Raw genomic sequence first — 131,272 nt, 5'->3', positions numbered from 1 at the left:
GGGGGGAAATTACACACACACACACAGACACACACATAATATTTTGTACACACAAAGAGTAATTTCTGAGGCAGAGCATTAGGTTTCCTCTAGGAAGTGGGATTTGAGTTGAACTGAGAAGGAAACTAGAGATTCTATGAGGAGGATGTGAGAAAGGGAGTTCATTCCAGACATGAGGGGATAGCCTCGGCAAAGAGGTGGTGATGGAGTATTGGATACCATGGACAGGGAGCAACAAGGAGGCTAGTGTGGCTAGGCTGTAGGATATATGAGGACAGGACCAGATAGATGGTACAGTAGATAGAGGGCCTGGAGTCGGGAAGAACTGGGTTCAAATCCAGCCTCAGACACTAGCTGTGTGACCCTGGACACATCACTTAACCCTGTTTGCCTCAGTTTCCTCAAATGTAAAATGAGCTGGAGGAGGAAATGACAAACCACACCAATATCTTTGCCAAGAAAAACTCCAATTGGGATTAGGAAAAGTTGGACATGACTGAAAATGACTTAAATGACAACAGCAATAACAACGTGCAATATATCAGGAAAACTAGGGTGGAACCAGATTATAAAAGACTTTAAAAGCCAAAGAGGAAGACTTTTTTTTTTAATCCTAAAGGGGATTATTTGTCCAGGATTAGTAATAGTTTAGATCAAAGGGCATTGAACTGGATGGAATGTGTCCAAGAATATGTCTTAGGTAAGTAGAATACAATCTTCTGTCCATTTGAATCCTTGGGTGGCTCTGGAAGAAAGTGAGAAAGGAAAATTAAGAACCCAAAAGGTATATAATGGCAAACATGGATAACACCTTCACAAAAGTTTATCTAAATAAAAAGACCTGTTAGAGAAAGCAGGGTGGGAGGTGGTTTTGTGCCTTTCTGAAGTGGAATTTTTAGTAACAAAGGATAATGCTCAAAATTCTGCTAAGGTTTTTTTTTTTTCCTCAAAGTTCAAGTTATAAGCTTCTTTTTTTCTTTTACTTAAGTTTACTGGGTCCTATGATTGATTGCATTGATACTTGTCACCTATTTCAGGAGGAGCTGAGAACCAAGGAAGCTATGAAGCCTTAAGATGGAATACATGCTTAGGTGCTATGGTAATACATGACTTAGAATGAAATAAATTGGATGGATAAAATCTCATGTTATGTAATATTATGAGCCACTCTTTGTTAGAGTTTATCTCAATTTAAATTCCATTACATTTTACATCTGAGATAGCATCTTCTTTTTCCAAAGAGAAGGTTTTGGATAAATTGGGAATGTTTTCAGAGAAGAACAACCAAAGTAATTAGGAACTGAAAGGCTTGATTTATGAGGCAAGATTAGAAAAGGTAAACACATTTTGTTTGGCCAACTGACAAATATAAGTGCAGAGAAATGTATTTAGGGTGAAAACAAGGAAAAATATTTTTAAAAGTTAGGAGCTAACATTTTGTTGCCAGAGAAATTCTGGTGTGGCAATGCCCACTACCCATCCAGATGGGCTATTGGTCTATAATTTACAGAGTTGCATGGGGCATTAAGAGATTGTCACTGTTATGGCTACAAGCTCATCTACATCAGAGTCAGGGCTTGAATCCATATCTTTCTGAATCCTAGTCTAGCCTTGTATCCAGTAGTGAAAAAAGTCCTAGATTTGGAATCAGTGGACATTGATTCAAATACTATTTCTGTCAGCTGGTTTCCTTTGTGTGACCTTCTATAAGTCATTCAATCTCTCTGGGTCTCATTTTTCTTATCTGAAAAATGGATCCCATCATTTAAGATCCCACCCAGTTCTAAAATGTTGATCCTCTGATCCAATGCCATATCAACTTTTAGCAAGAAAAAAACAATTTTTAGGGAAGAAATAATCAACCTAAATAAATCTTTATTCATGTTATCAAGAATTTTCTTTCTCTTTACAACAACTATTTCTTAAAATGTTTGGTGACCCCTGACAGATACATCTAGAGAGTAAAAAATGATAATGATGACAACAAAAATAAGCCCTCAACTAATTTACATGATTGGAGAATGTGGTATTCTGGTTAACTGAGTAGAATTGCCCTACGTAGGATATAGGAACAATGAACCAAGGAGAGTTTAACCAATAGAGACAAGAGAAGAGGTGTATAGTTCTGAATGTCTCTTTCTTGTTTCAGGTCAATACTATGTTTCCTACTCTAAGACACTGGGTTTTTAAGGGAGGTGGCCCAACAAACTGATGAGGTCAGAGGTTTGAATGAATGACTGCTTTTTAATATTTCCAGAACAAACATTCAGGACTGATATTCCTATGGAAAATCTGTAACTGTTGATAAAGACACTGTTCCTTCTATGTAAAGCCATTCAGTAAGACATTCTGGAAGGAAGTAATTAATATCCCCCCAAATTAAAATTCATTATGAAGGTCTGCCTGCTGGTAGGGCAGTGATTCTCTTATCCCTTTTACCTGGGCTCTGTCAATAGTTGGCCTCTTCTCAAGTTTCTGTAGGAGACCTCACTCTCTGAAGGTTAATTGAGGTTCAATCTACAGTAAAAGGTGCATGACTATGAGTATTATTCATAGGCTTGATGCCATTGATTGGCTCTTTATTCTATGAGACTTCATTCTTCAATTGCAAACTAGAATGTTCTGAGTGATGGTTATATGGGTAATGTTGGTTGATTGCTCCTTGCTTGTTCATCCTCTCCCTCATCTCTGCTCCCAAGGGAGAATGACCCATACTCTTTGGTTTCTCAAAGAGTCAAGGTGGCGGTATAAGTGTAATCCTTCCAGTGAGAATAGTCCCTCTTACTCTTTTGTATCCTAGAGAATGGGAGTGAACCCTAAAATCATGTTTTCCACTCTTAAATTCTAAAACCTCATCATAGTGAGAAATATTAGACATAGAATATAACTTAAATGGAAAACAAAACTAATAACATTTGTATATCTAGATGAATCTCCAATTGGATTCGTGCCCCTAATTTATCAAACCCCTCTGGACGTTATATCCCTACCCTTTTAGGCCCCTATTTATGTTTTGACTAAGCACATTTTTATGCATATAAACCTTTAGAATTACATAAACTTTCAACTACTTTTTATCAGTAGCTCAACCTGATCTTCATTCTGGGTATTACTCCTTCTGACTAATTTTCAGAGGCTTCTTATTCCCCTTCCCCCCATTCAACTTTTTGGCTCCTTCAACACGTTCTCTGAGATATATCCCCAACTCCCCTTTTTATATTTGTTTTCTGGCAGATTGGCTTACTTGTCACTGAGCTTCCAATCGCAAACCCTACTCCTAGTATATTCCCAACAAGGAATTTGCTTGAGATACTTTTAGGTGTGCATAATTGTATCACTTGATTTACTATATACAAGATTCCAAGATCATAGATTTAGAACTGAAAAAGACTCTAGAAGTCATATATTGCAATATTCTCATTTTATAGATAAGGATATCGATTCCCAGAGATGCTCAGCATCGATATAATCTTAATGTATGATTTCAAATATATGTGGCTCACTGTGCCAACCCAGGATTTCTCCCTAAAAATTTTATAGTACTACTGAGTCTTTCAGAAAAGACAAAGGCATTGGGTTAGAATCTAACTCAAGTGTGGCCCTTTGACTGAATCCAAACTTCACAGAACAAACCCCCTTAACAAAAGGATTTGTTCTATAAAACTTGGATTCAGTCAAAAGGCTCTATCCAAGGACCTAGAAGGCCACAGGTGCAAAATTTAAGGGCAGAAGAGACAGGTGGAGAGAAAGGCAACACAAATAAACTTTGTTTTGCAAATGTGCCACATTAGGTTACTGATAACTGAGTTAAATTATCAGCAATATTTTAGATGGTTCCAAGGGTCAGTGCCCCCCAGTTTACCCTAGTCCAGACTGGCCCAGAATAACAATTCCATTCAGCCGAATGTTTCCCTAATTTTTTCCTTGTTGGAAGAGGAAGACTTGAAGGAAAAGAGACAAAAGAAAGGAGGAATATATATATTCCTACTCCATTGTCATTTTTTTCTCAGACTAGTTTAGAGATACCAGTATGGTACCATTTTTGTGGGTATTTCTCTGTTTATTGAGACCTTAAGAATGCAGTCCTGGAAATGGAGCTTCTGTACTTTTAGAAATGCAACACTCTAGTTTATAAGCCATAAATCTACAGTCTCATAACCAGACCATTAACTGCAGTGTCAACACTCTTTGAAAGAGATCTCATTAAACTGCAAAGTTAAAAGTTCTTTCTAATGGCTTGGAGAATGCAGAATAAACCAAAAGAGAAAAATGCATTCTTTTCTCCCAAGTTCATAGAATCACAGAATTTTAGTGTTAGAAAGGACCTTAATGGCCCCCTGCTCCCATCTATACTCCGCAAAAGAATCTCTACTCTAACATAACCCTAAAGTAGTCATCCAGTCTCAGCTGGATGGGACTAAGGGAGGAAATTGATTACCTCCTGAGGCAGCCCATTCCACTTATGGACACCTCTATTTGTTAAGAGATTTTTCTTGACATCAAGACTAAATTTTATTTATATCTTCCACCCATTGCTCCTGATTCTTCCCTCTGGATCCAAAGAGTACTAAGCTATTAAATCCCTTTTCTCCATGTGACAATCCTTCAAATAAATGAATAAAGTTATCACATTCCCCCGAGTCTTCTTTTCTCTAGGTTAAGCATCCCCAATTCATACAGATCAAAAGCTCCAGAAGTTAATGAGAAATTACAGGTATTTAAATATTTACATATGTATGTATGTGTATATACATGCATGTATTCATGCACATACATACATAATCTAAAATGTAAAAATTCAGATAATTCTAAAGTTGCTAAAGTAATCAGTGATTTAAAAAAAATCAAATATAGCCTATTTGCTCTATTTCTTGGCTAACTGAATTTATATATAGACAGCACGTAGGCTAACCATCTCCTTCCCTATCCCTCCCTGCCCTTCTTCAAGAATACAGGAATAGGGAGGTAAATTATTTTGCTGTCATATCCATTCAAATGCATTAAGCATAATTCTTACTTCAACTAACTTGTGCCACCCAATAACAAAATTTTACTGCCCTTGCATTTGGCTTTAGGGATTTTTAATAATACTTAAATATTCTTTTCTTATGTACCTCAGTTGGTACTTGGGGGTGGTTATAGTAGCTGGTTTCCCTGAGTTCATTACTGTAAGTACTTAATAAATGTTAATTGATTGATGGGTATTGCCATTCTTGTTTTCTTCTTTGCATAATTTTTCTATAGAGGATGCACCAAAGACTTCCTTCTTTTAATAATTTTCAATAACTCAGGAAAACTCATATGGCACATATTTCCTCTATACAGGATGTCCCAAAAGTCTTAGTTGAGGTAAAAGCTATTAAAGTCTAGTTGGACAATTTTTCTCCCTGTCAATCTTCTTCAGTGCCAATTCTACCTCTTTGTTTAGCATATTAAGGACTTAAATGCTAGCATCCAAATGGGGTGGTGTCATTGTCATCAGTGATGAAAGTTATTTATTAAGGAAAAAGAACAGAAGGGGACATGTTGGAGGCAACACCATTTTGAGAAGCTAGAGAGATCAAATCTCAAGATATCTGAAAGAGAAGTTCCTGAATCTTTGCTATGGTATTATACAGATGGTATTATTACCTACAAAAAAAAGGCAATTAAGTAGACAATATGGGATCACAGACTTAGAGGTGTAGAAGGGCCTTAGAGGTTATCTCATCTAATCCCTTCATTTTGCAGATAAGGAACTTGGACCTTGTCATGTGACAGTCCTTTGGCATGAGATGTCCTCTTGGGAGGACAGAGGTTTTCATTTTGACCCTTACTTTCTAAGACTGGGCTCAGAGTACCCAAGATCTAACCCTAACTTTCCTTTATGTCTAAGGAAAGGCCCATGAACCAGCCAGAGATGATAGAGAAAATAAGCTCCTTAATGAGTTCTAGTGCCATGAATATAATATCATAACAAGAGGGACCAGTTAAATATTCAATTTTTATTGACAAATTATAGAGAAGTGTGGGAGAGGAGGGGGAAGGGAAGAGAAAAGAAGGGAACCTTATATACAAATCAGAAATAAACATATTAAAATAAATTCACATTGGAGATCATAGGGCACAGGTCCATTCAAGAGGTCTATTCAGGTGGGAAGACTTGGTCCTATGGGAGCAGCATGCTCCTGGGGTGGGGACGGAGATATACTGCTAGGGAGGGGAGATATATTCCAAAGTACCCTTTTGCAGCTAGGTAGTGCAATGGACAGAGTGCTGGTCCTGAAGTGAGGAAGACTCATCTTCCTGAGTTCAAATCTGTCCTCAGATAACTATGTGGCCTTGGGTAAGTCACTTAACCCTGTTTGCTTTAGTTCCTCATCTGTAAAATGAGCTGCAGAAGGAAATGTCAAACCACTCCAGCATTTTTGCCAAGAAAACTCCAAATGTGGTCATGAAGAGTCAGACATGACTGAAAATGATTGAACAACAATAACAACACCTTTCTGAAAGTGGGATATTTCAATCCTGATCTTGGGGGCTTCCTGGAGATGGCCAATATGCATGTCAAAGTTCAGGATACATCAGGGATTTGGGGGGTACACAGGTGCAAGACAACACTCCAAGAATATTGTTGTTCAGTTGTTTTGGTCGTGTTCAACTCTTTGTGATGCCATTTAGGGTTTTCTTTGCAAAGATACTAGAGTAGTTAGTCTTTTGCTAGTTCCTAGGATGTTTTTTGTGCTTCTCTTTTGAGTGCACCAAGGCTATGTGTATATGTGTGAGATAATTCAGCTTAATATTTCTAAAGGGATATTTCTAAATCATAGGTGAGGCCATGTCACTTCTGCTGAGGAAGCTTCAGTGTCTCCCTCAGTGGCCTCTAGAATCAAATATACCTTCTTTGTTTGGCATTTAAAGCCCTTCACCATCTGACTCTAATCTGTCTTTACAAATTGTTTTCACATTATACACTCACACACTCTATATTACAACCAAACTGACCTATTTGCTATTTCCCATATTCAAAGCTTCATCTCTAGCTTTTCTTATTCCTTTTTGTTTTTTTTAGAGGGTGTCTTCTTTTCCTAGAGTGTATTCCTTTTAGAGTCTCTAGCTTCCTTGATAAGCTCAATTCAAGTATCACCTCAGTTGTTGGTGTCCCCCAAATGACTTTCTATTTGCTTTGTATATATTCTATACTTAATGTGTCAGGAGACTTAGTTCCTTAATATGTATATCCTCCTTCCCTACTCCCCCAGGAGAATGTAAACTCTTGGAGGAAATGGACTACTTCTTTTTATCTATTTTTAGCTTTGAACACCAGTGTCTTATGTATTATAGGCACTTAGTAAATGTTTGTTGAATGAATGAGTATACAAGGCAAGATGGCAGACAGTCAACATATATACATTGAAGAATAAAACCAAGATACCTTGGACTAGAGAAGCCCAAGAGGTAAACTCAGAAGCAAAGAGTAACCCTAGATAGAATCTCAGGGAAAAGAAGATCCTGGTCACAAGAACTACAGGAATACCTTGAGAAAAAGGGAAGCAATAGATATAAAATGGAACAACTGGGAAAGAAAGAATGTCAAGATAATTAATAACTGAGAACAGACTATGACAAAACTAACACAAGAATTGAACTCCCTGAAACTCACGAGCCAAAAAGAAAACAACTATGAGACAATAATTATTAAAAGATTGAAAAAAAGAAAATGAAAGATGTGTGTGTGTGTGTGTGTGTGTGTGTGTGTGTGTGTGTGTAAAATTTTTAAAAAACTGACCTGGAAAATAGGTCAAGAGATAATCTAAGAGTCATCAGACTGTCTGAGAATTATGATGAAAAAATATTTACATACCATAATTATAAGAAATGAGAAATGAAGGCTATACATATCATGTAGAACTAGAGGGCAACATGAAAACAGAAGGAATCCACTGATCACCTCCCAAAAGAAACCCTCAAATAAAAAATATGGATTTTCCAGGTCAAGGAAAAACTACTGTAAGCAGCTAAAAATAAAAAGTTCAAGTGCCAAGGAGCCACAGTCAAGATCACACAAGATTTGGAAGCTGCCACTAGAAGAAAAGGAGAGTTTGGAATACAACATACCAAAGGGTACAAGATAAAGGCTTATAACCAGGAACAATTTTCTGGTAAAATTGAGCATAATCCTGTGTTTGGGGGAAGGGAACAAAAGACAATAGACCTTTAATGAAATGGAGGGTTTACAATCATTCCTTATGAAAAGGCTAGAAATGAGTAAATATTTTAAAATGGAAACATAAGAGACAAGATTAACAATTTACAATCTAGTATGAGGAAAAGAAACAAATGTCTTTTTAGATCTCTAATGTCTTCAAAGGTCATAGAGAAAGTTAGATAAGAAAGGCAGAGGGAATAGAGGTGGATTTATTCTATTTTCATGGTCTAAGGAGAAGAAAGAAATGAAATGGGAAGGATGGGAGCTATACTGGGGAAGAAAAGAGGAGGAAAGAGAAGGAAATCACTATTTCACATAATAGCAGTGCATGAGATTTAAAAAACAACAACAACAACAACATACCAACATGGAGAAAGGGGTAGGGGAACAGACTTCCCATAAACTTCAGTTTCATCTGAACTGGACAACATAAACACATACATAGAACATGATATAGATTTCTTGAATTCAACCGAGGAAGAGGCAGGGACAAGGAGAAGGGAGAAAGTGTTTTAAGAGGGTGAGCAGGATAGTTGATGGAGTAGTCATAAGCAAAACAAAATCTAGAAAGGGAGCATGAGAAAGGATTAAGAGGAAAAGAAAGAAAAAAAACCTGTGAGTGCATGTGGGACAAAAAGAAGAGGAGCAATGGAACAGAAATAGACGACATTTATCAATTATAAATTTTAGGCAAACTTCTTTTACCATCTCTCTCTCTCTCTCTCTCTCTTTTTTTTTTTTTTGCAAAAGGGAGATGGGGGAGAAAGAAAAAAGCACGAGGACAAGATAGAAAAAAGTATACCATTAACAATCACAACCATGAATGTGAATGGGGTCAGTTCACCAATAAAATGGAAGAGAATTGCAGAAAGGATTAGAGAGTAGAATCCAACAACATATTGTTTATTAGAATCACACTTGAAATATAAAGATTCACAAAGAGTTAAAATGCAGGAATATAGCTTCAGGTAAACTCCAAAAGGTATGGGTAACAAACAGACAAGGCTATAGTTAAAACAGACATGATAGAAAGAGACAAGCAGGAAGACTACATTATGCTTAAAGGCATAATGAATAAATGTGAATACTAAACAAATATGCACTAATCTACTAAACTGCATAGTATATAATAGCATCTTAAAGGAAAAGTTAATTGAATAGCAGAGACAAATAGATAGTAAAACTGTAATAGTGAGGGACCTCCTTGTACCTTTTTCAGATCTGGACAAATCTAACAAAAACTATAAATAAGGAAGAAGTTAAGAACCTGAAGAGAACTTTAGAAAAATTGGAGATGATAGATATCTGGCTGATATTGAACGGGAACAGAAAGAAGTTGACATATTTCTTAGCTATGCATGATACTTTCACAAAAATATGACCATGTATTGAGGCATAAAAACCTCACAACAAAATATTGAAGGCCAGAAATAGTAAACATTCATCACAGGCCACAATGCAATGAAAATAAATTCAATAAAGAGCCTTTGAAGAAAATTAAAAATTAAAGGTTAAATAATTTAATCCTAAAAAAAAATTGGTGAGACAAACAACTAATCATAGAAAGAATAGAAAAATTCATCAAATAAAATACAACTATAAATATGCAATATTTTGTTAGCTTGAGGGAAAATTCATGGTCCAGAAATTCTCAAAAATGAACATTTTTAGGGCAATAAATGACCAAATAAGTAATCTGATTGCTAATTTGGTGAAAATCTCTTGTGATTTCAGGCAGCTCTGGCTGGAGGCACCACCATGATCATTGATTTTGCCATACCTCAGAAAGGCTGCTCCCTTATTGAGGCTTTTGACATGTGGAGAAGCTGGGCAGATCCCAAAGTCTGCTGTGACTATGCACTTCATGTTGCAGTTACATGGTGGAGTGACCAGGTAAAGGGATAAGGGTTAGTCAGTCAATAGACATTTATCAAGTACCTGTTTGGCATAATATTCTGTTCCAGGCACTGTGCTAAATGTTGAGGATACAAATATGAAAAAGAAAGACAGTCTTTGTCCTTGAGGAGCTTACAATCTAATGGGAAAGACAGCACCCAAAAGGAAGCTGAAAGGGTAGGGGGAAGGGCATGGAGGCATGATGGAGAGGTCAAAAGTATTGTAGCCAGGTGGGAAATGAAGAGATGGCTGGCATGAGCATTTTCCTTAAATGGAGGCTTTAGAAGGAGGTTTCTACTCTGCCCTCCAATCAGAGGGTTCCCAAGGGCAGAGAGTGTGATGAGGTGTAAGTATTAAGGCTGATGTGATCTTGCAGTATGGCAAAGTTCCTGGGGGCATGGTGAAGATGTCCAAAGGAGAGTAGCTGGGTAAGAAATGAATAGTTAAAGTAGAATTGTATATGGGAATTTGATAGTAACAATTTTGGGGCACATTTACATGTAAAATAACTGTGGGGCATATTTACACATAAAGAACTATATGGGGAGGAAGCTTCCTTCTGGAGCCCAAATGGGGTATTGCCCTTGAATGCCCCAATACGGCTTTGGCCAAAGGCAAAAACATTTTTATTTGATTTTGGTTGAGTCACTAGATTATAAAATCTCTGATGGCAAGAATATGGTCTCTACTATGTTTCTTTTATCAATAATTTTGTTTTATTAATTAGCTGTTGGCTTTTGATGACCTACAGCAAAATGATTATACACGACAGCTTATCAAAAATTTGGCAGCTCTCAGACCCACTAAAGCTCTTCCGCAGGCTAATCATTTCCCTTCCCTTCACAAAATCTTCCTATGGCTTGATTTTCCTATTGCTAGTTGCTCACCTCTGGATGTGTGCCAGATTATCAATAACCTTCCTAAAACCAATGCCCAGAATTGAATATTATAGGCCAAGTAGGGCAGAATATGACAGGATTATCACCTCCTATTTACTATGCCTCTCTTAAACCAGCCTAGGATAAAACTAATTTTGTTTTTGTTTGGTTTTTATTGCTGTCACACCACATGATTGGTTAACTCACTAAGCTCCCTAGATCTTTTTTCAGATATGAATGGGTATCTAGCCAGACTTCCTTCACCTTTTGCTCATAAAGATGATTTTTTGAACCCAAGTATAAGACTTTACATTTATCCCTATGAAATTCCATCTTATTAAATTTGTGTTAAGGTTTCATCCTTCAAGTTGGTTTTTTTTTTTGATCCTATCTTTATCATCCAGATTGTTAGCTTTCCCTCTTAGCTTTGTGTCATCTACAACTCTGGTAAACATCACACCTATTCCTTTAGCCAAATCATCAATAAAAATATCAAAGAACACAAGGCCAGGCATAGGGCTCTGAGTCACTTTACTAGAGACCTTAAAATCATTAATGACTACTTCTTGGGTCCCGCCATTTAATCAGTTTTGTATCCATCTAATTGTAGCCTGGGCAACTAGATGGTGCAGTAGAGTGCTGGGCCTGGAGTCAGGAAGACTCATCTTCCTAAATTCAAATCTGCTCTCACATACTTACAAGCTGTGTGACCCTGGACAAGCCATTTAAGCCTGTTTGCCTCAGTTTTCTCATCGTAAAATGAACTGGAGAAGGAAATAGCAAACCACTCTGGCATCTTTGCCAAGAAAACTCCAAATGGGGGCATGAAGAGTCAGACATGACTGAACAACAACAAAGTATAGCCTGTATGTCTCCATCTTTTCTACCAGAAAAACATAAGAAACTTTGTCAAATGCTTTGATAAATTCTAGGTAAAAACTATTTCTAGAATTCCTCTGATCTACGAACCCAGGAACTCCACCCACTAAAAAAAACAAGTTAGTCTGGTATGACCTGTTCTGGATTCTGAAACCATACTGCATTTTAATGATCACTATTTCTCTTTTTAGATTTGTTTCTGGAATTCTTCATCTATTTCCTCTTTCTATCTAAATGCTCAATTTTCATACACCAATAAAAATGTTGCTTCTGTTCCTACCCTTATTGTTCTTCATACAAATGATCTCCAGCTTGATGCCTACCCATCCCTTCCAGTTTTGGGGATTTCCTTGCATATACAAGGCTACTCTGTTCTTTTATCTCCTCCCTACAATTCTTTTATTTACTTTCTTCTTTCTAAATAAGATATGTCCTTTGAGGGCCACATTCTAGTTGTGGGTTTCATTCTACCAAGACTAGTGATACTACTGAGGTCACATTTGCCTCCTTGAGTTCAGGTCTTCAGCTTGCTTGTCTCTATGCTTTATGAATTGGTGCAAAGACATGCATCTTTTCCTTCAAAAACAAAAGACAAATCCATGGATTTTTTTTTAAACCATCTCTTTTAGATTTTTGTCTCTTGTGTATTTCTGGTTGCCTCTGCTGCTATTTTCTCCTTTCTATATTGTTTCCACTCTCTATGGTATCTAGCTGGATAGATACACACAGGCAATTTTCTCCCTCCCCCTTCCTTTGTAATTTAAGACTCTTTGGATGAGATTTGCAAGAATTCAGGCGAATACATTTTTACCAGCCTTTGTTACTTGTACTTCATCCTTGATCAGGAGTCCTTCATTTCTATATTTCATTGTAAGGCTTGAGGATATGTTCGTTTCTGTAATTCAAATGCCATTTACATATACTGTCTTCTTAATGAGCTATTCATTTACCAAATCTTTGTTTTTCATTTGGATCCCTTGCCATTGATTAGTAGCAGTGAAGAAAAGATCCCTAAAATCTCCTGGATTTTTTTTTTGTTTTGTTTTCTTGTTGTTTCTCAAGACTTCATAATCATTATCAGTGTCTTTAGAGACAGTGTGGAGTAATGAATAGAACACTGGACTCAGACACTTACTAGCTGTGTGATCCTAGGCAAGTCACTTAACTTCTCTGTTCCTCAGTTTCCTCATATGTAAAATAAGATGGAATTGGAATTAATGGCCTCTCAGATCCCTCTCAGTGCTAAGTCTACAATCTTTTTACCGTTATACTTTTTGTCTGTGTGAATTGCCAGAAAAAGATAGTAGACATCTGGTTTGATAGGCTCCTATGACCATAGATACAGAGCTGGAAGGGATGTCAGGCCTTATCTTGTCCAATCCTCTGATTTTACAGATGAGGAAATGGAGGCCCAGGGAGGTCAAGTAACTTACCTTAGGTTACATAGACAATAGGAGGTAGAGGCAGAATTTAGTCCCAGGTTGTCTTGGTTAGGGGCCAGTGTTATTTCCACTGTACCTAATGGCCCCCAAGTGTCTGGAGTGTTCTTTGTCACCTCCTAGAGACCTTTACCAGCAAGAAAGCAAACCTCTCCATTGCTGTTATCTGATCCACAAATAGTTGCCTCACTTCAGCAATGAGTCACCTGACATCACTTAATAATATTAAAAACAAACAACAACAATAGTGACAATTAAGTTACATCCAATGCACTTTACATATGTTATTTCATTTGATACTCTGGGGTTATGATTAACTCCATTTTACAGATAAGGAAATGGAGGCTAGGAAAGCCTAGTTGACTTGCCCAGTGTCACGCAGCTAGAAAGTGTCCGAGGCCTTTACTGGATGATCTCCCACCTAATAGCCCCTCCAGATCCACACCATGATTTCTTGGAGAAAAACTAGCTTCTTCCTCCATAGATGGTCCAGCTCCTAGCTTTTCAGGAGGAGTCTCCTATCTATATCTTACTTCCTATGTTCAGTGTTTCTTCCATTTATCTTCCCATTTTTTTCTTCCTTTATACACAGGCTGAGATCCCCCTGTACCTCTCCAGATCCATTTTATTCTCTACCCCACCCCCATTTAGCCTTTTTTAGTTTATTTTTAAAGGAGTAGTTCATTTTCATACATAGCACAGAACTCATCACCTTCTTTTCTAGAAGTCCTTCTCTATCTCCTTCAGCTTGAGTTCAAATCCTCCTTCTCCTTAGGTTCTTTACCTCTTTCCTTTATAGGTCTCAAGTATGAATCCAGGCTGAGTCATTTATTATCTGTGACCTTGGATAAATCATCCAATCTCTCTGGGTCTCAGTTTCCTCATCTATAAAATGAGAGGTTAGACTAGATGACCTCTAAGGTCCCTTGCAGATCTAAATCCATGATTCTATATGGGAAGAGAAGAGGATGAGAAATATCCAAGACCAGGGGTGGGGAACCTGCAGCCTCAAGGCCACATGTGGCCCTCTAGGTCCTCAAGTGCAGACCTTTGACTGAATCCAAACTTGAGGACTTTGAGGGCCACATGTGGCCTCAAGGTCACAGGTTCCCCACCCCTGCCTAAGATCAGCTTCAGTGACATCTACTGTACACCTATGACCGGTACCAGGAGAATCTCATAGCCCAGGAGGTAATTGATCCCCATGACAGGCAGTTGTGGGTCTTATTCTTTCCCTCAGGGCACAGCTGCCCATAATTTTTAAGTCAGAGATCCCCAGAATTTTATCAACTTGAACCTGTTTCAAGAATTTGTAAATACCCTTTAAAGATTACCTGCCTCTTCTCTTTAATGACCAGAGACATAGTGAATTTCCATTTACAAATGAATGAATGTAAAAACATTTATTAAGTGCCCACTGTGTGCCAGGCACTGTGCCAAATGCTAGGGAATACAAGTGTGAAAAGTGAGGCAGACCTGGCTTCCCACCCTAAGGAGTTTTCATTTCTAAGAGAGAAAAGTAGCACATATAATGGAGTAAAGGCCAAAGAGAGGTGTTTTGGTGAGGGAGGTGAAAGGGATTATAAATTGAGTCCATGGAGCAAGTATTTGTCATGTCCTTTTGAAGAATGGTAGGGCAGCTAGGTGGTGCAGTGGATAGAGTGCCAGACCTGGAGTCAGGAAGACTCATCTTCCTTAATTCAAATCTGGCCTCGGACACTTACTAGCTGTGTGACCCTGGGTAAGTCACTTAACCTGTTTGTCCTTCAGTTCCTCATCTGTAAAATGAGCTGGAGAAGGAAATGGCAAACCACTGCAGTATCTTTGCTAAGAAAACCCCAAATGAGGACATGAAGAGTTGGGCATGATTAGAAAACAACTGAACAACATTATCAGTAGTGCTGATTTGATTATTGTTCCCAGAGCCAAGAGATAGAAAAATAGAGTGGGGGAAGGGGGGTGGAAAAGGGATAGATTTGCAAGGGTATGGCATGAAGTGATTGATTGGGCTAGAAATGATGAAGACTCTCCAGTCGAGACCCAGGGCCTATCCTCTTCTACCATATACTGTCTTGGAAATTGAACTTTTCTTCAATTTCATTGTTTCCCATTTGTGAAACTGCTTCAATTCCAGTAATCTTGGCCTCCCTGAGAAAGCTCACCCCGCTTCCCTTCCATCTTCACCCCTACTCCTCTTCTTCAGGTGCTCTGACTCAGCAAGCATTTTAAAAATAGCACTCACTCAATAGATTTTAATACTGCAAGAAAACCAGGCAATGTAAAATAGGTTGTGCTTGAGCACAGATTATGTAAGATTGTGTCATTCTTGCTTCCCAAGGCAGAAAATCAAGGTCTTGATTAAGTGAGATCTCATATCACCTAGTCACAAAATAGGTAGTAATTATCTCTTTTCTGCACCAAATTTGGATCATTTCATGTTCTACTGATTCAAATTCCCTGCACAATTTTAGTGGAATGCAATTCTGTTATTATATATCTTAAAAACTATTGTGCAGGCTTTTTGTGTTCTAGTAGATAGCAATTATATATTAGACTCTTTCTCAGTAGTGGGAAGCCCTTGATTTCAATTATTTATTTATTAAAAAAAATGAGAGAGATGATCCAATATGAGGCCTCTAGTATGTCGTCCAGTTTGATTTTCTAAAGGTAGTTGAACAACTTGCTAGTCAAAAGCTAAAGCAGAAAATAGATTGTTTTATTTGTCTTTAAAATCTTTCTCTGTCACTCAGTAAGATGCCCTAATACTGATCGGATACCCTAATACTGATCTTGATGATCAAGGACCCTTTGCCAGGGACCCCTTCTTGGGGAACTTTGTCAGAAGGCAGGGTATGGACCAAGTGACTTCAGACATTTCTGTCCAACTCTATTTCTTTGATTATCTCTCACCAAAGTATTGTGAGCATTCATGACACAGTACATGAAATTATGTGAAATACAAAATATATAACATGGGACCTGAGGGAAAGGACCCAGGACATTTCCATGTATTTTGTAAGATGCTTAATAAATAATACATGTAGAGGAAAGGTACTCTACCCATAAAAGATATTGATGTAATATTATGAAATGAAGATATAGCCATTTGACCTTATAAATAGATTTTAAAATAATTGTTAAATTTTCAGCCTGTAAAATATTCCCTAGTCCTCCTCTCATTGATTAGTGTTACTGCAGTTCTGAAGGCAATGAACATTACAGCTGCTTAACAGCATGGGGCAGAATTTCAATTTTTAAAAATCTTACCCAAAGTAGTTATAGTGACTAGACATTTATAATCAAATATCCTAGGGTTATAGATTAAGAACTAAAAGAAATCTTAGAGATCATCTACTCCAATCCCTTTGTTTTACAGATGTGGAAACTGAAGTTCAGATTAAAATACCACTTAGACAAAAAGGTTTAGTGACTTGTCCAAGGTTCACACAAGAATTAAAGAGCAGTGTTAAAGAAGAATCAGGGTCTCCTGGCTCAAAACCAAACTTTATTTTTTTCCTAGTGTTCCAATTTATATAAATATTTGTACATTAAATAAATAACTTTTACCAAGGTTTTTAACTGTTTGACAAATTATACTGCTGATTTGAAACTGGATTGCTTACATCTATTCAAATAATAGATAGATAGATAGACAGATAGATAGATAGATAGATAGATAGATAGATAGACAGACAGACAAAGAGTTTTCGGCACTGAAAGACAAAAACTGGCCAAAGGTCAGGGACAAAAAAGGCCTGAGCAGAAGGCTAGTAGAAATTCAAGAGTGGAAGCTAGGAGGCCACTCAATGGAATGTAAATTTACCTAGTTGGTTTCACTTTCAGTATGTGTTGTTATGAACCAAATCATCTTTAGGATCAAAGGGAAGACCAAAAGGAGAGAGAAGAGAAATAGAGTCTTTTATCTTAGAAAGCGACACTTGGATTAAACTGATATTTGCAAGGAATATACCAACTGATAGCTAGCTACTAGGGTGACCATAGGAACATAGCATCATGGAACTCAAGATAAGAAGGCCGGAAAATGAACCTAAGATAAACAGAGGACTATAACAAAGACAACAGAGATTAAACTCAAGGTGCACACAGCCAAGGCATTGCAAATTGTGGTAAACAATAATTGAGGTAGGATTATGAGGGATGATTGAATGACATGAGAAAAAATAGGGGAGACTCAATGCCTGAAGGCATCATGGAGGTGGGGTAGGGAGTGGAGTGGAATAGAGCTTTATGAATATGTTACCTTGTATTCAGATACTAGGGATGACTTGGTCCATAGACAGTGTCTCAGAGGCACATCTAAATTACCCACCCTGACTCTGTCACTATGGTATTTAAATATCACTTCATATTACCTGGCAACATCAATTGGCTCTTTCTATCTTCCTTTCAGTTTAAGACTGAATCCAAATGTTTACCAAATGTTTACTTGTAACCGTATGTTCCTCCTAGTATACAACATTACTTAGAAATAAGACCAAACATTTTGGTAAAAAGAATTTACTAAGTCTTTTAAGTTACAAGGGGACAGAGGGATAATTTTTGACCTTGGGGAGAATCTTGTGGATAATTGCATTCCCCTCATTTTTCATAAGGGGCAGCATCTTATAGTGGAAAGATAGCTAGCCTTGGAACCAGGAAGACCGGGGTTCAAGTCCCACTTCTGATACATACTGGCTGTGTGACCCTGGGCAAATCATTTAGCCTCTTAAAGCTCTAGGCAACTCTCTCAGACTCTAAATTGCGAAGAAAGTGCCCCCTTGAATTGGTACAGAGAATTTCCTCTTTTGAGATTTCCCTATATAAAGAAATCACAGGTCGAGCTCCTATCCCTCTCCTTGTTTTTGATACCCTATTTTGGGGAGTGAAGACTATTATTTGGGTTCAAAAACAGTTCTATTTATTCCCTTTCAGGTCAAAGAAGAAATGAGAACTCTAACACAAAATAAGGGTGTTAACTCTTTCAAGATGTTTATGGCCTATAAAGACCTGTACATGATTAGAGATCAAGAGATGTATGCAGCTTTTTCTCAGTGCAAGGAAATTGGAGCGATTGCTCAAGTCCATGCTGAGAATGGAGACTTGATTGCTGAGGTGAGTGTATGTGCATTTCCAGTCTTCAGACACGAAAGCACCGGCAGCTGCAAGTGAAGAAGAGTGGCCTATTTGGTGCCAAAACAGAAAGCTTAAATTAGTATACTCATTTACCGCTTCAGGTAAGAAGGAAATCCAGAACACAATTCTCTGTGCCTTAACTGGAAATGTGATTTGTGGGCATTGGTCACCTTTTCCTTCTGTTTACTTAGAACATCTTGAAGTCAAAATAAGTACTTCCCTTTTTACAGTAAGCCATTATTACATCCCAGGCTTTTCTTATTATAAAAATATTAATAATCCTCTATGCATTTCTTAGTACTTTTGTGTTGAGCCATTCAGAATACTGGCACAGAATCCCAGCATCTGGGAAGACAGCCATGCAATCTGAGAGCCAGAGTGTGGGTTGATTGAGGCAATGGACTCAAATAGGCTTTTGACAAACACTTGCTCTTGGTCAGAAATTGAATCATAAAATGTACTCTGTAGACTGGGAGAACTCTATTTCTCATATTATTTACAATGCTATACTACCTTAGTGGTGATTAGTTTTGAAAACTTTAGGATCTTTATCTCAGCCTTAAAGCAAGTGTTCTTAACCTTGGGTCTATCAACTTCTTTTTTTTTAATTTTGATAAGTATTTCAATATAATAGGTTTCTTTTGTAGCCCTATGCATTTAAAAACAATATTTTGAGAAGGGATCCATAAACTTCATCAGGCTGCCAAAGGTACCCAGGACACAAACAAGGTTAAGAAACCCTGACTTAGAGAAAAGAGGGCTAGGCAGCTAGCTAGCTGCCTCTGACAGCTGGCTGACTTAGGGCAAGCCGTTTGGTGAAGCTAGGTTTCTAAGCATTACTTACCTCACAGAGTTGTTGATCACATGAGTAGATGTGCATTTTTTTATTTGTAAATTTTTATTTTATTTTAAACCTAAATACAAAATAAGAAAAGAAAAAAGAAACAAACCTAAAAGATGTGCACCTTTTAAGGAATACCTGTATTAGAATCCACAAGACAAGAAGATAGAACCCCAGAACGTAAAAACTCCAATAATTAACACCGGAGAACTTTAGGACAAAAAGGTTTCATTTAGCATCTATATACCCAACCAACTCCACATGCTTAATATAGTACAGATGGTCTTGCAGGCATGTGGACTCAAGGTCAAGTTATTGGGACCCCATGGTGCTAACTATGCCCTAACGTACCTGCACCTGCCAAAGACAGAAAACCTTGCTTTTATCTATCCACGTGAAAGAAAAATGAAAAGAATGGACTAGAGGAGGGGAAAGGAAAAAGATGTAGACAGGGTGGAAGATGAATGCAGCACTATGAGTTAGAAACTGAGAGTAAACAAGCATTGACTATGAGGGAAAAGGGACTGGAAACTTGGTTGGGAATCATTCTCTTTCCCCAAAATGTATTCAAGGCAGGAAACTGGGCCTACTCAATTCCAGAAACCTTAAAGTGAGGAGACTGAGGGGCCCAGTAATACAGCCTCAGTAAGCTGTGCAGCCGTGGAAGGGAGAGCAACCAAAGAGTGAGAAAGATTCCCAAATATGGGAATACCAGAGAATGGCTGAAACACCAAGACATTGAGAAAGAAACTCTGAACAAAAGCCTAGTGAATAAGCAAATAAAGAAGCAGATAGGATATTAGAAATGGAAGAAAGAATTAATAAAGCTTCAAAGAGAAACCTAAGATCTTTTGAGATGGAGTGGAGAAAAGTGAACCAGGAGAGCCCCAAGGAAATCTATAGTCCTGGAGACTACTTAGAGATCATGGAACAACACTAAGCAACTCCAGAATAATTCAAAAAAAGAAGCAAAGTCTTAAAAATGTGAAGTTAGGAATGATTTTAGGTCAGAAATTTGAGCTCTTGACATAGATTTAAAAAACATGAACAACTGGATAGGAAAAATTGGATACATAATTCACTTTGATACCTAGCTGCCCATCATCGATATGGTTAGAGGCTACTAGGAAGTTATATTAAGAGACATGAAGCTTGATATTTGGTCCCTCTCCATAGCTACTTAAGTTCCAGGAATAACTTTGTTGCCTTTAGGGAAAAATTATGTATCTCCCCAAAGAATTAGAGACTCTGAGAAAGAGAGAAAGAGAGCTGAGGGGAAAACAGATTTGAAACACAAAGATACTGAAGTGGAAGAAATATTGATAAAAGAGAAGTAAAAGGCAATAGCTTTTGAAAAAAATACATGAATTTTACAATGTGCAAATCAAAGCAACTGACACCAAAGAAAAAATTCTCAGAGACAACTTAAGAATTATTGGTGTCCTAGAAGAAAGTGACAAAGTAAAAGCAAAACAAAAATCAAATACCAGCTTACAGGAAATAATTCAAGAGCTTCTGAATACAGAAAATGCTTTGTTGTTTGAGAGAAACCACAGCTCACTATCAGGAAAAATGACACAAACAAATATTTCAAATGTTTCATGTCATTTTTGATATGATTCCAATTTCAAGACATCTAGTGGTTAAATATAGAAATTTCAATTATAAACTAAAAAATCTGCAAGCATCCAGGAGAAAGACTTTTCAAAATGAAAAAAAAAAAAAGACTTTCTAAAGGACTAAGTAAATTTACTTGCCAATGGAGAAAAAACCCATTATGTGTCTGAGGCAGGACTTCCTGATTCTGAAGCCAGGAGATCCACTATACAACATGTATATGCTTTATAATTAACTAAATATTACCCAGTGCATGTTGAGTGATCTTTACTTTTAAATAAGTAAGTTCCACCAATGGATATTGTCATCGCATCTGTCATTGATTGTCTTCAAGATCTTCCTGGAATATTTTGTGGCTAATTGTGACCCAAGGTCACATAGCCAATATGTATTAGACTTGTTAAGGAGGGTCTGGCCCAAGTCAGCACCTTGTTATTTCAAGTACAATATTGGGAGGAAATGAGGCACTCATAGACTATCCAACAGTTAAAGAAAGGAGGTTCACTTAGCCATAGCATGTCAAGGGTAATCAACAAAGCACTTAGCTTTGGCAAACAACTTTGTCTCCATGTGGAAATGAGCCTGGTTATCAGTGAAAACAGGTTGTGGCAATTCTTAAGATATCTGCAGGATCTGAAGGTCCCTAACCATACATTCATTGATGGACCTTTTTATGTTCTTAGATGACCAGGAAGTCACATCAATATGGTTATGTTCAGTCATTTTCAGTTATGCTGGACTGTTCTCATTTGGAGTTTCCTTGGTAAAGATACTGGAGTAGTTTGCTATTTCCTTCTCCAGTTCATTTTACAAATCAGGAAACTGAGGCAAATAGAGTTAAGTGACTTGCTCAGGGTCACACAGTAAGTGTCTGAAGTTAGATTTGAACTCAAGAAGATGAGTCTTTTTGACTCTATGCCAAGCACTCTATTCACTTTGATACCTACCTGCCCATCATCGATATGGTTAGAGGCTACTAGGAAGTTATATTAAGAGACATGAAGCTTGATATTTGGTCCCTCTCCATAGCTACTTAAGTTCCAGGAATAACTTTGTTGCCTTTTAGGGAAAAATTAGCCTAACCCATATTACAAAGGAAGAGAAAAACCCTGGTAGATAGTGGAGATTACAAGGTGGGACTTGGAACCAGGTCTTCCTAACTCCAAGGCCACTAAAGCCACCTTTAAGTGTTATGTAATTAGGTTTAAAAATCATACTAAAATTTCAGTTAGGACACATCCCGGAGTCAGTCCAGCAACATTTTTTTCTCAGGCCTTATGTAGGACATTGGGGCTCTGCACTGTGGAAACTTCTCCTTAATACACTGATCATGAGACTCTTAAAAGAGGAATGAATATTAGGGCTAGAGATAATGTTAGCGTCGCTCATTTTGAATCAATAATGATCCTGAATATTTTATCCTTATTAACTTTTTATTACTAATTTTGGCTAGTTTTCTATGAAGAACCTAATTAGCATTAACTCTCACAATTTTTTTTCTTTTGATAAAGTCAAGTAGTTTAACTATAAATTAATGTAAAGACATTTCTTTTTTCTCTCTCTCTTTCTTTCTTGTATAATGCCCTGGTAATGGGAATAATCGATTTTTACTCAATTCATTTAATGCTTTGGTATCTTGAATGCATTTGGTTTTACATGTGTGTGCATTTTTATTGATCAATTTCCAGGAGTCAAAGAAAATGTTGGCCCTGGGGATAACAGGTCCTGAGGGCCATGAGATGTGTCGTCCAGAAGCCGTAGAAGCAGAAGCCACTCTGAGAGCCATCACCATAGCTAATGCTGTGAACTGCCCACTCTATATTGTCCATGTGATGAGCAAGTCCTCAGCTAAGGTGATAGCTAATGCAAGGAGAGAAGGTACCATCCTTATTTCAAACTCAAATTCCAATTCGAATTGAATTTCAGATTCAGTAGAGAAGCTTTAAAGTTGATGTCTAAATACCACTTTAAGACTTGTGAAACATTTGACATTCATCATCTCATTTGGTCATTACGGTAGCCCTATGGACTGAGTATACCAGGCTTATTCTTATTTTACAAATCAGGAAACTGAGGCTAAAAGAGATGAAATAATCTGTCAAAGGTCACATTACTGGCAATCAATCAACAAACCTTTTTTTCATTTTTTTATTAATTTATTTTGATTTATCAACAATCACTTCCATATGCTTTTGAATTTAAAATTTTTCTCCCCCTTCCTCCCCACCACCCTCCCCAAGATGGTGCACAATCTTATATAGGCTATACATATACATCCCTATTAAACATATTTTCACATTAGTGATGTTGTAAGTAAAAATTAGAGCCAATAGGAGGAACCACCTGGAAGAGGAAACAAAACACAACAGAAGAGAAAAAAAAGCTAGCAATTCAAATTCTATAGTTCTTTCTTTGGATATGGATAGCATTTTCCATCATGAGTCCTTTGGAGATGCCTTAGATCCTTGTATTGCTGGGAAGGATTAAGTTTATCAACATTAGTCATCACACAACGTGGCTGTTATTGTGTACAATGTTCTCTTGGTTCTGCTCACTTCACTCAGCATCAGACCATACAAGTCTTTCCAGGTTTTTCTGAAGTCATCCTGTTTACCATTTCTTATAGCGCAATAGTATTCCATCACATTCATATACCACAACTTGCTCAGTCCATTCCCCAATTGATGGGCATCCTCTCGATTTCCAATTCTTTGCCACCACAAAAAGAGCTGCTATGAATATTTTTGTACATGTGGGTCCTTTTCCCATTTGTATGATCTCTTTGGGATATAGCCTTAGGAGTGCCATTGCTGGGTCAAAGGGTATTCACATTTTTATAGCCCTTTGGGCATAGTTCCAAATTGCTCTCCAAAATGGTTGGATCATTTCACAACTCCACCAACAATGCATTAGTGTTCCAATTTTCCCACATCTTCTCCAACATTTATCATTTTCCTGTTTTGTCATGTTGGCCAATCTGATAGGTGTGATGTGGTACCTCAGAGTTGTTTTGATTTGCATTTCTCTAATCAATAGTGATTTAGAGTATTTTTTCATATGACTATAGATGGCTTTAATTTCTTCATCTGAGAACTGCCTGTTCATATCCTTTGACCATTTATCAGTTGGGGAATGACTTGTATTCTTATAGATTTGACTTAATTCTCTATATATTTTAGAAATGAGGCCCTTATCAGAGAGACTGGTTGTAAAAATCCTTCCTCAATTTTCTACCTTCCTTCTAATCTTAGTTGCATTGACTTTGTTTGTGCAAAAACTTTTCAATTTAATGTAATCAAAGTTATCCATTTTGCTTTTTGTAATGTTCTCTATCCACTGTTTGGTCATGAATTCTTCTGTTCTCCATAGATCTGATAGGTAAACTATTCCTTGCTCTTCCAGTTTGCTTATAGTATCAGCCTTTATATCTAAATGATGGATCCATTTTGACTTTATTTTGGTATATGGTGTGAGATTTTTGTCTATGCCTAGTTTCTGCCATTCTCTTTTCCAGTTTTCCCAGCAGTTTTTGTCAAAAAGTGGGTTCTTATTCCAGAAGCTGGATCTTTGGGTTTATCAAATAATAGATCACTATAGTCATTGACTACTGTGTCTTGCATATTTAACCTATTCCACTGATCCACCCCTCTATTTCTTAGGCAGTACCAAGCAGTTTTGATGATTGCTGCTTTATAATACAGGTTAAGATCTGGAATGTCTAGACCACCTTCCCCCATATTTCTTTTCATTAGTTCCCTTGATATTCTGGACATTTTGTTCTTCCAAATGAATCTTGTTATTATTTTTTCTAACTCTATAAAATAATTTTTGGTAGTTTGATTGGTATGGCACTGAATAAGTAAGTTAGCTTAGGTAGAATTGTCATTTTCATTATGTTAGCTCGGCCTACCCATAAGCAAATGATGTTTTTCCAACAAACATTTTTTAAAGCACTTACTGAGTTCTAGGCACTGTGCTAAGCCCTGGGGATACAAGGAAAAATTGAAAAGAGTCCCTACCTTCAGGGAGCTTACATTCTAATGTATATACATGTACATAAATAGGTATATACAGGATACCTACGGAGTAGATAGAAGATAACTGTATTAATTTATTTGGATATATCAGCAATCACTTCCATAAGCTTCTGAGTTTTAAATTTTTCTCCCCCTCCCTCTCCCGTCCCTCCCCAAGACGGGGCTATATAGGCTATACAGATACATTCCTAAGATAACTTTAGAGGGGTAGGCTCTAGCAACTAGGGGGTGGGCAGGAAAGAGCTCTTGTAGAAGGTAGCACTTGATATGAGTCCTGATGGAAGTCAGGAGTTCTGAGAGGAGAGATTAGAAAGGAAGGGCATTTAGGTATGGGTGGGAGTGCAGAGAGTGGAGATGGAGGGTTTTGTGTGAGGAACAGCAAGGCCTGTATGATTAGACTGTAGAATGCATGGAAAGGGCATAATATGTAGGAAGACTACACACACAAAATCGGATCTAGTTATGAAGGGCTTTTAAGGCCAAGCAGAGGAGTTTTTATTTGATCTCAGACATAATAGAAGTCCCTGGAGTTTATTGGGTGGGGGAAGATTTGGTCAGACCTGTGCCTTAGGAAAATCACTTGGCAGCTCTGTAGAGTAGTGTGGAGAAGAGATCTGAGGCAAGGAGACCAATTAATTAGCAAGGTAGGGCAATAATCCAGGTGAGAGTGATGAGGTCTTGGGCCAGGGCAATGTACCATGAGGGGAGAGAAGGTGACCAGTGGGGGAGCCGTGGGGGTAGAAATGATAAAGAAACTGATTGATTAGGTATGTAGGGTGAGTGAGGGGTTGCGAACGACAATAATTTATCAGGGAAAGTAGTTCCTGCACTGACATAGATTGTAGCCCCCGTTGGGATCATTGGTGACCCAGATTTTTTTGAGCATTCCTGTGGCTTTAAATGTTTGTCCTTTAAAGGCTTTCACTACCTAGCCCAAACTTCCCTCTCATACACTTCACTGTCCAGCCGAATTGGCTTTCTTTCTGTTCCTTAGGCGTGTGCCACTGTGCCTTCTATCAATCACATTGTCAACAAGCATTTATTAAGTGTTTACTATGTGCTAGACATTCTGCTAGATTCTGAGGCTATAAACACAAAGAATAAAATCATCCCTTATCTCGATGAGCTGACATTCTCCCATGCCTTTGAGCTGGCAATCCCTCATGAATAATAACAATAACAACAACAATAGCTAACATACAGCAATTTCACATTTGCAGAGCATTTTACATATGCTGTTTCATTTCATTTTCACGACAGCTCTGTCCCAGGGTAAGTGCTATTATTATCCCTATTTTACACATAATGAAACTGAGACTGAGAGAGGCTAAGTAATATGCACAGGGACATACACAGCTAATACGTGACTGAGGCAGGATTCAAACTCAGGACACCCTGCTTCCCAAGTCCAACTCTTGATCTCTGCTTGAGTTTGTGCCCTGCAGCTGTAGCCTTTGAGAAGATAGGGTCACCTCCATGCCAAAGCTAAACCCGAGGGGCTGGGGAATGGTAATGATTGTCAAAACTAATGTCTTTTGATTTCAAAAAAAACACATAGCACTCATCTCCTAACAGAGAGGTGATAGAATTGGAGTGCTGAATGAGACACACAATTTTTGGTCATGGCCAAAGAGGCAATTTGCTTTGCTTGACTATATGCATATGTGTTATAGGGGCTTTGTTTTTCTTTTCTTTTTCCCCAGTGAGGGAGAGTGGAGAAAGTCAATTTTTATTAAGTAAAAAAAAAAATAAAAATTTAAAATATTAGCTTCATTTTTTTTAATTGAAAGGGGACAATAGGGAAGCTCAAACAAAGGGACTTTTTATTCTTCATTTCATCCTGCCAGAGTCTTGTTTTAAGAGTATGTGCCATGCTATCCACAGGGGAAAACAATGCCTCTCTAAAAACAATCCTTGTGGTTACCAAGTTCCCATCAGCAGCACTTGGTGTTTTCAGATTTTTAACAGATTAAAGAGACCCTTTTTTCAGGGTCTGGTTTTTAGAATTGTACAGTTAGATTTTTCCACTAGATGGCTCTGTTGCCAGCATTATAGAATTAGTCATTCTATAATTACTTACCTTTGCAAGGCATGTACTGTATACCACCCTCTGTCAGGTCCACAATGTCAGAATATCATTTAAAAAACAGTAAAATCAACAGAAATGTTCAGAGTTAACCCACTGCAAGCTAAAGTTTTGACAGTTCTGTCAGAAAGCTGTTTCTTGATCTGTTTTTTTTCCCCTCCCCAAAATTCCATTCAGAGTCTAACAGAAGTCCAAGATAGATTTCTAGAATATAGGACAAAGGCTGGAAAATTATCAAACCTAAATATGGACCATTAAAAATGTTCCCCCAAAATAGAAGGTAGCTGTAGTTAGGTAGCAGGTGTTGAGTCAGGGCAATGTCTGATTTAGATGCAATGCTGGGGCAGGGGTGTGGGGCCATATAAAGCATTTTAAAGGATGTATTGATATACTGCAAATGACACAGTCTAACTCTTTAATAATTGGAAATAACAGCAGTAGACTTATATCTTCTCCAAATTTCCCTATTTTTTTGTTGAGGTTATCATCACCCAGTCATCCAGGTTCATAACCTCAGTTATCCTTGACTCTTTACTCTCCGTCACCCCAGTTTCATCCATTTGGTTGCCAAGTCTTGCCAACTCTACCTCCTCAACATCTCTCTGTCTATGCCCATGTCCACTCACTCAAGATCTACCCTTGTTCATGCTCTTATCAACCACTTCTTTCTTGGACTGATACAATAGCCTCTTATCTGGTCTCCAATTCCAATTTCTTCCCCTCCAATTCATGCACCACATGGCTGACAAAATAGTCTTTTTAAGGCTTAGGTATGTACATGTCACTTTCCTGTTTGAAATTTTTCATTGGTTTCCTATTGCCTATAGGAAAGAAAAAAAACAAAAACAAAAACAAATAATTCCCTTAACCAGACATTTAAGACCTCCCACTTTTATATAGCCTCAGTTCATACAATTCCCTTTCACGAACTATTTCCACGTTCTAGCTGTTCCCCAAACTCAGCATGCTCTCTTCCCTTAGTGCATGTGTATAAGCCATCCAACCCTCTCCTCCCACCATGTTAAAAAAAGGTACTTACTCCAATCTTATCTCTGCCTCTCTGGATCCTTGGTTTGTTTCAAGGCTTAGCTCAGGCACCACCTCCTCCAGGAAGTCTTTGATAATTGCCCCTAGTTGTGTGTCTTTTTCTGCCTCCATTTTCCTTGTTTTTGTTTCCTGTCCTTTGAGCATACCAGATGTTTAATAGATATTTGCTGAATTGGATGAACTTGCTATTGGGCAATCAGAGGTACCCCATTTCCAGTTCATTTTGAACAAAGAAAAACCAAGGATCTGAAAAGGGCAGAAGGAGAGGATTGAAAATTATTTGAGGTTCTCATCACACAGTCCCTGCAGAAGGTGTTATCTTTGTGGAACGATAGATAGAGAGCTAGATTTAAAGTCAGGATAGACCTCACTTCAACTCTTCCCTTAGACACGTACTGGCTGTGTGCCCCTGGGTAAGTCATTTAATCTCTCCTAGCTTCCATTTCCTTCCATGGGGAAAACTACATGGCTCAGTGGATAGAGCTCTGGGCTAGAAACCAGGAAGACTTGAATTCAAATTTGGACTCAGACACTTCCGAGCTGTGTTGCCTCAATTGTAAGATAAGAATAATAATAACCCTCGCCTCCACCAGGGTTGTTGTCATGATCAAAAGAGATAATTTTGTAAATTGCTTAGTATAGTGCCTGGCACACAGCAGGTGCTCACTATATGCTTATTTCCTGCCTTCCCTCCCTCCCTCACATGGCTGTTGGGAGGATGAAATAAGATAATCTATGTAAAGGGTTTTTTGTTCTGTTCTATTTTTGCAAACCTTTAAGTGTTTTATAAGCGCTAAATGATAGTTATGTGAGTACAGTGTGGAAAGGCATGTTGGACAAAACTTTAGCTCATTTTGGCCACATTCATTGTCCCAGATGACAGGTCATCTTAACATTCTCTCTGAATCTGTGGCACAATGATACATATTTATGAATAGTCTTCTCATTCAGAGAGGGAACAGCTTAGCCTGAAAAATCAGAACAAGAACTTTGTCAGCCCACAAACATTTTCACCCACTCATCTTCCCTCCTAAGAGGCACAAAGGATATAAAATAAATGTCAATGGTTTTCTTTCCTCCTTGTCTAACGTAAATGGTTACTCAGCCTGAGTGTATGGCTGAATGTCTATTTGCAACCTTGCAAGGAGAGCCGGATAAGTTCAAGGTGGAATTGGCCAGCAGTGCTGAGAAAACCTTGTCTGAGAGGGTATTCTGGTCTGTTTCTTTTTGCTGGTACCTCTGTTATTTTAGCTTTAAACTGGAGCAGACAGAGGAAAATATGAATTAGACTGCTGACTGTAGTCCATCAAATGCTGCTGCTCCAATTTGTCCCTTTGGGGGTCTGACAGGAAGTAGCATTTTTCTGTTTTGTGCCTGACCCTGAAATCACAAGAAGAAGAAGAATCATATCTTGTCTATTTCCCACATCAAAGAGGGTTGGGCATAACCCTCCCAAAGAAAACAATTAAATAAGTGGAAGGGGGGCTGTCTTGGCAGGCAGTGGGTGCCCTCTGACTGAATGTCCTCAAGCCAAGCCTAGATAGAAATCTTATTGAGCATGTTATAGAGGAAATTCTTATCGATATTTTTATTTATCATCCTGGGAAACCACTGAATCCCCTTCCAATTCTGAGTTCGTGATTTTAAAATCACAAGATATTGACTTAGAATTGCAACCCGGTCCACCCCCCTGGTTTTAAAGATGAGGAAACTGAGTGAGGCCCATGAGTGTTAAGTGATTTGCTCAAGGTCACACAGTTACAGGGTGGAAAAATCAGGATTTGAACCTGGAGCCTGTGGCTTTAAATTTAGCATTCTTTCCATATGACCATGATTCCTCTTAGAAGACTGTCAGAAGTAGCACTAACCCCTGATGCTGGTACTTAAAGTCAAAGGTGGCTAAGCAAGATTGGATTATGATGCCAGCAGAAGACTAATCTAGAAGAGTGTTGGCCTGGTGGCCAATCTGATATAGAAGGCAAGTTCTAGAGAGTCCTGTGGCTTTAAATCCAAATGGGAACATGACCTAATTGACAATTGTTTTGTGTAATAACTGTGGCTAATGTGTTTATCCTGTTTTTCCTCTTCCTACTAAAATACTGGAAAGTGGCATGACTGTCTTTCTTTCAGTTCCTCCCCTATGCTTCTCAATGTGACTAGCATTTATATGGCTTCATTAAATTTCCTCTCTTTCAGTTACTGAGGTTCTGGAGTGAGGATTTTCATTGGTAACTTACCCTTTGCTCTATGTGATCTGTGTTTATTATGTTTTTTTCTCTCATGATGAACCTCTGACATGTTTTCATAGGGTTATTCAATTCAATCTATAAACATTTATTAAGCACCTACTGTGTACACAACTGTAACTTTTATTCATTCATATTATCTTTCATTCTTTTAAGGTATGGTTGTAGTTTTCATTTGAACTTTACCAAATATTCTTTCTGCTATATACATTATACTATATACATACATTATCTGCTATATACATTAGATCTGTTCTTTTTATTCCAAATCATTCCTTCTCACCTATGTCATAAATCATCAATAGTAATTGCCCTAAAAAAAAAAAGCTTTCAGTTTCCTTAGTCTTCCATTTCAGTCAAACTCATTGCAGCCTTTTCTCTCATTTTCTTGGGAACATTGCAGTGGTGACAAGAAACCATGGTGTGGGCCTCTGCAGTAGTATTCTCTCCCCTCTGGCAGATTGCTCTGGGAATAAGCTGTTTACCCAAGTGAAGTGAATTAACTCTTAGGACTTTAACTTTGTGGATATAATCAACTCGTGTTTCTTCAGTGATGATTTGGTTCTCAGCCTTCGCTTACATAACACAAACTTTCTTTTGCATCTAATTTACCCTATGTCACTGGATTTTAAATAATTAACTGTTTCTTAGCATTTTAATTTTTTAAAATGAAGTTATATTTTAAAAAATCCATCTTTAAGCATTTCTCTTCTTAGCTTTTTTTTTCAGACCTACACATTTCATACATTTTGTATGGACCTGATCCTTTTAATTCTTCATATATCTTTTCCCTCTGTCCTCTTTAAATGTATTCCTTGGAACCAAAACAGCCCCAGAAGAGCACCTCTCACGGTATGCTTTTAAAAAAGGAAAAAAACAACTTTTTAAATGTGGTGGGCCTTCTCCCATCCTGGCCAGAGGGAGCAGAGAGACAGAGAGAGACATAATGTTCTCAAGGAATTGTGATGTTTGCTGAGAGAGTGGGAGGAGATTAATGATAAAGATTTATCTATCTATCTCCCAATAGTTGCTGAAACCACCTGGGTAGCTAGTGTAACAAAGACAATAATATAGTGAGATTGAAGCAGCAGCAAGGTATAGTAAATAGAAAGCTGGTTTTGGAGATTAAAGCTTTGGAGTCAGAATGATTGTCTCTGACAGCCTGGCTGGGTGATCCTGGACAAATCACTTAACCTGTCAGTGCCCCAGTCACCCTTTAAGACTCTTGAGCTTCGGGGCAGGTGCTGATCTGTCTTAGTAGCGGCAATTTCTTAGTTGGGAATCTGTTCTACCAATGAAATTACAAGTCCCGTCTGTAAATACAGTAAGAATGGATAGAACATGTTTGATCATTCAAATGCTTTCTCTAGCAAGTGAGCACTAGAATGGAAAGTGCTAAAGCCCAGAAATAGATGGTGCACTGAAACTATTAAAAATACAAAGGGGCATAGATTTAGAGCTGGAAGAGACTCAGATCTCTTAGCACAATCTCCTCATTTTATACCTACATGATGAAAGTGAAGCCCAGAAACCAAAATGACTTGACCATGGGCAAGGTAGAAGAGGCAAAATTAGGATACGACCCCAGGTTCTCTGACTCCAAGGCCACCATTTTTCACACAATACCATGTTGCCTTGCCATGAGCTTTGCCAAGGAAGAGAAAGTAGAAAGTGCCATGAGCAGTTCCCACCCTGAATTCCTCATCCTTTTTTATATACACCCAATTAATTCTTGATTATATATGGGACCTAATTTTCTAATCTATGGATTATTGGAATCTTTTGCTTCTCCCTTTTGCTGCCTGTTTTTTTTTTTTTGTGGTCCCTTGACTGTTTTTGTTTTTGTTTGTTTTGTTTTGTTTTGTTTTTGAAAGGAGGTTGACATTTTGGCTAAATGGACAGTGGGTTTCATTCCTCCCCATCCCCCACACCTCTCACCACCTCCACCCTCAGCATTAACTCAGAGAAGTGATAGCTGGCTGCACATTCTGAAAAGCAGCCTAAGACATTCTAAGATGGGAAGAAGGATGACTGGGGAAATTACCTGTCATCAGATCTCAAAAGAATCCTGGCAGGAGCTGATCCTTTTTAATTCTTGCTGATAGCTATTAAAATGGTAGAACTTTTGGAACTACAGTCTTTTATTACCTTGATAGGACAAGTGATTGAGTGGAACATGTGATAAGTATCTTTCTTCTGTGACAAAGCACTCTCGAAAGTACTGAGTTAGCAATTTGGGAAGTGATTGCAGATTAAGTCACTAAGTTCGGCATTGCTCATGTTATTGGGCACTTATTTTAAAAAACAGAGACAATTTTTGCCTTCTACTTCAGGGGATAGCAAGGACACATCAGGGTGATTCTTCTGTATCCATTACATTTTTTCCTGTGCAAGTATGTTCCTTATATCTGAGTAAAACATAATGGTCCTTTTACCTTCTATGAAGTTAGAAAAAACATTCTATTCCTCTCTATTTGATTCAATAGCCAATTTTTCACAGTCATGGTTCCAAATTGAGTTTTTCCTCATCTTCCTCTCTCATCCTCTCCACCAATAACCTTATCTCATAGTTCACTAAAAACTGACATTTACAAAAAACTCCCTCTTTCCTTCCCCTCCTCATTTCGTATCACTCCGTTCCCTCTACTATGTCCTCCTTCCTTCTAGTCTCTGATGAAGAGGTGGCTTTTCTCCTTGCCATGACAAACTCCTCTACATTCATGAATGATCCTATGCCACTCAGTCTTCTCCAGAAAATTGCCAAAACTATCCTTCCCACATTCTCTCTTATCTTCAGTCTCTATCTACTGGATAATTCTTTGCTGCCTACAAACACTCCCATGTCTCCTTCATCTTTAAAAAATACCCTCACTTCATCTAACCAACCCTCTTAGCTGTTTGTCATTTATCTCCTCCTTTTCAAGGCTAAATTTCTTGAAAAAGTCATCTACAATCAATGACTCCACTTTCTTTCCTCTCACTCTCTTATAAAATTTCTGTATTCTGTCTTCCGACTTCACCACTCAATTAAAACTGCCTCTCCAAAGTTACCAATGATCTCTTAACTGCCAGATCTAATGGCCTTTTCTCAGTCGTTCTTGACTTCCATGCAACCTTTGACACTGTTGATCACCCTTTTTCTCCTTGATACTCTCTTCTCTCTAGGTTTTCATGACACTGCTTTCTCCTGGTTCTCCTGTCTGACTGCTACTTCTCAATCTCCTTTGCTAGATCTTCATCTAGGTTGTACCTAATACCTGTGAGTGTTTCCCAAGCCTCTGTCCAATGCACTATTCTCTTTTTGTACTGTTTTGCTTAATCTCATTAGTTTCCAAGAATTCAATTATCTTCTCTAAGCAGATGATTCTCAAATCTATTTATCCAGCCCTGACTTCTAATATCACATGTCTAACTGCCTACTGGACATCAACATCTTAAACTAAACATGTCCAAAACAAAATTCAATATCTTTCCCCAAAACCCTTCCTTCTACCTAACTTTCCTATCACTGTTGAGAGCACTACAATCTTTCTATCCACCTAAAGTCCACAACCCCAGTGTCATCCCGGACTCCTCTCACTCACCCCACATATATAACCCACTGGAAAATCTTGTCATATCTACTCTTATGATATCTCATGTATATCCCCTTCTGTCCACTCATACAGCCCCAACCCTAATTCAGACCTCCACTAATCCTCACCTGGACTACCGCAAGAATTACCTTTTAATTGGTCTCCTTGCCCCAACTCTATCCATTTCAATCCATCCTCTTCTACCCAGGTCTCAAGGTTCTAAAGTCTCAATAGGATCACATTTTCCACCTGCTCAAAGAGCTCCAATGATTTCCTCTTACCTCTATGATCAAACATAAAACTCCTCTGTTTGGCATTTAAAATTCTTTATAACCCAGCCCCTTCCTATATTTCCAGCTTTCTTATGTCTTTCTCTTCTCCAGACACTGTACAATCCAACTACATTGACCTATTTGCACTTCTGGAAAAAGAAGCCTATCTCTCATCTTCATTTCTTGAACTAGCTGTCCCCCATGCCCAGAATGCTCTCTGTCCCCTCCTTGACTCTTAGCTTCTCTGTCTTCTTTTGAGACTCAATTCACATCTTACCTTCTGTAGGAAGCCTTAGCTCTTTCAGCTACTAAAGCCTTCCTCTTTCAGATTACCTTCACATACTCTATATATAGTATGTACCTCCATATTTACATGTTTTCTTTCCCACTACACACCTTGAGAGAAGGGACTGGAGTTTTTTGTTTACTTTTTTTTGTTTTGTTTTGGGTTTTTTTTGTTTGTTTGTTTTTGTTTTTTCACTTTTCTTTGACTTCCCCAGTTTTTAGCATAAAGTCTGGCATGTAGTAAGTGCTTAAGAAATGCTTGTTAACTAAATGATTCTATGAAGTTGGTAGCACCTTCCTCCTTAGTTTGGGTTAAAAATTAAGACTCCTAAGTGACTGTAGGGGCAGAATGTTGTATGTATAGTCAGACGTGGTCACTGTACACTGTTTTTTTTTTTTTTTTTGCTTTACTGTTTTTCTATATTATAAGACAGTGTTCAGTTCTAGGGGCAGGGAGGAAGAAGTAGGATGGTTATATCCAGAATTTACAGATATTAGCTAGATGGACAGTTTAGAATGACTTAAAAACAACAATACCTACTTTTTAAAATGGTGACTACTCCTTCAACTAGCCAGAGAAAGACCACTGAATCACAGAGTTTGAAGAGACCTCAGAGATAATATGATTTCCAGTCTCCTTACCCTCCTGGTGACCCTCCTCCTTTGAGACACAGTACGGAGGATGTCAATGGTATCATTTTCTTTGCATGGAACAGAAAACAGACCCAAAGGCATAAAAGAATTTGTCATAGATGAGTAACAATTTTGACAGCTGGAAGCCATCTGCTTTCAGTCCTCTCCAGAATGCAACATTTACTTCAGTTATCTAGGAACTCTGGCTAGCTACTATTAACCAACAGACAATTTGATGTAGTGGATAGAATACAGAGCTTGGCATCAGGAAAACCTGAGTCCAAATCCTGCCTGTGATACTTAATAGCTTGTACATGGGCAAGTCATTTCAGTCAATAAATAGTTATTAATAGCAATTAATTAACATTTATTATTAAAGTAATTTGATTTCTCTGACTTTCAGGCAACTTCCTTGGACTTATCTAATACGTTATGGAGAGCTTACCATGGTGCATTGGTGGAGGGGTTCTTATACCAGTAGTTCTCTGTACTGATAAAATCATAGATTTCATTGACTCAGTTAAAATAGGCATTTGAGTAAACCAAATGGACTAATTTGGCCAAGCCAGTGTCTTCCTATAGGAAATTATCCTGACTCTACTTCTGCTTGGAGGATTTAGTGCAAGGGTAAGCAAACTATTTAAAAATATAAAAAGAAAATCTAAGTTAGAGGACCATACAAAAACAGGAAGAGGGCCAGCTTTGTCCACAGTGGTAGTTTATTAACCCCTCATCCAGTGGATAACCATGAATGATAACCAGAAATAGGATCTGCATTCCAAATAAAAGTTTGCTTTGTACCTATACTTTTATGTCTTTGATAAGCTTTCATTCTATGTGCTCTCAGAAGTTTGTCTGAAAAAGATCTGGGGCTTTTAGTGGACTGTAAGCTCAATGTAAGTCAATAATATCATATGGTCAAAAATCTAATGCAATCTTGGCTTCCATAAGAGAAGCAGAATAAGGAGGGTAACTAGAAAGGCCCTCAGAGTCCATCTAGTCCAACACCCTCCTTTTGCAGATGAAGAATCTGAAGGTGAGCTATGTGGCATAGTGGATAGAGCACTGGACCTGGAATCAGGTAAACCTGAGTTCAAATCCTGCCGTAGACACTGAGTGACCCCAGACAAGTCATAACTTCTGGCAGTCTCCGTTTCTTTATTTGTAAAATGGGCATGATAATAGCACCTACCTCCCAGGGTTATTATGAAGATGAAATGAAATAATATTTGGAAAGCACTTTGTAAACGTTAATGTACTCTATAAATGCTAGCTATTATTAAGACCGGGGAAGTTAAGGGACTTGCCTATGGGTTGGTCACACAGTAAGCATTAGAGGTAGGATTTGAACTCAGGGCCCCTAACTACAGAGTTGCTTTTTTTTTTCCATGCCACACTATCTGGTTAGCTTGCAGGGTCCTGCTGTAATGGACTACATCTGGAATACTGTTTTCCATTCTGGGCACCACAACTTAAGGTCATTGATTAGATGGATAGTATCCAGAGGAGAGCTACCAGGACAGTGAAGGGCGTTGAGTCAATGTCATCAGAAGACAGGTTAAAGGCACTGAAGATGTTTAGCCTGGTGAAGAGAAAACCTAAAGGGGACATAGTTATATTCATATATCGCAAGAGCTAGCACATGGAAGAGGGGATTTAAACTTGTTCTGTTTGGCCACAGAAGGCTAAGGCAAGAGAAATAGATGGAAGTTGTAGAGAAAGGGGTTTAGATTGAATGCCAGGGAAAACTTCTTTACAATTGTTATCGTTCTGTTGTTTTCCAGTCATATCTGACTCTTCCTGACCCCATTTGAGGTTTTCTCGGCAGAGATACTGTAGTGGTTGGTTTGCTATTTCCTTCTCCAGCTTATTTTACAGATGAGGAACTGAAAGACAAACAGGTTAAGTGACTTGCCCAGGGTCACACAGCTAGCAAGTGTCCTTGGCCAGATTTGAATTCAAGAGGAGTCTTCCTGACTCCAGGCCTGGTTCTCTATCCACTGAATCACCTAGTTGCCCTTTACAATAAGAAGTGTCAAAAATGGACATAGCATGCCTCAGGAAGTGGTGAGTTTCCCCTCCCCTGCAAGTAGGGGCTGGGTGACCACCTGCCTGCTGTATTATTCCTTTCAGATGCCTTGCAGGTATGGGCTGGACTCTGAGGTCCCTTCCATTTCTAAAATTCTCATATAAATCTGTGTGTGACACAAATCTCTGTTTGAGTATGTGTCCCTAGTTAGGATCTTATTATCAATGGATGATATTTTTGTTAATGTTGAATGGTTTAGCCATTGTTATTGTTAACTGCTTATGTTTTAAAGGAAACTCTTCTTCTCCAGAGAGGACCTGTCTGAAAAAGAGTAAATAACATTTACAACCAAGATGTCACTCATTAGAATTCCATATCTCCCGTGCTATGAAGTGTACCTCCTCAGATGCAGTTAAAGGCAGCAGACATACGCATACATGGACTTTAGTCCCCTCCCTCCCTTTTTTTCCTCAAGGGGAAAGAAGAATAGCATTCCCTACATCTACATCCTAATAAAACTGCTCATTAATGCTTGCGTTTGTACTTTACAGGAAAGGTGGTCTTTGGGGAGCCGATTGCTGCTAGTCTTGGAACGGATGGGACTCACTATTGGCATGAAGAATGGCATCATGCTGCCCACCATGTCATGGGACCCCCGCTAAGACCAGATCCTTCAACTCCTGATTTCCTTATGAATCTACTGGCTAAGTAATCATTCATCAGAGGTCATGAATGCTGTGCCCATGTGAAGTGGTGTAGCGGAGACAGTGGGATGGAATAGGAAAGATTTGGAGTCAGAAGGACTGAGTTCATATTCTATCCTTGCCGTTCTATTAATTACCTTTCTGACCTTGGCCAAATGTCTTAACCTCTCTGCATTTCAATTTCCTCAGCAACAAAATGAGGAGACTGGACTACATCTCTAATGCTCCTTCCAGCTCTAAATCCTATGATCATATTCAATTCAATTCCATAAGTATTCAAGCACCTACTATGTTCTACAACAAAAAATTAAACATTCTTCTTCAAAGATCTTACATTCTACAGGCTCATAAAAGGCAGATAGATGGTACAGTGGATAGAGCACTGGCCCTGGAGCTAAGAACACCTGAGTTAAAATCTGACCTTAGACACTTATTAGCTGTGTGATCCTGGGCAAGTCACTTTGCCTCTGTCTGCCTCAGTTTCTTCAATAGTAAAATGGGAATAAATAATGGCACTTACCTCCCAGGGTTGTTGTCAGAATCAAATGAGATAGTATTTGTAAAGTGTTTAGCACAGTGATTGGCATAGAATAATATTTAATAAAATGTTTATTCCCTTCCCTTATGTAAGTTCTATACAGATTCTTAGTTAGTCCACCAGGTGCGGTTTGGAAGGTGTCTTATGTTTTCCAACTTCAATAGTTCAGACATTTTTACTTCTCTCCCTTGAATCAACCAGGTTTCATCTGTTTTACCTGTCTTTATGGTGTTTGGAAAATCAACCTGGCTAGGGAAGACCTCCTATTAGAATTCTCAAACTGATGTATTCACATGTATTCACACCCCCTCTGAATTAAGAAATCAAAGGATCTATTAATGACTTACCACTTTTTAATTTCGTTTCCATATCCCTTTTAATTATCCCCTAGGCAGAGGGATAATTTAACCTGAGGTCCAAAGATCCCTTGCAAGGGGTTTGTGAACTTGGCTGGGGAAAAAAAATTTATCTTTATTTTTGCTAAATCTTTGACAATTAGCATTTCCTTCAATTATTTAAAAAAACATTATCCTGAGAAGGATTCCCTAGATTTTACTGGACAATCAAAGGGGACCATGATACATACATAACAGATGAAGAACCCCTTGGCTAAAAGCTCTTTGTGGTATTTTATTGTCAAAATGTGTTTGAATTTTTCATTTCTAATGAAATTTTTCATTTCATTTCTAATAATGCAAATCTAGATCTTTATAGTTTCCCAAGGGCTTTTGAACAGATTTTTTTCAATTCATTCTTACCACAATCTATCAACCAATCAATTAGTATTTATTAAGAGTTTACTATGTGCTAGGCACCATACTAGACACTGGGGATATATGTAGAAAGAATGAAACAATCTCTATTTGAAAGAAGCCTCCATTCCAGTAGAAGAGACAACAGAAAAGGGAAAAGTAAAGAAAACAAGCATTTGTTAGATGCCTACTATGCACCAGCCTAAGCACTTTACAAATATTATCTAGCTTGATCAACAAGAATACATCTAAGTATATACAGAATAAATACAAAGAGAATGAATACAGGTATGTGCAAAGACTTTAGATACAAGGTAGTTTTGTAGGGAGAGCACTGGTTGTTGGGGGAATTCAGAAAGTCTACATACAGAAGATAATACTTGAGCATTATTTTTTTTTTTTTTTGCTTTTTCATGAGGCAAACGGGGTTAAGTGACTTGCCCAGGGTCACACAGCTATTAAGTGTCAAGTGTCTGAGGTCAGATTTGAACTCGGGTCCTCCTGAATCCAAAGTCGGAGCTCTATCCACTGCGCCACCTAGCTGCCCCTTTGAGCATTATTCTTAAAGGAAGAAAGAGACTCATCGAATTTGAGAACTGGAAGGCACTGATCCCATAAAGTTTACAAAACTGATATTACTATGCCCAGTTTCCATATGAACAAGCTAAGATGGAGAGAGTTTATATGAGTTTCCCAAAATCATACAACTGAAAATGGACCCAGGTGAGGCAAGAGTGCAGGGATTCTAATTCCAAGCCCAGTCTTCTTTCTATTGCATCGTGCTTCCCCCAACAGGACTTTCTAAAATGGTGACATGCAAAAGGAAAAGACAAAATTCAGAACTAAAAGATGGGTAGCTACGTTCTTGGTGAAGCCAAGCATTCCCAGTTTGGTTATTGTCAAAATGGCTCAGGAGGAGGGAAGGGTCGTTGGGACACATCCCTTGAAAGACCTACTTTCTATGCTTCCTCATTCCCATGTCTTTCTCTTTACAGTAACGATCTCACCACCACCGGGACAGACCACTGCACTTTCAACACCTGCCAGAAAGCCCTTGGGAAGGATGATTTTACCAAGATCCCTAATGGGATCAATGGAGTTGAGGATCGAATGTCAGTCCTATGGGAAAAGGGTGTGGTAAGTTTCATGAGATCATGCCCAGGCAGCCCCTGTCCTGTAGTCCTGAGCCTGTAGCTCAGAGAGCAGGGTAGATTAAGCCTTCCCAGAAAAGTCCTCTACTGGTTTCTACAGGGGTATGAAAATTAGCTCCCTCTATTATAGTGAAAGCCAGGGTACGGCTTTCTCTTTTGCACAGCTTGGGGACTAGTGCTTCATCTTGCAGAGCTGTTAGAAGTAATTAAGATAATTACAGAGCAGATGATGCTAAGTATGTTCAAAGTCTTTAAGGTTATAGGCCCTTTCAGCCTTGGTTTTCAGACCCTTAAATCCTAATGTATCATTGGAATAGGGACATGAAATGACAAAAGAAGACTTAAAGGAGGCATTCTTCACAACAACACTCTTCAGGAAATCCATGGTGATGGCCTGTGGGGTTCATGGACGCTGTGAATTGCAGTTTAAAAATTATTGTCTGCAGACACATATAAGTGATAAAACCAACCTAAGAGCACGAGCCTATAATGGCTCATTCCAGAGATTTAAAAACAACAAAAACCAATTCACAAAGGATTCAAAGTCAGGTCTTTCTGATTCCAAATCCAGCTACCTATGTATTTCATCTCCTAGTGGCCTTATACTTGTAGTGTTGCCAACGAAATGGGAACAATTTAAGCCATGTCTACGTAAGTGTACTCTACACACAATGAGAAGTTTTCCACTTTAGAAAAATTATAATGAGGGGAGGGGACAGACATGATTTTCTAGTAAGTTGGATTTTCTATGGCCATTAGCCAAGGAGGCAGATAGGTGGTGAAGTGGCTAGAACACTGGGCTTGGAATCAGGAAGATCCCGAATTCAAATCTAGGCTCAGACACTTACTACCTGTGTGACCTTAGACAAGTCACTTAACCTCTCTTTGCCTCAGTTTCCTCAGTGGTAAAACAGGGATAATAATTACACCTACCCCTGAGAGTTGTTGTGGTTATCAAATGAAATATTTGTAAAGAGTGGTGCCTGGCACATAACAAGCACTTAATAAATGCTTATTTCCTCCTTCAAAACCCCTTCAGTTCTTGACCAGGAGAGTAACTTACAAGTGTTCTCTCTTCCTCCTTCACTGCCCCACTTCAATTTTGTGAGGGCTGCTACCCTTTTCTTTGCTTTTGGCATCACAACATCACCCTTTTTCATGATCACCAACTTTAATTATGTGTCATAATTCCTATGTACAGATGATTTTTCATTGATAGCAGTTTAGTCTGGCAGTCCCTTGATAACACCCAGAGGATGACCTCATTCCCATCAGGACCGTTCCCCTAGGTCACCTTGTAGCGTGAATGATGTCTGAGGTCTCTAGCAGGCAAGGAAGCCTAACTGTGGTTTGTGGCTTTTTCAAGAACTTCTCTCACAGAAGATGGCACATCTCCATCTCAGCCTCTTTTTCTGGTCTTTTCCACAGATTGATGAATTGTCCCTCTTACTGAACCCTGACTATACTTTGGCCTTATAGATATTGGGCTTGTGAGAAAAAGGCTGGGCCTTCCTGAAACATGAGTCATGGAGAAATAATATATTTTTTTAATCAGAGGAAAGAGGATTTCAGCCATCCTCATTCATTGAATTACAAGGAAATGATCACTTCAATAAAAATGCAAAATATTGCCAGACAGGGACTATTGATGTCATTACTCATGCTTAGCTGACTACAGATGCAGCTTCACTATGATTTTGGTAAATGTGGGAGACAGTTAGATTATTTTTTTTTCCCAAGGTGATACTCCTTATATACCAAAGACATAGGATTCATCAGTGTGGGCACTCATCAAGCCATCTTGGATCCCAACCCCAAATGCCATAGCAGACAGGGTTGTTGTTATTGTTATTGTTGTTCTGATTTTTTTTCCCATGGTCAAAACATTCATCAATCTACAATTAATCTGATGAATGAGTCTCTCTGGGCTTAGCTTGGCTGATTGATCTTCAAATTCCAGGTGTGAAGTTTGTTTCTGGGCCCACATGTGGAACTTTTCCAGCTTGATACTGGAGTTGCTTGTCATTTCCTTCTCCAGCTCATGTTACAGATGAAGAACTGAGGCAAACAGGGTTAAGTGACTTATCCAGAGTCACATAGCTAGTCAGTGTCTGAGGTCAGATTTGAACTCAAGAAGAGTTGTATTGGCAGAATTGCCAAGAACTTAGAGTAACATCCATGACACAAGGAGTACCCAGAGCAGGACTCACCTGGAGAAAAGACCTGGACATTGACTCAGAAAGCTCAAGACCTTTGAATTTTGCACATGGTTGTACCTAGGGAAGCATTCATGATGTAGCAGAAATCAAACTAGATTTTGAGCCCCGAAGACCTGAGTTCAAGGTTCATTGCCTATGTGCAGATTCTTTGTGTCCCAGTTTCCTCACCTGTAAAATGAAAGGGTTGTATTAAATAAGCTCCAAGGTTAAAAAAAAGATTGATTCCTAAGGTAGTTGTTGTATTCCATTATCTGGATCATGTTACAGTTGTTTGAGACCAATAAATAGCCCAAAATAGGCTGAGACTAGCATAAGATATTCATTACAATTCACATGATTAAGTGGTGCAGTAGATAGAACACCAGACCTACAATCAGGAAGATTTGAGTTTGAATCCTACCTCAGACATTTAATAACTATGTGACCCTAGAGAAGTCAATTAATCTCTTCCAGTCTCAGTTTCCTCACCTGTAAAATGGGGATGATAATAATAGTACCCACCCTCACAGGGTTGTTATGAGAATCCAATGAGATAATATAAGTAGAATGCTTTGCAAACCTTAAAGGCAGTCATATTAATACTCTCAAATCCTCATATTTTTGTTAATAGGAGATTGTCATCATATTTCTTCATTGGAATGATATTTTTTCTTTTTGAATTACATTACAGTATAGTGGCAAAATGGATGAAAACCGATTTGTTGCTGTTACCAGCACTAATGCCGCTAAAATCTTTAATCTTTACCCAAAGAAAGGAATAATTGCTGTTGGATCTGATGCTGACATTGTTATTTTGGACCCAAACGCAACAAGGTAAGGTACAAGGCCACATACTTCTGGGCTTTATGGGGGACCAGGGAAAGTAATTGTTCTCTATCATTCAACCAAACAATCAATAAGCATTTATGGAAAGCCTACTGTGTGCCTGGCACAAGAGTAAGCGTTGTGGAGACAAAGACAAAATCAGCTCCTGTCTTTAAGGGGCCTCAGTTCTGCTGTGGGGATTCAATGTGTTCACATATAAGTCATTCAGAACATGTACAAAGTAAATACAAAGCGACTGAGGGGAAGAGGGTGGTGGCCCTAAATTGTTGTTGTTTGTCCTTCATTCTTGAAGGGGACCATGACATCATGAATATATCATGATGCCATGACATGCAAGTGAATTGGTTTTAAGTGGGGAAGGGCTGTGCAAGGTCACCAGCCTCACTTTCTTCTCTGGAGCCATCTGGATCCAGTGGCCAGATATAGATCAGGACAACTGGAGATAGCCCCCGGTGGACCTACATAGAAAAATCAAGAAAAAACTCAAGAAGGAGATGGCACTTGATCTGAACCAAGGGACCTTGAGGTTCAAAGAGTAAAGAAGTAGCTAGGAGCATGTTAGGCTTGCAGGACAGATTGTACAACGGTAGGAGGTGGGAGATGGCATGCCCTGTGCATCCTGCAAATTTGTAAAGTAATTGGATTGTATGGGGCTGTCTCCCATCATTTGACATGTGTAGAGATTCTCAGACACTTCTGAGACCTTACGTTAGCAGAAATATATGCAAAAAACTTAGACAGGTTCATTTGTATTTTATTGACTAAAACAGGTGTTCCAGGCAATTTCTCAGAAATTTATTGTATATAAATATACCATTTGTGATTTATCCAAAGACCTAGAGTGCAAATAATAGAAATGTAGGGAGTTAAGAGGAATAATAAAAATCTAGGGCTCATAGGATCCTAGATTAGGGTTGAAAGTGATCTTGTAGACCATCAAGTCCAACCTTCTCGGTTTTTTGTTGTTTTTTTTGGAGGGGGGAGACAGATGAGGAACTGAGGCCCAGAAATATTAAATGATTTGACTGACTTGTTTAAGGCCACACAGGTAGTATGTAATATAGCCAGGTCCTGTAATTCTAGTGGTGGTTCCCTCTTTTGCCTTTAAAAAAAAAAAGCTAAATGGGAAACTGGAAACTTGCAATAATTATACCCATTTTTCTACTTTAGGAAGTAGAAAATAAAATGGCACAATAGAAATCATATTCAGTTTGCTCCTAATAGGGGACCAAATTCACCACTTGAGTTCATCTGCAACCCAGAATTCCCTGTGCACATCAGCTTTTCTTTTCTAATTTCCATTGTTCTGTAGTAATACTGGAGGTCCACTAACTGAGAAAACCATGGAATAGGGACTGCAGCTTTGTTAATTTACCTTATTATTGAGCTTTTAACAAATGGGACAACCACGGTGAGCCTCACATTTTTCATGTGTTTTAATGTCCTGTTATTGCTAGAAAGAAAGTTAGAAACGTTTCAACAAATTTGGAAAATAACAATGGTAGACTCTGCCATCATTCAGTAAATTACTATGCAATTGGGCAAGTCACTTAACCTCTGTGGCCCTCAGTTTCCTCATCTATAAATTAGGTAATGGATTGGATAACCTCTGAGGTTACTTTCCGTTCTATATCTATGATTCTATGAATGTCTGTTGTGAGTGATGCTGTAATAGACACTATGATATAGGACAAAGAAATAGAAGGCAAGCTCCCTGTCCTCCAAAGAGCTTGCTGTGAAATTCCTTTTGATAGAATACAGCATTGGGACCCACTTTATATAGTTGATTGAGGGGTCAGAGGGGTAACATCGTCGTTTGTCCACTGGTTGTCCACTAACAGAGTAGGTCCATGTTTGCCTGAAGATAAGACTTAGACATTGAGGCAAAACTGTACAAAACATTCTCCTTTGATATACCTCTTTAGGCCTACTACGAATAGGGACCAAAACATGGCTAAGTGGGAAGACCACCCAATTTGGAAATAGAAAATTTGGCCTTGAATTCTGACTCTGCTGCTTATTAACTGTGTAACTCTGCAGAAATCTGATCACTTGCCCTCTCTGGGCTTCAATTTTTTTTTCCCATGCAACAACGTTTGGACTAGATTGGTGGTTTTCAGAGTCTCAGGGTGCCATTAAATTCTTAAATATTATTGAGGACCCTCTAAGGAGCTTTTGTTTATGTGAGTTATAACTATTGAAAATTAGTATATTAAAAATTAAAATATCTTAGTATTGTTATAAAAATAATTTTGATCTCACAACCCCGCTGGAAGGGTCTTGAACACCCTTAGGGGGACCTGGACCACATTCTGACAACTGTTGGACTAGAATTGATGACCATAGAGGTCACTCCCAGCTCCACAACATGTGATTTCCCCAATCTGGCAACAAATGGGAGTTGATGGGTCACAGTAGTGTCATGATGCTACTTCTAGACTTTATTTTTTTGTGGGGGGGCACTGGGGTTAAGTGACTTGCCCAGGGTCACACAGCTAGTAATTGTTATGTGTCTGAGGCTGGATTCGAACTCAGGTCCTCCTGAATCCAAGGCCAGCGCTCTATCCACTGTGCCACCTAGCTGCCCCATTACTTCTAGCCTTTAAAAAAAAACACTTTACTTCTTATTGCCAATTCTGTGATTCATGGTATGGAATATACAAAGTATAAATGCTTCATTCATAAAAAAGGTTTATAGGTGCTCATTGGGTGATATTCAGTTCTCCAGTTATTTTCTTAATAATCAATTTCAAAATGAGAGGGTTGGGCATCAGTCATAGTAGACCTAGGTAATCTCTATGGTGCCTTGAAAATCTGAGAGCTATGATCATCAAGGTGGCATGGTGGATAGAATGCTGGACCTGGAGTAAGGAACACCTGAAATCAGATCTAGTTCTGCGACTCTGGGAAAGTCACTTGGCCTCTGCCTCAGTTTCATTACCTGTAAAATGGAGATAATGTTAACCCCTATATCCGAAGGTTGTTGTGAAGATTAAAAAAATGAGATATTTGTAAAGCACTTTGCAAACCTTAAAGTGCTAAAGAAATAGTACCTATTAGTATTATTATGAACTATTAATGATAGTTAATATTATTATAGAACAACTCCCAATGATGTGTAAGCTCTTCGAGGACAAGAGCGACTTCATTTTTGACTTTGTGTCACATTTACATGAGGTGTATGTTGAAGGCCTCACGTCTCATAGTAGAAGGTCTAGGTACCCCAAAAGAACCACCATGCAGTCCTAGGAGATTAATCTCTCTTTTTTTGAGGGGAAGTGGGGAGAAGAAATACATTTCCCCAACTCAGTGTTTTAGCTCTTCAGCCCCAATCAGTTCAATTCCATTTATACAAATGAGACACTCATAATAATGGCACTTTCAGATCTTCAACATTTATTTAGCAAAAATAAATAATAATACCATCTTAAGTACTCATGTATTAAAGCAAATGTAGGAATGATAAATACATTACAAATCATACATAAGCCTAGATTACACTCTTCTACCAATGTACTCAGTATCCATGGGGGAGAGTGGATACACAGAAATCTGTCACAGACGTACATGGGGGAGGAAAACCCATGCTTGCAGGGTAATCCCCAACTCCGGACTGCTGGCTTGGTTGTTACTGGTCTTACATACAGGAACATCTACATCCTACAAAATCATTTCCTTGCTAACTTCTAGTCTGCTGATCTTTAGTGCTCTCCAGCTGGGCAAATCCTATTCCATTCTGGACCTGATGTAGCAGTTGCGAAAGCTCTTTCAACTTAAAACTACACTCAAAAGGGTGTTGAAAAAATGCTACAGTATTTAGTTGGAAAATGGTTTCCTTTAAACCAAAGAAATGCAAATATCCCAAATATCTCTGGACTCAATAGATAAGAACAAGCCAGCTTATGAAATGGGGATAATAATAGCCGATGGAACAACTAGATGGACACAATGGATAAAGTGCCAGGCCTGGAGTCAGGAAGACTCGTCTTCTTGAGTTCAAACCTGGCCTCAGACACTTATTAGCTGTGTGACCCTGGGCAAGTCACTTAACCCTGTTTGCCTCAGTTTCCTCATCTGTAAAAGAAGGAAATGACAAACCAAACCACTCCATTATCTTTGTCAAGAAAACCCCAAATGGGGTCACAAAGAGTCAGACACAACTGAACAACAACAACAACAATAGCCCCTACCTCCCAGGTTGCTGTGATGATTTTTAAAAATGGGATAATATCTGTAAAGTATCCACGCATCAGGATATTGTGTCATCCAATCAGATTGGAACAAATAGAACTCACAACAAAATAGCTCAGGTTTGACTCTCTGATCAGTGATCCTAGTCAGTTTGTCACCTACCACAACCTTCATCGTCCAGTTGCATCTCAGCATTTCCTCCCATGCAAGAAAACAACTACAAAGCCTACATTTCCTCCTCCTCCCTCCCTGTTTTTTCTTCTGCAGCAAGAGAAGGCAGCAAGGATAGCTGAAGCTTCTGAAAAGCTTCACCTCCCCTGTTGAAGGGCACCAAAGGGCAGTAGCCAGAACTGAAACTGTTTTCCAAACCAGCTCCACTCTTGATTCAACTGAGAAACTAGAAGCCAAAACTTTCTTGTCAGCTGAATATTCCTATTGCTGATTTCTTCAAACAGCTGTGATGGGGGTGCTTTCCCACCCCCTTCTGAATCTTTTCTCTCCTGCTCAGTTCTTCAGTTGTCTTCCCCATACACTTTCAGGGCCTTAAATCAGTGCATTCTGGTACTCAAAAATCATCTTTCTCTTAAGAGGTTAAAAACAGCAAATCTCCACTATGAAATCAAGTTCTTATTTAATCATCCCCTAGTCTCCAAACAGATACGTAACTTTTTCATCTTATGAGTTTTATCCTCTTAAGTCTTAAAACAATTACATGCAAATGAGCTGAGGGACCACAATGCTCTACATCTCCAACCACTAATCAGTTTTCAGAACAATCCTCCATCTGAGTCCATATTGCAAACTCTTTCTTCAAATTCACATTTTATCAGTTTTTAAGAAATAAAAGTTCTTTCTCTGCCCCCTTTAACCTATCAATCATTCATATGCAAACCAGACATCACCCTACATCCTCTGCAAAGTTATTTAAGCCTTTATGTTTATGCTACAATAAGTTTCTAAAATCTTAGCTGAAGAGTAGATTTCTTTACATACATATTTTAGCAGTTTTTATTAAACTAGAGTTCTTTTCCTACTCTTTTCAAGAATCAAACTGTTCAGCTATAAAAAAGGCAATATCTTATATCCTTTACTAGTTGATTTTCACTTTTTCTTTACACAAAAGTATTTTTTCTGTTTCTCTCAGCATCAGACTGGTCTATATGAAAAGGCAGTGCCTTAAAGGGACAGTACTTTACATTTTTAACCTCAGCATAAAACACAGTGTTCAGCATGTAGTAGGTATTTCATAAATTTTTGTTAAATGAATGATTGCATGAACCAAACATTAGAAGGTTGGTTTATCGAGTTGTTAAATTATTTCAGTGCCTTCCATCTTGCATTTTGGCCATGACCCTGATCTGGGGATCTTGAATGGTTGAGGCTACTTGTACTTAACTTTTTTATTTATTACTAGTACTCATAAAATTTTGTTTTGGGGAAGAAAATTTAAAATATTAGCTATACAAAGAGTTTGGGATAATTTGTGGCCTTGAGCTGGCTATATTTTTCTGACCAAGCTTTTACATTTCTAGTTCCATGATATGATGGGCATACGGGGCTGCCCGTAAGAACCTGGCCAAGGCAATGTCTTTCGGAGTTCAGGTGGCTCCATGCGTTACTGGGACCAGGTGGTTTGTTTGGCTTAAGGGGATAACAGTACTCTCAGAAAGCACAGGATGTTTTTTGAAGTTATCTTTCCCATAATAGAGGAAAGAAGCAGTGAATGACAATATTAATCCGTTTAAAAAAACAGCTTCCAGATACATAGGAATAATTCTGTTTTGCATATGTACAACTCTCAATCCTTTTCCAAAATGCTTTCCCACACATCCTCTCATTTGGTATGTGGTAGAGTCGAAAAGACCACTGGCTTTAGAGTCAGAGAACCTGGGTTTGCATCTTAACTCTGTTTGTGTGACTTGGGCAAGTCACTTCTCTCCAAGCCTTGGTTTCCTTATCTGCAAAATGATAGGTTGATCTAAATGATCTCCAAGGTCCCTTCTAGCTCCAAATGTGTGATCATAGAAGGTTCACAACTACACTGTGAGGGAGCTATGGGTTAGTCAATAAGCACCTACTATGTGCCATGCACTATGACTGGGACCACAAAGAAAGGTAAAAGATAGTCCTCTCTCTGCAGAAGCCTACACCCTAATTGTGTATGTGTGTGTGTGTGTGTGTATGTATGTGTGAATGACAACACACCAACATCTCATGTACAGACAAGATATATACAAAATAATCAACAGAGGGAAGGCACCAACAGGGAGTTTGAGAAAAGTTTCTTGTAGAAGGTGGGATTTTGGCTGGGACTTGAACAAAGCCAGGGAAGCCAGGAGGCAGAGATGGGAAAGAAAGAGCATCCCAAACATAGGGGACAGAGGGTGAAAATTCCTGGAGTTGGGTTGTCTTGTGCAAGGAACAGCAAGGAACTGGATCAAAAAGACAAGGAAAGTGTAAGGTGTAAGAAGACTGGAAAGATAGGAAAGGGCCAGGTTATGAAGGACTTCGAATGCCAAAGAGAAAATTTTCTATTTGATCTTGGAGCTGACAGGGTGCCACCAGAGTTTTTTGAACAGGAATGTAGAAGTGGGGGGGGATGACATGGTCAGACCTAGGTTTTAAAAAACTCATTTTGACAGCTGAGGGGAGGGTGGACTGGAGTAGGGAGAGACTTGTGGCAGACAGACCAACCAGCATGGAATTGCAAAGGCATGATTTGAAAGGGGACTGTATTCAGGGTGGTAACACCATCTTACTGATGAGGAAGCTGAAATGCAAAGAAGTAAAGTGTCTTGTTCAGAGCTAAACAGTAATGTTATTGGGCCTGGAACCCAGATTTTATGACTTCTAACCCAGTACTCCTATCACTATACCATGGTGTCTTTAATAAAGGCACAGGAACTTTATTGTAAATTTAAGAAGCCACTCAAAGGAAATTGGATGATGTAACAACAAAGAAGATCAATAAAATTTTGGTCTTTTTTTGTTTTTTTTTTAAAGAAGCCACTCAGTGTTTAATTTAAGTGTACTAACAGAATGATTCATGTTTGCCGATCTGCTAAAAAGTTGATCTTTTTTTTGGTATGTAAATATGGTTGTTATTCACATTGCTATTATTGTGGAGGAGTCCAATAAACCTTTCCCTGCCATTTTTATTTAAATTAGACCCCAAAGTCTTTGACTTTTTTCTTTGATGCCTAAACACTATTCTTTAGGACCTCTCTCACTGTCTTTAATTTCTAAATTAGGTTCCAGTATTGGAACCTAATTCTGGGCATTATCTTCCTTAGACAATTGGACAAGGAGAAATGGCCTGAACTGTGAATAATGCACTTACTTCATTTACCATATATTGTTACTTTGAAGGTATTTATAGACTGTGATTATGTCTCTTTGAGTCATCTGGTTTCTGGTTACATATATTTAGATTCCTTCATTTCTCACAAGTTTTAGCTACCCGTTTCTGTAACATTGCTTTGTCCTTTGTTTTTTCTTTTCTAGTTTTAAGTGTTCCTTCTGAATTGCGTGTCAAGACCCAGGTGTGTTTCCCTCCCCACTGGTATCTCAACCTCTATCACAGTCCACCCCAGAATCTATATATTACCTACTTTATTCTGCTCTGAAATTTTTGGCAATTCAAATCTAAGAAATGGCTTAAGGGCAAACTCAGAATTTATGTAGTTTTCTGTTTTTCATTCATCTCTCTGAATTTTAAATCCTTTCTTACTCAATAGTTGTCCTTTATGCAATGACAGTTAAGGAAAATCGAACATTTGTTTTCCCTTATGTTTAAGTTTAGGGGTAAATATGAGCCAAACATTTAGCTTTTTAATGTTCATCCTCTTTTTTATTTTAATACATGGTATAGAGTATAGGCCATGTTGTTTGTAAAGAGCTGACTTTAAAGCCAACAAATTCCAGGTTCAATGATAAGTGATAAATGATGACTCTGTGACCCTGGGTAAGTCACTTAACTTCTTATTGCTCTAGGCAGTTCTCTAAAATGTAGAGAAGGGGTTGATTTGCATTTAAAGAGGAATTTCCTCATCAGAGAGTTTTTGTTGTTCAGTCATTTCAGTTGTATCTGATTCTTTGTGACCCCATTTGGGGTTTCCTTGACAAAGAAACTGGAGTAGTTTGCCATTTCCTTCTCCAGCTCATTTCACAGATGAGGAAACTGAGGCAAATAGGGGTTAGTGACCTGCCCAGGGTCACACAGATAGTAAGTGTCTGAGGCCAGCTTTGAATGCAGAAAGATGAGTCTCCCTGACTCAAAGCCTGGCTTGCACTATGTACTATGGCACCACCTAACTGCCCCCATCTGAGAGTAAAATAAAAGATGACATTCCAATCACTATCCATATGTTATATGACACGTATTTATCTCTATTTACATTTAGTCTCTCAGTTTATGATTTCAAATGTTTTCAATTTTGACGTGGTTTCAATATATTCAGTTAACTGTTATGGTCCAGTCTTTAATTATTAGTCCAAATATTAAATGGCACACATTTTCTGCTCTTTTTTCTTGAGGGATCATAGAGCCTCATTTAGTCCTCTTCTTCACTTGGGGGATTTGCTAATGAGACATGTACAGTGTTGCTTCATCAACCAATCAGTGAAGCTCCCTGGGATTTCTCCCACGACTGCCTGTGAACTTTGTCAGATTATATTTAATATTAGGTGAAAAGGACATTTAAATAATATTTTCAAGGAACCAGCTTTATGCAGAAATACATAATCATGATAAGAAAAGCAGTAAATTGGGTAGAAACATACATTTTTTAAAAGAAAGATTTCTTTGGAGTTTGACAGTTATTAGACCCTCTTTTCCTCAATGGGTGATATAATGTGTAGAGAACAGGCCATAGAATCAAGAAGACCTTGAGTTCAAGTCTCACCTCTGACATGTACTGGCAATGTGACCCTGGGCAAGTCACTTAATCTTTGAGTATCCAAGGTACTTTTCTTGGATTATAAATTATACAGTAGGTGCTGATCTGCATTGATTTGGGGGGCATTTCCTAAGTGGGAGTGCCTTATACTAATGAAATCATGTCTGGTCCGAAACAAAACAAACAAACAAACAGAAAGTACTCAAATATAGACCTAGGATAGATAGGGAACCAGTCTAACTATAGCCTATTAGAGGTCAGTCAGTAACTTAACCTTCTTTTAAAGTGAGCAGTCATTATGGTCCTTTATAACACTAATTCCTATATGCCAAATGCAGTGTTTAGACTCCTTCTTTTGTCATCTGATTCTTGTTTCCTGCATTTCTAACCATTTTCTAGAATCTAGCACATGGTATAAAGGCAGCTAGACAGCATTAGAGTCAGGAAAATGTGGATTCATATCCTACCTCTGATATTTACTGGCTGAGTGAGTATCTCTCAGGCAACTCCCTAGGACACATCTTCTAAATCATAGGTAGGTATTCCCACATGTTTATATGGTAACAAATCCAGTGGCCTAGGGAGGCTGGGGTACCCTCTTCCATTAAAAATCCCCAGTTCCGGAATCACATAGACTGAATTCAGTCCTGGAGAGTCTGATCTCTAAAGAGAGGGATCAGACTTTTTTTTTCACTCACTCATTATCTCTAGTTCTATGCAACCCCATCCTGCAGGGTTTGGTTCAAGTGTAGGGTCTTCCCTGAAGGAATTAGAAAGAATGTAAAAGGTAGATTATGTATAGAATAGTTATTTTTCCTCCACACAGAAGAAATACTTAAAACATCAAAGATTCATAAGCACACACTGACAAAGACTTAAAACATAAAACAATGACCCATAACTCCTACTCTACCCTTTTAGGAGGTAGGTACATAAAACATGGAAACATGAAACACTTAGTGGGTCTTAGTGGATGACCTTTACCTTGGTTCCGCACTGTCCATACAACTCCCTCAAGACCTATATTTTCTGGTCATCCAAGGCATGGATTGATCTCACCTTTCCATGAGTGGTCATCTTTTCTAAGAAGGGTATAGCTGCAGAAAACTCTTACTGCCAATCAACCCTGACTGAGGAACTCAGGAACTCCTGGGGTAAACACTCCTGAAAGGTCTATCCCTCTTGTCTGGTTACCTGTGCTCAGGAAAAGAAATACAAAGCAGAGACAGCAGCTGGGGGTCCCAGATCTGGGGTCAGTCTCTCTCCTTGGACTTGGACAGCCCATGGACTTGCAGATGTGAGAATCACTCCCACAGCTACCAGCAGCAGAAAAGGGAAGACGAAGAGAGAGGCTCACAGACAGACAAAGCTACTTCTCTACTAAGTCTGCTAAGTGGGCTGCTCTTAGTTCATTGTCCAATTCTCTTTGATGAAACCACCTTACAGTTGGGAGCCAATCTGGAGCCTCTGGTCATACATGTCCTTTAGCTAGGATCAGAAACTCCAGTCCTCTCTCCTGCTGAGCCCAAAGTATGTGTTCCAATGAATCACTTCTATGATATTCATAAAACTGTAAGAATTGCCTTCACGTGTCCAGAATGACAATTTTATATCAATATCATTATCCTATTCAAATATAAAACAGTGTGACCTACTTGGGGAGGAGGGTGCCAGGGGAGAAAGGCTGACTTCAAAGAATGAGGAATCTTGAGGCAAGAGGAAAGTGCTTTTATCATTGTTTATATAAACAGTGAGAAACCATACCAATAGCCAAAAGGGAACATGCCATAGAAGCAAGATATGAACAGGTCTTAGTATTGAAACGAGTGGAAAGCAGTGATTGATCAAAGATACCCGGTAGAGTTAAAACAGGAAAAGAGTGGAATAAAGAATATGCCTTTAAATTTGGAATAAAAAGAAAGATTAAGGATCATGAGGATTCCAGGATTTCATTAAAAGAGAGATCATGATGCATGAGAGAATATTTTGTCAGTGATATTTTGAAGTAGGATAATAAGATGTCTATATGGAAAAGACCTCAGAAGGTCACCTAGCACAATCCCTACACTTTAAGGAAAAGTAAACTGAGGCCCAGACTTTGTTAAGATCACAAGGAGCAGAGCTTAGATATGAACCCAGGTTCTCTGATTCCAAATCTAGCACCTTTTCTCTTGTACCAAACTGGTTGAAATGAATTGAATTATTCTCTTCACTTCAAGGTTTTCATCTATAAAATTGTGATAATAATAGCACTCATCTCAAAGGGTTTGTTATGAGGATTAACATATTTCAAGTGCTTTACCAAACTTTGCAACTAGGCAGTGTAGTGGATAGAGCACTAGACCAGGAATCTTGAAGACCTGAGTTTAAATTCAACCTTTGACACTTACCAGCTCTATGACCCTGGATGAGTCACTTACCACCACCCCCCGAACTCTGCCTCAGTTTCTTCATCTGTAAAACAAAATGGAGATAATAATAGCACCTCCCTCCCAGGGTTGTTGTAAGGATAAAATGAGATAATTTGTAAAGTACTTTACAAACCTTAAAGCCCTATATAGATGGTAGTTATTATTATTATTGTTGTTGTTGTTGTTGTTGTTCTTACAAGCCTCAAGGTCCTATAGAAATGTCACTAATTATGTTTATTACTGCCTCTGCCCCATTCAGCTGCACAGCAATCTCTATTACTGACCTTGGCTTCCACCTGAGACATCACTACCACCTGCTCCTTTCATTTCCCTGGCCTGTGTTGCTTATACTACAATCCTGTGCCCATCCTTACCCTGGCTCTGGAAGTTCTGAATTAGTGTTATTTGAGGACTGTAGGGCTAGATGAAAAAGACCAAGCTGATCATCAATCTCTTGTATCCATTTTTGCTCCCTAATGTATATCTATTTTCTAAATGGGTGATTTTGTGGTAATACAGCAGCCAAACTAGGGAAAGAAAGAAAAGAGTCTAAGGACAAACTAAAATATTCGCGTGAGATTTATTGAAAGCTATTCATGACATCTGACCAAGGCCTCAGCAGGACTAGAGTCAGGGAATGTTGTAATTCTTCAAGTCTATGTCTTGAGGTGGACCTCTACTAGCTGATTGGGGGACTTTGGTGTCAGATCTAGTGGGAGTGAGGAGTGGGGAAGGAATGGAAGGACAGAAGCAATGGGAAAGGCCCAATCTCTGCCGTGATATGCTGATGCTTAGCCAATTTCCCTTACTTCTCAGGGTCTCTAGAGCAACATCTGGGGAAACAATGTATTACCTGTTCCCTCCACTCCCAGATCTCCACTTGGGATTTCAGGACTATAATTGATTGAGGGGATACAGGAGGAAAGAGTCTGACATGCTGTGGCTGACTGCAGATTTATTGGGCCCATTCTGGCAGAGACGGGTCCCTGCTCTCATGGTCTGATTTGGGCTTTGTGAAACATTAATCTCTCCATTTCCCAGCCTCCAAGGCACAAATAGCCATTAGCTCCTAAAGGAGTGCCTGGTGAAATGAGGGGTTGGACTGGATGCTCCATGAATTCCTTTTCTAGTTCCAGATCTTTGTTCCTGTGGGGAAAAAGAACAAAGGTGTCATTAAGCTTATTTGTACTTTGGATTTCTGATTTAACTCAATGTCCCTGAGCAAATCTCCAGACCCTAGAGCAGAGGTTCTTAATCTTTCTTGTGTCATGGACCCTTAACCTGTAAACCCTTCCTCAGAACAAAGTTTTTAAATGTATAAAATAAAATACATGGGATTACAAAGGAAACCAATTATATTGAAATGCAAATATCAAAATTATCAAAAACAACCCTAAACCTCCCAAAAAAACAATAGTTCACAGGTTAAGGGCCCTGGTTTAGACCAGGATATTGATACAACAAACAGGTTCAGAGTCACTTGGGCTCTCTTGCATCTGCAAACTGGGTCAGCTAGGTGCTACACTGGAAAGAGCTTTGGACTTAATGGGGTAAAATTCTTCCTAAGACACTTACTAGTTCTGTGACCTTGGGCAAGATCTTTTGACTCTCATGTGACTTTAGGCAAGTCAATTAACCTCCGCTACCCTCAGTTTCCTCAACTGTAAAGTAGGAACAATAGCACCTCTCAAGGTTGTGGCAAGGACCAAATGAGAAAATATTTATGAAGCACTTCACTATAGAAATACTAGCTATTATTATTAGTTCACAATTGCCCAATTCTACCATTCTAACTTCTCATTCTATTTGCATTTGTAGAACTGAACTTTTTGCAAAATTCTAAAATCTTCTTTTGGTCAAATTTCTATTAGAAGGGTCCTTATCCCATCTCTGGCAAGGGCCAGGACTATCAGAGAACAGGACTGTCTAGGGGGAAGAGCCAAAGATGACTCAGAGGTTTTGACCTGAGGTGTATTGGAGAAGTGGAGAAGGCACTGGATTTTCAGTCAACGAGACTTAAGTGCGATTTCTTCCTTTGCCGATTATTATCCGTCCCTACGACCTTAGACAAGACACTTAATCTTTATATGTCAGAATTCCCTCATCTGTAAAATGAGGGACTTGGTGACCCTTCTGAGATCTCTTCTAGTGTTAGTTCTCTGATCTTATGATTAACAGAAATAAGAAAGGAAGAGGAGCTGTTTTGACAACTAGGCAATGCAGTATATAGAACATTATGCCAGACTCAGGAAAACAAGTTCAGATCCAGGCCTTTGATACTTACTGACTATGTGACCCTGGTCAAGTGTTATTTAACCTCTATCTGCCTCAGTTTTCTCATCTGAAAAATAAAGATAACAATAGCACCTACCTCCCAGGGTTATGGCGAGATATAAAATGAGATAGTGTTTGCAAAGTGCTTTACAAATGCTAGCCATTATTCTGAGGGAAGGCGATGAGTTTGGTTTGAGATATATTGAATTAGAGGCCTCAGTATGGTACTTTAGATAGTTGTAAATGTAGGTCTGGTGCTCTGGGGAGAGGTCAGAGCCAGAGACATAGACTTAGGTGTCATCCTCTTAAAGGTGACAATTGGAGCAGTGGGAGCAGATGAGATCACTTAGGGAGCACATCTTAATGATTTTCTCCAGCAACATTTGACAGCCTGAGGGTGGGAGCAAACTGTTGTGACCTCAGGTTAAGAATGTGACTGTCAGGTATGCTTGGAGGCTAAGGAAGTGAGGCAGTCTTAGGTTTTAGAGAGAGTGGCATTAACTTGACCGAGCATGAAGTCATCAAATCTGGGTAGTGAGACACGTTAAGCTAGAATAGGGAAAGGGTTGCTGATGGAGTAGGGAGGGGTCAAGATCACAGCCAAAGTCAAGAGCAGATTCACTGTGGGAGAAGGAGTGGAGAGATGGAAGCAAAGGGCTTCTTCCTCATAATGGTTTCAGGTTTATGCTATGATCAAAGTAACTTTAGTAAAAGGCACTCCAAGTGAGTGGCATCACTTCCTGAAGTGAACAGATTCATTTGGTGGAGGTTTTTTTTTCCCTCCCTCCATTGTTAACTATATGATTAGATCATTTAGAGTAGAAATTTTTAACCCTTTTTTGTGTCATGGAGTCCTTTAGTAAAGGAGTAAAATCTATGGATCTCTTTTCAGAATGATGTTTTTAAATAAAATAAAATACATAGGATTACAAAGGAAACCTACTATTGAAATATAGTTATCAATTTCAAAAAAGGGTTTCACAAATCTAGTCAAGAATTCTTGAAATAAAGATGAAAATGTGCTTAGAGATCATCTAGTCTAGCCCTCTCATTTGGCAGGTGAGGAAATTCAAGTTCAAAGAAATAAAGTGATTCTTCAAGGTCACACTGAGTCAGCTGGTCAGTCAACAAGCATTTATTAAGAATTTACTATGTTCCCGACACCATGTTAAGAGCTAGGGATACAAAGAAAGACCAAAACATTGTCTCTACCCTCAAGGCGACCACACTCTAATGGATGGGAAAATATATCCAGAGTAGATAGAAGGAAATCTCATTGGGGGAAGTCACTGACAGCTTGGGGCGGGGGGGCTGGGAAAAGCCTCCCTGGGACTTGAGCTGAGTTTCGAAAGAAGACAAGGAAACTAAAAGGCAGAGGTGAGCAGAGAGAACCTCCAAGGGATGGGGTGCAGCCTTGCAGAGGCACAAAGCCAGAGATGGACTGTTGTGTTCCAGGAATATCAAGTAAGCCAGTTTAGCTGGATTGTAGCAGGAAGAGGATTGGAACATAGGTTTTCTTGCTTTCAAATCTAATGTTATTTTCATCATATCATGTTGTCTTTCCTAGCTAATAGTTACTCAGTTTTATTACTCTGCAAGGTGTTTTGTTTTGTTCAGACCTGTGGTTTCATTGGTATAGGGAACTTCCAGTAGGGAAACTCCCTTTGCCAATGCAGATTTGCAACTAGGTCTTCGCGACCTACCCAGGTCAACTGAGAGGTTAAATGACTAACCCAGAGTCACTTAACCAGTTTGTGTCCAAGGTAGGAGTTGAACCCAAGTCTTCCAAGCCTAGCTTTCTATCTCCCAAGTCATGTTGTCTCTTAAAGCTTACAAAGCACCACTTTTCAAAAGAACATTGTGGAGTAGGTGGTGAAAATGTCATCCCCATTTTACAGAAGAAGAAACATTGGCTCAGAGGTTAAATGACTTGCCCAAGGTCGCGCCCTTCATTAACAGAAGTAAAAAAAAAAAAACGAAAACAAACTTTCCAATAGAAATTTGACCTGAAGAAGATTCTTAGCATGTAGCAAGAAGTTCAATTGTACAATTTCAAATAGAATAATTAAGTTAGAATGGGTTGATAGTGAACTAGTAATAATAGCTGTGTTTCCATAGAACCTTAAGGTTTGTGAAGTGCTTCACAAATATTTGCTCATTTTGCCCTTGCCACAACCCTGAGATATAGGTGCTGTTATGATTCCTCTTTACAGTTGAGGAAACCGAGGCAAGTGGAGGTTGAATGACATACTTAAAGTCACATGGGAGTCAAAAGATCTGATTTTTTGTTTTGTTTTGTTTTGTTTAGCCCTGGCTGAGGTGACCTGGGGCAAGTTGCTTCACTCTTATGTGCCTCAGTTTCCAAGGCTGTAAAATGAGAGAGATCAGATGAAATGACTTAATGCTCTTGCTCAGTAACTTGTACAAAATGCTATGAAGTTGCTGCGTTGAGATTTGAGCAATTCCAGAAAAATCCTGAAGAGGGTGCCCACCACCCACCACTGAATAGCCTACCTCTCCCATCCAAGCACGTGAACTGTTATATAAGGACCTGGGCTAACCCCTGGGGTTTTGCTGCATTTTGCTAATGATTTTCAGTTTCACAGTAGCTTGGGCCTTCCCCCACACCTCACCCCGTTTTTAATTATAATTGTCACTCATTAATGCTGTTCAGTTTTAAGTATATTTGCAGCACCATCTCTGGCCTTGTTGCATAGAAGGGAAGGAAGTCGGGGGAGAGAAGAGAAGTATTCTGCATTTTAAAACACCAGATCACACGAGGGCAGGGAATGGGACAGGGAATGATGGATGATGCTGGAGAATTGGGAGTGGGAGTCCATTAGGAAGATTTGGATAGTTTGATGAAAAATGCAGCTAGCTCGTTAAAAAAAAAATAGTCCTTGCATAAGTCAACTATAATAAGTCTCATGTTACTGCACAATGAAACACACAGTGCTTTATTTATTTATTTATTTTGTGTGTGGGGGGCATTTACCTCGTTGGAGGTAATGGGATATTGCTGGATTCAGCTGACAGCTCACTGAACCTGGGACTATTGCTCTTGACAAAGGAAGCTGTCCCTACCACTGGGGCCAGAGCTTCAGGTTTAAGGACACATTCCACATCCAGATCTTGGACCCTTTTCCATCAGATTCCTGATTGTATGATGGCCTCCAGAGAGAGAAGCACAGTTTTCATGGGATGTGTATACATCCATAGAAGAAAGCTGGCTTCCTGACTAAGGGATAGGGCCCAGGAGCTGGCAGTTGAGACAGAAATGTGTCAAATCTGCAAGCTCATTAAAAATCCTATTAAAAAGGATGGCATATAAGATACTTGAAAGCCTATGACAGCTCCGACAATTTAGGAATATCTTATGAGCCTTTGTACTTCAGTATTCATTAAATAGCACTTAGTTACTATAGTAACTGTCCCTTCCCGGTGTTTATGAGCTGCGGGTGAGCTCTGAAGACTCTGGCTCATACATGTACATGTAAACACACAGATAGCCCAGCATGCTGCATGCACTGCCCTAATGAAGATTTCTTGCTGGGACGTATTCTGCCAAGTAGGCATATTTCACCCCCAGTTACTTTATTTTTTCAACTCACTTGTTTCAGGCTTTGACCTTGAATTCAGCTACCTTGGCATGCCTACTGCTACTCTCCTTTCTTTTCCCATTGAAATATTGACGATTCTCCAAAATATATGCATAGAATTGATGAATTAGAAAGGAGATTCTGGGAAGAAGAATGGCTTCTTCTGTTTAGCTCCAGATTCTTGTGGAAGCTAGATATCACTCTATGGGTTGAAACAAGTGGAGGCATAGATTGTCTTCTCTCCTTAGGGATGGGGAGAGGGGCTTAGGGAAAAATAAAAAGCAAGAACAAGTCAGCCATATCATAGTGCGGCCTTTGGGGGAAGGGGGTAGCTATGTCTTGCTCAGATCAGGCAGTCATAAATCCACAGGAGTAATCAAAGGGATTTTTCCTATGATTATTCATTTCCTATTGCTGGCTACAAATTATACTGCACCCACCACATTTCCTAAAATAAATAAATAAATAAATAAAATTCATTAATCTATTTTAAGGGAGAGGCAAGGTGGTATAATGGATAGAGAGGGGAGCTGGGAGTCAAGAAAATCTTGGTTCAAGCCTAGCTTCTGACACATACTGGTTGTGAGACCCTGGGCAAGTCACTTAACTTTCTTTGCTATAAGGAACTCTTATGGGTTACAAAGAAGAAACAGATTTAACTGGGTATAGGAAGTTCCCTTATGCAGAGAATCACAGGTCTGGTATAGAAAAAAAAATCTATCATAAGATGATGGGAAAAAAGAGGAGGAAGAAGAGGAAGAGGAGAAGGAGAGGAGAGAGAGAGAGAGAGAGAGAGAGAGAGAGAGAGAGAGAGAGAGAGATACTATTCACTAAGAAGTTGCCATGTGTCCTATATTTTCTGATATTTTCATGGGGAAAGATAACATATATAAGGAAAGTGGAAAAGGAAGAGGAGACAAGGTGCAGGCAAGGAGAAGGAGGAAAAGTCCCAGGAGTGAGTCCAGGCATGAGTGAGATGAAATATGTTGTGAAGACTGTCTGGGAGCCTTCCTTAAATTATAGTCTCATGGATAGAGTCACTAATAATAATAGCTATCTTTAACCCAATAGCTAGTGTTTTAAGGTTTTCAAAGCAAAAGAAAATTACAAATATCTCATTTTATCTTCACAACAACTATAAGAGGTAGGTACCATTATTATCCCCATTTTATAGTTGACAGAACTGAGGCAGACAGGTTAAATGACTTCCCCAAGATCACACAGCTAGTATCTGAAGCCAGATTTGAACTTTGGTCTAACCTAACTCCTGGTACAGTGCTCTATCCTCTATATAATTTATCTGCCTTTCCAATCAGGAGAGCAGGCCACAGAGTTGGAAATTCCTCCAGGCAAGGAGGAGGATTTTTGGAGAGGTGAAGCATGGTTGGATTCCCTCCTAAAAATGGAGCCCTGGGGATGGAGTCCCCAGTGAAGAGGCCAATTATTGTAACCCCTTCATTTTTTTAAAATTTTCACATTAGTCATGTTATAAAAAAGAATTAGAACCAATGGGAGAAACCACGAGAAAGAAGGAAAAAGAGAGAGAGAGAGCAAATAGTATATTTCGATTTGCACGCAGACTCCATAGTTCTTTCTCTGGATATGGATAGCGTTTTCCATCATGAGTCTTTTGGAGTTGTCTTAGATTCTTGCATTGCTGAGAAGAGCTAAGTCTATCACAGTTAGTCATCACACGGTGTTGCTGATACTGTGTACAGTGCTCTCCTGGTTCTGCTCATTTCACTCAGCATCAGTTCATTTACGTCTTTCCAGGTTTTTCAGAAATCCACCTGCTCATCATCTCATATAGAACAATAGTATTCCATTACATTCATATACCACAACTTGCTCAGCCATTCCCCTATTGATCATAATCCCCTCAATTTCCAATTCCTGGATACCACAAAAAGAGCTGCTACCAATATTTTTGTACATGTAGATCCTTTTCCCATTTTTGTGATCTCTTTGGATACAGACCTAGAAATGGTATTGCTGGGTCAAAGGGTAAGTACAGTTTTATAGCCCTTTGGGCATAGTTCCAAATTGCTCTCCAAAATGGTTGGATCAGTTCACAACTCCACCAATAGTGCATTAGTGTCCCAATTTCCCCACATCCCCTCAACATTTATCATTTTCCTGTTTTGTCATGTTAGCCAATCTGATATGTGTGATGTGGTACTTCAGGGTTGTTTTGATTTGCATTTCCCTAATCAATAGTGATTTAGAGCATTTTTTCATATGACTGTAGATAGCTGTAGTTTCTTCATCTGAAAACTGCCTGTCCATATCCTTTGACCGTTTATCAACTGGTGAATGATTTGCATTTTCAAAAATTTGACTCAGTTCTCTATATATTTTAGAAATGAAACCCTTTCATTTTAAAGAAAAGTAACCTGAAGCCCAGAGAAATTCAGTGACTTTCTCAGGGTCTCACAATGAACTGGGCTATTTCTAAAACTATGAATCCTCCCATGAGCTTTGGGGAGTTCATCTGAAGCCCTTATTTTGAATGTAGCAATTTTTTTTTATCAGGGATCTGTGCTGCATAATTGTGTCTGCTGAGGACATCAGTGCAAATGCAGGTGCTTTGGAAATATGGCCACCATAAGGGTGAAGGTCTAAATTCTCTCTAGAGGTGGCAATTGGCTCTAGAAGCAGTAGCTCTAGAAACCCCGACTGTGGTTTGGAGCAGCTAATTCTGCCTTTGACAATTATATCTCCTCCTCCATCTATTGCCCTAGAATGTCTTTAGATAGATAAATCTAGCATCATATGGTCCGGGGACCTCCTCTCTGGCTCATTCACTGACCAGACTAAAATTTTTTCTGGTTTTGAAATTGTGCCACCCATTGACCCCCTTTTCTCTTCTCTCATTGGCCATGTTTAAATTACAGCCTCCCCCTGTGCCTTATTGTGGACACTTCTTCTTCTGACCAGTTGACTCCAAGCACTTCCTGGCACTCAGTATGAGTACATAGACTCTGCCTTTCTTTCTTCACATGATATCTCGTTCCAGTTGACACAGTTTCTTGGTCCAGTCTTATTTCTAAATATATGCAGGTTCTGCTTATGCCCCTCTGAGCTATATTCAAAATACTATCCGGGAGTTTTGCTAAAAGACTGCATGTTGGGGTTTTTATTTTTTTGGTTGTTTGTTTTTCAGATTACAGAAAAGAGGCACAATGCAGCAGTGAGTCTCAGGGACTTAACTAGATTACTAATAATTTAACCTTTGCCAAAGTGATGCATAGTTTATTTTATTCCAAGGAATAATGCAAAAAGCAACCTCGTGGGTTTTTCAGAATATCAGCCTGCAGCCCATGTGCATTCGGCCCTAGGTTAGTGAACATTTCTGGTTAGACCTTGCTAAGCTAAACTCTACTCTTGGCTTCAAGCCAGGGTGCCCATTTTATATATTTTTCCCTTTAGTTAGGAAAAAAAAAAGGATTCACCCTGTTACTTCTCTCCTTTCTAGGAAGAGCAGGTGACAGAGATATATTGCATTGCTAGTGGTTACAGAGCTCAGTTAGAGAGAGCAGAGCACTAATGAAGGCAAAATCATGGCATTTGAGTTCCAGGGGCTGGTTAGTTTTGCTCTGTAAACCCATATTCCTAATCCTGAAAAGCATTTCACTAACGTGTTTGTGCCTTTGGTCACAAGAGTGGGGTTAGAGGGGAAGGAGCAGAAAAAAAGACATGTGTTTATTAAGTGCTTGTTGTATGCCAGGCACTATGCTAACTACTTTAAAAATATTATTTCAAATGATCCACACAACAACTCTGAGAGGTAGATGCTATCATTATCTCCACCTTAGACTTGAAGAAACTGAGGCAGACAGAAATGAAGTGACTTCCCCAGGGTCACACTGCTTGTAAGTGTCTGAGGCTGGATTTGAGCCGGTCTTCCTGATTCCAGGTTCAGCTCTCTACTTACTATACAATCTAACCATTTCTTGAGAGCAAGAGGAAGTGGCAATCCATCTAAAGCCAACACCACAACTAGCAAAACAACTCAGTGTCCATGTCCTTGACCTCAGTAGGACGGGCTCATACATTTACTTATTCATTCCACAAATAAAGGGGTTCCAAAAGTCTTAATTGCAGTGTTAAGCTTTAATAGCACTAAGGCTTTTGGAACCTCCTGTATTTTGCATGTACTTTTAGAAAGGTACTGTATGCTAGGTATTTCAGGGAATACAAAGGTGAGTAAGACTTGGACCCTGTCCTTAAGGATCTTATAGGCATATAATCTTGTAGTTGGGGATAAGACAAGTTGACAAATACCTCTGAAAGCCAAAATGTGTTAAGCACTATAAGAAAGGACAAAGTAGGCTTCATGAAGCAGAGAAAGTCTGACTAATCACCAGGAATGTTGTAGAGGAGATTCCTGCAGTGTCTAGAAAGATGGACTAAATGATTTCCAACATCTCTTCCAATGTTAAAATCCCATAAAGAAAATATCATTTAATCTGGAACTTAAAAAATGAATAGGTTTTGATTCTGAGGTGGGGTAGAGTGGGTCTGGAAAATTTAAGTTGGAGTGAACAATTTGAATCATAAGGCATGGATATGATATTGGGGGGGCAGGTTTGAGGGAATGACAAGAGAAACATTTGAATGGAATATTGAATGTGGGCATGGTGGTGTGGCTAGAAAGGTAGATTGGGGCCAGATCATCTAAGTCTTTGAATGCCAGGGGTAAAGGGTGTGTCTTTTGTTTTGTAATCAATAGGAAACTATTGAAGATTTTTCAGTGGGGGAAAGACATGATCAGAGATGTTCATTAGGAAAATTAATCCAGCAATCTGAGAGTTTGGTAATGGGAGAAACTGAATGTGGGAAGACCAGTCAAGAGGCCTTTAAAACAGTTCAGACAAGAGATAATAAAGGTCTGGATAAAGATGGTGGCAGTTGAGATGTCAGAGAATAGATTCTAGAGATACAACCAAGATAGAATTTTACAGTACTTGTAACTGGTTAGAAATGTTGAGTCTTGCTTGAATGAGTCTTGCCTAGAGTGAGGTAGGAGGCAAAAACAATGCCAAGATTTTGAGCCTGGATGACCAGGTCAGTGTTGAGTCCATTAACAGAAATAAGACAGTCAGGAGGAAGAGAAACTAGTGGGAGTGGGTGGATGGGAAGAAGGTAGATTAGTTCAGTTTGGGACATATTGAATTTAAAGGGCTAATAGTACATACAAATGGATCTGTTCAGTAAGCAGTTAGAAATATGATAATAGAAGATGGGAGAGTAGTTGTCAATGAAGAGGTGATAGGTATGCTGGCCTCCTATTCTTCCTGTATCTGCTAGAAAGATCTCATCTGCTAAAGTTGAGATGCTGGCAAATGTTTAGAATGGTGCCAGTTGCTTCTATTATTTATAAAATGTTCTTTAAACATGTTGACCTTTTTGCTTAGAATAACAGCATTATTTTATCTTAGAACAAGAAGTGACTGTCATCTAGTCCCCATCCTGCATCCAATTTCAGAATCCCTGCTACAAAAATCTCTGACAAATGGACACCCAAAGTTAAACCTTCCTACTCACTCACAGCTTCACAAGACAGTCTGTTTTGTTGCTAGAAATGCCTGACTATTAGGAATCTCTTCCATTTCTCAATCCCTAAAATGCCCATCCATTGGTATAAGTTCTGCCCTCTGGGACTGACTACACAGGATAAGTTAACTCCTTCTGATCTCCATATCTCAAGGTGGCTCTAATATCCTCTGCTTCTTGCCTTTGCTCAATTTCTATTCTGATGCTTCTTCCTGCTGTGAGGATGATGTTGGGTCTGAAAAGATATGCCAGGAGAGTATAAGCCCTGGCAAAAGATAGAAGGGCTTCAAATATGGACGTGGCCAGAACTCTTAAGGCTCATTGAAAATTGGACACAAAGTGATTTTTTTTTGTCACAGCAACATATAAGGTAGATAAAAATATTAAATGACTCTCAGTTCTATGTAATCCCCTCTTTTCACAGTGATAGTGGTGAACTAGGCCAAAAAGGGCAAAGGATGATAATCATCTTATGGTTTTTAATACATCTACAAATATTAATTGAATGGTAGATAATCTTAACATGAGATCTTTAAGCTGACCCTATTGGAGGAACCAAATAACATCCATGTTGATGTTCTTCCTGTAAATGAAACCAGAAAACATCAAGAAATTGTATTTAAAAAGGATATCTGGAGTTGGTGGAATTGGTTTCATCCTGCAGTCAAAGGTAATAACAAATATCATTGCATGGTTGTCCCATCTTGTTGGGAAATTCATCGTCATTAAGCCGTCATTGGTGAGATGAGTCTCAGAATTTAGTTTAGTTGCTCTTCAGTCAACAAATTAGGTTGTTGACTTAAAGCTTTTCCAGCTTAATAGGTCCTGCCAGAGTTTATGTTCTACTGGCAGAGCCTTAAAGAACCCAGGGTCACCTCCATGACATGATGAGGCATTGGAATAAAACTTCAGGGGAAGGACTTTCTATTCATCCTTGTCAAATGTATGCTTCTCTATCTTATTGTTTTGGTTCATTTTCCCAAGTCTGTTGAGATCTTTTAAAACCTAATTCTCTCATCTAGTATATGAGCTTTCAGTTCCAATCACAAATTCAATAAGCATGTTTATATCAGAATGAGTCTGGAAAAAACCTTTTTTTTTTTTTTTTTTTGGCCAGGCAATGGGGTTAAGTGACTTGCCCAGAGTCACACAGCTAGCTAGTAAGTGTTATGTGCCTGAGGCTGTTTTTGAACTCATGTCCTCCAGGGCCAGTGTTCTATCCACTGTGCCACCTACCTGCACCTGGAAAAAAGCTTTTAAACCAGGCCTAAAGACAGCCAGCAAGTAGAATGAGAGGATGGACTGTTAGAGAGCATCCAGAAAAAAGTATCTCTAGGTCAGTGCCTGGAGTGAAAAGTTGAGCACTTCTGACTAAAATCATCCTAGCCCTCTTCCTCTACTCACTATATTGACTCTTTTTTTGGTGTGTGTGTGGAATGTATTTCATGTGGAGTGTGGAGCATATTTCATCTTTATTTGATATCTTTGTGGGGAGATAAGCCTAGTATCACTAGAAGTATCACTGCAGAGTATATGGACAGTCTAGTGACTTTTTGGGTATAGTTCCAAATTGCTTTCCAGAATGTCTGGAGCAATCTATAGCCCTGCTTACATCTGAAATTTTTCTCTTTTATCATCTTTGCCAATCTAATGTGTGTGAAATGGATCCTCAGAGTTGTCTTAATTTGCATTTCTCTAATTATTAATGATTTGGAGCACTTTTTCATATAGCTGTTTAATTTAATTTTTTTAAATATTGATTTTTTAAAAAATTTGAGTTCTAAATTCTCTTCCTCCCTCCAGCCCCTCCCCTACCCAATGGAAAAACAAGCAATATGATACACATATTGACTGTCAATGTGGCCCTTACCCTCTCTTGTTTTCCTGACACAGAAGCCTTTACCCACATTCTAGAGAACTGCATTTTCTTCTACACTCTCCTTAGGTCATTTTTTCCCCACACACCTTGCCTTAGCCCTTACTTCCTCCTAATCCCTTTGGTTTTCTTCAGTTCTGGGCATCACAGTGTAAGAAGGAGATTGATGAGCTAGAGAACCTTCAGAGGAGAGAGCAATCAATATGGTGATGGTACTTGAGTCCAAGACGTTTGGGGAATAACCATTCCCCAGGGAAGGAACTAGAGATCTACTACCAGGAGAAGAGATGACTTAGGTAGACTTGCTAACTGCTTTCAAGTATCTGAAGTCCATTAATCAATCAATTAACTAATTAACTAACAAGCATTTATTATGCACTTGCTGTGTGCCAAGCACTGTGTTAAGTGCTGGTATATAAGTACAAAAGTTAAAAGACTCAGCAAAGGAAACTAAGGAAACAGATCTGAACCAGTAGGAAGAGAATTAAGAAAAGTCAATTCCCTTCAAGAGTTTGTATTCCAATGGGGGAGAAAATATGTATATCTGTAAGTATATATAAAATGTAGATAGAATGAACACTCAATTATTTGGGACGGGGATGCACTAGCAGCTGGGGGATCAGGAAAAGTTTTGTGTAAAGGGTAGCACTTGAGCTGAGTCACAAAGGAAACCAGGCATTCAAAGGAGGTGAGGTGAGAATGGAATGCATTCCACTGCAAAGACTTGGAGGTAAGAGATGCAATGTCATATGTGAGGAATAGCAAGTAAATTAGTCTGGATGGATCATGGAGTTTGAGGAGGGGAATAGGTGTAAGAAAACTGGTCAAATAGAAAGGAGCCAGGTTGTAAAGAGGGTGAAATGTCAGAGGAACTTCTATTTGATCCTAGATCCAATATGCAGGTAGTGGAGTTTGCTGAGCCAGAAATGGGAGTAAGGGTTTTGGGATCAGATCTATACTTTAGGAAAATCACTTTGGAAGTTGTGTAGAGGTTGGAGAAGATTGAGGAGAGGCATGAGTCAAGGAGACCAAATAGAAGGCTATTGCAATAGTACAGAGCAGAAGGGATAAGTACCTGAATTACAGTGATGACTGTGGGAGTGGAGAAGAGATGTGTTACAAGACATATTGTGCAGTAACAGCAATATTGTTTTAAGAACAACTTTGAGTGACTAAGTCATTTTGACTATTATAAATATCCAAATTAACTACAAAGGATCTATAGAACTAATAAATAGAAAAACTAACAAACAGAATGATTTTACATATATATACATATATGTGTCATACACATATATGTGTATATATACATATACATATACACACATTTATGTCTAATGGTACCTATCTCTAGGATGGGGGGCAGAAAAAAGGGAAAAAAGAAATTCATACAGTAACTTGATTATATATTCAAAAGGAATAGCAAGTTGTACACAACAGATTTGTGGCTTCATGTGCAATCACTTTTTTAAATCCTATGTTATGTAAATGTTTGTTTTATTTCATAAATTAAAAATAAAATAAATAAATTTTTTTAAAAAAATAGATATTGTGGAGATAGAAATGATAAGATTTGTCAACTGATAGGACACATAGGGACAGTGAGAGTGAGGAGATGGTTATGACACCATGAATGTGGCAAGCCTGGATCACTTGAAGTTTAGTGGTGCATTCAACAGTAACAGGGAAGTCTGAAAGAGGGTTGGGTTTTGGGGGAAGATAATGAGTTCTTTTTAGAGACATATTGAGTTTGAGATGCCTAAGGAGCATCTAGTGAGAAATGTTTAATAGGTATAGTTTGTGGTGCTAGATTGGGGCTCAGGAGAGAGATAAGACTGGATATAGAACTGGCAATTATCCATACAGAGATGGTCATTGAACCTATGGGAGTTGATCAGGTAACTAAGAGAGGGACTACAGAGAAAATAAAAGGAAGCCCAAGGCAAAGCCTTGGAGTACGCCTGCAGTTAGTTGGCAGGCATGACATGGATGATGACTCAGCAAAGAAAACTAAGAAGAAAAGTTTGAACCAGTAGAAAAATCAGAAAGATCAGTGTCCCCAAAACCCAGAGACAGTGAGCATCCTGGTGTAGAAGATGATCAACATTGCAGCCCAAGGGTCAAGGAGGATAATGATTGAGAAAAGGCCATTAGATTTCACAATTAGATTGTTGGTAACTTTAGAGAGTGCAATTTCATTAAGTGATGAGGTGAACTTGGAACAAATATTAACTTTGTTCTGTCTGGCACCAGAGGGTAGAACCAGCAGCATTGGGTGGAAGTTGCCAAGAAGCAAATTTAGACTAGATTTCAGAAAAAATTTTTTTTTACTAATACTATTACCCCAAAACGAAATAGTTTGCCTAGGGGCTCCCCATCACTGGAGGTCTTCAATAAGATTCAATGATCAGTTGTCACATATACAAAGTGTCCCAAAAGTCTTGGTGAAGTCTGAAGCTACTAAAGTTTTACTATATTGATATAAGAATATATTTTGTGCATGTGTATATATATATATGTATATATATGCTGTAATATATTAAAACTATATATATATTTAAGATTTAATATATTGAGATATCTATCTCTACATATATACACACATATATACACATGTGTATGAAAAACCCTGAGAAACAGAGTTTCTGGGTAATCAGGAATCAATTTATTAATTAGGCTAGCTGACAATCAATAAATTGATGGTCAGTGGTTTCTCACAGTAACCAAAGACAAAAGACATGCGGAGCCCGAAAGCTTTAAATAATCCTTGAAAGAGAATTCCTTTGACAACTGAAAATCAACCCTGATTGGTGGACATTTAATGAAGAGGTGGGCTAGAAATCTTCAGCCCCTCCTCGATCATGAGACTTAGCCACCTCCAGCTATCTGAATAGGGGAATCCATCTCCATCCAGACTGCTTTGTTTGGTTTTCTCCCTAAACTCTAATGGAGGGGTACAAGGACAGGGACTCGTTTCCTCTGGATAAGAACTCCTCTAGACTGGATTCTGTTTACACTTTCAACCGAAGTAAGATCTCCTAGTTTGGCAGAGTCCAGGCCAAGATTAAAGAGCATGTACTTTGAAGACTAGGACAATCTCATCAATCAGCCACGTCCTTCAGAGATTGACCTTTTACAGGGGCTGGGCCCGAAATGAGGAAACAAAGGGGGAAAGCCTAGATCCCAAATTAATGATTGGTTATTAATATAATAGTAAAATAATAATTTTTCTCAATACATAAAAGCCTTAGTAGCTTCATACTGCACCAACACTTTTGGGACACCCTGTATCATAGTAGGAATTCATTTTTAGGTATGAGTTAGACCAAATGGCTGCAGGGTGCTCTTCCAATTCTAAATCTTGTGATTATGTGACTCCTGAAGTAAGCAAAGTTTACCAGAAGTTTTATTTATGAACCACAAGAACCAATTATCACTCTTAGATTATGTGACTAAAACAAAGTCTTTTGATAAATTTCTGAAGAGATGGGGATGTTTTATCCAAGGTATGAGTACCTATAGTATATAACTAATTAGTTACCACCTTGCTAACCCTTACTAATTAGTCACTCTAATGTAATTCTCAAACCTTTCTTTTTTATGTTGATTGTTCCCAGCACGTCCATAGTTTTAAAAAAAAAAATGAAGCTTGCAAAAAATACTATTCTATTGACTCACCTGCTGTCTTCTAAATGTGCTCCTTCTTTACAATGCTTTACCAGAGGTGCCTCTTTAGCACAATAGGTAGCAAATTAATTTCAGAGAACAATTCTGCTTTTGAGCCAAGAGTGGTTTGTTTGTCTATAGCCACTAGGTTCATTTGAGTTGAATGTGATGCCAGTGAACCTAGGGGCCAACGTGTTCTCTCCTGTAAAGACAAGGATCCAGGGCCACAGACCATGTTCTCAACCCTGGGGCACAAGTGAGCATTTGGCAATGGTGGCTTGATCCAAAGCAGCCCCCACTCCTGGGAAAACAATTCAATGAAGCATTTTACAGACATCATCTTAGCTGATCCTCATGAGAACCCTCTGAGAAAGGTATTGTGGGATTCAAATAATCATAATAATGCTCACATCTATATAGCAGCATTCTGCACCATAAAATGTTATCTCATTTGAGCCTTGCAACAACCCTATGAGGTAGGCATGATATGGAAGGGGATGCAGTGATGTTCACAGTGACTTATCTCTCTACACATAGCTACTAAGTATCAGATGGAGGATTTGATCCTAAGCCTTCATGACCTGAAACCCAGCACTCTATACACAATGATGCTTCAAACCCAGGTCACCCTTGGCTAGAAGTTTGGGGCTGTTTCCAATACAGAAGTGATGCAGTCCATAGAGTGCTGGAGTTGGAGTCATGAAAAGACCTGAGTTCAAATTCTCCCTCAGACATTTAGTAGCTATGTGGCCATGGGGAAGTCAATCTCTTTCAGCCTCAGTTCCCTCACCTGTAAAATGAGGGTATTAATCTCACCTGTTTCACAGGGTGCTTTTGAGGATCAAATAAGGTAATATATGTGAAGTACTTTGCAAACTTTACTGAGTTATATAGATGCTATTGTTATTATGCTGCCTGCTTTTCAAAACATGGCCTCTGAGGGCAGCAGGTCACCTTTGAATGTGAAGAATGGTAAATGTGTCTGAGAACAGATAGGGAGAGTGCAGAGAGCTCTATTGAAAATAGGTTTCTTGTAAAAACTGAAGACAATGCAAGGACAGGCAGAATACACCCAGTTTATTTCAGGAGCAGAGCATGATTTTCTTTGTCTAACTCAATTTCTCTCAGGCTGAGTCTTGAAGAATTCATAGGATTTGGAAAGGTGGAGAAAGGAAAAGAAGCCATTCTAAGTGAGGGGAAAACAGCATGAGCAAAGCCTCAGAGACAAAGTAGAAGATGTGTTCAGGAGATAATGAAGAGGTCAATCTGTTCAGAGCAGAGGGGTTTGGGTAAGGGAAGAGTTGTTGATAAATCTATAAAAGTAGGTCAGAGGCAGATGTGCAGACCGAATGATGGATGAAGTTAAGGGTCCTTGACTTTTTGTTATTGTTGTAGCTTGGTGGTACGATGGAGACTGGGGCCTAAAGTCTAGAAGACCTGATTTCAAATGTGGCCTCATACACGTACTAACAGTGGGCCTTGAGCAAATCACCTAACCCCTGTTGCCTCAGCTTCTTCATCTGTAATATGGGGAGAAATAGCACCTAATCTCTATTTGCTTCAGTTTCCTCATCTTTAAAATGGAGATACAAATAGCACCCACTTCTCAGAGTTCTTATGAGGATCAAATGAGATAATGTTTGTTCAATTAAAAAAAAACAAACAAAAACGCACTTAGCACAGAGTCTGACACAAGCATTATTTATGTAAATGTTAGCTTTTATTATATTAATTATTATGGACCCCTTTGGTAGTCTAGTGAACCTATGAACTCCTTCTCAGAATGATGTTTTTAAATGCATAAAACAAAATACATAGAATTACGATAGAAATCAATTATATTGAAATACAGTTATCAAATATTTAAAAATCAAGTTCCCAGAAACTATATTAAGAACCTCTGGACTGATCCTCTAGGTAGTGGAGATTTTGAGCAAGAGTAGTGGTCTTTGTTTGTTTTTTTTTTTTTTAAATAACTGAAATGGGGATTTAGTGTCTCAGTTTTTTTGTCCCAAAAATGGAATATGAGAAACAATGTTATGGGGTAGATAAGGCACTAAACTTGGAAATCAGGATGACCTAGGTTCAAATCCCATCTCAGACCCTAGCTGGTTGACCCGAGGCAAGGATTGCTAAATCTCTCTGAGTCTCAGTTCCTTCATTAGTAAAATGAAGAAGTTTTATTTGATGGCCTCTAAGGTCCTTTCCAGCTCCAAATCTAAGATTCCTATGATTCATATAGATTCTGTGTGACGTTTATTAGGTGTTTAAGTGTGCTGGGCTGAGGGTTTTAAAGATAAACAGGATATAGTTCCTGCCCTCCAAAACATTACAAATTAGTAGATTACATACCTAACCCACCCCTTAGGTGGGGTTTGGGTAAAGATCAAATGAGGTAATATATGTGAAAGGATATATCATTGTGCAGAGAGATAGCCTCTTCAGTGGGCTAGCTAGAATGTTAAATAAACCTCAGGGTAAAACAGAGCTAGAGAGGAAGCTGGGATTGGGGACTTCTCTTCAGTTCTAGCAACAAATCTCTGGTGGCTTTACATGTCAGCCTGAACAAAAGTGCCCGTCTCTCTAGAATGCTAATGATGTAAGATGTGTTATTGTTGGTGAAGGTAATTTAACTTGTGTTTTAGGAAGAATGGTATGTTACTAGGATGCAAAAACATTTAGAGGTGGGAAATACTAGCTACCGGTTAAGAGGTCATTGCAAAAGTATAATTAGGAGACTGGCATAATAGGAGAGCAAAGTAGAATTAGCCCTGTGGTTAGGAAGACCTGGGTCTTGCCTATGTGTACTATGTAACCCTTATGTGACTCCTCTCAGTGATGGGGCTTGGAGTCAGTAAGAGCTGAGTTTAAATCTGGCCTCAGGTATTTACTGGCTGTGCGACCCTGGGCAAGTCATTTAGCCTCTGTTTGCCTCACTTTCCTCATCTGTAAAATGGGGATAATAATAGCACCTACCTCCCAAGGTTACTGTGATGATCAAATGAGGTAATATTTGTAAAGTGCTTAGCACAATGCTTAAAACAAAGTCAGTGATAAATAATGTTAGCTATTATTATTATTATTTCCTTCCAGAGATTTTCTTCACAGGTCTGTTGAATATGTTGTTGAGAGGATTCTTTCAGGCAATATGGTTTGGATGAGATAGCCATTAAGATTCCTCCTAACTCTGAAATTCTATGCTCTTGTGGTCCTGTGAAAGCTATTCAACCTGTTTTCTTGATGCTAAGGGACATACCTGGTGACAATTGGTAGAAATTTCAAAGGGGTAAATTCAGGCATGATGAAACTGCTCTCATCCTCTTTCTGGCCAAGATTCTTCTGTCAGTAGAGGGTTAGTGCTGCACTTCACATTTGAAATGTCTTTACAGAAGGCTTATATTTATTTTTCTCTTTTTCTTTTTTATTAATTTATTTTGATTTATCAACAATCACTTCCATATGCTTTCGAGTTTAAAATTTTTCTCTCCCTTCCTCCCCACCACCCTCCCCAAGATGGCACGTAATCTGATATAGGTTATACATGCATATTCCTATTAAACATATTTTCACATTAGTCATGTTGTAAGTAAGAATTAGAACCAATAGGAGGAACCATCAGAAAGAGGAAAAAAGAAACAAAATAGAAGAAAAAAATAGCAACTAGTATGCTTCAAACTTTTCTCTTTTTCTAAATATGTTCTCTCCAGGGACAATCAGAATACATTTCCTATTCAGTTATAAAGCCCTCTTCCCTTCCACCACCCCCAGTTCTTTTGTTAGTATGGTAATCAGTGCCTTAATTTTTTTTTTCAAAATAATGTTTCCTTTCTACCCATTCAAGCAATTGGAAATTTTTATCTTGAATCATTGCATACCAAAACACTACTTGTCAAAGTCTCTAGTACCTGGCACATAGTAAGTACTTAATACACGTAAGTTTTCTTCCTGTTAGATATTCAGGAACAGGCACCATGCATGATAAACCTGTGGAGAGATGGGTAGTTTTTCTGCACAGTCATTATAGAGTATTATGTACAAGTTGTATATATTCTTCCTTGAGGAGTTTGGTAGGCTTGCCATATTTCTGCCCAGCAGCTGAAGCAATAGGCTCCATGGTAGGATGTATAGGGCTTGTTAATAATAATAAAGACAGATAACATTTATATATCACTTATTATGTGCCAGGTACTATGCTAAACACTTTACAAGTAAGTATCTGAGGCCAAATTTGAACTCACATTTTCCTGACTGCAGACCTGGTGATCTATTCACTGTATACCTAGCTGCCCCAAGTTCCATCTTCTTTGAATGGAAGCTATCACTTAGTGTGCCTAGGAACTCTTTCATCAGAACATAAGCACCTGGAGGACAGGGACTATCTTTCACTTTGTATTTTTATTTAGCAGTTAGCATTTAGCACTGTGCCTAGCACCTACTAAGATTCATAAATACTTGTTGACTTGCCTTGATAATGGCTAATTTCTCATTATTCTTCATAGTAGCAGAGTGAAATCAGCCAATAACAGTGTCTTTATTACAACTACATGACTAAGTAAGCCAAATTTTCAAGTAAGGAATTTCTGAATCATAAAGGTAGATGGGACTTCAAAGGTCTTTTAGAGGTGAGAACCCCAAGAGTGCTCCTCGAGAGCAGGGACTCTGTTTTACCTTTCTTTGTATTTCTAGCACTTGATATCCTACAATGCCTGGCACATAGTAGGTCTGTTGACTATATAAATGTCTGTTGACTAACTGACAGAATAATAACATGCCAAATATAATCCTGAGAGACCATTTCAATGGCCATTTGTGAGTCAGTTGATAAGCATTTATTAAGCACTTAATATGTGCCATGTACCGTATTAAGTACTATGGAAACAAAGAAAGCAAAAACAAACAAGCAAACAAACAAACCAGTCCTGTCTTTCAAGAATCTTAAAATATAATGCAGGAGTCAACATGCAAATAACTATGTACAAATAATCTATATAGTAGATAAATTGAAGATGTTCTGTATTGTAATTTTTTAAACTGGCTAAAGTTCTGGAAAGGTATAGAAGTGTTAAATCCTAAACAAACAAATGCACACTCTAGATATTTGTCTCTAGGTACCAGTTTGAGTAGTATTAGGCCACTACTACATAGAGCAGTTGAGAGCAGATGTACTAGTAGGAAATACTGGAAAGATGGCGCAGTTTTGTTGTGGGCTGGTAAATGCCCTGGGAAACCAAAGGAAGAGGGAAGAGAAAACTGAAGTCCAGGAAGGCAGCCCTGCAGGTCAAAGATCCAGTGGAAGGCTTAAATTGATGTTGAAAAGCCAAATTGAAACCTGGGATAGCAGAAAGGAAAGTGGAATAAAGAGATGAAAACAGTGTCCTAAGAAGGAAAGGAAAAGATAGAAAGAGGTGGTTCCAAAGCCATAAAAAAAATCAAAGAAAAAAGGTTTTTGAAACTCAATGGCAAATGGAGCTCTGCTCCCTTCAAAGAGATATTTTGAGTGTCTATAACTTATGAGTCCAGGAGAACATGACAACTCTTATTCTTTAGGAAAAAATGTTTCCTAAAAATAGTTACCACTATAGCCTTGCTTCACAGAAGAAAGAATTGAGTTTATCATTATGACTTAACGAAGTTGATTTAAGAGGTTAAAACTCTTCACCTTAGAAATGCCTTCACCCCTGGTCTTCTCACACTGTAAGTACCTGCTTCCATTTGGCCTTTTCCTCTGATTGGCTGGCTCCTCTCAGAGTCACCATTCGAAGAAGGATGGCCAGGTTACCCATGCCTTCATTCCTCTCCATGCTTCTTAGCTCTGGACTTTCTCTAGCACTGCTCATACCCTGCTTTCCTCACCATGATTTTTTTTCATTTTCTTTTTATGTATTATCTTCCCTCATTAGCATATAAGCTCCTTGAAGGCAGGACTGTCTTTCTTTCTGGTTGTATTCATATTTCCAGCACTTAGCACAGTGCCTGGCATACAGTAAGGGCTCAATAAATTCTTGTAAACTTGTTTGGACTCTTCCTTATCCTCTCCAAACACATAGCACGTACCCATCTTGTTTTGTGGCCTTAGGGAATGAATGAATGAGCATTTAATAAACACTTACTATATGCAAAACATTGTGTTAAGCTCTAGTCATAGGGATAGAAAAATAAGACTTGTTTCTTTCAAGGAACTCCCATTCTGATTGGAGAAAGAAGAGATATAGGAGGTTTCAGCTGCATGTCAGATGAAAAGGACCCATGGCTCTCAAGGCCCAGCACCAAAGCAGATGCTAACACTTCTTCTTCAATTTAATTTCCCTTATCAGTTTATGATACATTTAACAGTGCCAAGGTCTTGATGAATACTTTCTTTTCTCAATCTTCAGTCGTCATTTAACTTTCCTGGGTCTCGGTTTCTCTTTCTGTAAAATAAAGTAGTTGGCCGTTTAAGCCTCTGAGGTCCCTTCCAACTCTATACCCTTTGATGTTTTATGATCTAGCAGAGAAGTAGTATGAGAGTCTGAAGCAGTATCAACCACATGTCTAATTCCAACAGAATTCTACTAGTAAGATTCAGTATCAGTTAGCCTGAGAGTAGAGATGACCAGATGTGATGTATAAAAAGTTCAAGAGACATAATTTCTGGTTAATTAATCATTTTATTAATTATGGCTAGGAAATAATTAATAAAAGCATCATCACTTGGTTGTCTCTCATAAACCAGATCCTTCCTGGAGGCCTCTTAATGCTTGGAAGAGTTAGTATTCCTGACAGGTGGAAATCAGCTCTGATTGGTTAACAGTTAATGGGAGAATGAATAATATAATGAGAGGTGGGCCTATTCTAATGAGGTGCAGGGAATGTGACTTGGATGATGTCTCTCTTACTCCCAGACCACCTACAGCAATATGGACAAAGGATCTATACCCTGCCTGCCCCACACCTGAGTAGAACTCAACAGGCCAGAATTCACCTAGATTAGATTCTCTTTGTAAGATTTTTCTAACTGGGTAGGGTAACAATTCCACCTAGATAAGATGGTCTAAGTGGGGTAAATTTTGGGGCAAGGTCAATAATATCCTTCAAAGACTTAGCTGTATAACCTACAGGGGTTCATCTCTGAATAAGAAAATAGAAAGAAAAAAATCTTAATCTCAATTAATAATTGGTTATTAATATTAGAGAGAAATAATCATTTCTCTCACTAGAAGGCTGCATGTGGACTTGGCCTGGTGAGCCAAGCAATTATACTATTCTGGGCCTGAGCCAAACAAAAAGAGTCAGCTAGGAAATAAAATTTTCTTCAGGAAGAAAAATCACATTAGAAAAACAAGCATATTAGACAACACAAGATGAGATGTAAGAGAATGAACAACTTCTATACATTTCCATTTAAGGGATGAAGGAGAGAAAACACATTGAAAAAAAATTCCTGAAGCTCCTTTAGGAGCCTTTCTCACCTGGGAATCAATTGGTTGGGGGCATGCAAGAAAAATCTTTATTTTGCATTTTAGGCACAAGCCTGGAGATAATTTTTTTTTATTATTTTAGATTGTTCCCTTCTAAGCATTTCTTCTTAGAGGGTGAGAAGTTGAAAGACAGAGAGTCACATTAATAGCTTTGAAACACATCTTTTCAGAGTCACAGATATAGACTTTTTAGACAATGGGCAAAAGTGTGCCATGAGATAATGGGTAGTTACAGTGCCCAAGGTAAAGTACAGTTATCATTTTGCTTCATCAAACAGAACAATGATCGCTTGATTTTCCACATGCCGTTGGAGAATCATTTCCCTAAAAACATTCAATCCCTCTTTGACTACTTCCTTTAAAAGATTCTTCTTTTCAGCTGGTCGAAGTTGAACTTCCAGATACAACCAGAGAGGGTGAGGTCTTTTCCAGCTCCCAATCCATGATCCTATCCATTGTATCCACGAATGTTAGCTGATTGACTGATGCTATCTCAGGAAGAGACTGAGAATCCTGGATGGGACTGGACTGTATTTTGGGACATTGAAAAATGTTGTTTCTTATCACTTTAGGGAAGCTGCTTCTCTTCATATGGAAATCATTCAAATAATTTTTGGGTTTCTGAGAGTCTCTTTGAGTTGAAATTTTGAAATAAAAAGGCACTAGCTTTGCTCTTAGAAATTTCTGAAGGATGGATCTCAGGTATAGTGAAAGTACTCCTGTACTGGAAATCAGGATACTTGACTTTAAATTCTGGTTCTATCATTTACTAGCTGTGTGACCTTGGGCACATCATTTCACTGCTTCTTAGTTTATTTATATGTAAAATGATAGGATTAGGTTAAATGATCTTTAATTCTCTTCTCTTTCTAACATATTATGATTCTGTGAGTATATGTTTTGATTCTTGGAATTAGGGTGCTAAAATTTTTTTTTGAGAAAAGGTCTCAAGATCACAGATTTAGAGTTTCAAGGGATGTTAGAAGTCATTTAGACCCCCTCTCTTGTTTTGTAGAAGAGGAAATGGAGACCCAGCAAGATAACATGACTTTTCCAAGGTCACACAGTAAGTCACAGAGTAGAGGACCCAGATCCTCTGATACCAAATCCTGAGGGTTTCCATTTATTCTCTTTATTTTTGGTGGTATGCTTAGCAATTTGTCTAATAAACTAGATATTAGTAGTTGTGTTTCCTAAAGTCTCCATTTCCTCAGTAACTCATTTGTAATCTCTTGGTTTCCTTGTTATTTATTCCTGGAACATAACACTCTGTGCCATTGTCCACCCCCCATCCCTGGAATTCTCCATTCACCTTTGCCTCCTGGCTTCCTTCAAGATTCAGCTCAAATCTCACCTTCTGCAGGAAGCCTTCCCTAGTTTCTGCTTCCTCCTCCAACTCCCCAAACTTTCTCAGTGCAATTACCTTCCTATTTAAATCTTCTGTTACTGGAGGGCAAGAACTATTTTTGGCTTGTCTTTTCATCCCTTGTACTTAGCTCAGTGCTGGACACATAGTAAAGGCTTAATAAAAATGCTTGTCAAGTGACTGAAAATAATAATAGCTCACATTTATACAATGCTTTAAAGTTTGCAAATTGTACTATACACACATTATGTCACTGGATCTTAACAATAACCTTGGGAGGTAGATGTGATTATTATCTTCATTTCCAGATGAGAAAACTGAGGCTGAGTAACATTAAGTGACTTGCCCAGGATCACACAGATAATGTCTATGATATGATCTGAACTCAAGTCTTCCTGTTTACCAAGTACAGTATGTTACTCTCTCTACAAGACTGGCTCTCCAATCCTAAACTGTAAATCCTTAGCTGTACATAAAGGCATACTATTCTGGGATTCTTGCATCAAATATTCATGAGAGAAAAAAAAAAACAAAAAAAACAATGATCAACAGTCTTTCCTGTCACAGCTGCATGCATGAATAGAAATTCTGCCAGGCAGTGTCATCATCTTACATGAATAATGAGCTGTTGTTACAACTCACATTTTACAGATTTATAAAATACTATCCTTATAACTCTGTGAAATCAGTTGTATAACCATCACATACCTATTTTGCAGATGAGAAAAGGGAGATTCAGAAAGATCAACTAACTTGTTCATGGCCACACGGCTAATTAATGTCAGCAGGGATCTGAACCCAGTTCTTTCAACTCCATGTCCAAGGCTTTCTCCTTAAGATGCAGTGGTTCCCAATGTGTGATCTGGGGATCTTTGAGGGCCTCAGAGGGTCCGTGGGATCAAAACCATTTTTATAATGATACTAAGATGTTTTCATTTCTAATACAGTAAATTTTATTGACAAGTGTCTGAGGCCAGATTTGAACCCAGGAAGAGGGGTCTTCCTGACTCCAGGCTTGGCACTCTATCTACTGCACCACCTAGCTGCCCTCTAAAGTCCTTTCCACCTCCAAAATCTATGATCCAATGAGATGGGTTCCACAAATCATGCAATAAAACCAGGCTTATTCCTTTCTTGGACACCCTCAGATGTACCACATTCTTGTTTAACATCATTTCCCCCAGGAATGTGGTAAGCTTTTTTAGTTTGTTTTGAAGAAAGAATTCTGGAATTGTGATTTAATCTATGTGTTAAACTCTCACTGTGGAATCATCTCCTACTGATACTAATTGACATCCCATTCCTGGCTTGTAGTCTTAGAAAGGTTGCCTGGAGACACTGACAGGTTAAATTACTTGCTGAAGGTCCCACAGCTAGGTATGAGAGGCAGATCTTGAACCTAGGTCTTTTTTTCTTGAAGGTTGGCCCTTAATCCATTATATTACTCACTTTACATTATGTTAGCTTTTTAAATTACTCATATCTAATTTGCTTTCATAATACTTTCAATCTCTTTAGTTCTCTGCTTTCTGAAAATGAATATGTATGATGTGCTTTGTTCCAGTAAATTGGAACCTGATTTGCCAATGTACTTCACGCATATCCGCAAATCATAGCCCATTTATGGAATGAACTCTCTCCCTATCTCTTCCTTTTTGATTTAAATCTTTCTTCTGGGCTCAACTCAAGTGCTCCCTCCTGTAAATAGCCTTTCTTGCCCCCCTCCCCCTCAGCTGACAATGTTTTCTCCTCAATTATTCCTAAAGTGTTCTCATCACCCCCTACCTTCTCTTTACTTAGATGTATATACTTTATACTCATTATCACATATTTGAATGTAAGCTTCTTGAGGGCAAGGACTGTTTCATTTGTGTCTTTGTGTCATCAGCAATTAGCATAGAGGTTTGGCCATCAGGGATAAGGAAAGCATTACCCATTATTTCATTGGTATAGGGAATTAATACAGGTTGGCATCTTCTTTTCAAATTAGATTCTTCGAGACTTACCCAGAGCAAAGGTGTTATAAGCTCAGCCCTTGAAAGTAAGGCCAAGGGGCAGCTAAGTGGTACACTGGATAGAGCACCAGTCCTGGAATCAGGAGGACCTGAGTTCAAATGTGGCCTCAGGCATCTACTAAGTAGCTGTGGGACCCTGGGTAAGTCACTTAATTCCCATTGCCTCCAAAATTAAAAAGAAAGAAAGAAAATGAGTTCAAAACCAGATTAAAAAGTAAGTGAGAAATATTTGACAAAGTAGATTACAATACACGATTGTTTGTTGTTCAGTCGTGTCTGACTTTTCGTGATCCTATCTGGAGTTTTCATGGCAAAGATACTGGAATGATTTGCCATTTCCTTCTCTAGCTCATTTTTCAGATGAGGAAACTGAGACAAACAGGGTTAAGTAACTTGCCTAGAGTCACATAGCTAGTAAGTGTTGGAAGACAGATTTGAACTCAGGAAGATGAGTCTTCCTGACTTCAGGCCCACCTTTCTATCTACCACGATACCTAGCTGCCACAATACAAAAAGATATTGTTAATTTATAGTTTTCTAAGTCAGTATGCTCCTCACCAGGTATCTGGTTCTATTGGAGTTTGACACCACTAACCCATATAATTTAGAGGTTAAGTGACTAGACCAGGGTCACCCAGGTACTGAGGGCTAAAGGCAGAACTTGAATCCTGGTCTCCAAGCTATGAAGCTGGTTGCCTATCTTCAATGCCTCTCTATCTCTTTTGTACATAGTAGGGACAAATTAACATTCAAGTGACCTGAATTCAGTACTGGCTCAGGAAATCATATTTCTACTATGTAAATCAGCTTTTTTTTTCCCAGATGTCACTTCCATCCCAAACTTAAAGACCCTACTTGCAGGATGACCAGGCCATTTTTCTTCTATTCATACTTTGGTCCACGTTTCATGGGCCTGAATTACAATATTCTGCCGCCTACTTAGGCCCAGAGAAGGTTTAAGGCATCGTCCTAAATAGGATTGAGCTGACAACTTGATTTTCCATTCCTTAGGAGCCCAGTGTTTAATTTGGACACATAGGGGAGGTGAAATTGATGGGTACACTGGGTAGCAGTTTTGCTTAATAATGGCAATGCATGGGAAGTGACAACTTTTCATCTTTTAAGAGGCCTGCCTGGGCCACTCTGAAGTGACATGTCCTGTCACTTCAAAGAAATTGTTAAAAGAACAAATCTGTATCCCAAATCTCTCCCTATCTTGACCAATTTTAAAAAAGATGAGGAGGTTTTGGCTCAGAGCCAAGGCTGATGGCTTCTAAAAGCCTTCAAGGCCAAGTGGGAGCTTGAATCTATATGAGGTTAGAAGTGACTGAAAGTCATATCTATTTGACAAACTCACCCCAATTCAGGAGACATATGCAACTCCTTGACTATGTGCCTAGCAAAAAAAAAAAGAAAGAAAAAAAAAGGAAAAGAAAACATCCCCTGCCTTCCAGAAGACTCCATCATGCATGATGCATACAACATGTATGTGCATAAGTAAGTAAAAGGTGTTTTGAGGAGGGAGAGTACCATGAAAAACTTTACGAGCCTTAAAGCAGGGGCTTTTGGCCTTTTTACATGTCATGAACCCCTTCATCAGTCTGGCAAAGCCTGAGACCCCTTCTCAGAATAATGCTTTAAAATAGAACGAGGATAAGCACATAGATGGTGGTTATTATGTGCCAGGCAGTGTACTGAGCACTTTTGACAAAGTTTATCTCATTTGATCCTCACAACAACCTTCAAGGTAGGTGCTATCATTACCCTCATTTTATAGATGAGGAAACTGAGGCTAATAGAGGTTGATTGACTTGCCCCAGGTCATACAACTAGCAAGTGCCTGAGGCTGGATTTGAACTTAGGTCTTTCTGTCTAGAGTGCCAGTGCGCTATCCCCTGGGCCACCATAGAATTACAAAAGAAATCAATTGTATTGAAATATTCTTATAAAAAAATGTTCACAAACCCCAGGTTAACAACTCCTGCCTTAAAGTATGAAGTAATTGCCAGACAATGATGATGATGATGATGATGATGATGATGATGATGATGATGATGATAGCTAGCATTTATATAGCGCCTACTATGGCACTCTGCTAAGCACTTTACAAATTTCTTGTTGTTGTTGGCTTCTTGGAGGAGGTGACATCTGAAGTGAGCTCAGGAGGCTAAGGAAGATCTTTGGTTCTATTATGAAATGATTATGGGGTCATGAATTTGAAGCTGGAAGAGGCCTAAGAAGTCATCTAGTGCAACCTCCTCCCCTGCCCTCTTTTATATATGAGACCATGGAGGCCTGAAGAGGTAACACAGCTTGCCCAAGGTTCACAGAGGTAGGAAGGGGCAGAGCCAGGGTTGTACCTTAGGTCCTAGGACTCTAAATCCAGGGGTCTTTCCATCGGAACTCCAAGAATGGAAGATTCCAATGAGATGATTCTAGTTTGACTTCTGGTGAAGAATGATTTTTTTTTTTAAATGTTGACTGAATACCTTTAATCTAGATGCATTCCATAGCACTTTTCATGTTCCATATAAGAAGGTATGATAACAATAGCTCACAATTATATAATGCTTTAAGGTTCTCAAAGCATCTTTTATATTATTTTGCTTGAGACTCATGGTAGTCTTAGGAGGTAGATGCTATTTTTATCCTCATTTTACAGATTAAGAAACTGAGGCTCAGAGGTTTTGCCCAGAATGTCATAGCTGTTAAGTGTTTGAGGCAGGATTTGAACTTAGGTCTTCTTAATACAAGTCCAGCTCTCCACTATGACACACTATAGTGTTTAATATATGTATATATATATATATACATATATGTACACATACATATATACTTATATATGCATACACACACATACACTGATATGGAAATATTCAAAGCAGCATGTTAACATATGATATTGTATTAAAATGCAGGCATCCCTGAAAGAAGAGAACTGATACTGATACTATTAGTCCTGAGATAGTTAACAATGATAGCTCATATTTATACAGTTTTGTGGTTTACAAAACACTTTACATATATTATCTCATTTGATGTAGTGCTCAGTACAGTACCTGACACATAATAGGTACTTAATAAATGTTTGTTGACTTGATCCTCAAAGCAGTAAGGAGGTATTAGGTAGTGTTAGTTTTATCATCAGCTCCATTTTACAGATGAGGAAACTGGGGCTCAGAAATTCAGGCTAGTAAGTAACAGAGCCAGATTTTTTTTTTATTTTACTTCAGTTAACAAGCATTTGTTTCACTCCCCACTCCCCACTCTCTAACACTACCCCATGGGTGAAAAATACTTTTTAATAAATACAAATAGTCTAGCAAAACAAATTCTCGTATTAGACACGTCCAAAATATTTGTCTCATTCTTTATTCTGAGTCCATCACCTCTCTGTGTGGAGGTTGACAGTATGCTTCATGGGTCCTCTGGAATCATCATTAGTCATTGGATACTGATCAGAGTTCTTAAGTCTTTCAAAATTGTTTTTGTAGCGTTGTTTTTATTGTATAAATTGTTCTCTTGGTTCTGCTCACCTCATTCTGCATCAGTCCATGCAAGTCTTTCCAGGTTTCTCTGAACCCATCTCTTTTATCATATCTGGCACAATAATATTCCACTGCTTTCATATACCACACTTTGTTCAGTCAGTCTTCTGATTAATTACATCCCCTTAGTTTTGAGTTCTTTGCCACTACAGAAAGAGCTTCTGGGTGCTCTTCTTTCTTTGATCTCTCTGAAATAAGCCTAGTAGTCATATCTCTCGGTCAAAAAAGATATGCCCAGTGTTTTTCTTTAAATTTATTTTGGGGGGGGTGGTCTAGTTCCAAACTACTTTCTAGAATCACTGCAGCAGAGCCAGATTGTAATCCATGTCCTCTTGACGTCAAATCCAGTTCTTTTTCTATTCGTTCTTACAGCCTGCACATTCCAGATATCATATAAATATCTGGTTTTCAATAGCCTTTTTAGTTCATATGTTAAGTGAGTAAAATGGAGAAAATAATGTAAAATACCTAAAAAATAATTTTCCTTATAATAAGGAGGGTCAGTTTGGCACTGAGACATTTCGCTACCCTTCTCATTCCTCTCCATGTGAACCAAAGTAGAGGAAACTCATTTGGGCCGTGCTTCAGTAATTTTTCTTGCAAGTAAAAGCAATGACATTTTTAAAAAATAATAATAGGAAGCTACTAGCAAGGGACAAACTGTTTTCCTGCAGCTATAATGTGAACAATATCAAAGTTACTAAATTGGATAATAGCCTAATTTTGTTCCCTTCAGGGCTTTTGCCCTCCTCATATTTTTAGCCTTGGAGATGTATGTGACTAGAACTCAGTAAGACACCCATGGCACTCCATAATATACTGAGACAGGCCTGACTACATGTGCTCCAAGGGAGTTAAATAAACAGTAAGTTTCTTCCTCAGGCAGAGTGACCAATGAAAACTGCTGTCACATAAATGAATCCACTAATGGAATAAACCTAACTCAACACAAACTGAGTATGAGTGCTTTTGACCTATGCCAATTGGTAGAAGATTCAAGGCATGGATCAAAAACAGTCATACTCAGTTTGTATTGAGTTAGGTTTATTCCATTAGTGGAGCTGAAATACCTTATTTCTTATCACTATTTGGGAGACTCGGAAGTCTCCCAAATAGCGATATTTCAGTTTGACTCATGTCATTCCCTTGCTCAAAAATGCTCAGTAACTCCCTATTTTGTTGTTCATTTATTTCAATCATGTCCAACCCTTCATGACCCCATTTGGGGTTTTCTTGGCAAAGGTACTTGAGTGGTTTGTCATTTCCTTCTCCAGTTTATTTTACAGATGGGAAAACTGAAGCAAATAGAGTTGTGACTTGCCCAGGGTCACATAGTTTCCTATTACCCCTAGGATAAAATTCTAGCTTCTGTCTGGCATTTAAAACCCTTCACAGTCTGGCTGCCATCTACCTTTCCAGGCAGGCAAGCAATATCATTTATTAAGTGACCCCAAAATGGAAGCTCCTGGAAGGAACACACCAATGGGAGAAGGAGGCCTGAATGATAGAGGAATATTCCAAGATGAGAAGGCAGCTGGGTCATGTTGACAAAGTATGGAGACTAAGAAGCACAGCTGGGAGGAGAACGTTTCCAGACTTAATTCATGTTGCTCTCCTTCTAGCTAAACCATAAACGGTACTAGCTGTACCATAAACTTAGCATTCCATCTCCAGTCTTCATGCCTTTAAATAGATTGTCATACATGATGGGAATTTAGTCTCTTCTCACCTCCAACACAGGATCTTTTAGCTTCTTCACTTTTGTTCAGGCACCAGCTCATTCAGTTCAATTCAATGAATTCAGCAAACATTTATTAAACCTTTCCTGACTCCTCAGTTATTCTACTCTCTCTAAATTGTTTTTCTTTGTACTAGTTATCTCTCTCTCTGTGTGCCTCCTCTCCCCCTTGTCTCCCATCCTTTGCCTCAAATATCAGCTACTTAGGGAAGAAAACATTCTGGTTTTGTCTTGTGTTCCCAGCATCCAGATAGTGGCCAACAAATAGTAAACACTTAATAGACGCTTGTTGCATTGCCTTGCCTGGCATAATTATTCCTTTAAAGAATGACTTGAGCACTAAGAGAATTAGAAAATGCCCAAAAAAAACAGTTACTGAAGGAAATCCAGAGGCTGACACAGTTTTCAGTGGTGACCATGTTTTTTTTAATAAAGGGATTATGATCATTGGTCAAATCTGCAGTTCTTTGCTTGAAAAGTAACTTTTGTGTTATTTTCCCAAATAAGCATTTTAAAAATCCTCCTCCCTGTCCTCCTGGGGCTTGGAAATGTCCTCCTTTACGGGCAGCTAGGTGGTGCAGTGGATAGAGTACCAGCCCTGGAGCCAGGAGGGTCTGAGTTCAAATCCGGTCTCAGACCACATACTTGACACTTACTAGCTGTATGACCTTGGTCAAGTCACAACCTCCCACTGCCCTATGCAACTAAGACTCTTAACTTACTGAGAAGGTGCTGAATTATACTGATTGATAGGGGGAATTTCCTCTTCTGAGAGTTCCTGATACGCACGAAACCCCAAACAAAAAGAACAGGACAATAGTGCCTATGGCATAAGAACTCTCTGAATGGGAGTTTTAGTACCTTAATTCTTTCATACTAAGAGTGACATTTAATAAACATTAGAGTCAATTTTTTTAAAAAAATAGTTAAAATATTTCTTGAACAGTAGTAATAGCCCCTAGCTGGTCTCCCTACCTCCATTCTTTTCCCAAATTCAATCCACCTTTCACCCTTTTGCCAAAGTGATTTTTTTCACCGTGAAGTCAGAGGACCCAGGATCCAGGATCTGCTTCAAATCCTAACTCTGACACTTAATACCTGAATGACCCTAGGAAAGTCACTTTACCTCCATGAGCCTCAGTTTCTTCATCTGTAAAATAAGGGTGTTTGACTAGAATGGCCTTTAAGGTCCCTTTTAGCTCTAAATCTATGATGCTATGATTATCATGTCCTAATGTAATCCCATTTCTGCACTTCTCAGGAATCTTTAGTAGCTCCCCATTGTCTGACAAATAAAAATATACACTCGTTATCCTGCTGGTAAAGGTAGTTTGGGGGCAATCTAACCCAGTTTACATTTCTAGCCTCTTCCTCTACATACACCCTGCTGTGCTCCAGTCAACTATTCTTTGCAGTCTTCGTCATCCTTAGTCTAGGCCTATTGATAGTGCCTTCCCTTCTGAGGTTACTTATATCTACTTTGTATGTACTGATATAGGCTTTTTGCATATATCTGTATATATCTATGTTTATCTCTGTATATCTCTGTGTGTATGTAAACATACATAATACACTATATAATACACACATGTATATATACTTGCATATGTATGTGTGTGAGTGTGTGTGTATATACATACATATATGTATGTAAGTATGTATGTATGTATGTATATATATATGTATACATTAACCTCCTTAGCTAGAAGGTCCTTGAAGACAGGGACTCTTTATTTCACTTTTGTCTTTGTTTCTCTAACGCCTGACACCTCACATATGCTTAATAAATCTTTGCCTGCTTGATTGTTGTATACCTTCCCCCAGTTCTATCCCTTTGTTCATACCGTCCTCCATGCCTAGAATAGACTTTACTTCCCTTATGCCATTTCATCTATTGATGCCTTTCTCTTTCCTCAAGGTCAAGCTCAGACGTGACCTCCTCCCTGACCCTTTCCTTGCTTCTCCCAGATATAAGTAATTCCTCTCAATCCCCAAAGTGTCTTCTATGCATTGATCTGTCTTCTAACTTGGGGATTCAATTATGTAAAAGGCAATGAGCTATGACAGAAAAGACAGTATGTGTGTAGTCAGGAGGTTTGGGTCTAGTACTAACTCTCCCACTAACTAGTTGTGTGACCTTGCATAAGGTTTTTTTTTTTTTTTTTTTATATACCTCTGGGTCTTACTTTCCTCATCTTCAAAAGAAGAATAGCATTGCCTTTCCTAAATACTTCACAAGCTTAATGTGGTGATCAAATGAAATGAGATCTTAAAAAGAGTCTAAATGTTACATAAGAGTCAGGTAGTGGCTACAAGGTTGGCTTTGGAAGGAATTCAGAAAGAAGGGAGGTGGGGCTGGGTCAAGTGCTGCCTCTAGCACATTTGACTATTTGACAATGTGCAGGTTACTTAACCTCTCAGTGCTCTTGACAACTCTATAAGAATATAAGTTCTGGATAGTTGGCAATCTGCATTGGTAGAGGAAGTGGATGATTCAATTAAAAAACATTTTAAAGCACCTACTATATTAAAAAGTCTTACATAAGTATGTATGGTTAGGTGGGTCATAGGATTTTGATATAATGTAGCTAATAATGAAAGTTTGAGGTATTAACCTTTAAAAAAAAACCAAATGAACTGTTCCTGAACACCAGCAATGTTCTAGATGGGATCCAATGCTCTTGGGTAATTTCCATTTAATGGAATGTAAGTTTTTAAATGCATTACCTTTTTATTTCTGTCTTTCATTTCTACATCACTTTCCTTTCTGAGTATATCCACCAGGACTACCCACCCCTGCCCTTCCCTACCCAGCCAGGCATCCCTTGTAATAAATGGTTGTTGTTGGTTTGTTTTGAGAGAGAGAGAGAGAGAGAGAGAGAGAGAGAGAGAGAGAGAGAGAATTGTTCAGCAAATCTGACCAACATGTCATTTGGAGTCAGGAAGAACTAGGTTGAAGTTTCTCCCCAGACACCTACTAACTCTGTGACCCTGGACAACCACTTAGTAGTCCCATCTGTAAAATGAACATAATAGTAATAGTACCTCTCTGACCTTAGTTTTTTCATCTGTAAAGTAGTACCTATTTCACAGGGCTATTGTAAGAATCAGATGAAATAACATATGCAAAGGGCTATATAAATGCTAGTTGCTATTATTTTTTAAAAGAAAGAAAAGAGAAAGCAGTTCAGCAAAACCAACCAACACGTCATTTGGAGTCAGTAGTTCAAATTCTGTCTCAGACACTTACTGTGTGACTCTAGGCAAGCCATTTAACCTCTCTCGACCTCAGTTTCCTCATCCATTAAATGAGAGGATTGAATTCAGTGACTCCTCAGGTCTCTTCCAGATCAAAGTCTATGATGGATCATTTCTGATGGCATGTGCTATATTAACTACCCGTGGTCTCCTACTTATGAAAAATAAAGAAGAGGGAGATGTATTTTCTTGGCTCTTTTCTGGGGACACCCTTGGTCATTATATTTACCCAGTGTTCAATTTTTTGTGTGTTCTTTCTATTTATATTGTTATTTGTTGTTGTTCAGTCATTTTTTCACATATGTCTGACTCTTTGTGACCCCTTTGGGGGTTTTCTTGGCAAAGATACTGGAGTGGTTTGCCATTTCCTTCTTCAGCTCATTTTATAGATGAGAAACTGAGGCAAACAGAGTTAAGTGACTTGTTTAGGCTGGTAAATATCTGAGGCCAGATTATTCTTCCAGACTCCAGGCCCAGTACTCTATCCACTGTACCTCCTAGCTGCTGGCATTTATATTGCTATAGTTATAGTGAATGTTGTTTTCTTGATTCTGCATTCTTTATTTTGTATCCTCTGTCCACATAAGGCCTCCCAGGCTTCTCTAGATTGCTTCATATCTATAACTTCTCCTGGCACAGTAATATTCATATTCATATTCATGTATCACACTTTTTTTAGCCATTATAAAATTGATAGGCTCCTATTTTATTGCCAGTTCTTATTCGGTATGGCTTTACAGATACACAACCTTAACCTAGTAGTCTTCTAGTATACACAAACAAGGACCTCAAACAACCAGAACTGGTGTAAAGAGGGGTTCCTGAAAAATTCCCTCCATTCTTATGATGTACTATAAAATAACCCCATTGCTATAATGTACTCAGCGTCTATATGATAATTGGAAGGCATCCTTGTTGCATGCTGGGATTTCATGAATTCCCTTTTGCTTTAATCTCTTAAGCTTTTTTTATGTAGAATATAATTTCAAGCCAGTATTTGGATTCTGTCCAGGTATCTTTTGCTCTTTCTTTTTAAGCCTGGAACTTTGGAAAAGTTGAGGGTGAGGGTTAGGGACAAAGGTGATTTGTCAGGGCAGCTTGGTGGCATAATGGTTAGAGCACTGGCTCTGGAGTTAGGAGGGCCTGAGTATAAATGCAGCCTCAGACACTTGATACTTACTAGCTCTGTGACCTTGGGCAAATCACTTAACCCCAACTGCCTCACCAAAACACAAAAACACTAAGGGCTAACATTTTTTTCCCTGATTTTCTTCTTGGGAAGGAATAACCTTCCAAAATAAATTGTTCTTTAAAAATACAACTTTTTTAGACAAAATTATAAAAATAGAAATTTAAACCCAAAGGAAAATTTTCCCCCTGCCTTAATAAATGGAAACAGTTGCCTATTTGATTTTATACTCTTAGGAAGCCTAATTACTTAGTGGTGAAATATTAATGTCATATTCAATTCCTGTAGTCACTTCTCAGAATGTGATAAAGCTATGGTTTAATAGAGTTTCTAAGTTTTCTTCTAACATTCTTCTTCGGGTATTTCATGTTCCACTCAGAAAAAGACTAATGAGCTAGAGATTTCTTTTTAAAAATAATGGAAGACTATTCATTCCTTTTTTCTTCCTTTCTTTCTTTTTTTTGATACATTTTATCTTGACCCATCAGTTGCTTTTCAATAAACAAACCAAGCCATTCCCCTCATAGTTAATTGTTCCCTAATAATTCCCCTAATAGTTAAGTAGATCCTTCTAACAGTGATTATGATGATAGTACATGTTATTCCCCATTTTTAATACAGGACTATTTCTGCAAAAACTCATCATCAAGCTGTTAATTTCAATATATTTGAGGGAATGGTCTGTCATGGGGTACCCATCGTGACTATTTCAAGAGGCAAAGTGGTATATGAAGCTGGAGTTTTTAATGTCAATGCAGGAGATGGAAAATTTATTCCTCGGAAACCATTTGCCGAATATGTTTACAAACGAATCAAACAGAGAGATCGGGTAAGTGTAGAAGAATCTATACAGAATAGACTTTCACTATAAAACCCACCAACTTTTGAGTTTCTCTCTCTCAATTTTATCCCTTTGAATTTCAAGTATCAGTAAGTCAGTCAACAAGCATTTGCTTACTATGTGTCAAGTATTGTACTAAGACCTGAGAATATAAATATAAGCAGAAAGACAGTCTTTGCCCTCAAAGAGCCTGCATTCCAATGGCGGAAGAAAACTCATAAAAGGAAGCTGAAAAAGTTTCAGGAAAGGGAAGGAGAAGGAGTGTACTCAGATGCATGGTAGAGAAAGTCCAGAATACAGCCTGGAAAGAAATGAAGACACAGCTGGCCTGGGCTTCTCTCCATGAATGGACATTCTGGGAGAAACTACCCAATCAAAGGAAGAGATCACAGGAGTGGAAAGTATTTTCAGTGGGTGAATTCTAGGCTTGGGGCACATGTAGGGCATAGTAGGGAAACTTCTATATGCATTCTAGAAAGTATATCTATTGGACCTAGAATGAGAACAAATGTTGTTCTTAGGTGTATGCTTATAATTGTATTTAAACCTAAATATTCATAAAGAAGAGTCATTGTTAGATAGATGGCCTTTTTCTTGTTAATGTGATATATTTTTAATTTAATTTTTTTTCAATTAACAAAAGTCTAGTTTCTCTCTCCCAGCTCTTCCTATATGTGTTATTAAAAAAAAAAGAGAAGGAAAAAAATCCTTCTATCAAACATATATAGAAAAATAAAATAAATTACCATAATGGTATGTTCCAAAATATGTGTCATTCTGCACCCTGAATCCATCACCTCTTTGTCAGGAGGCAGAAAGTATACTTAATTCGTCCTCTAAAATATTGGTTGGTCATTGCATATCTTTCAAAGTTTTTTTTTTCAATGTTGTTATTATTATATAAATTGTCTGGGTTCTGCTCACTTCACTCTGTGTCAGTTCACACAAGTCTTCCCAGGATTCAATGCACCCATCTCTTTCATCATTTCTTATGGCAGAATATTATTATACATGTATAATAATTATACATATATACAAGATAATTTATTCAGATATTTCCCAAACCATGGGCATCCCTTTAGTTTCCAGATCTTTACCATTATGAAAAGAGCTGCTATAAAAATTTGTGTACATATGGATCCTTTTCTTCTTTCTATAATTTCTCTGAGGGATAGGCCTAATAGTGCTATCACTGGGTCAAAAGATACACAACTTAGTGACTTTATGAATGGAGTTCTAAATTGCTCTTCAGAATGGCTACATCAGTTCACAACTCTACCAACAGTACTAATACATAACTTCTTTCCCCCCGTTTGCCATCCCTCTAACATGTAATTTTCCTATTTTTTCTACTCTGATAATGTGAGGTGAAACCTCATTTACTTTTTTTTTGCATTTCTCTAATCATTTGGAGCAATTTTCATATAGTGATTGATTGCTTTTATTTCTTCCTTAGTAAACTGCCTATTCATATCCTTTACTGTTTATCAATTGAGGAATGGTTCTTATTCTAACAAATTGAATAATAAACTAATGCACTTTCAAAAATTGCTTTCTATGTCCAGCTAGATAGGAAAATGTTTCCAAAGAAGGTATATCTGTCATGGGTAATCTCAAGAAATGAGCCTTTTTTTCTGGATGAAACTATAACAAAAACCAAAAGTCATGTGCCTATATTATAGTGGTATGAAAAAACAAAAAAGTCATATATAGATTATGATCTAATGAGTTTACTAATTGTATAGTAATTTTGTTTAAATTTTTAAAAAATCTAAAGTCATTATTGGCATGGGATCCAAAAGAGGACAAGCAAAATTTATATTTTTATGCATCATAAATATTTCAAGAGCTTCCTGTCAACAGAAAAAAAAAACTTTCTTACCTTACTGGTAAGGTCAATATATTATTTTCAAAATCAAGATTTATAAGTGTTATAGAGTGGAGGTGATTATTTCCTTTGCCACCTAATACTAAGGTCTACCTGCCTTGCCTCATGATGCTATGGAAGTGGTCCTGGCCTCTCAGGGCCGATGGCCTGTATTGGAGGAGCAGCCAAGTTTGGAAAGCCTCACCACCAGAAGGTTAGCCACCAGATGAGGGAGTTTTTGTTCGCAATAGCTCATGAAACCACCATCTAAAGGAGCTGCATCAGTAGAGACTGTCCCATTCCACATCAGTGGAATCACAAGTGTTTTGAAGTGTTTGAGGCAGCTAGGTGGTACAATGGATAGCAAGCTGAACTTGGAGTCAGGAAGAACTGAACTCAATTCTGAGTAAACCTCAGAGCTTACTAGCTGTGTGACCTCAGGCAAATTATTTAACTCTTTGTACCCCAGTTTCCTTATCTGTAAAATGAGTATAATAATAGCACCTACCTCCCAACTTGTGATAAAAAAAAGATAATATTTGTAAAGTGCTTACAAACCTTAAAGCCCTGTGTAAGTGACAGCATTATTATAGAAAGTTCAGTGGCTCATTGGATAGAGTGCTGGGCCTGGAGTCAGGAGGGCCTGGAGTCAGGATACCTGAGTCAAATCCAGTTTCAGACACTTAATTAGCTGCATGACCTTGATGTATCACTTGTCTTCTTCAATTTTTCATCTGTAAAATGGGAATAACAATAGCACCTACTTCCCAAGGTTGTTGTAAAGATGAAAAGAAATCATATTTGTGAAAGTGATTAGCAAACCTTGAAATTCTATATAAATATTAGACATTGTTTTTTTAAGAGTGATTTCTGGTACATTTCAAAGGATTTGCTTAATAAAAATTCAGGGCTTCCAAAAAGAATCTGTTATGTAAACAAGGCCCACTAACATAGACTACTCAATCATTCATTAGTCCAATCATTCATTCAAAGCTTCAAAGATCTAAAATTTTGTTGGCACAGGAATTCTCTCTCCCTACACGAGTCACAACCCTTCTAAATTAGTGACTGGTATTCATGAGTTGCTGTCCAAAAATTTCATATTGATGGTGACACTCTGAACTTGACTGGGCTGGTCCTCAGATAGCAGAAATAGAGGGTCATTACTAGATCCATAGTCAGAACTTGGTAGAACTTACTAGAGCTTATGTTCTACTTGAAGAGCCTCAGAGAACTGGCGGGTCACCTCACAACATGGAAGTGACATTCTACATGGCATGGGAAGGCTTTAGTGGAGGCACATTGACATGTGCTCAAAATGATTGTTAGTACACTGATGACTTCATTGTTTCTCTTCACTGGATGACATTTCTTGCCTAATGTATTATTCTTCTGGATAGTGGATTTTATCTTAAGTGAATGATTCCTTGATATAGAGGCAACCATCAAGAATTTATGCTATTTTCTATGTTCCCATCTGTAATTTAGATGTTCTCCTTATTGATTTGAGAAGAAATCTTGAAGCTTTTATTATTAGCAAATGAAAGCATCAGAGAATTAATTGGTCATATTTATCAATAAATGTCCAATTGACTGATCATATTTATTTAATATGTATTAGGTAGGGGGTGGGGAGAGCAAGCTGGAGTTCAAATATGGTATATTTACTTCACCCAGTCGAAGTAATTGCTGGACCAAATGATTCAAATATACTATGCTATACTGAAGCATACTATATTTGCTATCATTGAGGAAAAAATTCAAAATCATTTATTTGTCTGGCAATTTTCATGGCCTTTCTCACTTATGAGGATAATCCAATCTAAAATCCACAGTCTTTTGAAATCATAAGCCTGAGAAATTAAGGATTCCTTAAATGTGGCTCCAGCAACTATGTCTTGTACATTAAAGTGCTTTTTATCTTTATGATGCAAATGTGTCAAAATATAGGCCTGCTGTGAATTTTTATTTTTCATTAACTTATCACATTTTATTTATTAGTACATAGTTACATTTTCATTTAGAATGTGATCTATACTTCCTTCATCATTTATTAAATGCCTACTATTATTATTATGGATAAAAAGATAGATATGACACGAACCTACTCTCAAGGAGATTAAAATCTATTATAAGTACACAAATACCCATGATATAAAGGGAAATGAAAGGAAAAAATACAAGAGGACCAGAGGACTTTGAGAAATTTCAAGGAGCAGAGAGTTAGACCATTTTCACCTGAAGAAGTCAGCAAAGACCTCACTAAGAAGATGACATTGAAATTAGGCCTTGGAGAAAAGGATAAACTTCAACAGATGAGACTGGAAGTAGAATTGATTCAAGGCATGGAAGATGATATAGATAAGATATGAAGAATGGAGAAGGCAAGACCAAAAAGAGAGTTGGATACTATGCAGATTGGCAAAGAGGTATTGGTTATGATACAAAGTGCAGAAAGGGCAGTGTAATGAGAAAAGACTGGAAAGGTAGATTGGAGCCCTCCTGTGGAGGGCCTTGAATGCCAAGATTAGGTAATGGGGAACCAATGAAGGTTTTTGATTAAAAAAAAAACAGGATCAAAATGGTGCATTAGGAAGTTTACTCGAATATTAAGGGTAGAGTGGAGAGAGATGAACTCAAGAAGAGGAAGTAAGTTATTTCAATAGTCAAAGCAGGAAAAAATGAGAGCATGAATTAGAGTGGGTAAAGTTAGAATGGACAGAAGAGGACAGATGTGAGGGATACTTCTCAGAAAGAATTAATAGGATCTGACGATTGATTGAATGTATAGATTGAGAGAAAAGATGACTGGGAGGATGGTGCTACCATCAACAGGAAATGAAGAAATCAAGGGTTAAGGGAAGTATGAGGAGGAGGTTGATGAGTTCACTTTGGGTTGTGCTGAGTTTGAAGTAATAGTGGGACTTCCAAGTGAAAATTTCATCCAGCAGACAGTTGGCAATAGGAGGCTGTGGTAGAAGGAGAGGTTCTAAGTAGAGATACAGATTTGGGAAAGATGTGCAAAGACTTGACCAGTCTTGGGTGTACAGATGATAAGCCAATGAGTTTGTCTTCTATTCCCAGCAAAATTCGTTGTTGTGGTTCAGTCATGCCCCTATTTGGGATTAGCTTGGTAAAGATACTGGAATGGTTTGCCATTTCCTTCTCCAACTCATTTTACAGATGAGGAAAATGAAACAAATGAGGTTAAGTGACTTGCCCAGGGTCACACAGTTAGTAAGTATCAGAGGCCAGATTTGAACGTAGGTCTTCCTGACTCCAGGTCCAGCTAGCACTGTATCCACTGTGCCACCTAGTTGTACAGCACTCTAAAAAGCTTGTTTGATGGTAGTATCCAAAGCAATGTGTGGTAGAGTAAAAATAACACTGGAATTAGAATCAGAGGGTTCAAATACCAGTTCTGTGACTTTCTACATGTGTGACCTTGGACAGGCACTTTTATTCTGTAGGGGGCCTCAGTTTCTTCTTTTGTCAAATGAGGGGGTTTAACTAGATCTCTAAAATCACTTATGGTAGAGATACATCTTTGGATAGATTGATCATGTTGTTTATATTAGTAACAGCATAATATATATTTGCTACAAATGTTTTGCTTTTCTCTCTTTTTCAATGAGGGAGTAGAAGGGAAAGAAATAAGACCTTTATTAATTGAAAAAATAAAATTTAAAAAATCAATAAAAATATAGAAGAGAATGCTGGAAACATATCAACTATACTCATACCCACCCTAGAATTGGGAATTTTTCTTAGATAAACCTTTCTAAATATAATTCCATTTTGAAATCTTAGAGGCAGCATGGTAGAGTGTTGAGTTCAGAGTCAAGAAGACCTAGGTTTAAACCTGTTTCTGTCACTTATTAGTTATATGATCTTGGGCAAGGCACTTAACCTTTATATATCCTAGACAACTCCCCAGGACCAAATCTTAGATCACTCAAATATTTTAAACCCATCATGGAGAGATAGTACACAATGTTAGTATGAGGCATTAATTTTTCTCTTTAGAAAACTCTATAATTTAATTTTTTTTTTTGGTGGGGCAGTCAGGTTTAAGTGACTTGCTCAGGGTCACACAGCTAGTAAGTGTCTGAGGCCAGATATGAACTCAGGTCCTCCTGAATCCAGGGCCAGTGCTCTACTCACTGTGCCACCTAGCTGCCCTTATAATTTAATTTTTTAAAAATGTATGATAACTGGGCTGGTGGCACATGCCTATAATCCCTGCTATTAGGAAGGTGAAGCTGGTAGATTGCTTGAGTTTGGGAGTTTTGAGCTGTAGTGGGCTAAGCCAATCAGGAATACACAATTAATATCATTGTTTATGGAGGAGTGAATCAGCCCAGGTTGGTCAGAAACTGAGATCAAAGCTCCTGTGCTGATAAACAGTGGAACTGAGATTGGAATAAGGCTCTGTTGTTTCTCACCCTGGGTCTTATCGGAACTTTTTCCATGAACATTTTATATGTGGCCAGTATGAAGTTTTAGATGTGGGAGTAGGAGATGCATGTCTGCACACCTGTGAAATTCCCATCATTTGTTTAGAACAGAATTACAAGTTTAATCAGCCTGCACCTGATGCTTGTGCCAGGTTCCTCTTTTAGTTGAAATATAGACACCATAGCTAATGCAAGCTGCTTGGCCCATAAAAGGGGTAAGAGAAAGGGAGAAGATTAGCAGTGACATTAGAGAAATAGAGCAAAACTAGCATCCCTTCAAGATCGCTAAAAAACGGCGCCATTGAACATCATCATTATCACCAGAACTTAGTAAGGGTGTCTCAGTCTTAGTGCAATTTTAAGCTATTAAAACTTAAATGAATGTTTTGTAAAGCACTTTACATTTATCTCATTTTATCTTCAGAAAAACCCTGTAAGGCAGGTGCTATTACTATCTCCATTTTACAGTTGAGGAAACTGAGGCCAAGGAAGGCTAAATGAATTGACCATGGTTGCACAGATAGTAACTATCAGAAGCAGGGTTCTAACTTAGGTCTTCCTAACTCCAAATACAGCACTCTATGCCCTGCACCATCTATTGGCAAGAATTAAGTTATAAGAGACTCAAAAAAATGGCACCATTATCATGTAATAGCTGAGATATATTCATTTAAACTCAACAAAACACAACCAAAATTCAAGATGTTGGAACGGGATTTAATAACAACCACAAGCATAGAGTGTTATTGCAGGAGCATCAGGGGAAGAGAATAGGGATAGAAAAGCTTCAGTGGAAAGAAACGTCACAGGGCATGGTGTCCAAGGGACTCATCTTTGGCTGGATGAGAAGAATGTTGGCAGACAATCTGTGCGGTCAGATCTCTCTGAGCCAGGAAGAGGATTTCTGTCAAAGAGCTGAGGAGACAGTACTGTAGTGAAAAGATCTCTCAAGGGCTCCTGCTTACCCTGAAACTTTAAGTAAAGAATATTTTGTCTCATTTCTATAGTAAAAGATCTTCAAATTGTTTTCTTCACAACCTTTCGAGATAGGTAACACAAGTATAATCTTCAATTTGCAGATAAGAAAACAGATTTAGAGGAATTAGACTTGCCCTGGTTACACAGTCAGTAAGTCAGAACCAGGATTTGAATTCAGATCTCCTGAGTCCAAGTCTGGTTTTCTTTCCACAGCTGCATTTACTACTTGGGAACTAGACTTCTCCCAATTGCCTGAAGAGACTTGCATCTAGTCTGAAAAGAAGGCAAGCTAAGATACACCCCACCCAAAAGTACATATATACTCACCCTCATGCACACACACACACACACACACACACACACACACACGAAAAATGAAATGTAAAAAAAGAAAAATTAATGCTTTGTTCCAGACTTGCAAGCCTACCGCCGTGAAGCGACTCCCTTACAAAGGGGAAGTGATTGTGTTGAAGGCCAACGGAAAAAAAGAAGTTTCAGCATCTGCAACCAGGAAATAGGGACATCGCCAAGGCTTTGCTTTAGCACTCTCAGGTAATGGATTGCTTGTAGTCAAACACTATGGGCCTGGGTGGTGATGCCAGAAAGGTGATCTGGGTATCATATGAATTTCATCTCTCCTTCACTCTTTGTAAGTTTGGAAAGAAAGTGGGCACCAGAACAGAAGCGAGGTGGTTTAAAGTAAGATAATATTTGTAAAAAGCTTCACAAGCCATGAAGCACTATGTCAGTCAGTGTTGGCTATTGTTATTATTGAAAATGATGAAAGATTGAATGATGGCAAGTTTAGGAAAATGATCTCTCATAAAATTTGGGTTAGTATCATTAGGTAAAAAGATGAACTCAGAGAAGCCTCCCTCTCTGAGATCTAGAATTCAATTCAATTCAACAAATCGATCTGCTATATGTTGAACACTGTGCTAATTGTTAAGAGATACAAAGATTTAACAAGTGAAATAGCCCTTACCTGCAAAGAGCTTACATTCCCTCAGGAGAGACAACTTGTATGTCTACAGCAGTATATATACTTTGGCCTTACTGTTTCAGGGCCAATGACATGTGCCAGTCCACTACTAACCATAAGTATATACAGAACAAATAACTAATAAAGGTTGTCTAGGGAGAGAGAGCACTATCTAACCATTGGGGAGATCAGGGAAGGCTTTGATGGGGCCTTTGTAAGCTTTATTAAGTGTCTACTATGTGCAAGGTATTGTGTTAGGTGCTGAGAGTACAGAGACAAAAAACAAAATTGGACTGAAGGAGATTACATTTTGCTGGAAGGGAATTGCTAAGGCTAGGGAGGGAGAATTGGCAAATGTGCAAAGTTTTTGGAGAATGTAGTATGGCCTGTTTTGTCTCTCATTCATCTTAGAATTTTCTTGAGTCTTTGAACAACCCTAGCTTGGCCTTTGTGTCTGTGACACAGAGTTGGGGCAAGGTCTTCTTCTAAGACTGTGGGGGTAGTGAGGTGGTGCAGTGCATAGAGCACTGTGCCTGGAGCCTTGAGTTTAAATCTGGCTTCCAACACTTAATTATGTGACCTTAGGCAAGTTACTTAACCTCAATTTGCCTCAATTTCCTCATCTGTAAAAGAATGAGGATAATAATTGTACTTCCCAAAGTAGTTGTGAAGATAAAATGAGTTAATATTGGTAAAGTGCTTAGCATGGTGCCTGGCACAGAGTAGGAGCTATATAAATGTTAATTTTTATTATTTTTATTATAAGAGAGAATGTGTAATTCAGAGGATTTCTCTCTTAATGATTTATAATTAATAACAATTAATAATTTCCCCTCTTGAAAGAGAAGAAAACAGCTATTCTTATCTCTCCTATTAATTTGCTTTGATTAACTTTCTCAATGATGGAAGGTGGGTGAAGCATTTTCTGTGTGAGGGAGCATGTTACTGTATATTTCTCTTCTTCTTTTCAAAGGTAAAAAAAGCCAAAGGAAAAGGACCCAGAACTCTGTCCCTCCAGCTCAGTCAGATGCCATGCACGGTTTTATCGAAAAGCACACCTGATATCACCACCCAAGGATAATTGTGATGAAAATTGTTTTCTCTCAGAAGTGAAATCTGCCCTATTGCAGGAATTTTACACAAAATCAAATTATAGGTATAAATGAAGATGATGATTTTGGAAATCTGTATGAAAACTAACCAGGAATCATTTAGAATAGTGTCATTACTTGTCTTGATTTTATGAATAGAAGTTATATCATATTCAGGATATATCTGCCATTAAAAACGTGCAATTCTCTCTGTTTATTGTAATTAATAAAATTTTGTAGATCCTCATAAGCTGTTCAAAGCATCATCTATCTGTAACAAGTTACATTTTTTCCCCTGATACTAGTGGGGCTAGAATTCAGCAGCATGATCTCTCGAATGTAGACTACTTTCTCCACAATTATAAAATAAATTTTCCTATACTTTCCATGGAATCAGACTGGTCTTAATCTTAAAATAATTCAAGAACCAATGAGAGGTAGAATGGCCTTATTGTCACAGATCTGGCCTTGGAGACAGGAAGACCTGAGTTCAGATCCTGCCTCTGTCAAATGAAAGCTGTGTAATCATTGGGCAAGTTATTTAACTTCTCAGTGCCAGGCAATTATCTAAACTATAAATTAACAGAAGAGTTGTCTATTTGTGTCTATTTGATTTTCCATTCTCTAAATTCCCTGTGCCGATGAAATCGCAGATCGAAGGGCAGAAAAAGAAAAAAAAATCAAGAAAATCAGGATCTGAAAAAATTTAAATTGATTCTGCAATGCTGAAATGTAGGCTTTAGTGATGCTTTCCTTCTTGCATTTCTTCATTTATCTATGTTATAATTCTCCTTTGAGTGCAGGTAGGAAAACAAAGAGACTTCCTGTCAGGAAGAGAACCCTCAAAAAGTCACAGAGATAAGATTATGTGCCCTCTTATTAAAAATATGTCCAATTCAATTCAAGAAATGATTATTGAGCATCTATTATATGTAAGGTGTGATGAATTTCACTTTCACCCAGTCACAATGGAAGTTTCTATTTAACCTCCATTGCTTGACATCAGGTGTTTGGAAGTCATCTGATTTACATATCTATTTCATGCTACCAGCATTATAAACAGAATCACTTTGCATAAATTACAAATTTAAAAAATCCTTTTTGGTTTAGTCAACCATGATAATTTTTTTCAATCAGGTTGATTGATTTTTGGTTGTTGTTCATCCTTTGTTCTCAAAGAGGACCAACGACATCATGAGGATGATGTCTTGACTTGCTCATGAATTGAATTTAAATGTACATGAATTGGATATGAGCGGGACAGAGCTATACAAAGTCATCAGCCTCACTGTGTCCTCCAGTCATCAAAGTCCAGTGGCAAGACAAAAGCCAAGATGACTGGCAATGGCAAGGATGCAGTGGCCGACCTTAACCTTTCTAAATGAAGGTCTTTCTCAGGTCTCAGGTTGTCTGAGACAATGCCATTCAACGACTAAAGACTAGGTAAGAATTGAGACAAAAGATGATCACAAAAATATTGCTATTTGCAATCATACTAAGCCATCCAAACCTAAACAATGAGCCATTATTGGCCATTCAATGAAAGCCAAACTGATTTGGATTTAAACTCAAAGTAGCTCCATTTGAAACATAATAAGCTTTTTTAAAGCCTGTTTTTTTTTTCCAGAGGTATATTTCAAGAAATCATAAAGGAAAACTTCATAGGACCAAAAGTAAATTGTCCAAGCTCTGAAAAAAAGTTAAAATTAAAAAATTCTAACCTCCAAACCCCCAAATATCTTACAAAATTCAAGCAACCAAAGATTATAATTCTATGGACAGAGCACTCACATATTGAGAGAGGAGCTTGAATTGGATTTGAGGTAGAGCTGTGCAAAATCATTAGCCTCATTCTCTCCTCCACTTTTTGGTTATCTTATTCAATTCAACTAACATTTGTGATAAATAGCCCAGAAGTTAGGGAACAGTAACATATTTACCATGCTAACCAAAGACTGCTCATATTTCCTGAGTAATATATATATATATATGTGTGTGTGTGTATATATATATATATATATATAAAGGCCACAACTTATTAATGTAGCTGTCTGGACTGGCCAGGAAGTTCTGCTAAATCCCTGGAGTGATGGCATATCTAATGCAGCTCCAGCTAGGTCTCCATTAGTGTGAACAATGAATCCCCTAAAATGGTCACATTACTTGAATTTGGACTCCTTGTTTCCATTCAGCTGGAACCAATTACCATATTTTATAAAATTATAACTTTGATTAGTGAAAATGTGAACACATAGAGCCACTTCCAGGGATTTGTTGTTCCCACTAACTGTGACCTGGTTGTACTTAACAAGTATGCACATCAAAGAAATATTGTTAATGAAATGGTAAATAACTTTTTAATTTATCATAATGTGTGTATGTCTATAATGAGATGGAGTCTGGTTTAGTGATAAAAAACTGGTCTCTGCAGCCAGGGTTTAAGCTCTGCTTGTATTCATGGACTGTGTGAGCCTGGGCCAAGCCATTTAATCTCTGAGCTCCCCCAGGAAACTTTCTAAGACTGTAAGTTATAGCATAGTTGTAGATCTGCATTGGTGGAGAGAGCTCCTCTCTATACCATTGAAATTCCAGATGGAGAAAAAAAAAGATTAAAAAAAAAGATTGCTAGCTTCTTTCAGGGTAAGTAGGAAAGGAAGGGTAGCTGAGTTGCAGGGGCAGAAAGGAAACAGACTTTCTCCTTCACCGGGACTACCTGAAGCCACCACATAAAACCTGGAAGAAGCTGGCCTTTCCCTATGTGGGGACCCTTAACTGTTCATGTGTTGTTGGTAATGCACAAAGGAGGAGGATGCAAAGTGAATTGTGGGAAAGCCTCGGCAGCAGTTATAGGAACCTGAGGCTCCTGGGTGATTTTCCCTTTTGTCTTGGCATGTCACGCATAATTGCCAGTTCTCTGGGAGAATTGGCTTAGAGCGTGAGTAATGCTTGTGTCTCTTAGGTTGTCTATTTGGGTTTTTGACTGTATTTATGCTACTCCAGAGTTCCTACCCTGATCCCATCATTAGGGAAGCTGGTCAGTGATACATAGTTCAGAAAAGACACACTCTCCAGCCTTGTGGCACTTATAGACCAGAAGTAGAATATGCACTTACACAATCAAAATGCAAAATAATACACAATAATGGAATAACAATTCCCCAGACTCCAGTATTTCCCCTCCTGTATGTGTCCTTTATATCATTGCCATCCTGCTTTCATCATGCAACTCCCCTGCTTAATAAAGATGTTTTTTCCTAAAACTTGACCTAGCTTTGGTCAGCTGATTATGCTCCAGGTAGTGATATGGGAGGAGGGACACAGTTTCCTCCCCAAGGCAGAACACCTGCAGCTACCTTGCCTCACTGAGGCTGCCCTCTCCCTGTGCTCCTCATGTCCTTATATGGCTCCTTTCTATTACTCCACGTTACCTCAAAACCCATATCATAGTAGGATATCAGAAATTAGAGCATCAGGGTGAAAAGGAGATTTAACAAAGGACGGGAATCAGTGGAAGATTAACAGTGCACTCAGCATTCACCATCCACTGCCCTTTTCATTCAATGGTAAATTCTTGCTTATTTATTATATGGAGGATAATAACACTCACCCTAACTTCCTCAAAAAATGATTGGAAGGAAAGATCCTGAGAATAATAGGAGGTTGATTAAAGGAGTTCCCAAATTAACTTGATGAGCTTGTGGGGTGATAAGGCCTAGGCTGGGACTTTTGATTGTATCTTCCCACAGAGGGCATGGACATGCCCTTTGGTGCTTTGTGGAGGACAGATTTCAGTAATTAGGCATAACTGGTTAGCTCAGGCTCTCCTGAGAGGAGCCATCCCTTTATGTTGTCTTATAAAAGGGTGTTTTCAGTCATAGACTCAGCCTTCTCTTTTATTCCCCCTTTTCAGAGGATAGAATAGAGCAAAACAAAGCTAAGAATAGAGCTGGGTACTGTAAGTGGGGAACATTGCTTGGGATGTGCTTGTCTTAGGGCACAAAGACATGGGGCCTCTATATGCTCTCACCCACATGAGCCAAGAGGAAAGTTCTAATCCTCAAATTCCCGATCCTAACCTTGGAGAGATAGCAGCATAACCTCTCAGTCTATGAGATGATGTATTAAATTCAAGGAATTTATTTTATCTTGATTTACCGTTGAAGATATAATAATAATAACTTGCATTTACATAGAGCCTACTATGTGCCATGCACTGCGCTAAACACTTCACAAATACCTTGTTTGATCCTCACAACAATCCTGAAAGGCAGGTGATATTATTATCCTTATTTTACAGATGAAGAAACTGAGGCAAACACAGGTTAAGTGACTTGCTAAAGGTCACACAACTCAAAAGTGTCTGAGGCCAAATTTTAACTCAAGTCTTCCTGACTCCAGATCTAGCACTCTGTCCACTGTGCCACCTAGCTGCCTTGATCTGAGGACCTTTTTAATCTGTATCTGTGGAGATCTAGACATAAATTTTATTTTGAGATTTTTCAGAGACAACTCTGGGTGGAGAGAATGCAAGTCCAAGAGAGAATAACAATTTGGAGGCATCCTAATGATTGAAATTGGTCCATGTAAATTTTTGTTGATCTGGGTCACTGGTAATATGAGCTTAGTATTTCATACCCTCAGCTAGTTCCCAAAGATCCATTGAATTCCTTTCCACAAACTGCAAGGACATTTACTGTCACTTATAAAACTGGGCAGCCTTTTTCTAGTAGCCTACATCTTTTATATCTTTTCTAACTACGTTGCTGGATGGAACTTTAAGATCATCTAATCTGACTCATTTGTTTGAGAGATATTTGAGAGAAGCTCAGGCCCAGAGTGATGACTTGCCTTGCTTAATATTAAGCTTCTTGAAGGCAGGAATCATTTCATTTTTGTTTTTGTATCTCCAGTGCCTAGCTTAGTACCTGGCATATAGTAGATATTTAATAAATGCTTATTGATTAATTTATTAATAGGGCATTAGACAGAGTAAGTACATGTGCATTCTAGTCTCAGCTCTGTGACTCTTAATAATATTAGCCCTAAACTCTTATCCTTGTGAGGCAACTGTCGCATACTGCCTTGTTCTTTGGTTGTTCTGTATTTATAATCCTCTCTGCTGAATTAAATGTTCCATCTAATATGTCAATCATCATTTACTATATTTCAGTATCGTAGATATAAGCAGGAGCAGGGTCTTGCAAGTATAGACATTGAATACATATTTGTTTGATGGATGAAAGGTCAAATGTTGTGATACTATGCAGGCAGATAGTTATTTCTTACAATATTGGTGATGAGTTTGGACATTAAAGAAATCTATCTTACAGTTATTATTCAGAAGAATAATTGAAGTTGACAGAGATGAGATTAGTCCTAACCAACCACTGTGATAGTACATAGATTGAAGCTGTGACTCTTTACTGTGTCTCTTGTGAAAATCACCAAACACTCAATTTCCAAGGAGAATATATCGATCTCTAGGTTTAGAGTTGTTCAGAATCTCCTTCAGCCTAACTCTATTTCCTTCTCTTTCATTATTTCAATATGTTCAAAATTGTGTCCATCAATAAGGCACTGGGAATTGGGAACAGAAAATTACAACCATGCCAATGAAAAATGAGGAATGAGGATGGACATATTAGAAGGAACATTTAATTCAATACCTGAAGGATTCATGATTTCACTGATGAGGGTATACCCTGCACTGACTCTGATTCCAATCTTTCTACAATTTATTAGAGCAAAGGTTTTTAACTTTTTTGTATGTTATAGACCCTTGGCAGTCTGATGAAGCCTATGGGCTCCTCAGAACAATGTTTTTAAATGCATATAACAAATCATATGGGAATAAAAATAATTATATTGAAATACAATTAGCAAAATAATATTTTTTAAAGTTCACAGATGCTAGGTGAAGAACCTCTGTACTAGATATTCTTTGAGAGTTACTGTGGCCAAAAAAATTCTTTAACCTTCAGTGAATCTGGTAATGAGTATCTGAATTTAGCTTTTCTGGTTCTTGGCCAACAGCTAAAGAGCTGGCTGCAGTACTGAGTTGCTAGAGCAAAGCCCTAATCTAATATCTCACCATAGTATGGAAGGAATCCTGGACTTACAAAGGCATTGCTAAGAGAGTGCAAGCCCTTGCCTACCAAATTGGAAATGATTCAAGTGTGGACTTAGTGATGATTTGAATAAATATGGAATTTAAAACTGCAGAATCCCTGGGATTTTTAGAGGATTCAGGGAAGAAAATGGAACAGGGGGATAAGAACTCTAGAATTTGTTGCTGGTCCTTCTGCCCCAAAGCAAGATTTGATTTAGACTCTCATTCGGTATCTGGCTGACTGCCTGCTCCAACCTGAGCTCTGACCCCTTAAAATGCCCCTGGCATCCAAGTTTCTCAACATCTTCAATTCCCATGACCAACACCTCTAGCTGACCCCAATAAGAAAAAAAATTGGTTGTTATACCTCAGACTTTCTGCTCAACCTCTCAAATGAGATTTGCCCCAGATATCACAATGCTTATTGAGGTTCTGGCCTTTCCTTTACATAAAGACCATTAGACATGTTGAAAATCTTTTGGTTGGCTTTCAAGACCTTCTATAATCTGGACCTTTATGTACCATAATTCTCCTCCAAGTAAATCCATTATTTATTCCTTTCTCCATGTATTGTTCTGATTTCCCTACTGAAATGACCTCACTCCTCTGCCCATCCAAATCATTTTCTGATCCTTTAAGACTCAGATAAAGTTTCCATATCCTCCATGGAGCCTTCCCTATTTGAGACAACAGTGGGGAAAAGAATTAGCATTTATAGAGTGCCTGCCAGGCACTGTGTTAAGTGCTTTACAAATATTATCAATTTGATCCTTATAAAAATCCTGCGAGGTAGGTGCCATTATTACCCCCGTTTTTACAGTAGAGGAAACTGAAACAGAGGTTAAGTTACTTGCTTAAGGTCACAAGCTAATAAGTGTCTGAGGCTGGATTTGAACTCAAGTCTTCCTGACTCCAGGCCCATTGCTCTGTCCGCTGTGCCACCAGCTGCCTTTGATTCTCCCTTTTCTAAACTGCTGAACAATTCAGCACTTAATAGCACACTGTCTTGTATTGTTCTACAGCTCTTTTCCCATCAATTACTTCATGTGCTCATTACCAGGCTATACCCTGAGGATAGGGACTGTCTTCTTATTTTTCATATCTTCTACTTCCCACTCCCCCTCAGTACTAGTTAGCATGGTGCCTTGAGGACAGTGACCCTGATTTACATTTATTCTGTCCTCTATAGCATCTTTGCATATCAGAATCAATAAATATTTGCTTATTGGTTGATTGACTAATAGATGTGATAGAGTTTAATGCTATATCAATGTGTCTTCCACAGATACTTTTAGAAATGAATGCATACCATTGATAAGCATTACATGTGGGGAATTTGTTTCAACTTCACTTCACTGATACTTGGAATAACCCAGATGTCAGGGACTTCACAGAGCACTCTAATATTTGCCATCAACAATTAGTAATTTAGTGATTCTAGGCAAGTCACTTAACCCCAATTGCCTAAAAAAAAATTAGTAATTTAACAACACAGTTCTATTCAATAAGTATTCATTAAATATTCACTATATGCAGGGAACTCTGCTAGGTGCTAGGGATTAAAAAGATAAAAATAAAAAACCAGTCTTGTCCTCAAAGAGTTTACACTCTACTGGAAGCTTGCAACATAGAGCTAGTTAAGTAAATATAACATTATTTGAGAAGGAAGAAGACACTAACAATTAGGGTTTTGAGAGAAATCTCCCCATTGTTACATTAATCAAATCTTGAAGGAAGCCAGGGATTCTAAGAGGCAGAGGTAAAGAGGGCATGTATGTCAGCCATGGAAGGGGCAGGAGTCAGTACAAAGGCATATCAGTGCGAGGAACTTGGGTAGTGAATTTATTAGTAGAAAGTTGAAAAATCCTAATTATAGGTAGGAACATCAAGTTCAGGATAAAGAAGTGGGCCAGGTTGGATTATAACTGTAATAGTCTTTCTACAATCCTAAGAGGCATGGTGGTGTCCATTTAGGAGGTAAGTAAACTGATACCACTGTAACTTACAGGCCTTGCAGCAGATTGTGTAATGATTCCCTTGAGGATGATTTAATTTTTTGTCTGAGTATTCCCAGAACCTAGCACAGTGCCTGGAGCATGGTGAATACTCAATAAATGTTGATTGATTGGAAACTTCAAGATCCTTACTATATCTGGAGCTCGGTAGCTGTGTCATTGACACAGCCTTATAAGCATTCTGGCACCTGATGATGACCATAATTGTTCTTCCTTTGTCCCTTTCAAAACTGGCTCAGAGCCATCAATGCTTAATGTAAGATGGCCTTTTGGAACCTACCCACCTCTTTTTGACAAACATGATGTTCAATATGTTAATAGTAAATGAATTGCCTCCAAATTGTTGCAAAACTCCTTTCTGTGCTGCCTCTTTTTATTCCCCTTTTCTTCTGGATAGGTTTAATACCCCCTTGCAACTGTCAGCACGAAGGACAGCTCCTGGGAGTATAGGGGGACAGACACCAAGCAAGAAGCCATAAATAAGAGAGCTGAATCACAATGCTGGGGCTGAAGGCAAGAGGCTGAGTACAAGATTGGGTCAGACCTGAAGACCAGCCAAGGAGCCAGCAATCAAGGTAGGCTGGAACAACAACAGTTAATTCAATTCAAGAATCATATTTAACACTCATTACTTGCAAGGCACTGGGGACAAGAACAAAATAAAGAACATCCCCAGCCCCCAGGTATATTCTATTTGGAAGTTCCATTTGGGGTGGAAAGTGAGAGAATGCAACATGTACATACAAATAGGTAAATATAAGTTAGGGAGTAAAGGGGGTAAAAAGGAGAACCAAATAAAGTGTTCCTAGAATATTTAGGGAAGCAGGACAAGAGGGAAGATTTTGTTGTTGTCACCTTGAGCTGAAACTTGAAACAATAGAAAGGTTGTCAAAGGGTTCTACAAGGTTGTTGGTTTAAAGTAGGGTCATATAATGCTAGTAAAGGATAGATAGATGGAGAATCAGAACTAGATACTCAGGTGAAACTTGAAGCATCATGTAGGTATTAACAGAATCTGGACAACATGGACCAGAAAGAAACCCAGGTAAATATACTGGACTACAGGCATAGGACATCAAAAGCAGGCAGGATAGTGATATAAAGCTACCCCTCAGTCCCAGACCTATAACTTTTTTTTTTTGTTGGAATCAATCATAATATGGCTAACCTAGGCTTCTCAAGGAAGAATGAATAGCTTGGGGCTCTGACTTGGGTGAAGAATGTGCAGGTGGAGGTGAGGAATTCCTGCTATCACTACAGCCCATTGCTTAGGGCTTGCAAAATCATTTCAAGGATTAAGGTTCAGAAACCCAGAATTGGTGTGTGGACAGAATATCTTAACTCCTTGACCCCATGAAAGGTAAGCTAGGTTTTCCTTAAAGGTATTGAAAACATCCTTGAGACTTGGTTAGCTTAGGAAACTACAGACTCAGGTCATTGACATCACTTGTTGCCTGAGTATCACATAGTCACTAGGAGCTCTAGTAATGCTCTGTTGTTTGGCTAACAGACCATGATGGGCAAAACAGATAGGGGAACTTCACTCAGCTTAATCAACTTGAGCAATCCTTAATGCATATCCTGTTGAATGTCCTTCTGCTATTACTAAGTAAATCTAATTTTGTTATTAACTTTTGAATGACTTATCAGTATCTCATTTCATTCTAATATCAAACACAAACTACCATGGTACTGGCCTGAGTAAGGCTCAGCCCATGAAAGAGTGACCATTTCTGGTCAAGTTTTAATTCCACACAATCCTGCTTAAAGATAACAAATACAACAAGAACAAGAACAACAAATACCTCCAGAACGAACTGATTTCTTCTCCCCTGTGGCCTTCTGGAACTCTAAAATTTTCCTTTTACCCAGATTATAGATGCCCAATAAGATAGCTGCAGGTTTTGCATCGGGAAAAAGCCCTAAAATACAGTAATAAGTGAAAAGCCATAAAAACTTGAGAAACTCTGTGAAAGATGGAAGCCCAGTTGTGATGGCTTGTTTACAATTATACTTTAGACACTGAGTCAAAACTTAAGATACTATGACCTGTGAAAGCCAAAACAAAAATATTGTGACCCATATGTGACTGGTACATGATCCATAAACAAACTTACGTTTGGGCAAAACATTGGCTTAACTCCCAAGCTCATTACTAAGCAGAAAACCAAAAATATCCACCAATCAGTAGTGATGCACTCTCTAGCTCCTTCTGCCTTTGTCTATTTTCTATAATTACCATGGGGATTTGGGGGTTCTTTAGCAGGGATCCACAGAACTTGCTGGCTGCTGTTCCAGACCAAAGATTGCCGCTGTTTGTAAATATTCATAATGATTGATTAAACTACTACCTATAATCAATCTTGAGCTTCTTGGCCTCTTCCTTTGGTATCAAAAGAACACCCCACAATTATGAGAGAGGTACAGGGTTCCCCAGCCAGGGGAATTCTGGACCTTATAATAGCTGAGGAATCAGATCACATTATCTGGATCTGTCCCTGTCCTGACTTGTTCTTTTGGGAGAAATTTTAGAGGCAAATGGCACTTCCTCAGACAATAAAGAAAAGTAATTTGTTTAAAAGTAGTTACTGACTGATTGATAGTTGTAGCCAAGAGCTTCTGGCAGCTCCAAAAGCAATACATATCTTTTAAGCATCTCTCTATTCTAGGTCATAGAGGGAGAAGAGGAATGGGGAATATAAAGGATAGGTATGACTTATTTACCAACCAACATACATACAAGAACTATATTGACATAACTAAAAATTACTGTCTATAGAAATAAAGACAGATCTAAATAACCAAAAATATTTATTGCTCATGAGTAGGATGAGTCAACATAATAAAAAAATGACAGTTCTACCTAAATCAATTTATTTATTTGATGCAATACCAATCAAACTGTCAAAGAATTACTTTATAGAATTAGAAACAAATAATGACAAAAGGTAAAAAAGGTCAAGAATCATAAGGGAAATACTCAAAAGAAATGATGCTGTGGGTCTAGCTCTCAAATTATATTATAAAGCAGTAATTTTCAAAACAATTTGGTACTGGTTAAAACACTGAGTGATCAATCAGTAGAACAAGATTATCTATACAACATAAAGGAAAAAATCTATCTAGAATCCTACTATCTAATAAACATAAAGACCCCAGTTACTGGGATGAAGATTCATTATTTGACAAATACTGTTAGGAAAATTGGATGTTAATATGGGAGAAATTAGATTTAGATAAATATGTCCCATCCTGTACCAAGACAAGCTGCAAATGTCACCTAGATCTAAAAGGTCACATCAAAGACAAATTGAAGAAACACAGCAAAAGTTATCTGTTAGATATATGGTTACAAGAAAAGTCCATGACCAAATAAGGGATAGAGAGGGCTTCAGAAGATAAAATAGATAATTTTGATGTCATAAAATTTTAAAAGTTTTTGCATAAACAAATCTAATAAAGCTAAGATTTAAAGGGTAACAATTTTAGGAGAAGAATCTTTTCAACAAGATTCTCTGAGAAAGGTCTAATTTCCAAGATTCATAAAGAACTGATTCTAATTTAGCAAAATAAAAGCCATCCCCAATTAATAAATGGCCTAACAATATTAACAGGCAGTTCCCAAAGGAAAAAGCCCAGGGAATCTAAAGTTGTATGAAAAAAGTTTTCTAATCAAAGCAATACAAAATAAAGCAAATCCAAGTTTCCCCTTGGCACCTATCAGATTTGCAAAAAATGACAGAAAAAAAATAAAATGTTAGAGGGCTGTGGCAAAACAGGCACATTGATGCACTGTTGGTGGACCTTATGAATGGGTCCAACCATTCTGAAAAACACTGAAATTTTAAGCAAAAAGTTACTAAACCATGCATACACTTTAACCCAGCTATACCTATACAGGTAGGCCTGTACTAACAGAGATTAAAGAAATAAGAAAAAGTCCTATAAATGCAAAAATGTTTGTAGCAGCTCCTTTTTATGGTGGCAAAGAATTGGAAATTGAGGGAATGCCCACCAATTGAGGAATGGCTGAATAAGTTATGGTAAGTGAATGTGATGGAATACTATTGTGCTGTAAGAAACGAGGAAAGATCATTTCAAAGAGACATGGAGTGGCTTACATAAACTGATGCTGAATGAAGTAAGCAGAACCAGAAGAGTAATTTATGCCATAACATCAAAATTATAAAAATGAACATTTTTAATACTATTATAAACAGAAGAAAAACAAAATGAGCAGAATTAGTCAATTTATACAATAACTACACTATAAAGCTAAACAACTTTCAAAGGTGTAAGAACTATGATCACAACAATGGCCATCCATAATTAGATACAATCCACATCCTGACAAAGAAGTGACAGTTTTAGGATAAAATATGAAACCTATGTATTTTTATATACAGTCAATAACAGAATTTGTTTTACTACACTATACATATTTTACAAGGGATTTCTTTTTTGTAATAGTGAATGGGGGAATAGGAAAGAAAATATATTGCTATTAATTAAAAAAAAATATTTAGAGACAGGTTGGGGTGGGTACTACAGATGGGGAAAGTTGCAGGTGCTTTCCTATGAGGTCGTTGTATAGCTTTCCTTAATCCTTTTACTATGTTGCTAGACATCACTCAAGGAATGGTGGTAATCTGTTAATGTGTACAATGTCAGAGCAAAACACATCAATAAAACTTAAAAAATATATATGACATAATTTCTGCCTTTAAGAAGCTTACAGTTTAATGGGGGTTAATACACCAACACAGAGAACTATAATACATTATGTTACATACATACATTAGAGAGTTACAAAATAAGTGCCACGTATTTCATGGAGGAAGAGGTATTTGTGGGTTGGTTTTTTTTTAAGCTTCACTTTTATAATAATCACCTTGACAAATATCAACAAACATGACCGTTTCCTTATACACAGAAGAAAAAGAAAACATGTGAAACTGAATCTGTACTATGTATAGCTTCGGGTTTTACTGTTTTAAAGAGCCCTCCATAGCTGAAAAGGAAAAATTCAACTATGAAATTCACAATTCACTTGCCCTTTAATCCTCTTGGAAAATGTATCAAGGTGGGGAAGGAATCTTTCTCTTATTTCTCTCTCCTCCACCATTGGCAATGGTGTCTCCCATAAGAAGCACATGGTCATGTCTACTGTTGCAAAGTCAAGCTGAAGTACTGGGTCAAAAGGATTCCAGAGTCTAGAGCTAGTCCTTACTCATCAGATGGCAGGACCTAGAACTGAGACTTTTGGTAATCCTAGAGTGTAGACTCTAACTCTTTCCATAACTCAGGACATCAGCTAAGCCAGAGGCGGATGCCAGTGGTGGTTATGGCCAAGTAGTGGAGCACATTTATTGGAACAATATTGGGCTAGATCCAGTAGAGCAGCATTTGGCAGGAAAAAACAAAAACAATGGATTAGCATCCAGCAGAGACAGTGAGGACAAGGTTCGCAGGACAAATTCAAAGACATCAGTGACCCTCTGCCCCTACAGCATTGGAGGAATGGGCTGCCATTCTTTGCATTTAACTTGGCCATCTTTGTTCTCTATGTATGTGTCATTCACTTGTGAATCCCATGTGTGACTGCTTTTCCAACTAACATGGGGATGTTGTGTATTTGCGGGAGAGTACACCCCAGGTTTCTGAAACAGATGTTTTGTTGTTACTCTTGTTGCTATGACATTTCAGTAAATGTTTTTGCTTTGAACTAATTGGGTTCTATAGCTGACTGGAATTAAATACACCAGTTTAGGATCATGATCCGAAGAGGGCCTTGAATTGTGATAGTCAGACCCTGGGGGACCTAATCTGTATGTTTATACATAAATAGCTATATTAGTACATGTGTATATGCACATACATATCATATTTCCATGTATGTATAGCTATATATAAATATACATATATATATATAACTTGTGCATTTATACATATATATATATTGTTCTAGACCTCTGATTCAATTGTTGTAGAGAACTGCAAGGAAGGAAACTCCCTCTACCAATGCAGATCAACAATTGTTCATAATTTATAGTTTTAGAGAGTTGCCTAGGGCACTGAGAAGTCACCTGACTTGTCCAAGGTCACAAGGCCTGCGTATATCAGAGATGGTCCTTGATTTCAAGTCTTCCTGACTCAAAAGCTTGCCGTCTATCCACCATCCATGCCGTTGTTGTTTTTCAATAATAAGGAAAAGCCATGAGTAACTAGAGCATGTTGCACTTGCAAAACAACATGGCAGCAGTTGCCTCATACTATAAACTGAGATTGTAAGTGCTGAGAAAACAAAAATTAGAAGAGCAATTGGAATTCATTAGAATTCAAACTGATTTAAAAAAAATTTCCTGGAGAGGGTGGGTTTAAAGCTTTATTTTGAAAGATTTGATGGGCATGATTGGCAGAAGAGAGGGTAGAACATGTCAAATGAGAGGAATGGCTCATGGAAAACCTTCATTGAGAAAAAGCAAGTGGTATATAGCTCCTGAGAAGCTGAGTAACTGAAAGAGTTAAGAGTGATTAGTTTAGGGTGAAAGATCATGGAGGGAAGTAATGATAAATCAAAAAGGATAAATCAATAAGGATGATGAAATATAATAGTGTTGGTTCACTTGGAGGGATAAGCTGAGGAGTTTGTATTTTATATAGTAAGTGATCAAAAGTAAAGAAAGCTTAGCATTGCTTTCTGTTACCATCATATTTTTGTTTTCTTAGGTTCTAAGTTTCATGAGGGCAGAGATCTTGTCTGGCTCTCTCTCTCTCTCTCTCTCTCTCTGTCTCTGTCTCTGTCTCTCTCTCTCTCTGTCTCTCTGTCTCTCTCTGTCTCTGTCTCTCTCTCTTAGGTCCTATTGATTAATCTAATACTCACTTAATTCAGATTATTGAAAGATATGATATTCTCAGTTTCTTGTTTTATTGGTGTCCTGCTTCAACACAGATGGCTACAACACTCAGAGTCACTTGTATGATTATTCTGACGCCAGATGGTTCCACAGTATGAAACAGAGTGGTTTTTTACAAGTCATAGTAAACCTTTTTTTGTAAACAGAATTCTTCGAGCCATCAATGTTAACATTTTAAAAAGTATATATATTTTTTAAATTTTCATTATGCATTTGAGTAAAAAAAAAGAACTAGTATAATTGTTGCACAGCAAGTGCTTGACCCTTCCCACTTTCCTTCCTTCCTTCATTTTTCTTTCCTTCCTTCCTTCATGTTTCTTTCCTTCCTTCCTTCCTTCCTTCTTTCCTTCCTTCCTCTCTTTTTCTTTCCCTTTCTCCTTCTCTCAAAACAAATAGTATCTGTTCAAGGGCATGAAGAAAGGAGAACTGGGAGAAGCACAATCCTCCTTGATCCCTCCCCGAAGTAGTTACTAATAAAGGTTGTTTAAAGGCTGGGGTATTTAGAATAATAGCACAGAACTGCCTGGCGGAGCTAATTTTGGAAAATGAGGATGCTTTCTTTTCTCCTAAATAAGTAGGAAGCAGAAGACCCCTATTGCTCCATCCAGGTGTCAGAAGGAGAAAGCACATCAACATTTATTGTTCCCATATTTGAACATGGAATTGATAGCTGGGACTCATCTGAGGTGGGAGAAAAAGGAAAATAAACTGAGTAGAAGAAAATCGTGATCTGATGCTATACCAAGGTCTGTGAGGTGATACAGGGAGAGTTGCACCTCCTGCCAGCTGAGGAGAACTCTAAAGGCTTTTCCCCTAGGTGGAAGACTGTGCCCAAGGACATAGAAAAATTTTGGCTCAACAAAGAAGCGTTCTTGGCCACAACTGACTAAAAAATAACTTTGTGGATGAGGATGAGAAGCCAAACCTGGACTGCCCTATAGGAAGCAGCAGGAGACTGCAGAAGGAGCCAAGAGAAACCGTCTGGCGAGTCTGCTGGGAGCAATGAGAATGCCAGGGGCCATGATAGAGCAATACTGGGACAGAGTGGAACTTCTGCAAAATTGGAAGCTGGGGGAGGTGTCTCAGGACCCTGGAGGCTACCGAGCATGGAGTTTTCCAGGTGGGAACATATGAGCTGAGAATTAAGAAAAGATTAACATGTCACAAGAGTACAAAAGGTAGTAATTCAGCACAATGGCTAGAGCGCTGGGCCTGGAGTGAGGAAGACCTAATTTCAAATCTGACCTCAGACACTTATTAGCTATGTAAACCTGGGCAGGTCACTTAACCCTGTTTCCCTCAGTTTCCTCATCTGTAAAATGAGCTGGAGAAGAAAATGGCAAACCATTCCAGTATCGTTGCCAAGAAAACCCCAAATGGGGTCACAAAGAGTTGGACATAACTGAAATAACTCAACAACAAATAATTATTTCATGAAATAGCTGCTATTATGGGAAACAGTGGTGTGGTGCCAGACCTAGAGTAAGAAGAGACCAAAGTTTGAATCCTGCCTCGGGCACTATCATAATATGGGCCCACAGGCAAGTCGCTTAACTTTTCTGAGCCTCAGTTTTCTCATCTGAACAACTGGAGAAAATAAATTATACTTGTAATACATACCTCACTGGGTTGTTGTGAATATAAAGTGAGATGATGTTTGTAAACCTTAAAATGTTAAGTAAACATAAACTATTATTATTTCCATTAATTTGGTTGGGATTACTCTTAAGGAAACAGACCTTATAAGAGAATTTAAATGTAGGTTAGCCTGATGGGCCTTTCACTCTTCGTTAGTTCATACCTTTGTTCCCTTCCTCTGTCCTTCCCTCCGTCCTTCCCTCCCTCCTTTCTTCTTTCCTTCCTTTTCTTCTTCCTTTCCTCATTCCTTTCTTTCTTCCCTTCTTTCCTTCACTTTTTATTTTTTTATATAAGATAAATGTGTTATGGATTTATCACCTTTTTTTCCTAGAGACTAGAAGCCAAGAAAATTGGTAAAAAGAAGAGAAAATTTAAAATATAGCAAGGCAGAGCATGGGCATATGTAACTTAAGAGAAGAAATGTTCCTCAGTGATTCTCATCCAGCCTTGAAGTTGCCTGCTTTTCAGAGCAGGTAGGATAATAAACCTGGTGCAGCAGTTTAGAAGGAAGGTCTGATTGGTTTTGGTAAGTGACACACATCAGCTACCCTTCCGGTCACCCTCTGTCCCGAGTAGCCATTTTGGAGCTATGGGGAAGGAGCTTAGTTGCAGCAATATGGCTCCTTCCTAGCATAACTTTGCTCATAACCTTCTAGACCAGATGTTGTTATCAGATCCTGAACAAGAAAGTCAGAGCAGAGTTACATGACTCATGTTGCTTTAGATACTTCATGACTGGGTTATTGGGTACTAGTTATTGGGTACTACCACATTGATAAAATATAAAGGAACCTCCACAAAAATAGTCTTTTTTTCACACCTCCTTCTCTCTCCTACTGCAAGTGTTCATTTCCACTTCAAATGATCTTCTATTATCTGTAGCGACTCCCTTACCCCCAAACCACCAACACACACAGGTTTACCACATGGCTGTGGGACCCCTCACTACCCTCTAAATTTGATATGCTATTTAGGGTCAGAATTTATTTAAAGCCATGGTTGTAAGCCCCCACCCAATGATGCTTTGCCAGACCAGGCCAGATGGCACATGAATTCAAAGCAAAAGATGAGTGCAATAGACTAGCAGAAGTGGGTTTGGTGGTAAATCCACCAAACCCAGCCCCTATCCACCCTGAGATTGTGACTACCTCCCACAGCTTCAAAGGAGATCAAGATTGAAATCCCTTTTGTCTTCCAACACAGCAGGAGAGGAGCACCTGAGTTCCAACTCACAGCATTGATGACATAGCCTAGAACCTGAGTTGTGCTGACTCCTCAGCTTCTCCTCACTCTTGGCTTCACAGGGTAGAAAGCACGATTTGCTTCTGGTTGAACAAACTGAAGCCTCTCACTTTGATCTATAGCTACTGTAACAGTCCATTTGGGACGTGGAGCTCAGGGATGTCATTTCTGCACGAGCTGCCTTCTGTCTATGTCTCCCTCCAGGCACGTCAATTCTTAGACATCCGTACTTTCCGCGTTGCTGCCTCTGTCAACTCCATAGACCTAACATAGCTAGCATAGCTTGCATTTACCTAGTTCTTTAAGGTTTGCAAAGCATTTTACATACATTATTTTATTTTATCCTCATAATAACTCTAGAGTTATGTGTTATTGTTATTCAGGTTTTGCAGGTGAGGAAATTGAAGCAAAGAGGAGTTCTGTGACTTACCTGTTGTCATATAACTAATAAGTTTCTGAGGCCAGATTTGAACTTAGGTCTTTCTGATTCAAGGGCCAGCACACTCTCTTTCCACTACACTGTCTAATTGCCTCATTTACTCCTCCAAAAATTCTCCCAGACTTTCCAAATTTGATGAGCCCCAAACACATCTACCAATCAGAGTGCACAGTGCACAGAGTACATTGTGAAGTTAGTGCATAACAATTTAGATGGTCTAATTTAGGGATTTTCCCTAAGGATCAAGGCTCTCTCTTGGCCTCAAGCACCTAGGTAGCATAGGGTCTATGAGTATGCTACTTTATAGACTTACCTAATTATAGGTTGTAAATTCCCAGTAGCTCCTTAGTTTTTGTCTTTGTCTCTTTAGTAGGTATGCCTCACTTCTCATATGATCAACTGGATCTGTGATTTCATTGACTTGAATGTTCCTTTCAAGGCTGTGGGTTGTAAGCTCTCCATGCCTGACTATCTTGTGCCAGTCTTGTCCATGTCATCCCATAAGCTTACCACTTGAAGATCCGCCCAACATTCTGATGGCCTTTCTCACTTTCTCCCAGCATCACAAGGAAACTAATGGAGGGCATGGCCTATCAACTGATCGTTCCTCATTCTTCTCTTACGATCAACCCTTTCTCAATCATTCATTGCCTTTACAGTCATTCTTCAAAATCCCTCATTTATTTCATGTTGTGACCTGCTCACGCTCCCCATGAGCTTCTCTTTGATTCTCTTTACTTTTAATTCTTAAGATGCCATAGAATTCTATGACTCACAAGCCATATAACACCACTAGGATGCAATTCAATTGAAACCCAGAGCTTATATACCATAAATACTTAATAAATGTTTCCTGAATTAAATAGGCTTTTTGATAATAGCTAGCTAGCATTTACAAAATATTTTAAGTGTTACTAAACACTTTAAAAATATTATTTCATTTGATCTTCAAGGCAACACTGAGAGGTAGTATTATCCCTATTTTACAGATGAGGAAACTGAGGTAGATAAAGGTTAAATGACCTGCCTAGAGTCACATGGTTAGTAAGCATCTAAGATCAAAATCGAATTCAGATCTTCTTGACTTCTGTTGTAGCATTCTATTTGCTTCACCAAATGCCTGTTCACTTGCCTGTTATTTTCCTATTAATTTACATTGATTTTTTAGAATCTGAAAATTATTACTTAAATGACCCCCAGAAGAACACACATACAAAATTTGTTTTTTTCCAGGAATTCATTAATCTGCCTAGCAACATATCCTGCTGTTTCTTTTTCAGATTTTCCCAAGAGTCTAAATAATTAGCTATCTAATTAAGGGGGAGTCTCTCAGTCTCAGAAATACTATTTGAGTTAATTATTGGGAAGCAAATCTCTAAGTTTACTGGTATCAAAAAGCCACTTCATATATTTCTTACAAAGCCCAGTCATGATTTTTTAGCTTCTTTCTGTAGAGAATTAAGACAACTTTGAACTAAAAGTGCTCAAGTCTTTGAATCTATTTGGGATAAAAAGAAGTCATCCACAAACTAAAGCAGTGAACGAATAATGCCTCATTTTAGCCAATCTTGTATTCAAGCATGCTTTGACACTCCAATGGATGGGCTTTCTCATCTTTTCCACATCTTTCTATAAATCCTTCATATTGTCTCCATCCACCATTCTGGAGACCTTTTACTGGGTCTTTATATATTACATAGGCAGCAATGAAATGAGAGTTTCCAAACAAAATCAGAAACCTATAGAATTTTGAAGCTGCCACAATCTCTGTGCTGATGTCTCTGACATTAGTTAAACTCATCAGAAGCCCAGACTCATCTTTCTTAAAGACAGCTTTCATCCTGTTACTTATCTGACCAACAACCCACAATAGCTCTTTATAGCCCACCACAAGTATAAATTCCTGTATCTGACTTTGGATGGCCTCCATGATGTGGCCAATCCTCTAACCATTTAATCTTATAGTCTACTACTCCTTGATAAGCACTCTCTGACATATGTAAGAAGAGATCTTAACCTGGGATCTGTGAATGTTAAAAAAAATGCATATATATGTATGATATGTATATTTACACATGCACACACACATATTACACAAACACACACACTAATAGTATTTTACCCTAATTGGTTTCCTTTATGATACTATTTATTTTGTACACCTATAAACATTATTCTTCAAGGGGTCTATAAGCTTCTTCAGGCTGCCAAATGGGTCCATGGGATACAAACAGGTTAAAATCTCCTGATCTAGAACACTAATTTCATTATCTTCCATAAATGCCATGCTCGTCCTTGTCTCTACATCTTTACATATAGTTATCCTAGAATATCCTCTTTGCCCAATCAAATCCTTTAAGGACCAGATCAAATTGTATTAGCTACATGAAGACATCTGCAACTGTTCCAACCCCAAGTGATTCAACAAATTCAACAAATATTTAAAAATCATCCTCTACATATAAGACCCACTGCAGGACTTCAGGAAGAATAAGACACATTCCTTGACATCCCAGAGCTCATAGTTGAATCCACACTCACTTCTCCCTTCTCTGACCTGTTATTGCAATTGTAGTCAGTACCACATTAGTCTGAGAGAGATTGGATCATAAGTTCCACAAGGACAAAAGTAGCATCCTATACCTATACTCGTCTTATAACCCCCACAGTGTCAAGCACATTGCTTTAATGTGAATAATGGAAGGCATTTTGGGGTGTGGGAGAAAAGGTAGGTAGTGCCCAAAGCTAGGACAGACCCACAGTAGTAAAGTCCCTAACATGGAATGAGTTGTCTGGGTGGGTTGTGAAGTTCCCATCATGGGAGATTTTCAAGGACATTCTAGATTATTGCTTTTTGGCATACTGTGGAGGGAACTCTTTCTGGTAAGGGGTGGAATGGATGATTAAGGAAGTCTTTTCTAACTATGATTCCATAAAAGCTGGAGGGGACATATTGTTAAGGAGGAGTCAAGAAGTTAGAGAGAGAAAAAAACCAACCCACTGAACCAACAAATGAGACTAGGATTTTGGTTTTATGAAAAAGCAACAACAATAAAATAGATAGAAGTGGTTATAATTTAAAAGACAACCAAATTACTAGTATCAAAAATGGAATGAGTGAATGTACCACCAATGAAGATGAAATTAAAGCAATTCTTAGGAGTTATTTTGCCCATTTATAACAACTTCAGCAAAGTTGCAGAATATAAAATAAACTCACATAAATCATAAGCATTTCTATATACTATCAACAAAACCCAGCAGGAAGAAATAGAAAGGGAAATTCCATTTAAAATAACTGAAGACAATATAAAATACTTGGGAATCTACCTGCCAAGGCAAACCCTGGGACTATATTAACAAAATTATAAAAATTTTCACACAAATAAAGACAGATGTAAACAATTAGAGAAACAGTAATTGTTCATGGGTATGTTGAGACAATATAATAAAAGTTAATTTACTTTTTCAGTGCCATATCAAACAAACTACCAAAGAATCATTCATAGAGCTAGAAAAAATAAAATTCAAAATTCATCAGGAAGAACAAAAGGTCATTAATATCAAGGAAAACGATGAAAAAGAATGTAAAGGAAGCCAGCCTAACAGCACCAGATTTCAAACTATGTTACAAAGCAGTAATCATGAAAACAATCTGGTACTGGCTCAGAAATAAAGTGGTGGACCAGTGGAATAGTTTAGGTACATAATACACAGTAGTAAATGATGATAGTAATCTAGGATTTGATAAACCCAAATATCCAAGCTTTTGGGGTAAGAACTCACCATTTGACAAAAATTTCTGGGAAAATTAGAAAGTAGATTGGCAGAAACTAGGCACAGACCAACATCTCACACCATATACCAAGATAAGGTCAAAATGAATAAATGATTTAGACATAAAGGGTGACATCATAAGTAAGTTAGGAGAGCTTGAAAAATTTACCTACCGTATCTATAAATAAGGGAAGAGTTTATGACCAAAGAAGACAACAGGAAGCGAAATAGATAATTTTGATTGCATGCAATTAAAAAGCTTTTGCACAAACAAAACTAATGCAGCCAAAATTAGAGGAAAACAGGCAACTCGGAAAACATTTCACAGCAAGTTCTCTGACAAAGGCTTCATTTCTCAAATATACAGGGAACTGAGCCAAATTTCTAAAACTACAAGCCATTCCCCAATTAATAAATGATCAAAGGGTATGAACAGGCAATTTTCAGAAGAAGAAATGGGAGATATCAATAGCCACATGAAGAAATGCTCTACATCATTATTGATTAAATAAATGCAAATTAAAGCCACTCTGAAATACTACTAACATGACAGAAAAGGAAAATTACCAGTGCTGGAGGGGATGTAGAAAAATTAGCATGCTACTGCATTGTTGGTGGAGTTGTGAACTGGTCCAACAATTCTGAAGAACAATTTGGAGTTATACCAAAGGGCTATAAAATCATGCATATCCTTTGATCCAGCAATACCACTACTAGGTCTGTATCCCAAAAAGATCAAAAAAAAGGAGAAAGGAACTATCTGTACAAAAATATTTATAGCAGCTCTTTTTGTTGTGGCAAAGAATTGAAAATTGAGGGGATGTCCATCAATTGGGAAATGACTAAACAAGTTGTAGCATAAGATAGTGATGAAATATTGTTCTATAAGAAATGATGAGCAGGATAATTTCAGAAAAACCTGGGAAGACTTATATGAACAGATGCAAAGTGAGGTGAGCAGAGCCAGGAGAAAATTGTACATAGTAACAACAATATTGTAAGGATGATGAGTCATGAAAGATTTAGCTACTCTGATCAAGACAGTGATCTAAGACAATTCCAAAAGACTCATGATGAAAAATGCTATCCACCTCCAGAGAGAGAAGTTTTTCATGGTTCCACATATATAATGGATTTCATATTGCTTGCCTTTTGAAGGGGTGAGAGAGGGGCTAGAGAGAGAGAGACAGAATTTGCAATTCAAATTTTAAAAGATGAATTAATTTTTACATGTAATTGGAATATATTTAACAAAATAAACAAAAATACACTTTAAAAAATAAAAAAGAAGGTAGAGAGAGCCAATGATAGGTTTTAAGAGTTAGAGGGAAGATTTTTAAGCTACATATTGAAGTAGACAGAAAATAGAGGGAGGGCATCACACTAAGATAAGATGATTTCTGGAGATGATGCTTAGAGGTACTGTGGCATAAAGGAAAGAATATGGCATAGAATGAGGAGAGACCTATTTTCGTTTCTCACTTCTGAATCTTACTAGTTGTGTGACTATGAATAAGTCACACTAAGTCTTAGAACCTCTGTTTTCTCACCAATAAAATAGGGATGATGTCTGTTGCTGTTGTACCTATCACAAATGATTGTTTTGAAGATCATATGATATAATATACGTAAAGTACTTTATAAACCTCAAAGCACTATATAAATATAAGTTGTTTTGTTCAAATAAGTATCACTCTTGTTTAGAAAAACCTGAAGGTAGGAGGGGCAAGAAGTAGTGAACTGAGTGAGAAGAAGACTACAGTAGGCCAGGTAGAAGATATTTGGACTCCGAATAAGATATTTGGCAGTTTGGGTAGAGGTAAAGGTAGTACCAATCTCTGTAGAAAGAAGCAGCAGGTTTTAGTGATCAAACAATAGCAAAAATGAATAGTCATGAGTAGTTATCAGTTAAGGGACTGAGGATTTAGAGAATGCAGGACCGAGTACCAAGGAAGAAGCAGTGGAGCAAAGAAGCAGATGGAGAAGGTAATCTGGACAAGAGAATTCTGCCATCAATAAAGGCTGGTGAGGCAGGTGGAGCCAGGGAGCTTGCCAATGGCCAAGTTCAAGAAAAAGTAGCAATTATTTAAACAAGCAGGGAATAAAGACCAGGCACAACATTCTAGGGAGACCTTAAAACAGATGATGAAAAATAATGTCAAACACAGTGGAACTGGCTTTAAAGAAGAATCCAGTTATCCAATTTGATTGCCCACTATCCAAGCTGTTACCAATGCCTGTTGATTTCACCTTTGCAGCATCTCTCCAATACATCCCCTTAGGTCCTCTGACACTGCCACCACTATAGCGTTAGCTCTCATCACTCCAGAGCTTGATTATTGCAATAGCTGCTGATGGGTCTACTTCCTTCATGTCTCGCTTCACTCCAATCATCTTCCATTGAGCCACTAAAGTGATTTTCCTAAAACTCAGGACTGGTTATTTCACCTCCATACTCTATAAATTCCAGTGGCTTCCTGTTGCCTTCAGAAGCATATACAAAATGATCTATTTCATCATTCAGAGCCCTTCATAACCTAGCCCCTCCCACCTTTCCAGTCTTTTCACACTACTCCCCAATAAGTATTCTTCACTGCAGTGGCACTGGGCCTCCTGGATGTTTCTCAAAGAAGACACTACATTTCTCTACTCTGGACATTTTCTCTGGTTGTATCCTCTGCCTGGAACACTCTCCCTTTTCTACTCTGAATACTGATAACCCTAGTTTCCTATAAGTCCCAACTAAAATTCTACTTTCTAGAGGAGGCCTTCCCCAACCCCACTTAATTCCAGTGTCTTCCCCCATTAATTATTTTCTGTTTTTGTTGTACATAGCTTGTTTCATATATTTTTGTTTGGATATTGTCTCCCCCATTAGATAGTGACCTACTTGAGGGCAAGGATTATCTTTTGCCTTTTTTTTGTATCTCCAGAGCTTAGTACAGTGCCTGGCACATTGTTGATGATTAATAAATGTTTATTGATTGATTGAAATAGAGAAATAAATTCCCCTAGAAATGGCTTGGGTTTTCTGCTTATCTTACTGCTAAATAACACTTCCTGTAAATGTGTTTGAATGAGACTCTGGCATCACAATATGGAGACCTGGACTCACTGAGATGATCAAATATATTTCTGTCTATATCTCTTATTAGGTCCACTAACAGAGTCCCCACCCTTTCACTCACTTCACTTATGGTTGCTACAAGTGCCAGAATCCCATTACGTGCCACTAGATGTCAGGATTTAACATATATAAATTATATTATAATCTTACAGTTGATTGAGACATTAGAGGTCATGGACCCCAAATCCCTAGCTAATCAACAAAGCAATGACAAGTGTAGGACAATAGAGACCTTGTTTTTGGGCAGACTCACTGAGAGTATATAAAAATTTTAAATGATGATTTTAAAAGATTTTAGAATTTTTAATTGGACACATTTGCATTTTGACAGAATTTGCACTCTTTCAACACCAATGACACAACTGAGCTCAGCACCTAGTTTACAAGAATAATTAACTGAAATAGGAAACTACCAGATGTCACATATATCCCTCCAAGTGGCTGAACCTCAAATGAGCACCTCCCTGGCCCAGCCACACCCTATTTCATATTCTTGGGTAGTACTATTACCCCAAATGGCTCAAAGTATCTTACAGGCAGCTAGGTATTACACTAGATAGAGCACCGGGCCTTGAGTCAGAAGATCTGAGTTGAAATTGGGCCTCAGATACTTAGGAGCTGTGTGACTCTGGGCAAGTCACTTAATCTCCCTCTCAGCTTCCTAAGTGTAAAATGAGGATAAGAGGCAGAGTTGTTGTGAGGCTTAATTGAGATAATATTTGTAAAGCACTTAGCATAGCCCCTGTTATGTAGTAGGTGCTATATAAATGCTTATTTCTCTTACTGTCTCATTCCCTAACACCTCCTCCTATCAGGCTGGTGTTGGAAGATCTCTATCTCTCCTTCATAGAGCAATGTCTAGACATTTCTCCCATTACAGATTCATATCCTAGGATCTCCATGAACTTGACCCTCTGTCTCAGAATCTCACCTTCTGCTCAATTGAATTTGTCTTAATTATTTCTTATGCCAGAGTGGCACAGATTTCAGAACTGAAAGGTAGATAATGGTAGAAATTATTGAGCCCAACCCTCTTAATTTCCATTAGAGGAAACTGATACTGAAAAAGGTTGTGATGTGCTCAGGATCACAGAGCTAATAAATGTCCAATGCAGGCTTTGAACTCAAGTATTCCTAACTCCAAGTCCAGCACTCTATCCATTGCACCACCTAGCCACATAATGCATTATTTAGCTGGTTTGAGTGTACAATTTGTTCTACTGTGTCCCAAGCACCAAAATTGATAGTTACACAAATTTGTATCACAAAATAAATCCCACAAACAGTCATCCAACCTCTGCTAAAGGATAATAATTAAATTCCTCAAAAATTAGAGGAACCCTGGTTTTTGGATCCTATTCTTACCAATGAACAGCACTAGTTGCTAATGTAGAAATGTTAGGACCCTTGAAGGCAATGTATGACTCCAACTTGGAATCTGTGACAGATCAGGAAGGGAAAGGTAGACAGAGATACATGCAACAAATTTCAGAACAGCAGATTTCAACTGGCTCAAAGTATAGTGGCAAAGAGAGGGTAGAACTCTATTTTCTCTTTCTTAACATGAGTAATCTCATTTTCATGTAAGTCATCATTTGACATTTAACTGTTACACCTTTCCTTATTCAAGTTCTTGTGTAAGGACAACCAAAAGGTAAACAGATTTCACCCTGTCTCAGACCCCCAGGCTAATGACTGACTTAGAAGATTAAGAAGTCTCTGTATCTTCCTCTCTAAAACAACAAACTGTAACACCCCCCCACCCCTTTATTCCCCCCCCCCCACCAGTGACCTTGGGGAGAACAATTTGATCTTAGGGCAGTAAAGGCAGCTGAAGCAGGCACTGTGGAGCATTTAGAGTTTGGTCAAACATTGAAGACATCAAGGTCATCCACTGCATTCTGGGCCATTACCAGTCATCCTGTCTTTTGTCTTGCCACTAGACTTCCATGACTCTCAAAGAAAGAGTAAGACTGATAGATTTGTGTAAGTCTACCTCGATTAAATCCAATCTATGTGTAAGTCAAGACATCACCCTGATGTCATTAGTCCTTTTCAAAACTGAAAGACAATGGAACAAATGTCTCTCCTTATGTGTCTTTGGATTGTTTTCATTTTGTGTCCATATTATTTTTGTCATAGCAATGTTTCACATTGTCCCTTTTATATTGAATCCCTCTGACCAGTAAATGCCTTTTTGTGTTCAATTTTACTATGTATCCTTAAATCACTGTTAAGGATTTGTTAAGGAAATACAAGGAGTGAAAATGATTTTCTTCTGAAATAATCATTTCTCAATTGTTGAATGTGACAAAGGTTAAGTGATCCACTTCCTGGCAACCAGAATCTAAAATAACCATTTCTCAATTGTTGAATATGACAAAGTTTTAGTGATCCACTTCCTGGCAAACAGAGAAGAAATGGAAGCAGTGTCAGATTTTACATTCTTGGGATCAAAGATCACTGCAGTGACTGCAGCTACGAAATTAAGACACTTGCTCCTTGGAAGGAAAACTTTGGCAAACCTGGACAGCATATCATAAAGCAGATATCATTTTGCCTACAAAGGTCTGTATAATCAAAGCTATAATTTGAGAAATGAGGGCAGCAGAATCAATGCTTTCAAAATACGGTGCTGGAGAAGGCATTTGAGAGTCCATTGGACAGCAAGGAGATCAAATCAGGCAATACCTAAAGAAATGAATTTAAACCATTCACTGGAAGGTCAAATACTGGAGATGAAGTTCGAATACTTTGGCCACATAATGAGAAGATAAGACACATTGGAGAAGACCCTGATGTTGGGAAAGATTAAAGACAAAAAGAAAAGTTGATGGCAGAAGATGAGATGGATAAATAGCATCACGTAAGCAACGAATATGAGCGTGGACAGACTTCAGGAGAGAGTGGAGTATTGAAGGGTCTGGTGTGCTATAGTTTATGGGGTCACAAAGAGTCAGGCATGACTGAATGACTGAACAATGCTCAAATGTGTTGGTAAGGAGAATGAAACAGATAGGTGAAGCTCTGGCCTGGAGTCAGGAGGACTTGTGTTCAAATTTGACTTGACTTAACAGTTGTGTAACTCTAAGCAAGTCACTTAATCTCTGTTTACTTCAGTTTCTTCTTCTGCAAACAGGGGGTAATAATAGCACCTACTTCTCAAGGTTGTGAGGATCAAATGAGATCATAATTGCAAAGTGCTCAGCACAGTACCTTGCACATAGTAAGTGCTATATAAATAGTAGTAGTAGTAGTAGTCGTAGTAGTCTTAGTAGCAGCAGTAGTAGTAGTAGTCATAGTAGCAGCAGTAGTAGTAGTAGTCATAGTAGCAGCAGTAGTAGTAGTAGTCATAGTAGCAGCAGTAGTAGTAGTAGTAGTAGCAGCAGCAGCAGCAGTAGTAGTAGTAGTAGTAGCAGCAGGAGCAGCAGCAGCAGTAGTGGTAGTAGTAGTACTAATTAGGCTTCATTTAAGGAATCT

The 131,272-nt window shown here is 38.3% G+C and overlaps 1 protein-coding gene across 1 annotated transcript; it reads left to right on the top strand.

Moving 5' to 3' along the window:
• Positions 1-9,926: 9,926 nt before the first annotated feature.
• Positions 9,927-102,914, top strand: DPYS (dihydropyrimidinase). Its single transcript, XM_027849978.1, has 9 exons — positions 9,927-10,081; positions 18,213-18,392; positions 22,560-22,749; positions 37,633-37,789; positions 40,071-40,212; positions 43,116-43,258; positions 92,934-93,141; positions 100,869-101,007; positions 102,411-102,914. Exons 1-8 carry the CDS (start codon positions 9,947-9,949, stop codon positions 100,971-100,973), a joined length of 1,260 nt encoding a protein of 419 aa, XP_027705779.1. The 5' UTR covers positions 9,927-9,946; the 3' UTR covers positions 100,974-101,007; positions 102,411-102,914.
• Positions 102,915-131,272: the final 28,358 nt, after the last annotated feature.

The sequence above is a fragment of the Vombatus ursinus genome, unplaced genomic scaffold, assembly GCF_900497805.2.
Source record: "Vombatus ursinus unplaced genomic scaffold, bare-nosed wombat genome assembly UNPS02008961.1, whole genome shotgun sequence".
NCBI classification, from domain to species: Eukaryota; Metazoa; Chordata; class Mammalia; order Diprotodontia; family Vombatidae; genus Vombatus; species Vombatus ursinus.
The sequence above is the reverse complement of the archived record's forward strand: the minus strand, read 5'-3'. Positions and strand labels throughout refer to the sequence as shown.

What these genes read in the sequence shown, in the direction of transcription:
- DPYS (XM_027849978.1), top strand. Translation starts at nt 9,947, where the DNA reads ATGATCATTGATTTTGCCATACCTCAGAAAGGCTGCTCCCTTATTGAG. An exon ending in TTACATGGTGGAGTGACCAG is followed by an intron (nt 10,082 to 18,212) that starts GTAAAGGGATAA and finishes ATTCCCTTTCAG; the next exon opens with GTCAAAGAAGAAATGAGAAC. An exon ending in CTTATGAATCTACTGGCTAA is followed by an intron (nt 37,790 to 40,070) that starts GTAATCATTCAT and finishes TTCTCTTTACAG; the next exon opens with TAACGATCTCACCACCACCG.